At 40.9% G+C, this 114,683-nt stretch overlaps 2 protein-coding genes and 1 long non-coding RNA gene across 8 annotated transcripts; 2 read left to right on the top strand and 1 right to left on the bottom strand.

Moving 5' to 3' along the window:
* Window positions 1-19,064: 19,064 nt before the first annotated feature.
* METTL9 (methyltransferase 9, His-X-His N1(pi)-histidine) lies at window positions 19,065-65,300 on the bottom strand. 3 transcript variants are annotated; one of them, XM_055561239.1, is made up of 5 exons: window positions 64,923-65,300; window positions 52,301-52,491; window positions 48,066-48,275; window positions 40,371-40,555; window positions 19,065-19,763 (listed from the first exon to the last, which is right to left on the bottom strand). In XM_055561239.1, the coding sequence occupies exons 1-5, from the start codon at window positions 65,085-65,087 to the stop codon at window positions 19,561-19,563; spliced, it is 954 nt and encodes a 317-aa protein (XP_055417214.1). In that variant the 5' UTR covers window positions 65,088-65,300; the 3' UTR covers window positions 19,065-19,560. The 3 variants fall into 3 exon arrangements, with proteins under 3 accessions (XP_055417214.1, XP_055417213.1, XP_055417215.1); XM_055561238.1 differs by having other exon boundaries at window positions 19,065-19,766; window positions 64,923-65,297; XM_055561240.1 differs by lacking the exon at window positions 64,923-65,300 and adding an exon at window positions 57,171-57,233 and having other exon boundaries at window positions 19,065-19,766.
* IGSF6 (immunoglobulin superfamily member 6) lies at window positions 22,225-33,468 on the top strand. Of its 2 annotated transcripts, XM_055561242.1 has the most exons (6): window positions 22,225-22,291; window positions 25,999-26,355; window positions 28,932-29,038; window positions 29,870-29,917; window positions 30,267-30,347; window positions 31,513-33,468. In XM_055561242.1, the coding sequence occupies exons 1-6, from the start codon at window positions 22,225-22,227 to the stop codon at window positions 31,567-31,569; spliced, it is 717 nt and encodes a 238-aa protein (XP_055417217.1). In that variant the 3' UTR covers window positions 31,570-33,468. The 2 variants fall into 2 exon arrangements, with proteins under 2 accessions (XP_055417217.1, XP_055417216.1); XM_055561241.1 differs by lacking the exon at window positions 22,225-22,291 and having other exon boundaries at window positions 25,907-26,355.
* Window positions 65,301-65,388: 88 nt separating the features above from the next.
* On the top strand, window positions 65,389-94,551 carry LOC129637256 (uncharacterized). Of its 3 annotated transcripts, none has more exons than XR_008707403.1 (4): window positions 65,389-65,559; window positions 66,159-66,246; window positions 75,426-75,550; window positions 91,871-94,551. It is a non-coding gene; the product is annotated as an uncharacterized LOC129637256 (long non-coding RNA). The 3 variants fall into 3 exon arrangements; XR_008707402.1 differs by having other exon boundaries at window positions 75,426-75,619; XR_008707401.1 differs by lacking the exon at window positions 91,871-94,551 and having other exon boundaries at window positions 75,426-76,010.
* The last annotated feature ends 20,132 nt before the right edge of the window (window positions 94,552-114,683 follow it).

Below are 114,683 nucleotides of genomic sequence, written 5' to 3'. Positions count from 1 at the left end.
CCATGGGATTTTCCAGGCAAGAGTACTGGAGTGGGGTGCCATCGCCTTCTCCGTACAGGGCTCCTAAGTCCTTGCAAATTCTTAAGTGTTAAGAGAACTAGGAGCTGTGCAGCCACTCTGGAGAACAGTGTGGAGGTTCCTTAAAAACAAATAGAGCTACCATAGATGACTAATAAGGACCTACTGTATAGCACAGGGAACAGCAATCCTACTCCTGGGCATATACCCACAGAAACCATAACAGGAAAACATAACATGCATCCAATTGTTCATTGGAGCACTATTTACATTCCATCCAGGACATGGAAGCAACCTAAGCCTCCATCAACAGATGAATGGATAAAGAAGATGCGGTACATACATATAACAGAAAATTACTCAGCCATAAACAAAAAGAATGAAATAATGCCATTTGTAACAACACGGATTGACATAGAGACTGTTATACTGAGTGAAGTAAGACAGACAAATATCACACGATATCATTTATATGTGGAATCTTAAAAAAGACTACAAAAGAACTTATCTAGAAAACAGAAGCAGAGTTACAGATACAGGAAATAAACTTATGGTTATGGGACAGGGGAGAGGGAGGGGTGAATTGGAAGACTGGGATTGACATGTACACACTACTGTGTATAAGATAGATACTAATGAGGACCTACTATATAGCACAGGGAACTCTACTCAATACTCTGTAATGATGTATACGGGAAAAGAATCTGAAAAAGAGAAGAGAAGGGCTTCCCTGGTACCTACCTCATAGCATCATATGAGGATAAAATTAGCTAATGAAGTAAATCACATAGAACAATGCTTGGCATGAAGAAAGCCCTACATATGGGTTTAGGAAATAAACAAGCCAAACTGATGTTTTCAAAATTCAAATAATGGGAAAGTGTGGAGAAAGAATGTTCCAGAAAAAGGGAATCAGAAGTGCAAAGGCTGTGACGTTAGGAATGCAACTGACTTGTTTGATAAATCACACAAAGATGACAGCAGTAGGTGAGATTAGTCATCGTAAGCACCTTGACTCCTACGTGGAGGGAGACGGGAGCCATTGAGGGATATTAGAAAGAGAGTGGGCTTCGCCGGTAGCTCCGCAGTCAAGACTCCACCCACAATGCAGGAGACGCAGGAGACCTGGGTTCGATCCCTGGGTTGGAAAGATCCCCTGGAGAAAGAAATGGCAACCCACTCCAGTATACGTCCCAGGAAAATCCCATGGACAGACGAGCCTGGTGGGTTATAGCCCATGGGGTCACAAAGAGTCAGACACGACTGATGTGACTGAGCACAGACAGCACAGCCTGAGTGTGAAAGCCATGCTCTGACTTTTAAAATACTAGCTCTATAACCCCAATTGCTTGTTGAAAATACTCTGAACAAGGGCAACAGGTAAAGCAAAGAGACCAGTAAGAGATGAATAGTGATGACTTAGTCACAGATGGCAGGGAGGCTGGTAAGAAGTGGTTGGGGATATTTTGAAGGGTTGCTGTTGTTCAGTCACTCGGTCATGTCCAACTCTTTGCAATCCCATGGACTGCAGCACTCCAGTCCTTCACCTGCCCTTCCCTGTCCTTCACCATCTTCCAGAGCCTGCTCAAACTTATGTCCATTGAGTCAGTGATGCCATCCAACTATCCTGTCCTCTATCGTCCCCTTCTCCTCCTGCCTTCAATCTTGCCCAACATCAGGGTCTTCTCTAATGAGTCAGCTCTTGGCATCAGGTGGCCAAAATACTGGAGCTTCAGCTTTGGCATTAGTCCTTCCAATTAATATTCAGGATCAATTTCCTTTAGGATTGACTGGTTTGATCTCCTTGCAATCCAAGGGACTCTTAAAGAGTCTTCTCCAACACCACAGTTCAAAAGCATCAATTCTTTGACACTTGGACTTCTTTATGGTACAACTCTCACATCCATATGTGACTACTAGGAAAACCATAGCTTTGACTATACAGACCTTTGTAGGCAAAGTGATGTCTCTGCTTTTTAATATGCTGTCTAGGTTTGTTACAAGGAGCAAGCGTCTTTTCATTTCACGGTTGAAGTCACCATCTGCAGCGATTTTGGAGCCCAAGAAAATAAAGCCTGTCACTGTTTCCATTGTTTCTCCATCTATTTGCCATTAAGTGATGGGCTTGGATGTCATGATCTTCATTTTTTGAATGTTGAGTTTTAAGCCAGCTTTTTCACTCTCCTCTTTCACCTTCATCAAGAGGCTCTTTAATTCCTCTTCGCTCTCTGCTATAAGGGTGGTGGCATCTGTATCTGAGGTTGCTGATTGTTTGAAGGGTAGAGCCAATAAACTGAATGTGAGGAATAAAAGGCAAATCACAGACACCTCCAAGGATGTGGGCCTGAGCATTCAGAGAGATTGGAAATAGGAAAAAACCGTAGGAGTTGCAGATTTGAGGAAGATGCCCTGGAGATGTGGACAAGCTAAGCTTGAGATGACCATAAAATATCCAAGTGGACAAAGCAAGTAGGCCGTCTGGCGTTTGAGTCTGCAGTTAGAGCAGGGCTCAGACTGGAGCTATCCACACAGAGCAGCCAGCAGATACTTGAACCCAGGCCACTGGATGAGATCACCAAGAAAATGAGCACAAGGGAGAACATGGGTGAGCTTTAAGGACTGAGACCCAGATGTTCCTTTGTTAAAATGTTAGGTAGACCAGGTGCAATCAGCAAACTCAACTGTAGGAAACTCCCCATAATCAACGACGTAGTTTCTTCAGCAAATACACTGCAAAGAGAGAGACAGACATAGACACACACACACACACACACACACACATACACACACATACACACAGAGGAAGGAACTAGGGACTTAAAAAACTTAGGAGCTATAACAATTATTCGTAGCATATAGACTTTCTTTGGATCCTAATTGAAGCAAACTATGAAAAACAAAAACTATGGGGCAACTGTGGAAACTTGCTCCCTGTCTGGATATTTGAACATTTTAAAGAATTAATGTTAATATTTTTGATAACAGAAATGTGGCTATATTTTTAAAGGAGTACTTATCTTTTAAAAGAGGTATGTTGGTTCACAATCTGGCCCCCATACAGGTAGGGTAAGGAGAAATTGGAGAAAGCAGCAGCCCCTCCAGATTGGTAGATGGCAGGTGTACTAAGCAAGGACACTTACTTACAATGCTTGTCTTTTTTCTTGTTGTTGCTGTTATATTTTTTTAAATAATTTTTAATTTGTTTATTTTTTATTGTGCTGGGTTTTCATTGCTGCCTGGGTTTTTCTTTAGTTGCCATTAGCAGGGACTATTCTTCCTTCCAGTATTCCAGCTTCTCACTGGGGTGGCTTCTCTTCTTGCAGAGCAATGGCTCTGCAGGCTTCAGTAGTTACTGCTCAAGGGCTCAATAGTTTTGGTTTCCAGGCACTAGAGAACAAATTCAATAGTGTGGTGCACCATGCTAGAGCACAAATGCACTAGGGTGGCTTACTTGTTTCATGGCATGTGGGATTTTCCCAGACCAGGGATCGAACCCACATCTCTTGCACTGGCAGGTGGATTCTTTACCACTGAGCCACCAGGGAAGCCTGTTGTTAAATGTTTTAATGAGGATTTTGTTTTGTTAATTTTTTTTTTTCTATTGTATAGTTGACTTAAATTTGTCAGGTTGGTTCTTCTTCCATGTTATTGTTTTGTCATGCATGCATGCATGCATGCTAAGTCGCTTCAGTCATGTCCAACTCTGTGCGACCCTATGGACAGCAGCCCACCAGGCTGTCCATGGGATTCTCTAGGCAAGAATACTGGAGTGGGTTGCCATTTCCTTCTCCCATGTCTTGTCATAGTAAAGAGTTGAAAGGACAGACCAGTAACACCTCAAACAGGCAGGATTTACTGGGCATGCTGTAAGCAGTACAATCTACAAGCATAATAGCCGACCAACACCTGCCCCACTTTGGAGTGACCCTGTCCCAGTTTGGCTCCCCTCTTTTATATCCCTTGTTCCCGCCCCAGGCAGGTTCCTGTGCCCTGATTGGCTACACCCTATGCAAATAGAGAAATTGTACTGTTCTTGGGGTCTGATTGGTTACGTGCAAGACCAATCAGAGAAGAGGGTGTGTTTTCCCACTGGAGGTTCTTAGTCCCTTGGGAAGTTTCCCCCTTTTGTTTTTTTCTAGTAGCTGCTTCCTCTGACTGCCATCTTGGACCCTGTTTCCCTATTCTAACTACCTAGCAGAATGTGTTAATTTCAGGTGTACAGCAAAGTAATTCAGTTATACATATATCCATTCTTTTTCAGATTCTCTTCTCATAAAAGTTATTACAGAATATTGAGCAGAGTTCCCTGTACTATACAGTAGGCTTGTCTTGAGAGGCCCTGAGTAGATCTCTACCCTCGCCTCCCCAGAATCTGGAAAGTTTACAAGAGGACTTAACAGATCTCGGTCAAGTCCAGGTGGTCTCAGTAACACACTGCTCTCTCAAGGTTCAGTTCAGTTCAGTTCAGTCGCTCAGTCGTGTCCGACTCTTTGCGACCCCATGAATCGCAGCACGCCAGGCCTCCCTGTCCATCACCAACTCCCGGAGTTCACTCAGACTCACGTCCATCGAGTCAGTGATGCCAACCAGCCATCTCATCCTCTGTCGTCCCCTTCTCCTCCTGTACCCAATCCCTCCCAGAATCAGAGTCTTTTCCAATTAGGTCCCTGAAAAAAATGCTCCCCTAGTGGGAACAGTGGGCAGAATATACATTCCAAGGATGGGGGAGGGGTGAGGAGCCTTTGATTGCTCTGGTCCAGCTTGAAGGTCAGTGGTGGTCACATCCTCTCCATGACCTCCTTCAAGGGATTAGCTAACTACAACCCAAGGGCCAAATTCACAGGTTACCTGGTCTTGCATGGCTCACGAGATAAAAATGGTTTTTACGTTTTTAAACAGTTTCAAAAAATCAAAAGAACAGTATGTCTGGACACATGAAAATTTCATGTATGCAATTTAAATATTAGTGTCCATAAATACAGTTGTATTAGACGACTACCACTCCACTCACTTAAGTATCATCTATGGCTGCCTTCATGCTACAATGGCAGAGCTGGGAAGTTGCAACAGAGGCTGTGTGGCCCCACAAAGCTGAAAATACTTACTCTCTGTTCCTTTACTGAAAAAGTTTGCCAAGCCTGCCTGCTCTAGAGCTACATTCTTATATACTTAACAGAAGAAATGTGATGTTTGAGATGGTTTCAACATAATACAGGAGGGAGGAAATAAGTATGGAGGAAACAAGTTGAGAACTGAAGCTGAAGCCCATTATATTCCTGTATCTACCTTTGTATGGGTTCGAAATTTTCCACATACAAAACATAAATTATTTTTTAAAAGAAAAACAAAATAAAAGAAACTTTTTATTTTTTAAAAAGTATGGAGAGATGTGGAGGAACTGGGAAAGGGTTCTGAAAGGAGGGACCAGAGGGCTGATAGGAAAACAGGTGACTCCCAGGCAGCTCACAACCCAATCCCCAGATTCCACCCTCTCAGAAACTTAAAAGGAGCCCCACAGTGTACATCTATGGTTTCTTGAGATTACTTTATAGGCGCCCCAGCATCCTCTAATACAGATTTCCCTGCTATTGTCTGGCTTGTTATGCAAATAGATTCTCTATCCCCCCAAGGGGACTTTCACAACTTGCTTTGGGAACAGTTACGCTCATTTTAGTGCTCAGGGCAAAAACAAACTGAAATTTTGGAAACCTCCAGACACGGAAGGCAGAGCATTCTAACAGATTCTGAGTGAACCTGATCTCAAAGCACTTGGTAGACGCCTTTTGCTCCATCAATCCCACCCCACAGGCGGGGATGTTCAGCTCGCCTAAGAGCTCTTACTGGCTTTGGGACTTGGGGGAACTTCTGGCCCTTTTTTCCTCCCTTCCCTTTGGTCAGCTGCCCTGGGGCACTGGCCTCATTCACAATTCTCCAGTTTCCCAGACAATGAGGCTTCTTGTGCGTATTGCTGCAGTCTCCCTATTAATTCTACAAGGGGTTTACAATTACTGAAATAGAAGCTCCACTTTCTGCTGCACATTAAGTCTTCGTTCCAACGAAATCCCAGTCCAAAGCCAGGATGGGATTTGGTTTTAATTAAAAGTCCCTCAGGTCACTCTCTTTCAGGAGCTTGGCCAAGAGGATTAAAAGGACTGAGCTGGGCAATGGTGATTTGGGGGTCAATAGGTTTCTCCATGCATCCAGCCCCCTCCCCACCCAAAGGCCTGCAGATGGGCGAAAATCAGGCAGGCAAGGACTGCTTTGAAAGAACTCAAAATGAAACCAGTAACAATAACCACAAACCTGAACTGAATGTGGGTTCCTAAAAACCTTGACCATAGGGGTTTCCTGGGACTGAGGGATTTTGCTTTAAGACCTGGAAAGTTGCAGGCAACTGGGATGAGCTAGTCATTCAATGCATGAGAGACATTTTGCAAAGATGCTGGGAGGTTCGCCCAATGCTGGGGCATCCCATCCCAGACAGAAACCAACAATTCACAATTACATGGAGTTTTACTATCTGCAAAGCAGTTCCATTTAAGGTCCATATCATGGATATAAAGATACAGGTCTACAGATACTAACCTGGAGATTTTCTACTGAAAGCAAAAAATATAACCCCACAAAACCATTTTCATTAGTATTAATGCAAAGTGGTCTAACTTGTCTGGTTTGTAGGCTACCAGGCTATTTGACCTGGATTTGGATTTCATTTCGAACTGTGGTATTAGAATAGCCCCATCTCTTGAGTTCTACTCAAGGGAATGTGTGCTTTCTTTTTAGACTAGAGGCATCAGGCCTGAATGCTGCTCCCAGCTCTGTCCCTAACGGTGAGACTGGCCTGTCATTCTCCTCCCTGTCTGAGTCTCAAGAGAGCAAAATGGAAGGCTTGGGATTCTGTGATAGGAGAGAGAGGAGGATGCTGTCTCACTGGGCATCCTCTGCCTGCTGAGCCAATACATTTGCTCCGTCCACCAGCCCTGAAGGTTTACTTGGTCTCACAGGTGAGTTCAACAGACACACAGAACTCAAAGAGTGAGCAAATAGCAGAAGCGGGGCCCAGATGCAGGGCCACCTGGCTCTCTAGGAATCACAATTGTAGCGACCACTGAATTGAGTGAGAATGAAGCCCGCACCCCTCTACACACACTGCCTCACGTAGTCCTTGCAGAATCTTTGAGGCAAATGTTAACTGCAATTTCTATTTCACAGACAAGGAAATGGGTTTTAAAAGGTCAAGTGGCCTGCCGAGGATAACACAACTATTAGGTGGCAGGGCCAGGTCCCGAGCCCTGAGTTAAATGATTCCAAACACTGAGTAGCTCTGCTCTCCAGCCTCTACTAAGTGGCCCTGAACCTGAACTCCAGATGGCCAGTGCCACCTCGGGGCTAGAAGCCCCAGTTTTCATTTAGACCACTGATTACCAGCTGTGTGCTCTTCAACAAACTCCTTGACCTCTCGAGGCTTACGTTCCCTTCTTTGTACTATGCAGATGGCGATGATACCTCACAAAAACAGGGGCTTCCCTGGTGGCTCAGATGGTAAAGAATCTGCCTGCAATGCAGGAGACCCCGGTTCCATCCCTGGATGGGGAAAAGCCCCAGGAGGAGGGCATGGCAACCCGCTTCCGTATTCTTGCCTGGAGAATCCCATGGACAGAGGAGCTTGGCAGGCTTCAGTCCATGGGGTCCCAAAGAGTTGGACATGACTGAAACCCCTAAGCAGGCACAAAGACTGTGTAAATGTTATTTTAAAGTTCATCAATTTATCCAATGTGTAACGGTTTGCTCTACCTGAATATTCTCATTTCTTGCTCACAACAGCCATGAAATATAATTGGAAAAATATGTAAAGAAATTTCCTTGTATGTAAAATATGTAAAACAAAAAACAAAAAACTGACCCCAGCACTGGCACATATAAACACTGGACAAATAGTAGCTATTATTATTGATGCTTCTGTTGTTGCTATTGATATTATCATGATAAAGTCCTTGCCTTCATGGCTGCTCTTATTAAGCGGGTTCGGATTCCTTTCTTAGAAATTTCCTCCCCTCCCCTCCCATGGACGCCCCCTCCCCACGAGCCCTTCAAGTCGCCCAATCTCCCTCTGCCCACTCTCCTTTCTCCCTCTGGCCCCCGCCGCCCCCCTTGTAGCTTGCGCCCCTTTTCCAGGCAGCCCCCGCGGCGAGTCCCTGGCCCCCGCGCCCCCGAGCGCCTGAGCAGCGGCCGCCCGCGTCCCCTGCGACGGGCCCTGCGGGGGCCTCGTCCCCGCCGCCCGCGCCTCACCTGCGGTGCCCGGCGCCGCTGCTCCGAGTCCAACGCGGGCGGTCCCTGCGGCGGCCGGAGTGGAGACCCGGGCACCGAGCGCCGTGGGGGTCACAGTCCCGCAACCTGCAAGACGCCAACAAAAGCGCGCCCTCTCCCTCGCCCCTCTCCGAAAGACCAGCGAGGAAAGAGGCTGAAGGGCTCTCCAAACACATCCACCAATTGCGTGTAGGGACTTTATTTGGATCCGAATTCAAACAAACTATTTTAAAAATGATGGAACAATGGGAGCAATGTGGTCGCTGGAGGTTTACTGGTTAGTTTTTTCACGTGTGACAAGTGCAATACGGCTTTTTTTAGAGTCCTTATCTTTTGCAGATACATGTTTACAAAGCTCAAACATGATGTCTGGGACTTGCTTCGAAATAACGGGGACCAAGGAGGGGCAGGAATCTGGGTGAAACAATCTGGGTCCTGTGTTGATACTAGCTGCCTCCCCAGCAGGAGTTACTATTTTCTATTTTCTTCTTTTTCATGTGCTTGGAATTTTCCATAATATAACAGTAAAAAAAAACAAACAAAAGAACTGTAAAGATATTCAGACACCTTGATCAGTAAATGTGACCAAATTTATATAAAGGGGAAAAAAATCCTCAGAAGTAAAAAAAAGTTTATGCACCAAAATATTTAATGCAGCAGCACTGCATATAAATGCAAAAGGAGAGTCAGGTGGGAAAAGATTCAACTCGGATTCCCATTAAGGAAATGGTTACATGAACTATACTATATCAAGAGATGGGAATACCAGACCACCTGATCTGCCTCTTGAGAAATCTGTATGCAGGTCAGGAAGCAACAGTTAGAACTGGACATGGAACAACAGACTGGTTCCAAATAGGAAAAGGAGTACGTCAAGGCTGTATATTGTCACCCTGCTTATTTAACTTCTATGCAGAGTACATCATGAGAAATGCTGGACTGGAAGAAACACAAGCTGGAATCAAGATTGCCAGGAGAAATATCAATAACCTCAGATATGCAGATGACACCACCCTTCTGGCAGAAAGTGAAGAGGAACTCAAAAGCCTCTTGATGAAAGTGAAAGTGGAGAGTGAAAAAGTTGGCTTAAAGCTCAACATTCAGAAAACGAAGATCATGGCATCCGGTCCCACCACTTCATGGGAAATAGATGGGGAAACAGTGGAAACAGTGTCAGACTTTATTTTTCTGGGCTCCAAAATCACTACAGATGGTGACTGCAGCCATGAAATTAAAAGACACTTACTCCTTGGAAGGAAAGTTATGACCAACCTAGATAGCATATTCAAAAGCAGAGACATTACTTTGCCAACAAAGGTCCATCTAGTCAAGCCTATGGTTTTTCCTGTGGTCATGTATGGATGTGAAAGTTGGACTGTGAAGAAGGCTGAGCACCGAAGAATTGATGCTTTTGAACTGTGGTGTTGGAGAAGACTCTTGAGAGTCCCTTGGACTGCAAGGAGATCCACCCAGTCCATTCTGAAGGAGATCAGCCCTGGGATTTCTTTGGAGGGAATGATGCTACAGCTGAAACTCCAGTACTTTGGCCACCTCATGCAAAGAGTTGACTCATTGGAAGACTCTGATGCTGGAAGGGATTGGGCGCAGGAGGAGAAGGGGACGACAGAGGATGAGATGGCTGGATGGCATCACTGACTCAATGGACGTGAGTCTCAGTGAACTCCGGGAGTTGGTGATGGACAGGGAGGCCTGGCGTGCTGCGATTCATGGGGTCGCAAAGAGTCGGACACGACTGAGCGACTGATCTGATCTGATGAACAAAGACTGTGTAATAAACACACAAGGAAATAATTTTATATCTAAAAAAGTCAAACATGAAGTCATATGTGTTTATGTAAGGGCTTTCTAGGTGGCTCAGTGAAAAAGAATCCGCCTGCCAATGCAGGAGACACAGATTCCATCCCTGGGTTGGTAGATCCCCTGGAGGAAGAAATGGCAACCCACTCCAGCAGTCTGGCCTGGAAAATTCCAGGGACAGAGGAGCCTGGAAGGCTACAGTCCATGGGATTGCAAAGAGTTACACACAACTGAGCACGCACACATGCAACATATATGCACTTGTATTAAAACAGGAAATACATTGAAGTGTTAAGTGTGCCTGGTGGAATTATGCATAATTATCTTTTCTAAGCTCTATACAGTCAACAAAAAGAAGGACCAGGAGCTGACAGTGGCTCAGATCTTGAACTCCTTATTGCAAAATTCAGACTTACATTGAAGAAAATAGGGAAAACCACTAGGCCATTCAGGTATGGCCTAAATCAAATCCCTTACAATTATACAGTGTAAGTGACAAATAGATTCAAGGGATTAGATCTGATGGACACAGTGCCTGAAGAGCTATGGACAGAAGTTTGTAACATTGTACAGGAGGCAGTGATCAAAACCATCCCCAAGGAAAAGAAATGCACAAAGGCAAAATGGTTGTCTGAGGAGGGTTTACAAATAGCTGAGAAAAGAAGAGAAGCAAAAGGCAAAGGAGAAAAGGAAAGATATACCTATCTGAATGCAGAGTTTCAAAGAATAGCAAGGAGCGATAAGAAAGCCTTCCTCAGGGATCAATGCAAAAAAATAGAGGAAAATAATAGAATGGTCAAGACTAAAGATCTCTTCAAGAAAATTAGAGATACCAAGGCAACATTTCATGCAAAGATAAGCACAATAAAGGACAGAAACGGTATGGACCTAATAGAAGCAGAAGATATTAAGAAGAGGTGGCAAGAATACACAGAAGAACTATACAAAAAAAGATCTTAATGACCCAGATAACCACGATGGTTATAACCAGATGGTGATAACTCATCTAGAGCCAGACATCCTGGAGTGCGAAGTCAAGTGGGCCTTAGGAAGCATCACTCCAAACAAAACTAGTGGAGGTGATGGAATTCCAGTTGAGCTATTTCAAATCCACAGAGATGATGCTGTGAAAGTGCTGCACTCAATATGCCAGAAAATTTGGAAAACTTGGCAGTGGCCACAGGACTGGAAGAGGTCAGTTTTCATTCCAATCCCAAACAAAGGCAATGCCAAAGAATCTTCAAACTACCCTACAATTGCACTCATTTCACATGCTAGCAAAATAATGCTCAAAATTCTCCAAGCCAGGCTTCAACAGTACATGAACCGAGAATTTCCAAATGTTCAAGCTGGATTCAGAAAAGACAGAGGAACCAGAAATCAAACTGCCAACATTCACTGGATCACAGAAAAAGCAAGAGAATTCCAGAAAAACATCCACTTTTGCTTCACTGACTATGCTAAAGCCTTTGACTGTGTGGATCACAACAAACTGTGGAAAATTCAAGAGATGGGAATACCAGACCACCTTACCTGCCTCCTGTGAAACCTGTATGCAGGTCAGGAAGCAACAGATAGAACTGGACATGGAACAATGGACTGATTCCAAATTGGGAAAGGATAACATCAAGGCTGTATATTGAAACCCTGCTTATTTAACTCATATGCTGAGTACATGATGTGAAATGCTGGGCTGGACAAGCTAGAATCAAGATTGCCAAGAAAAATATCAATAACCTCAGATATACAGATGACACCATCCTTATGACAGAAAGCAAAGAGGAATTAAAGAGCCTCTTGACAAAGGCGCCTTTTCATACTGTTCATGGGGTTCTCAAGGCGAGAATACTAAAGTGGTTTGCCACTCCCTTCTCCCATCACTTCATGGCAAATAGATGGGTAAACAGTGGAAACAGTGACAGACTTTATTTTTCGGGGCTCCAAAATCACTGCAGCCGTGAAATTAAAAGACACTTACTCCTTGGAAGAAAAGTTATGACCAAACTAGACAGCTTATTAAAAGCAGAGATATTACTTTGCCAACAAAGGTCTGTCTAGTCAAAGCTATGGTTTTTCCAGTGGTCACGTATGGATGTGAGAGTAGGACCATAAAGAAGGCTGAGTGCTCAAGAATTGATGCTTTTGAACTGTGGTGTTGGAGAAGCCTCTTGAGAGTTCCTTGGACTGAAAGGAGATCCACCGGTCCAACCTAAAGAAAATCAGTCCTGAATACCCATTAGAAGGACTGATGCTGAAGCTGAAACTCCAATACTTTGGCCACCTGATGCAGAGAGCTGACTCATTTGAAAAGACCCTGATGCTGGGAACGATTGAAGGCAGGAGGAGAAGGGGATGACAGAGGACAAGATGGTTGGATGCCATCACCAACTCAATGGACATGAGTTTGAGTAAACTCCAGAGGTTGGTGATGTACAGGAAGGCCTGGCATGCTGCAGTCCATGGGGTCAGCAAAGAGTTGGACACGACTCAACAACTGAACTGAACTGATGAAGGTGAAAGAGGGGAGTGAAAAAGCTGACTTAAAACTCAACAGGCAAAAAACTAAGAGCACGGCATTCAATCCCATCACTTCATGGCAAAGAGACAGGGAAACAATGGAAACAGTGACCAACTTTATTTTGTTGGGCTCCAAAATCACTGCAGATGGTGACTGCAGCCATGAAATTAAAAGATGCTTGCTCCTTGGAAGAAAAGCTATAACAAACCTAGATAGCATATTAAAAAGCAGAGACATTACTTTGCCAACAAAGGTCCGTCTAGTCACAGCTATGGTTTTTCCAGTAGTCATGTATGGATTTGAGAGTTGGACAATAAAGAATGCTGAGCGTTGAAGAATTGATGCTTTTGAACTGTGGTGTTGGAGAAGCCTCTTGAGAGTCCCTTGGACTGCAAGGAGATCCAACCATTCAATACTAAAGGAAATCAGTCCTGAATATTAATTGGAAGGACTGATGCTGAAGCTGAAGCTCCAATACTTTGGCCACCTGATGTGAACAACTGACTCACTGGAAAAGACCCGGATGCTGGGAACAATTGAAGGCAGAAGAAGGGGATGACAGAGGATGAGATGGTTGGATGGCATCGCTGACTCGATGGACATGAGTTTGAGCAAGCTCTGGGAGTTGGTGATGGACAGGGAAGCCTGGCATGCTACAGTCCATGGGGTCCGTAAAGAGTCAGACACAACTGAGCAACTGAACAACAAATATAATTGTGAACTCCAGAGATTTTCTCACAATCCTTTACATTTAATGAAACACATCTCAATGCCTGAAATTTTTTAAAAACTGAAATGTATAATGCTGACATTACTTTGTTGGTGGCAGAATTACATATACTCTTCAAAAATGACCAACTCCGCCGCTCTGTTGCTCAGTTGATGGTTATTTGTAAATATTTATTAATGTTATTTATAAATAGTTATAATATTTATCAGCATCCTCAAAAACATCCTTTTATTCCTAGGCTCCTGGTTTAATCCTTCAAACAAGAAGCTAGTACTCTCAAGCACCAGATGATAGAATATGTCTTCCATCTTTTGTCAATTTTTGATTTAGAAAATAGGTGTCTATGAGTTTCACATGATTCATCTTGGAAGAATAAAGGAATCTTTTATTGTCAAAATTTTTAATGTTAAAAATTTGTGAATGTGTATGTGTGGGCACATACAGGTATGTAAAAAAGTCCAGAAGGGTATATACCAAAATGTTAATGGTGGTCCTCTAAGGGTTATGGTTCAGCTAAAAACTACTTGCATGTTCCTTAAACCTGTCTATATTTTCCACTTTTTCTATAACAAACATGCTACTTATAAAGCCAAAACCAGTAGTGCTTTATGATCAGTCACAGCCACCTTATAAATAATAAATAATAATAACAAGATGGCAACATCAAGTGTAGGGAAAACTGTTTTGTTCTGCTGAGTATAAAACGGACTGCCAACATATTCTCAAACATTTCAACTCTACCATTTGAAAAGCATTGAGGGTTCCAAGTTTAAAAGCAGTGTTCTGCATCTTGGTTCCTGGGTTTCCACACCAAAAAAAAAACCACAAAAAAACAAAAAAAAAAAGACGACGAGAACAAACTTATGGTTGCCAGTACACAATGCTCTATATAAAACGGGTAACCAACAAAGACCTACCGTATAGTACATGGAACCCAGCTCATTGTTCTGTGGCAACCTGAACGGGAGTCTGGGGAGAATGGATACATGTATATGTTTGGCTGAGTCCCTTCACTGTTCATCTGAAACTAACACATTGTTAATTGTCTATTTGTCGTTGTTGTTCAGTCTCTAAGTCGTGTCTGACTCTTTGTGACCCCATGGACTCCATGGACTGCAGCACACCAGGCTTCCTTGTCCTTCATTATCTCCCAGTTTGCTCAAACTCATGTCCATTGAGTCGGTGTACTGGCTATACCTGAATACAAAATAGTTTTAAAAAGTGAAAAAAGATGAAAATATAAAACCAATGTACTGTGTTGATTCCTGAACAGGATAGAAGAAAACAGCATTTGGACATCATATCTGTTCTTAATTATTTTCCACAACTTAAGAAATGCAGGTGTATAAGACATTCCAGATTTACATGGTCATTTATTTGGGGGTGTAAAGAGGGGATCTTTACTTCACATTTTATACTTGCTGAAAGTAATTTTTAAATGGTCCTGCACAAAAAATAGACTAGTTATTTAATTCATGTGAATACAGCATATTGACTCTAAAATCCAGAGGGAAATCTTAAGTTCTAGTTATGGAATAATAATTCGAATTCTCCAGAAGTATGAAATTTCTTAATGAAAACGTACTTTGGTATCAGTGTACACTGATTCCAGTTCTTTGATATCAATATGGATAGCAAGCTACAAAGTACAGGTTACTAAAAAGGAAACCCAATGCCATACAAGTTGTACTATAAAAACAAATCACCAGAGAAATTCAAAGCAAAACCACTGTATACTACCTCACATCCGTTGAAAGGCTACTATCAAGAAAAACACAAAATAACAAATGTTAGGGAGGATGTGGAGAAATTAGAACCCTTGTGCACTGTTAGTGGGAATGGAAAATGGTGCAGCCACTGTGAAAAACAACATGGCAATTCCTCAACATTAAACACAGAATTCGTGTCTGATCCAGAAATTCCACTTCTGGGTATAGATCCCGAAGAAGTGAAAACAGCAACTCAAAACAGATTATTCATACACCCATGTTTATAGTCACATTATTCTCAGTAAATACCAGTAATGCAGGTGTCCACTGACAGATGAATGGACAAGCAAAAGACACAATGAAATACTACTCAGCATTAAAAAGGGAAGAAACTTTGACACATTTTATAACATGGATGGACTTTGAGATCATTGTGCTCAATCAAATAAGCCAGTCACACACAAAATAATATTGTATGATTCTACTTATATGAGGTACCTAGAATAGCCAAATTCAAAGAAAGTAGAATGGTGATTGCCAGGACTGGGGTGGGGGAAGGGGGAAAGGAATAGGGAGTTAGTGTTAATGGCTACAGAGTCCCAGTTTTGCAAAATGTGAAAACAGTAAAAATGGATTATGGTGATGGTTACACAATTTGAATGTACTAAATACCACTGAATTGAACACCTAAAAATGGTTAAGATGGGAAATTTCATATGATTTTACAATAAAAATTTGGAAGAAAAATATAAATAATGGTACTGTGTCAATAAACACTATGCAATTTGAAACGTAAGCAACTAAATGGGATGTAGTATGCTGAATTGGCTCCTGGAACAGAGAAAAAGGTCAATAATGGAAAAATGGGGAAAACTGCAGTAGCCAGTAGTTTACTTACTAATAGGGTACCGATGTTAATTTCTTAGTTTAGACACATAACGTGGCTACTATGCAAGACAATGTTAGGGGGTTAAGGGTATACAGGAACTCTGTACTATCTTTGCAAGGTTTCTCAAAATCTAACATTATTCCAAAATAAAAGTAACAACTAAAAATAAGTTAGAATCAACTCCTACATAGAAGATACAAGTGCATATGTGCTCAGTTGTGTCTGACTCTTCACAACTGTATGGACTGTAGCCAGGCTCCTCTGTCCATGGGACTTCCCGGGCAAGAATACTGGAGTGGGTTGCCACTTCCTATTGCAGGGGATCTTCCCAACCCAGGGATCGAAACCATGTCTCCTGCCTCTCCTGCATTGGCAGGCGAGGTTTTTACCACTGAGCCACCTGGGAAGCCCACACAGAAGACAAAGACAATACAAATATATTAGAATTGATAAAGTAGACACCAAAATATGAACACCTATACAAATAGCTACAGATGTGAAATTATTTTTATTGTGTTGTTCACTGTTGCCTAGCTACTGTCTTATCATACAATTGCAAAAGGGCAGGCTATTGAATTTTTTATTGTGGTAATATTTCCTTCATGATACAGGGTGCATTTTTTCACTTAGATCTTGGCATGGATAGTGTGATCTTCCTTCTGCCAATTCATGATTTTATATCTTTGATAATTTGTTACTTGGTGAGCATCATGGTTATTTCAAGTCAATGACAAGCCCAGTATTGTGTTCAGAGGATTCCTACACAGCACAACTCAACCTGGACAGCCCTGGCTGTCCATTTTCCTAGCCCTGGCTCAGTGCACTGGCTTCCAGCTGTAACATAGGTGCACTGGATATAAGCCTATTTGAGGAGTACTTAGGTATCTGCACAAACATGCTAAGTCACTTTAGCCACTGGAAGCCCATGTGGACAGACGGTACTGTAGCTTTTAGAGAAAAAAGGTCATGAAATGCTTTTATCAGTAATTAAGCAGCAGCAAGCAGTAGGAAACAACTGGTAAAAACATCTTGCTTCATTATGAGTCTGCTTGAATACGCTGCTCTGAGGAGTAGATTTCAAAGTTAATGAAACATGTTGGAGCAGAACTAAGTGAAAACAAAGCTTTACTCAGAAAGACGACTTGAAACAACTAAGTTTTACTTTATTTCCCAGCCCAACTGCTTTTCTGTTAAAGGTCAATTATGTAAAAACTGATGTGATATAAGAGAAGGGTAGAAAATACACTGTCTCTCTTAACAGCTCTGCACAAGGGAGAAATGACTAAGGCTATTGTGTCTTCTTCCCTTCCACTCTCTGACATCAGTGGTCTAAACACTCCAGAGGCTTACAGCTGCAGGTGCAAAGAGCTTTGCCTCACAGGTGCGGCTTGCATTTCCTTTCTCTGTGACCTTTAAGGTCAACTGGCTAGCCTGCTTTGACTGCAAATAGAGGTCTTCTTAATTCCTCCAGTACAACCTTAACTTGATATGAAACACTTACACAAGGAATGGTGCAGACAAGAAGGCAGTTTATTGTATCAATACTTTGGGGAGAAAAAAAGAAAAAACATGATTCCATTTAAGGGGAAATAAAGTCATTGACGCTCAGTAAGCAACACTGCCATCTAGTGGAATGATGATATACCACCAAGACTTTCAAGACCAGGCATGAAATGCGAGCGGATTTGTTGGTTTAAATTTTCACCAAAAAACGGCACTTTTGAGAAGCTGATTTTCAGAGAACCTCAGATTTTGAAAAAGTATTTGTCTTTAAAATGCATAAATGTATGTGCTTTCTCTGATTTTGGGGAGAAAAGAAGGAGGTTTGTTTCTTTTTTTTTTCCCAAATAGACTATCACATTAATTCTCAATTTCAAAGTTAATGAAACACTTTGGAACAACCTGCCTCTTTGAGCATCCGTCACTCTTGCACTCTTGTTCAGCAGTCTAAACAGCAACCCCTGATGATGACAGCTTATAAAGAAGCAAAACTCAACTGTACAAGAACTACATTAAATTTACTCATTTCCTCTATTTTTACAATCTAAGGTGCTAAGTATTTGCACTTCACTTATTTGAATTCCTGGGGGGGGAAAAGCATTTGAAAGCACCAATAACGCTTTTGCATAAACCACATAACCCAACTCTTATTAAGACTACACAATAACGGTGGAAGATACTGGTGTGAGGACATGGGAATGCTGTTCTTAATGAATAATAAAGTCATTCTTCTCAAGGCTTTAATTCTCCTTTATACCCAGGTGCTGCAGTAAATGTGCTGATTTCATGACTTCTATGAGCATATAGATGAGAATATTTAATGTAACCTCTGGCTGACAAAAGCAAGTTGTGAGAATAACATATTGTTAATAGGCATGATCTCAAATTGGCATCTCTATGATTACTGAGATTTTAGATTCTGGGTTAAGTGCTCTGCTCTTTGGAACATCCACAATGGTTATGGATCTTGGTAATGAGCTCCTCGTTGCAACCTTTCTGGATATATGGTTGGAGGCACTCACGGATTCTAGAATGCATGAGTCTGACATGGTTTTCTCAAACCATACTCCTGGCAAACTATAAACTCAGTTAAGGATTTCGAGAAGAGCCAAGTTCTGTGAAAGAGGTATATACAAGGACAGAGTTAAGAAGCTGAACTGAAAGAATATTAGGTTGTGTTCTTGTCAGTAGACAAAACTGAGTGTTCTAATTCTGAGAACCTGAGATTGTCCAGAAAAGCAAAATTCTGAGTGTAGGACACAAGTTACCACAAAGTCAGAACCCACTGCTCTGAATTTCCAAAAAAAAAAAAAATATATATATATATGAGTTGGGGAGTGAGGGTAGTCCCTGAAGTACATCTGAATGAGGCTGTTCTTTTGAGAGTTAGTCTGGGTTGCTTGTGTTCACCACAATTTGCAGTAATCACCCCACCCCAAGTCTAAAGCCTTCCTTTACCATATATTCTCATCTACTTCATCTTTCTTTCATATATGCTACTACTTGGGCACACCTGAAGCAAAGCAATTAAAGATGCTTGGGAAGCCTTATAGTAACTCCAACATGATGCCAAAGTCACCTCCAAAAAAAGTTTATTAGCATGATTAAAAACATTTTCTGGAATAATGACACAATTTCTAAACATGAAAGAGGATCAGTGGCTATACTTTATAACCAATATTTGCAACTGGAAAGACAGCTTTATTGCCCAGTCTTCATTTTATTACAAACAACCCACATTTACTGGTTCCCTGTGAAGTCATGACTATTGCTTTGGGAATGAGTCCCTACTGCAATTAAGTATAAAAAATATTTTCCATAATCAGAGTGTGACCTGCATTATTGAGTAAAGAGTTGATAAAAATCCTCAAAGAGTTGTTTTTTTGTTTTTTTAAAAAACATTCCTTTTACACACTACAAAGCAATAATTAGTAATTTGGCTTTTAAAATTCCTACATGATATTTAGAATGGCAGTCCCCAAAGGTCCTCCTTCACATAACTGAACTTGCAGATCCTCTTCCGGAGTGTATATTCTTGGGCTGGACTCTGAAGACCTCAACCTCCACGTGTTTATATGGGTTTGAGAACAAAGACAGCATCATCCAGAACGTAGTAGTCATTATACATGTCACCTTCACACAGGTATGGCAGTCTGGTGAAAGCTTCGATAACAAAACCAGCTTTTCTGAAAACTTCAGGCAGACTATTCACTTGTTCTTCCCAATTCTGTCCCTTGATTTCCAAAATTTCCGACGGTTTATCCCACTTGCCACCTACTAAAACAAAAACATGAAGTTAAATTCTTGAACAAACAGATTATTCAAAAGAGAGACGAGGGGAAGAACAATATCTGCTAAGGACTTGGTGTGTGCCAAGCACTGGGTGCTTTGATGAATGATTTCCTGGGTGACCCAGCGGTAGGACAAAGAGGAAGTAGAGACAGGAAGACTGAAGAACACAGGTGCCCCAGCTTGCAAGGTTAATGAACACTGGGGCAGAAATGTAATCCCTCATTAAACCAGACCCGAAGCCCACACTACTACTTGCTCTGACAGTTTCTTGATATCACCCTCCCTTAGACCGACTGGTGTGTAGGTTTGGAAAACTGCTTATTAAACACTGGAATATTGAGGCAGAGTGTAACCAAGTTTGAAAGAGTGCTTTGGATAAACGTAAGAAAATGCCACTAGTGTACTAAAATTATGCCACATATTAACTAGAGGGGTTTATCAGGCTGAAAGTAAAAATAGGTTAACGGAGGCTTTTAATTTCTAAAAACAGACCATTTGGTGTGCTTTTCAAGGGAGGTCAATCCACTCTCTAACTTTGCAGAAGAATTTCACACAAGTTAACCTCCAGAACCAGAGAGAGGATAACATACTAGAATGGATGAATCAACCTAGCATTTCTTGGAACAGTGACTCAAGTCTGTGTTAACATTAGTCATTTCCAAACCCATGAGCGTCAGATGCCCAGGTACTAGGGGGCTAGAAAAAGTCTTCAGTTCATATACATACCAAGCACTGACTACACACACACACACACACACACACACACACACACAGTGGTATGTATAAAATCTGGGGGTGCTTTCAGACGCAACTATGATGTAAAAAAAAATACACAGTGATGCTAAAAGTATTACTAAATACAGATTGAGAATAACTTTCTGTAAATGACAAAATATATAATCAACAGGTGCCAAGCATACAAACAGTAGAGTGGGGAGGGTTTCATTCTTTCCGGCAGCGAGCACCCCTCTTCCCCGTGGAAGGCAAAGCCTGAGGAAGCAGCTTCCCCCTGCTCTTTCTCGCAGCTCAGGCACTGGCTCATGACCTCAGGTCAGAAACACTCGCCTGAGACCCGGAATGAGGAGCAAGTGGCCCAGAGGTGGGGACGTGAGGCTCCTTCTCTGGGAAGGCGGAGCAGTGGTGTGAGTCCAGGCAGCTCGGGCGGCACGGAGTGGTACCACTGACAGGCTGTGGGCCACGCCAAGGCAGCAATGCTTGCTGGTGGCAGTGCTTTTCAGATCAGCTTTACAGCAGACTTCGGGGCATGTGTCTTGCATGTAGACCCCAACACATGATTCTCCAGTCCTCCCAGGGACTCATTGTGCTACGCTCAAATCCTTTCAATAAACTCCCTTTTGCTTATTAAGTCAGCCCAAGTCACTTTCTGCTGTTTACAAAGAACCTGACTGATGAAGCCCCCGAGGGACTAGGATGGGGTTCTGGATGACAAAAGATTCCACACATTTATTTCACAATAAAAGTGGTCACACAAAACTGGGCACAAGGGCTTCCCAGGTGACTTAGTAGTAAAGAATCTCCTGCCAGTGCAGGAGATGCAGATTCGAACCCTGGGTTGGGAAGATCGCCTAGAGCAGGAAATGGTAACCCAGTCCTGTATTCTTGCCTGGGAAATTCCAGGGACAGAGGAGCCTAGCAGGTTATAGTCCATGGGGTCTCAAGGAGTTGGACATGACTTAGTGACTAAACAAAACTGGGGTACAATTAGTTAATGGCACCCAACTTATTTATTCATTGTTCACTGATTTTTCTCTCGTCTCTACATGAAGATGGACTTCCCAGGTGGCGCTAGTGGTAAAGAACCCATCTGCCAATGCAGAAGATGGAAGAGATGTGAGTTTGATCCCTGGGTTGGGAAGAGCCCCTGGAGGAGGGCATGACAACCCACTCCAGTATTCTTGCCTGGAGAATCCCATGGGCAGAGGAGCCTGGTGGGCTACAGTGCACAGGGTCGCAGAGAGTAGGACACAACTGAAGTGACTTAGCACACACCATTAAGATATTTCCTCCTACTTCTCCTTGATTTCCAGCAGTTATCAGCCCAGCACCAAGAACAAATTAGATGCCCAAGAGCAGAGACTGAACTGCTCTAAAAAATTTAAGTATGAGTTATCTGTCAAACAATACTTTCTAGGAATATGCACCAAGGTAAATCAAAATCTCACCCAAAACATCTAACATCTTTGAGGGTTTGTAAAACCCAAGAAAAATGTGACCATATGAACATTTAGAAATGTGCTCTAGGCTAAAATCTCAACTTTAAATGGTGAAACTGGATTACAAACAATCTTTACACAATTTCAAAAAGTTCCCAATTATGCTTCCTCAATACGAGTTCCTCTCTTTGTTTCTTCCTTACTTAGGAAAAAAAAAAAGCCAAAACTCTCTTCAAATACACTCCCACACCTCATACATACACACAGAAATGGAGACCGTGAACAGAGGAAAGATCATTCTCGGTCTGGAACTCAATCTGATTCTGTTTTATGTCGGTAAGGTTCTTTTATTTTCCCTCCATTTTATTTAAATCAATTGCTACTTTTCATCTAAAAATTCATTTATATTTTAAGCCCCTACAGATTTTTAAATGTATAACATTATGGAAACTGTCTAAAGTGACAAATTTCCTTTTTTCTCAGAGAAATAGGTAATTAAAAAACAGCTGAGAAAAAAAATTAATATTAACATTGAAAACTTCCTTTGCTATCATGCTGCATTAGAGAAGAGTACCTCACCAAACAGAGGCTTGAAAATATTCATAAAATCACATTAATCATTAACAATTCAGTTCCCATACAGGCAAACTGACTCTGAATTAAATACTTAAATATTTTTAAAGAACAGTGTTTCAGAAAAAGCCGAATTTCTATAAATTGAAGTACGTGTCATTTAAAAAAACTGCAATGGCTCCTTCCTTGAAAAATAACCATATCACAAATATATGGATACTTTTGCCTGTTTTTTCTCTGAGAGAATTTCCTGTATCACAGTTCTAATAATTTCATCATTGTTCTAAAAAATCTCATAATCTCAGATTTGCTCACAAAGTTTGGGTCATAGGCCAGGAAAGGGAACAGCTCTTATTTTTTTCTCATCTGTAAAGAAATATTTTTAAATGTTAACAGTGATTTGGTGGGGGCGGAGTGGTGAAAGGACTATGGGTGATGTTTTTGCTTCTACTTTCAGTAATAAGTCTATTTATTTCCTAGTAAGTATATATATATTACTTTTATAGAGTAGTCTAATTGGTATTATTTTTCAAAAGAATTATCTTTCAAAGATATATACTGAAAGATGTGCAGACAAATTATCTGGAATTTGCCCTAAAATAACACGAGATAAAGGCACAAGTAGGGAGAAGAGCTGAAACGAGACTGGGCTGAAGTCAGGTGATGGCGGAGAAGTTACTGTGCTGGTCAACTACCGCGTGTGTTCGAAAGTTTCCATAAAGGCGTTTTTTAGAAAGTTCGGAACTTACTTCTCTATGTATTTTCTAGCTTGGTTTTCAAAAACAGTAGTCTTTTTTTATTCCCTCCACTAAGAAGATAAACTTTCAACCTTTCCAGAGGGTACTGTGTTTAAAAGAACCCCTACAGGATGTGAGAGTTCTTAAAGTGCAGCTCCTCAGAGTGGGCTGCAGGCTGACACATTATCCAAACTTCCCTTTTGCACTAAGCTGCCACCTCATTCATGGCGCGGGGCTGCGGGGGGAGCAGCCGTCTCCTCACAGCCTGGGCTCTCACAGGAAACCACCGCACCCGGTTTTCTCCCTTCTGCGGTGGTCACGAGCAGAGATATGAAACTTCTAAGTTGCAAGTATTTATTTTACCCTGGAACACTAGTCCTCCAAGAAAAATGTTAAAAGGTAGCTTCGCTTTTAAAAACTACCTCATGGAGGAGTTGAAACTGGGACCTTGCTGATTAACTTCACGACTCTGGCAGGCCCACATCCACTTCAAGTTCCCACACTTTTAACGATTACTATACCTTATAAAGCCGTTTCTCTACTTTGAAGGTGACTAAGTCTGGGTAGGAGACCTGCGGTCGCAGTCACCAGCCTTAGGAGTGAGGCTAAGCCCCTCAGCTGAAGACGCAGGAAGCCTGGTCTTCTCCAGTGACTTGACTTTACCCGCTCATCTGGTTTACCTTTACCAGGTTGCTAAAAAGCTCCCAGCTCATCTCCAATTGCACAAATAACAAAAATTACAACATGGTGAGAAGAGATTTGGGTCACAAATACCATGATTCTAGCTTTAATCCTTCTGCTCTGGGTCAGGACCTATAAGGAAAATGTTCAATGACAAAAAGCCCATATGAAAATTATATCAGACAACTTGGATTATTTTTTAATTTTGTGTACAGCAACAAAAGGAAAAGTCAGACAAATAAGACCATGTGGAAACATGTAACCACACAAAGTCAGAGTGAAAACATGCACAAATTCCAGTTTGCCTCAACCAACAGTATTTCACAGACAGCCTCCCTTGCCCCCAAAATGGCTGAGGGCAGGTCTTCCCAGTAATAAATAACTGAGCAGCTTTCCAGCTTCACGAACCTGGGATTAGATAGAAGGCCCCATAGGGACCTACCCCCCATGACAGGGAAGCAGCATCATGTGGCAGCAGGGAAAGCACTGGATGGGGCGTCTAGTCTCAGCCCTGCTGACATGACGCTGTGAAGTGAAAGTCGCTCAGTCATGTCCGACTCTTTGGGACCCCATGGACTATACAGTCCATGGAATTCTCCAGGCCAGAATACTGGAGTGGGTAGCCTTTCCCTTCTCCAGGGGACCTTCCCAACCCAGGGATCAAACCCAGGTCTCCCGCATTGTGGGTGGATTCTTCACCAGCTGAGCCACAAGGGAAGCCCAAGCATTCTGGAGTGGGTAGCCTATCCCTTCTTCAGCCGATTTTCCTGACCCAGGAATTGAACCGGGGTCTCTTGCATTGCAGGCGGATTCTTTACCAGATGAGCTATCTCTCTTTAGAGCTCTATGTAGAGCTATATCTAAAATGGGCATATGATACTGTGGAGACGGGAGTGGCCGTGGCAGCAGAAATAGCTCCTTTCATTAAATACTTACTTAGACCCAGGTAAGTAAATACTCCTTGTGCACTGATGGCCTCCATGAAACTTCCTGCTAACCTCATGATACTCAACAACACTATCCCCCTTTTGCTAATGAGGAAACAGACCAGAGAGCTAGGAACTAGCAAGAGCTAGGATCCAAACTCAAATGTCTACTCCTAATCACAATACTGCTCAAGTAAATTAAAGCTACAAGAGGCTACAAAGCAACACACAAGAGCCAGGAAAGAAACTAACCTGCTGGGCAGTGGCATGGCCAGCTCATCAGGCCTCTGCTCAGCAACGAAAGGCTGGCTAAGCCAGGGCTGCAATTTCCCAGATGTACATATTGCCTTTTACAATGTTTCCCTTTGGGACAACTAGACTCCCTGAAGAACAAGGGTAAACTGTCATGAATTCCTAGCAATCACAACCTTAAAAGGCAGAAAAAAAAATCCCTGCTGCTTATGTGCTTTGATACCTATTGCTACACTGAATGCAATACTCCTATGAGGCCAGGGGTTCAGATAAGGAAACAAGCTCCTAGAGAGCAAGAGATTTGCACAGGGAGATCGAAGGACAGCTTCTAAGTACACCACGAGTGTACACGTGGACCCCGACCTTCTGACTCAGATCTGCTGTCACGTCCGGCAAAGGAGATCCCCACCCCACCCCCAGGGCTGCCCCTTAAGTACCAGACATCACTGTGCTCCAGCAGCCTGAGGTCAGGAAACTCAGAGGGTCAAGAAAAGTGAGGAACACCAGCGTCTACCTTTAAGTCTTAATTTTTTGGATTGAAGTAGCTACCGTCTATGGGGTTGCACAGAGTCGGACACGACTGAAGCGACTTAGCAGCAGCAGCAAAGTTAATGTACAAGTTAAAAAAAAAGTTATGGGTGTACTGTAACTTTATAATAGTGATTCACAATTTTAAAGGTTATACTCCATTTATAGTTATCATAAAATATTGGCACCAGTGTCTATTTTTATAGTCTTGTCCGTGCTGAGAGTGAGGTAAAAACAAGAAAGCCATGGTTTTCAGTGGATTCTTCAAAAATGTTGATAAAACAGGAGCACAGGACAAAGGGAGGTGAGACGCCCACTGAGCAAGCTCCTCTGCTTCCTCCTACAGGGGTCGCGGACGACTGCACCGTCTCAGTGTCTCAACCACCTGAACTTGAAGTGGACTACACGCAAAAGGTCGTAACCTTGCCCTGCTCCTTCTCCACGGTGGGGTGCCCTGCAGAGCAACCAAAATGCCTGTGGTTTCGCTACGGGACTCACAAGTCTGAGAACCTGTTCTCGAATGGATGCAGAAGTAAGACAGACAAATACACACTTGAGAATCCGGCACAAAACCAGGTTTCCCTCACTGTGAACAGGCTGACTTTCAATGACAGTGCAATCTACGTCTGTGGAATAGCCTTTCCCAACTCAAAGCAACCGAGAGCTAAGCAAACGGGAGGAGGGACTGTGCTTGTGGTAAGAGGTCAGTCAAAGCTTTATTCCCGTACAGTGTGTTCTGCTTGGTCCCTTACATGCATCACTTACTTCTATGCAGAGATTAGGAGATACATCTGATAACTTAATAGCTCAGCCAGTGAAAAGTGTGACCTTCACACTAGCCAACATGCAGTCTGGATTGATGAACTACTCCAATCCCATCTCTCAGCCTCCGCAGACACAGTCAGGGTGATGTCAGGTGCTGTATTCTCTATGTCCAGACTTTACTGGCAAAGGCTGACCAACTATGTCCTCCTTTCTCCACGTTACACGGATTGAAATATGATGTTTAACTAAGAGCCTTGTTAGGATCTGGCCTGGTATTGCACCATCTAGAACAAAACACTGGAGAAGCATAAGCAATCAATAAATTGAACCCATAAAAAAAATATGCATTATGGAGAATAAACACAAGTTTTAGGTAAAGCCACTGGGGGACCCCTGACCTTACCCCCTTGTGCATAGATAATGAACAGAAAAAGGGTCGGTGTGGTTTCCTTAGACTTACTAAATCCATGACAATCTCCTCATGCAACTGAGGACACTGAGCCTAGCTAAGACCTATAAATTATGAAACTGTGAGGAAAAACTTCACGATTCTGGAGAAAGGAAGAGAAGAACAGTAACTCCATGCTTTTCTCAGACCTTTCCCCTTTAAAGAAACTCTAGTACGATGAGCTCTGAGATCATTAAAACATAAACTCAAATTGATCAGGCTTTTGGTTTTAACACCGGACTTCGAGGAGCCCAGATTGTCCTATATTACAATTCTTACTTTGGTGTTCTAATGAACTTTTGCTATTTCAGCATCATTTAATGTTAGTTTATGCTTACTTGTAGGGGTAAATTATAAATGAATTAATGCACATAAAGCACTTTTAATGGTGCCTGGTTTACATCAAATAATTAATGTCAGCTAAGGAAATCAACTCTGAATATTCACTGGAAGGAGTGATGCAGAAGCTCCAATACTTTGGCCACCTGATGTGAAGAGCCAACTCACTGGAAATGACCCTGATGCTGGGAAAGATCAAAGGCAGGAGGAGAAGGGGGCGACAGAGAATGAGATGGTTGGATGGCATCCCGGACTCAATGGACTTGAATTTGAGCAAACTCCGGGAGATGGTGAAGGACAGGGAAGCCAGGCGCACTGCAGTCTATGGGATCTGAAAGAGTCGGACATGACTAAACAACAGATATGAAAACAAACACACAACAGCTATGGAGATTTGTGTCTCTCACTGCATGCATGTGTCTTCTATAAACAACAACAGCCAGAAGAAAAATGGTTTGTAAAGAAGGAGGTCTCAAACCTGCAAGTTCATGTGATGAAACACCCTTCTTTAAGAGTAGGAATGAAAATACCATTAAGACAGAAACAGCAATTTCCTACCTTTTTAACAGAGCCTCTAATTTCACACTTGAAACTTTTTTTTTTTAAGTTTTACAGATATGGTTGATTTGTTAAGTTTCACAAGAAAAATGTATGTTGTATAAACTGAGTTCACAGGATAAGCATCTACAGGCTTATTTAGTTGAAAAGCACAAGTTATTCAGATAACAATTACAAATTTAATTGGATTTTGTACTTCAAATAATTGCGTACTTGAAGATGCGGTGTGTTACTTCATCACTACCTAGAGAACAGGACACTTCCTGCAGGGAGGGAGAAATTCAGAATGTACAAATGGATTCAATAATTCTACTTCCAGCTTTATTAGAAAGAAGAGACACACAACACCACTGCACACACAAGTGTGCAGTGAGCACCATAATCTTAGTGTATGGCCTTCTCAGGGTCTTCAAAGATTGCACTGCTTACCTATGTGTACAGTTCAAGGTCATAAACATATGTAGGAAAGAATTTTAACTCCATAGACTCTTGGTGACACTTGTATCTACTAAAAGAAACTTAAAACACCCTTGAACAACCTGTCTTGAAATGTTTATCTCACTTTAAGCAACAATTTACATAAAAAGTAATTCTTAGCATCATGACAAATAATTAATTGAATTTATTAAAATTTTAAGTTTTAAAAATGAGTAACATTTTGGGCATAATACACTTAAAGAACTAATGAGATGACTTTAACTATATCATATACTTGCTGCTGCTGCTGCCAAGCCACTTCAGTTGTGTCCGACTCTGTGCGACCCCATAAATGGCAGCCCACCAGGCTCCCCCGTCCCTGGGATTCTCCAGGCAAGAACACTGGAGTGGGTTGCCATTTCCTTCTCCAACGCATGAAAGTGAAAAGTGAAAGTGAAGTCACTCAGTTGTGTCCGACCCTTAGTGACCCCATGGACTGCAGCCCACCAGGTTCCTCCGCCCATGGGAGTTTCCAGGCAAGAGTACTGGAGTGGGGTGCCATTGCCTTCTCCGATCATATACTTGAGTACCTTCTAAATCAAGAGCCCCTGAATAAATTTTTATATGAATAGCCAAATAGCATAAGCTCATGTGTCCCCCTTAACATTTAGTTTCAATTACACTTTATACATATATTTGCAATAATATGTTTCAATAGTGACTGTCTCTTTCTCTGTCTGTAATTAACAAAGAGATGAAGGTTCTCAGCAAGGAACTGCAGTCTGCCCTGACAGCCCTCTTAGTCCTGTTCTCTGTCTACATCACCAGTGTGCTCGTGATCCTCATCGTCCTCACCAAAGTAAGTCAAACATCTTGCACAAGATGTCCCTATGGCCTTGAAAATTATCCTAAGGAAATAATTTCCATCTCTCCACATGTTGGGAGCCTCAGAAATAGCTCACCTAATTAACATCTCCCTTTGCATCTGCAGGAAATACCTACTGCAGAAGAGGTCTGCAGAAAAAAGCAAAAAGTTTTCATCACTGAAAATTACTAACCAGAGTACACAATTTATATGGTTTTCTTTCCATAAATGGGAATAAGAGATCCTTCTTTATAACCATCAGACACACACTACTTTTCCACTGGTGGGGGAGGTATGAAAGGCCTAAGAACGATCTTTAAGAGTGAAAAAGGTTAACGAAAGAGACTGGAGGGACTTCCCCGGTGGTACAGTGGCTAGGACTCCATGTTCCCAATGCAGGGTGTGTCCAGATTCAATCCCTGATCAGGGAACTAGATCCCACACGATACTTCTAAAAGTCCTGCATGATGCAATTGAGACCCGGAACAGCTAAATAAATATTTTAAAAAGAGAGAAAAAGAGAGATTAGACACTGCCTTAAAATATCTTTAAGAGGCCTAAAGTTTTTGAGAAAGACTATACTTCTCATTGTTCACATGCTATAAGAGGGGATATGTATGTGTTATATTAAGATTACCGTAAATCCTATTATCGATATCAGCTTGAGCTATTAATAAAAACACCTCAGAAGTGACATGAAAATTACTCTTACTGCATATTACTTAAATATTAAGTTTGTTTAACCTTATTATGGTATGAGATATCTGCCATGATTGTTCTGAGTACATAACATGTCTTGTAAGACTTTCCTTTTCTTCCTGACAGGCAAAATCTAACACTCAAAGAAAGAAAGAAACAGAAGAATCACAAAAGGTACACACTAATGCTGGTAAAACATCTTCAGAATTGTGGTTATTAACTATTTTACATTGAAAATAATTTAAGAAACAGAACATCATCACAGAACAACTTTCATACTGTTTCCTATTGTTGATAAAAATTATATTCTCAAGTGGTAGAATATATGGCAAATTGACAGGTCTCAATCATAAATTCTACTTAATATACTCAAAATACAAGAGTTAACTGTAGGTACAGATGTGTTGGGTGGGGTAGTTTCTAAGACTGGTGGCCAATAAAGAAAGAAAAGGCTCAGATAACGTGCAATAATCATTGCTTTTAATCATAAGACAACATTTTTTTTTCTTATTTGTATTTATAGAAAAAGAGTGCTCGGCGTATTTTTCAGGAAATTGCTCAAGAGCTATATAACAAGAGACATGTGCAAACAAGCCAACAAACTGTAAGTGTAAAATATCAAAAAGATGTAAAGCTAAAAAGCATGTTTAACTAAAAAGATATAAAGCATGTTTAACTAAAAAAACTTGGCTGCCAGCAAGCTGTCAATAATCAAGTTTTTCTTTAAAAAGAGTCTGAAAGAGGACTTTCATAAAATGCATTTGTTTTGATAAATACATAACAAAGGACATCTGATGCAATATCAAATAGACACCAGGCTGGCATCTTAGTGACATGAAATCTTTCTGAAACACACTGGATACAGGTAATGTTTTCAATACAGACAAGGATGCTTTTGTGGGTTGAAAGCTTCTTTGGACTGTATCTTGCATCAGTTGTAACCATTAAGCAAATGTTGCAAACATCTGTGGATCAAATTATACAGAAAACTTACTTGCTCACATTAGAAAAGACAGATAATAAGAATAAAAGATGAGTATTTCTTCAGCCTTTGATGTTTAGTGATAGGAAGAATGTATATGTTGACTATAATACATTCTGATAGTCCTTATACAGTCTTAAAGTCCCATAAAAACAGGTTTTTTCAAACAAGACATTGTTTTACAGCTAGTAGAGCAGACAGTTTCCACGATACCTGATCAGACTTTTCAGATTTAAATTAAAATGTATACAAAATAAAGAACTTATACACTAGCAGAGATATTTTCTTAAACAGCAGCCACGGGGGCAAATGAAACAGAATTCTGATATGAGATGTGGTTTTTTTAAATCTAATTTCTAAAAAGGATTTTCATCCAGGAAATAGTATCATCTAAGTAGTCACTTCATCCTTCGATGTATATAGAAGTACATAAAGAAGTGATTTAATTATAAATACCTAAGATGCCACTCTGAATAATTACAAATGCATGTTCACACTCTTCTTTTATTGACACAGGCACCTTTTCAGCAGAGAGGCCAAATTAAATGGCTAGAAGACAAGCCTGGAAGTAGGAATTTTAAAGCCCTCAGTCAGTGCTTTGACAATGGCATGTAAACAAGAAAGTTATTCTTTAGTTCCCACATCTTACTCCAAATAAAGGGAAAGTGGAAACTGGACCTTTATGGTTACTGGAGAATGGAAGACGGCACTATAATTAATACGTCGCTCTTAGTGTGGTGTTATTGGTTACAAAACTTAAAATGTGTCTTGTTATTTACTATTGCAGGAAAAAGACAACACTTATGAAAACAGAGCAGCGCTTTCTAACTATGAAAGACCATAGAAGTCTTCTGACTTTCAATGAAGTCACTGAAAATCCCACTCCAGACATTATGAAAGTATTAGTAGATATACACCCATCAGGTTTTTTTTAGAAAACAATTTAAGGTAAATGGAAAAGTCAACTAGCTACAAGAAGGATGCCAGAGAATATAAGGAAACTATTACTAATGGAAATTACCAAAATACTAAAACCCAACAAAATGCAACTGAAAAATACTTTCCTAATTTGCTAGGTAGGAGAATTTTAAGCAGTCAAGCATCTTCAAAAACTTCCAGTTAAAGCATATGTCCTCCTGTATTTGCTCCATTCGACATAACCACACGATGACTGATACCCTGAAGATGATCTGAAGTCACACCAAGTGCCTCAGTCTTGCCTGGAAGAACTGTCTTTATGGTTTCTAGATGTGGTGGGCCAACTAGACAAAGTTGGCAGGGAAAGAGGAACGGAGAGAGGAAGGAATGTGTCAAAATCTGAGTTAGAGAAAAATCATCTTGAACAGTATTTTGCTGCAAGTATTATTTCCTCTAGTGTTGCAATGGGCCAGTGGTATAATACACATTTTCCTGCCAGGGTATGCAAAATAACTTACATCATGCTACCAACAAAAAGTGAGAGCACAATAGAATACAGTAACATTTTAGTTAGTATAACATGTTAGTTATTTTAACAAAAAATCCAAAGCAGAAGGTTCAGCCAGAGAAAACCTCAGAATAAATAAGCTACAATGGACTCTAGGTGTCAGTCTTGTGCCAAATAACAGCACCAGGGAAGGCTTTGGCAAAGCACTGGAACTGAGCAAGCCTTTGTGATTTTTTTTTTTCTCTTTTAGTAAGTCATTGTATTACACACACACATACACACAAAAATATAGCTATGTACACACACATTTATACAAACCTACACTTTATACATAGTTGGGATCATACAGAGTATACAGTTTTGTATTATGCATTGCAGTGTGATTTTTAACCAACTAAGGAGGGAAATGTAGGACAAGGGGCAGTGTATAGCAAGGAGGCTTATGGTACTTACTACCATCTCACTAAGAAAACATGTTATAGAATTGCTCTCTGAAAGTTACTTCTGTGTAACAAAAAATCTATTTAAAGTACCTGCAAGTATATATCTGCTATTAAACCTGAATTACAACCTATTATGTTTATTTAAAGTGTTCCTCTTAAACTGGTATAAAATGAGACGGATTATTTTTAAACCCCAGATTAAATTTTCAAATATTTTAAGATCTCTTTAAAAGCATTTTGTACTGATGGCTTAAATCAGGGACCTCTAACCTTTCCATCTGGGTTGGGGGGGGGGGCACATAACCTCATTTTGTGTGTAAATATATGTGAAAACACATGTGAGTACACATGTGCTTTGTGTAGTTCATGCATATACATGTATGTGTGTATATGTATATACACAAAAACAGAAATTAAACAATGGGCGTTCAAAGCATTATAAATAAAAATGTTAACATTTCCCTCCTGTACCCCAACATAAACAGTCTTGCATACTCCCTCAACTTTGAGACCACTGGCCTGACTAAAATAAATGAACTTCTAAACCAGATGGCAGAAAAGGTTAAGTGCTCCCACCATCTAGGTGAATAGAAGGGATCTGATCATTTCCTTTTGATTTCTGAAAGTCATTATCTTTGGTCCTTCCAGGGATGAAAATATACCATTCTTCATGTAACTAATGAGGAAACAAAATCCCTAAGACAAACTTGTATTTGATTCAGAATAAACTTTTCCCAATACAAGCAAGGACTGTGTTTAAGAGACTAATTTTTAAGCTAAATTTTGGAACATATGTTCCCAAGTAGTTATATTCCTTGAGGTCATATATGAGTGCCTGAAATATATATATTATTCATTCTTTTATTCATCCAACTAGCCAACAATACTGACTGACCGCTATACTGTTATACAACCAAAGGCTTCTTTTGCACGCCATCCTTGGGTCTCACTGAACTGGGAACCCCACCTGGGAACCCCACCTTGTTCCCATCTTATTGCTGTTGCGTGTGCATATGGTAGATCACGCCATAGATACAAACACACATCAAATGTCACCCATGTGAAAACCTCCCTAACCCCTCCAGCAGTTAATGGAACTTTCCTTCTCTAAACTCATGGAACTTCATGTTTCTTTTCAGGTTATCCTGTCACTGTCTGTTTACATCTTCTGAACTAGTCTCTAAGTATCTTAAAACTAGAAGCACTTGTCTCATTTCTTTTTACTTCTACTGCTTAGCACTGCCTGGTACATAAAAGTCTTTTAAATACCCTTACATGAATGCAACTGAACAATGTTTCTACAGAAAAATATTTTTTCGGCCCTTCAACTGAGATACAAAGCACACTTCACTCCTTAGCCATTGACCCTCATGCCTTGTCATAAGGACCACTCACTGAATCCCTAACATTAATTTTCCTGCTATCTGAGCATCCAGAATTTCCACTGGAAAGGACTAAGCAAGCTACAGCTTTCTGTTGAAATTTACACTTCCCAAGACAATCAAGAGAGAATAAACTGAAAACAGCTTGGAGATGAAAAAGAACAGACATGGTTCTAGTGTCTACACACTCTCCCCTCTAGTCCAGAGCAGTGACACCACATACCAACAGGTGTTAATGAAAGTTTCAGAGTAAGTCATACCTTTCTCTCTACTATGTTAGTGCTAAGAGAGTTTGAAAGCCTGGGCTAATAGGCATCTAGTTCAGTGTCTATGGAGTCGAGTCACATAAACTGATGCTTAAGGCACAGAATTTGAGACCAAGGTAAAATGCAAAAATATTGACAAATACTTCAAAGTGAAAACTGTGAACAAATCTTATCTAAGAAGCCACAAATAAAAATAAAGGAACAGAACAGGACAGAATGAAACAAATCTAACATGTATCAAACACCAATAGAGACAGACACGGTTGGGCACTATCCTATACACTATATTATTTCATCTTCACAACAAACCTCAAGGTAAATATCAGCCCCATTTTTACAGATAAAACACTAAGCTTCATGAGAAGCTCAGGCAATAAGGGCTGACCCATATTTCAAAACAGGTTAGCCCTCAAAAGCCCATACTCTTTCCACAAAGCAGTCCTGCCAGAGTCTTGCTTATTTCTATTAAGACTGGGGAGCTTTAAGACTGAACATGTCTAGTTTAACCCAAACAATCACCCTGGAAGAAAGTGAGAAAGTTGCCAAGGGCTACTCCTCAAAATGTACAGGTTTATTTAGCTGGTTTCAGAGAATTCTACCAAATCTTCAAAAACAATAACCACAATGCTATTTAAACTGTTCCAGAGCATTAGAAGGAATTCAGAAATTATTTTTTACAAAATCAGCAGAACATGAGAAAGATAACATCTTCCAAATGAAAGATTATATCAGACCATCATTTATCAGTAATATTAATGTTAATATTTTTATTTAGTTATTATAAATACAATCTAGCGATACAAAGAAGACTATCCTACATAAGTGCAGAGATATGTGAGTGAATATGTATTAGAAAAGTACCATTGATTTAATAAGACAACAGAGAAAAAACCCTGTCACCACAGAGGCTGAAAACAAAGGTGACAGAATTCAGCACTGACCCCTGACTTTTTTAAGCTCTTAATAAAACAGGATTTTTGAAAAATATTCTATCTCTAGCCAAACATCCATCTCAGGCCAAAAGACAGAATCATATTTTTCATTAAAGTAAAAACCAAAGGTTTCCACCATTTTTTAAAACATTTTCTGGAAGTAACTACAAATTCACTCGGACCAAAAAAAAAAAAAAGGCTAAAAATAAGAAGTAGCAAAACCATTTGCAGATGTTATAACTGTCTTTTTTAAAAACCCCAAGAGAATCAATGGAAGAAACTACTGGAAACACTAAAATAATCCAATAAGGTAAATAGTTACAAAACTGATACAAACACACACAAAAAGCTGCTTTTCTTGTGTTGTTCAGAATATCCGGAGGGCCATTTGAGACAACATGGATAAAACCACAGGACATTATGCTACGTGAAATAAACTAGATACAGAAAAAGAAATACTACATGATCTCACTTATACTTGGAGCTGAAACAAGTCAAACTTGTAGAACCAGAGAACAGAATGGTGGTTGTCAGGAGCTGGTGGGTGGGGGAACTCAGATGTTGGTCAAAGGATACAAGCTCTCAGGTCTAAGAGGAACAAATTCAGAGGACCTAGTGTACAACCTGGTGGCTAGAGTTAATAATGCTGAACTGTATACTTCAAATTTGCTAAAAGAATACATCTTAAGCATTCTGCAGACACACACACAAAGGTAACTATGTGAGGTAATGAACATGCTAATTGACTGCAGTCATCATTTCACAATGTACATGTACACCAAATCATCATGCTGAACACCTTAAGTACAAAAAACTTGTCAATTATACAAAGCCAGGAAGTTTTTAGAGTTTAAACAATGAAGAAAAATCCTATTTATAATATCACACACACCATTAGAATAAATCTAACAAAGCTTGCGTAGGATCCTTATGAAGAAAATTTTGTTATGAAAGAACATAACTGAACAAATTAAAAGACATACTATTATCAGCTAGAAGACTCAATACTCCGTAAATTAACCTATAAATATAATATAGGGGAACTAGGCAAGCTAGTGCTAAAGTTGATCTGCTAAATAAATAAGCCAAGTTTTTCCTGAGGAACTGATTTTCTAAGAGGAACTGATTAGGAAAGACTAGTACTATGATATTAACATGCATGATGTAGTTACAGTAATTAAAATAGTCTGGTATTGGCACACATATAGAAGTATAAATTTTAAGAGAATAGAGACAAACATAGGACTTCATGATCAAAGGGCTTCCCAGGTGGCACTGCGGTAAAGCACCTACCTGCCAATAGAGCAGATGTAAGAGGCCTGCCAATGCAGCAGATGTGAGAGATGTGGGTTCGATCCCTGGGTCAGGAAGATCCCCTGGAGGAGGGCACAGCAACCCACTCCAGTATTCCTGCCTGAAGAATCCCACGGACAGAGGAGCATGGTGGGCTACAGTCCATAGGTCGCAAAGAGTTGGACACAACTGAAGTGACTTAACACAGAATATACATGATAAAGGTGGCATTTCAAAGCATTAGGGAAAGATTATTATTCAATAAATGGTATTAGGATCACAGAGTAGCTATTTGGAAAACTAAGTCTTTAACAAGGAGTTCCACTCCTAGAAATGTATCATCCAGACAACCTTAAACATTATTTCCTTCAGCCTTTTCCCTACATCACCCTCTCAGTGAGGTCTTTCCCTGAGCACCCTCTTTAAAACTATAGTACCTAAACCCAACTCCCAATCCCAAGAAGCCCCTTTCTTACCTTTATTGTTTATTTTTCTTCGTAACACTTATCACCAACAACATGCCATTTGTTTACCATCTGCCTTCCTCATTAGAACTAAGCTCCATGAAGACAAAAATACTTGCATGTTTTTCGCTCACTTATCTCCAGCATCACTCAGTAAATGCTTTTAAAATGATATTCTGTGGAACAGAAGTATCCCTTCCACCTTCACTGCAAGTTCAGTGTCCAAGAGCATGCTCAATCACACAGTCGGGTCCAATTCTTTGAGACCCTGTGGACTATATAGTCTGCCGGGCTCCTCTGTCCGTGGAATTTTCCAAGAAAGAATACTGGAGTGGGTTGCCATTTCCTACTCCAAGGGTTCTTCCTGGCCCAGGGGTTAATGGGACCTAAAGTGTGATGTACCAGGGAGATTTCTGGAAAAGGTTTCCCTCACTTAAAAAAAAAAAAAATGTATGGGAGAAAATGCTTCTTTCTTTCCAAGGCTCGGTCATGCCTACACATGATGCCTGGCGCTGCTTCAGCCATTTTGTAACTGTGGGGGATGTCAACACACGGAAGATGAAGAAATGAAAGCAAGTCCTGAACTTCAATGGGTGCTTTCATCACTGAATTAACCAACCTTGGAATCACTCTTCTAAAATAAACTCTTATTTTTCAGTTGCTCCTTCTGTTTCTTGAAACAGATAACATCCCTATACCTACTTACACATGTGTGCAAGACCTCCCTAAGAACGCTCATTTCACTTGTCTTTACAAAGCAAACTGCCAGTATCTATAAGTACATCAACAGGGGCCTCATCAAGCAAAGTTACCAATGCCCAGCGGTGTACTGGTAAATGTTTACCAATGAGCTAGAAGAAGGGACAGTCTATTTGTAGAGTTTGCCCGTTTCCATGGTGTAAGTACTCCCATCGAGGTCAACTTCAATAATGGCCAAGTTTAACAACCAGCTCACTAAATTCCTGCCAATACAACAATCAGCTCTCCTGAGCCCGTAAAACCAGCTCCAGCACACCAGTGCTTACACGCAGACAAGGACACAGACACTTAAAAATAATTTCCTAGATATATGCTTATGTGAAAAAGGGCAACAAAACTATTTATAATGGGCTTGGATTATAGAGTGAATCTTTTTCATGTCCAAGCATAGTTGCATAGACTATCTTTAGAAAAATAGTCAAGAAACCTGAACAAGATTATGAAACTGGAGTGGATGAGAAAATTCATTATATACTCTCTAAGAAGCTGCTTAACACTTTTTTTTTTTTTTACCATGAATTACCTTTTTATAAAAATCACAATTTTAAAAAATTAAACATTACTAAATTTTCAGTTTTGCAATATATGTCTCCTTTTCTTGATTACATACTTTCCCCCTTTCTGATGTTTGAAACAATTCTAGTGAGAAGTAACCCCTAACCAGAACTGGGTCAGTACACCAAACAAACCGAAATTAGAAAGATATATCTTGCATTTTTCCCCTAAATTAATCTAAGCAATAAAACTGCTGTTGTTCAACTTTAAGACCAATCAAAAAAACTACACCAGTAATTACTTCATCTACAATTGCTTTTGTTAAAATAAACTGAGTCAAGAATGCAAAGTACACTCAGCTATCCTTAAACCAGTCCTGTATTCATGAACTCACACAGCAAGATCACTTTGTACCTCATGAGTCTTCACACGGGGTCACATGGAAATCATCAGGATCTAACTCAGAGGAAAGGAAGCAATAACAGAGTACCACAAGCAGTCTACAAAACTTATAGGTCACTAAAGGTCACCCACAGCAACAAGGCTCTGCATCTCAGGTTTGCTCTATGTCACACACCAGACCCCTAGAATTCAACAGGGTGATGCAATTCGGTGCATCCACAAGCAAGGAGTCTGTTTTCAGTTCTTTACTAGAGTCTGCCCTCTTGTCCAGTTTAACTTCCTCTCAATTTTTAGTGTCAGAAACACAAGGAAATAGATTTCATGTTTAGACTGACATTCCTTCCCCTGCTCATGTCCACCTCCTGCTATGCCAGGAAATAGCATTAAAGTTCCATCGTGTGGTTGCCCAACAGGACACAGGAAGCCCAGACCTGCCAGCTGATGACTAGTGATGGCAATGCAGCGCGATGGAGCCGTGGCATACTCACAGAGGAACAGCACCGAAACAGGTCAGGCCACTGAACTATCAGGATGACATCAACCAGGCTTTTCCCTCCCCCACAAACATAGGCGTGGTGTGGCACTCACACGTTCAAGCAGTTTTTTCTTTGCCGTGACAAAATGGCTCAACAAAGGAATGTAAAAATGGACATGCTAGATGGGGGCGGGGGGGGGGGGTGGGGAACACATCTATTCTATCTATTCTCTTCCTACCTTCCTATGTCTAAAGAATTCTCCATTTTCCCCACCATCAACAACAGATCCACAAACATTTGGTAAATGTTAAAGACAAGCACTGAATTAGAAGGGACTAAGACCTGATGGGGCAAAAAAATAAGAACAAGAAGAAACAAAGGAGCAAGTGAGTGGCAACACAAATCCATGGTTATAAGCAAACTTGAGCATTATTCCTTAGGATGAAGATTTTTACAGGTATTTGATAACTATGATGCTAGCAAAATATTACTGGACTTCTCAAGAATGCCAACAAGTTCTTAAAGAGTTTTTTGAACCCAAAGTTGAACAAGGCAGTAAAAGAGGAAAAGATTTTCAAATATTAACATGTGTTACTTACATAATAAATAAATAAATTTTACATTATTGTACAGTAACTTACAAAAATGCAAACAAGGCTTAAAGTCAAAACTTGCAACATGATCTAAAATGCAAATCACATAAGCTAAAGCCAAGTGTGAATTAATGTGACTATGGCCAAAAGTCATAGTAAATATGAGGCAGTATAAAATCCAACCATTTCTTCTGAGATATTCTTCATTCAATATTGTTAAAGAGTAAGACCATGCGACTGAAAAACCAAATGTCAAAGAAATGATACGCATTGGGATACAAATGGTCTTCAAAAGGGAAAATGGATAACAATAGCATTTATCATTTTAGGGACAAGAGATGTAAAATACAAGATAGCTATGACATTTAACAAGTATATTCAGGTAGACTAAAAGGCATCATTTACTGCTTGACTCAGCTCAAAAGGCTATTAACTTAGTGGTGAAGGCTCCATTTAAAAGCATCTTAGGCTTTTAATCTTGAGCAGGCAAATCCAGCTCAGTATTATTACCACTGCAAAGAGAGTACAAAGAAAGCACTATAAAATCCACATGAAGACAAACGTTAACTGAGGCGATACATTACATGGGTTAACTGTACTTTGTTAAATATCAGGGTATTCTAAGAAATACCAGATCACATCTAATTGTGATTGCACAGAATCACAAACACCAATGCTGGATAATAGGCCTACTAAGTGGGTGTCCACACTTACCGTTCTCCACATAGGGATGAAAAGGTAAGACCAGAGCAAGGATGACCCTGCCTCTGGTTGGCTCCAAGACACTTCTGATATCTTTTAACAAAGTCAGAGGCTGATCACAGCGGTCCAGCAAATTTAAGCAGCTGATGACATCATACTGGAACCCTGTCTTCTGCCATTCATTTATACCAAGCACTCTGGAAAAATCAAAAAGATATAAAAACCCTTAAAGACATCTTTAAAAATATTTAGATGCCAGTAAAGACTTTAATTTTGTCTTCCAAATCAAAGTAAGTTCAAAATTTTCATTTATAATTTATATTTGCAGTAATAAAATGGGCATGCAAAAGTAGACAACCATACTTCTCTAAATTTAGCATTTTATCTATTTCCAAAACATACAAAGTTTCCTTTGTACGAATTAGTATGTTGAATAAGTACGAAGATATAGGTGATAAAAATGGTTATGAAACTAGGGCATCAAATTCTTGAACATCAATTAATGAATGAAGAATTCTACTTTTACATTCACTGGGATGTAATTGTAGAATACATCATATAATCATGTTTTTTATTCCTAGGGTGCCTCCTATTTTAAGAATGGCTAGGGTGATATAAGATAATTTCCATTTACAACCTATGACCTTTTGTGCACATCGCAATGGCACCCCACTCCAGTACTCTTGCTTGGAAAATCCCATGGACAGAGGAGCCTGTTAGGCTGCAGTCCATGGGGTCGCTAAGAGTCGGACACAACTGAGTGACTTCACTTTCACTTTTCACTTTCATGCATTGGAGAAGGAAATGGCAACCCACTCCAGTGTTCTTGCCTGGAGAATCCCAGGGACGGGGGGCCTGGTAGGCTGCCATCTATGGGGTCGCACAGAGTCGGACACAACTGAAGTGACTTAGCATAGCATAGCATAGCATGTTCTAGGAGAGAGATACTATTTCATACTCTGGAATCTTCATATCTAAATAACTATAGAAAAAACAAAGCACAGGACATCCTGCTAAAACAGTAAGTGAAGACCATAGTTAACACACCTCTCTCAGCGCTCAGTATCTCATGCACACATAGTCACTCTCTCTCCGGCGCCTTCGCTCTCTCCCCTCCCTGCCTCCTGCGCCCTAAGAACAGTTTCTAGTCCTTTTCAATGTTTTACTCACAGAGGGTAGGAGTCCTTATATCAAGAGTCTGTGTTTGTCACAGTGTTACGGCAATTCTATTAATTACTCACTCCTGCTTGGTTATATTAATCAGAATGTGGTAGGTGAGGCATGTTATGACAGAGACAGGAGCAAAAGGAAACAAGAAAAAGGACCTTTTAAACAAGTCTTTGATCACACTGAGCAGATATCTTATGACACTTCAGAACATTTTTGCATAGCAGAATAAAAAGAAATACAAACTACTCAGATGCATCTTCTTTTCAATCTATATTTTTTAAAAAACTAAAGCCTCCTCCAAAACAACACCCTGACGAACTTCAAGGAGCTAATCAGATTTCTGTCACTTGAACTAAGCGGGGCATTACAGCTCCAAAATCACTTTTAAAGGCTATTTGTATATCAATACCTTAGCCAAACCTCCAGTTTAAATTCATAAACTTGCAGAAGAAAAACTACATATCTGATTCAAAAAAACAAACAAATAAACTTAGACCTGATTACAACAAAGCAGAAGCCAAACATCATTGGCATGTTTTAATCTAGAATAATCTCACCAAATCCATCTCAGAATCACTTGAAGATAGGTAGTTTCCATGTTGGCTATTTTGAAAGATAAAAACACATGTTTATAATAGAAAATCAAAATCCTGATAGCCTTAAAACCAGGACAGTTAAAACTATATTTATAGAAGTCCAACTTCATCTTTATTTCTGTTTTGTGATTTCTACTTGTAAACTCAGTTCCACTGATAAAGACAAATTTACCAGCCCCACTCAAATTGCATGCTAGCCCAGGAATCCTAACAAGATGTTTGAATTTTCCTCTCTTATAAGAGGAAATTTCCTCTTATAAGAAAAATGAAAGAAGTGACTTGTCCAGGCTCTTGTAAATCACAAGCAGAGTAGAAATTACAGCTTGGAAACTCTTCTAGTAGGTTATTCAAGACAATGAACCTACTCTCTCCATATAGAGAAAGAACCTAACAATCAATCTTTGTATAAATGCTTCCACGGTGGTGGGTTGAGAATGAATGGCTATCCACTCAGTTTCCAGTATCTTTCCGTTTAAAAAAAGAAGAGTCTGAACATAAGGAATAGAATTAATTACAATATTTTCCTTCCTTTTTAAGAAAGATCCTTAACCTATAGGTAAAGCATTAAAGTCAAGCACCTTTAAAGTTTAAAGATCTTTGTTCTCTGGTGTCAAAAATGTACACACAACTCCTTTTGAACTACCCATGTATGACCTACCTGTGCAGATGTAATTCCAAGCCCATCCCTACTACCACTCTTCACCCTGCCATACGCTGGTATCCTCCATCATCTACGAAACACCATTCAGATCACATAAACTACCATTCACATTAACTTTCAGTAAAAGCAGTCTGAGGAACTAACCATGCTGCCGAAATTATCTTCCTACAGAAGAACAGTTTTTATTTACTGTCATTTGAATTGTGGAATTCTTTGTTAGCGTACATAATCAAAACGTTATTAGGTTGGCTCAAAAGTAATTGCAGGTTTTCACTGCTGAACTCTGCCATTTGATATTGGAATACATTCTTAAATAAATGTGGTTATGTTATACATCATTTTAATGTGCACTTCTCACTTTATGGGTTTTTTTTTTGCTAATGACTTATTACTTGCTGTTTAGATTTATTTTAGATTGTAGAAATGGTGTTAGAAAGCAAATTCAAGTGATTTTTTTATTCGTCATAAAGCAGCAGAGACAATTTGCAACATCAACAATGCATTTGGCCCAGCAACTGCTAATGAACATACAGTGCAGCGCTGGTTCAAGAAGTTGTGCAAAGGAGACGAGAGCCTTGAAGACGAGGAGCGCAGTGGCCGCCAACGGAAGTTGACAACGACCAACTGAGAGGGTCACTGAAGCTGATCCTCTACAACTACACAACTCGACACCGACTATTCTAGTCATTCACCATTTGAAGCAAATTGGAAAGGTGAAAAAGCTCGATAAGTGGATGCCTCATGAGCTGACCGAAAATTTTAAAAAATCGTCGTTTTGAAGTGTCTTCCTTTATTGTACACAAGAACAATGAACCATTTCTCAGACTGTGATGTTTGATGAAAAGTGGATTTTACATGACAACCAGCTATGACCAGATCAGTGGCTGGACTGAGAAGAAGCCCCAAAGCACTTCCCAAAGCCAAACGTGCACCAAAAAACAGGTCATGGTCACTGGTGGTCTGCTGCCAGTCTGATCCACTATAGTTTTCTGAACCCCAGCAAAACCATTACATCTGAGAAGTATGCTCAGCAAATCAATGAGATGCACTGAAAACTGCCAACGCCGCAGCCGGCACTGGTCAACAGAACGGGCCCAACTCTTCTCCACACCAACGCCCAACTGTGTGGCACACAACCACACGTGAAAAGTTGAAAGAACTGGGTTACAAAGTTGTGCCTCATCTGCCATATTCACCTGACCTCTTGCCAACCAACAACCACTCCTTTCAGCATCTCGACAACTTTTTGCAGGGAAAAGGCTTCCACAACCAGCAGGAAGCAGAAAATGCTTTTCAAGAGTTCATCAAATCCTGAAGCACATATATTTTATGCTACAGGAATAAACTTATTTTTTCATTGGCAAAAATGTGTTGATTGCAATGGTTCCTTTTTGATTAATAAAGATGTGTTTGAGCTCAGTTATAATGATTTAAAATCCACGGTCCAAAACCGCAATTACTTTTATACCAACCTGATAACTGTAGAGGACTTCCCTGGCGATGCAGTGTATAAGAATCCGCCTGTCAATGCAGGGACACAGGTTCTATCCCTGCTCCCGGAAGATTCCACATACTGTAGGGCAACTAAGCCCGTGCACAACTCCTGGAGCCCATGGGGTGCGCACTCTAGAGCCCACAAGCCACCATTACTGAGTCTGTGTACCCTAACTACTGAAGCCTGCTCACCTAGAGCCTGTGCTCCACAACAAAAGAAGCCACCACGATGAGAAGCCCGCACACTGCAACGAAGAGGAGCCCCCGCTCGCTGCAACCAGAGAAAGTCTGCGTAAAGCAATAAAGACCCAACGAAGACAATCATAAATTTTTTAAAAAACTTAAACTTAAAAAAAAGTAATTGTATAATCCATTCCTAAATATCTATGGCTCTTACAAATGGCTCTTCTAACCCAAGAAGAAAGGTATCTGTTCACGGGGTTATTATTTTCAAGAAAGTGAGTTAAGTAACAGTTTGCCTTCCAGGAGGATTTAAAGTACACCTTCCTTGGAGAAGTAACAAAGCAATCAGTATTGTGATAAATCCTAAATAAAAAACCAAAACACCAACAATGTAAAGAAAAGTTTTATTTTTGTTTTAAAAATCAAAACCACATCCTTAAATTTTACGATCAGGCTTTCTGGCATAAACAATAGTCAATGCAGAGGGGAAATCTGGCCATTTTCTGTTTTATTGATTTATTTCAAAAATGAAATCCAGAACCTTTATTAGAAAGCCAGGTTTTTGTGGGCCCATATACTGAAGAGAAACAAAAAATAGCTACCTCTCAAAAAAGAAAGAAAGAAACCATGGAAGTAAGCTAAAAGTCTGCCCGGCCATCATGGATTAGGCAAACCCTACCACTTGTCCATTAAAACCTCAAACTGCACCAAAAGTTGCCACTTTTGTGAATATGCTTTTATTTCATAGTAACAACATCATGGAGGGAGTGTCAACCAGTATGAATTCCCTATCTAGGTCAAACTGCAAAAAGATTTTGGCATGTGTATTAGGGGGGCAAGGTCAGCTTTTGTTGTTTCGTTTTGTTTTTGGCTGCTCCATGCAGCTTGTGGTATCTTAGATCCCTGACCAGGGGTTGAACCTGGATCACAGCAGTGAAAAAATATGTTGAGTCCTAACCGCTGGACCGCCAGGGAATTCTCCCAAATTAAGTATTTTTTACATGGTGTACAAGTTTATCAGGTAACATAACATGTAAACTCTACATGTACTGAATCACTTAATGTGAACATCTGAAGTCTCATTTAAAATTCCATTTGGCCACTTAAGTCTCTAGAAGGGTTTAAATGGCAGGCAAGCAAGCAAAGACATGGCTCAGGGTAGGTGGGAGAAAAATCACTTGAAGACATATTTCTAATATCTTCCTCCCCATATTCACTTCAAAACACAGAAGAGAGTCAAATTAGGAATTAAGCGTGATTTAAGTCACTGTCATAACAAAGGTCAAAGCCTTGACATGGTGAGTTAATTTCTAATTGAAGGAATGCATTTCAAGTGCCACCACACAGACCCACAAGGATCTCATCTGAGCAGACTACTGGATCTTACAAATCAACCTCACACAGATAAGTCTGCTATAACGTCCCTAAGAGCCACTTAAACACTGACAGTGACAAGGACTTGAATGCTCAAGCTCTTAGGAAGGTCAATCTCCCTTACCTTTAACTCAACTTCTCAGGCTCTGCTGTGGTTGATTACACCCTCTTCCTCCTTCCATTTGGTAAGGAACCTGCCTGCCAGTGCAGGAGACATGATATAATCCCTGGGCCAAGAAGATTCCCTGAAGGAGGAAATGGCAAACAACTCCAATAGTCTTGCCAGGAGCATTCCCATGGACAGAGGAGCCTGACGTCCATATGGTTGCAAAGAGTTGGACACCACTGAAGCGACTTAGCACGCAAAATCCCACTTACAGTAACCCTTCCCCCTCCTTCCTACTTGGTAGTCTCTTCCTCAGGCTAAAAAAATGTATGTTTTCCCCAAGTTTAAAACTAATCCTGCTCCAAGAGCTATGCTAATATGTTCTATCTCTAGGGCTAGTCTGTTCCTAAATTAATCTCTTACTTATAAACTTAGATGGGTAGGAAAGTGAGGGAGTATGTAATTGAACTTTATAGGTCTAAGGCCGGCTTCCAAAATATCAAAGGCAGCAGGTTATATACCTCTACCTATCACATTCTATACTCAGCACCTTCTTCTTCCATTCAACAGAATCCATACTGAATACAGAATGACCTTCTTCCTAAGTCTCTCAAGCAGCGGATGGTCTGAAAACCAAGATTTCTCACTTCATGTCCATTTGGAAGACTATTATTAAAAAAAAAAAAAAAAAAAGATCAGAAAACAACAAGTATGGCAAAGATGTCGAGAAACTAGAACCCTTGTACACTGCAAGTGGGATGTAAAATGGTGCAGTTGCTGTGGAAAGGTATGGCAATTCATCAAAAAATTAAACACCAACTTACCACATGATCAAGCAACTCCACTTCTGGGTATGTACCCCAAAGAAGGGAAAGCAGTGACTCAAACAGCTATCTGTACACCCATGTTCATAGCAGCATTATTCACAATAGCTAAAGGTAGAAGCAACCCAAGTGTCTATTGACAAACGAATGGATAAACAAAATCTGGTATATACATACAATGGAATATTACTCGGGCTTAAAATGAAAGGAGATTTTGACACATGCTACCACATGGATGAACTTTAAGACATTATGCTCACTGAAATAAGCCAGTCACAAAAGGACAAATATTGTACAATTCTTCAAGGTTTCTCGAGTAGTCAAATTCATAGAGACAGGAAGTAGAACGGTGTCTTCCAAGGGCCAGGGGGACAAAAGACTGGGGAATCAGTTTAATGAGTATGAAGTTTTAGTTGGGAAAGAGTAAAAGGTTCTACAGATGAATGGTGATTGTGGTTAAACTACAATGTAAATATACTTAATACTATTGTACACTTGAAAATTGCTAAAGTGGTAAATTTTTTGTTACATATTTTTACCACAAATTTTTTAAAGTTTTTTTAATTAAAAAAATAAATAAAAAACAAGATTTGAGAATGTCAGGTTCAAATTAGGGAACAAGTCCCTACACTGGATCTCTCTTTTCCAAACTGTCTCTCACCTGCCTTTTTCCTCCCTGTGTGTTATGTGTTAGTCACTTAGTCATGTCCAACTCTTGGCGACCCCATGGACTGTAGCCCACCAGGCCCTGCTGTCCATGGAATTCTCCAGGCAAGATACTGGAGGGAGTAGCTGTTGCCTTCTCCAGGGGATCTTCCCCACCCAGGCACTGAACCTGGGTCTCCTGCATTGCAGGCAGATTCTTCACCATCTGAGCCACCAGGGAAGCCCTTTTCTTCCCTACAGTGCCAAAATCTCAAGTTCAGAAAAACACTGCCACAGAAAGATGATTTCTCCCTCAATTTCCACTTAATTGTAAGTTGACCCTTGAACAATGTGGTTTTGAACTGCCTGGATCCACTTACACATGACCCATATTCTTCAAAGGTAAATACTACAATACGACATGGTCTGGTGCTGGCTGAATCCATGGACGTGCAGGAACTGCAGATACAGAGGGCTGACTATAATACGTGAATTAACCCCTGCGCTGTTCAAGGGTCAGCTGTAACATGGAAAGATTTTTTTAAATTCCTCATGAAAATTGTTTCTGATTTGTATCATTTAAATAAAATAATATTAAGAAGAAACACATCTAAAACCAAGAAATATACTCTCAAACATGTCTAAAAACTATACCTGTATTTCTTCTTCTGCAGCTGCCATATCATAGTTTCAGACAGCTCAGTGGCATAAATTTCTTCAAAATGAGGGCTCATGATTTTTGTGACTTCTCCATCTCCAGCACCTAAATCAAGAAGTCTATGGGTTTTCCAGTCTGGATTAATTTTAAGCAGTCTCTGAAACTGATCTGGTGAAAACACAAACATTGAGCCTCTTCCTAGCAACCTGGAAAAGAGAAAAAGGACAAAAATGGATGACTGTGTACGAAATAAGCCCTCCCACCCAACATCCACACAAAACAGTGACATGGCACCAACAGCCTTCTGAATTTATAAAATGTTTATTTTATAAGAGTATACAATTAAAATAGACATTGTCTATATGATTCATGGTTAAAAGCAAAGTTCACAAAATAAGAAACACCTCCAAATATCATCATCTGTCTCTGAGACTGCAAACAGTACACCCAAAAGAGTAGGGACAGGGAGAGGAATAAAAGGTGCGAAGGCAAGAAGAAAAATATAAGAAAATAAAAGATGACTGTGAAAAATTAAAGTCAAAATAGGAAGGAGTAATAGAAAACACATATATCGGTTTAAGAAAATGTCAGGCCAAGAGAATCAGACTACAACACTAGCCAATAACACTGAGCAGAAAAAGCAAATGGTGGGGGGCGGAAAGCCATTTACAATATGAAACTGAACAATGAGTATAAAAAATAGGTCTAGATAATAGATTTTTAAGAGACACTAGAGAAAAGAGAAAAGAGTGGTCCTTGTGATATCAGTTAATTTGCATTTAAAAGTAGATTCATACTTGGGGGTCAGTTTGTATGTTATACAATTGGCTAGGTCCTGTTAATTCTAAAAATCCTAAAAAACCTCTAAAACTTAGTAATGTCTTTGAAAATAGAGGAGTTAAAATAGAGATCAAAGAGTGCTCTAAGAAAAGCAGCTACAGATCACACCAAGTCTCAAGGAAGCATCGTCTCGGGAAATAAAATGTGTCCCTACTCAGAACTTGTTTTCTAGCTCTGCAATCCCAGTCTGTCTAGGGCAGGGATCCAAACTTCCCGTAAGCAGCAGGGGCATTTCTTTAAACGAAGCAGATGTTACTCAGACAAGGTAAACTGTAACAGGAGAGCAAAGGGCACCGGCTCTGCTGCCAGCCCGCTTCTACCCTTCCTCTGCAGCCTGAAGAAGCTCCTAAGGCGCCTCCTCTTCAGGACCAGGACAAGTCTGAAAACCACTGGTCTAGGAGATGGCAGGGAAATCTGTACTGTTCTGCTGCTTTCTGGAAACAATCATAAGGTACAATAAGCTTGTTATGCAGTGACTGGAAGGATGTGTGCAACTGGGTGTTCCTGGTAAGACTGGTTTCAGAAAAAAATTAAAATTATGGAGCAAGTTCCTCCTCTCCTTTCCCTTAGGAGAGGTCAACCAAACCTAATAATGTGTTTGCAGTAAACCTTCTGTCCCACAGAAATGTTAAAAAAATGGGAGAGGGAAACCCTCAGAGATATTCACCAATACAACCACCTCCCAGAGAAAACTTCAGCCCCTAAACTTTGTCTTCAACTCTCAATTGCTCCTATCTTCTAATGGGAAAACAGGATGAAAAAGGAACTGAACTTTCTGAAATAGCTACATAAAACTTCACGGAGGAACCACAATCAGAACAAGAAGAGGTAAGAGAGGTTACAAGCTTGGGGGAGCTTGGGGGATGCATGTTTCAAATGTTGGTGCCCACCTGCCATAGAACCAAAAGTAAATTGCAAAATAGTTACATGGCTTAAGCTTTCCCAATTATAAAATAACATGCTTCCCTAGCTATAGCTTTTGGAATCTAAGGACCCATGATATGATAATCATAAAATTCTAGAGCTAGAGGTCACCTGAGGTCAAAGTTCATGTCAAAAGGGCACCAGAGAAAGAAGCATTGTGCTATATCCAAAGATCATGAGCAACAGAGGCTACACCAAAAGATTTAAACAAAATCTCACAACAAAAAAATTCTAAATTCATCCAGCCCAAATGACCTTTGCCCTCTAGGGAGCACTAGGTGGGAAGAGTTTTGGGTGGTCACAGTGACTTGAGGGTGCTACTGTCATTTAGTGGGCAAGGTCAGAAAAGTCAGACTTCCTGAAATGTGCGGGGCAGTTCCAGACACTGAAGAATTACCCCACTTAAAATACCAAGACAATGACTTTGCTCAATACAAGGTTTCCGGCAAACACATACCATGGAAAGGTATGGCTCTCTAATTTGTCCTTAAGTTCCAAAGTTAGTGATGTCCACATATGCACGTGTGTGTGTGTGTGTGTGTGTGTGTGATAACCATTCTACGTTCTCTGGCCTAAGTTCTCTCTAGATTTGGAATCTACAGAGGAACTATACCTCTCTCCCCAGTCATACCCCCACTCCACCCCAGTCCACATGCTCAGTTATGTCTGACTTGTGATCCCATGGATTGTAGCCAACCAGGCTCCTTTGTCCATGGATTTTCCAGGCAGGAATACTGGAGTGGGTTGCCATTTCCTACCTCAGGGGATCTTCCTGACCCAGCCATCGAATACCATGTCTCCTGGGTCTCCTGTATTGCAGGTGGATTCTTCACCACTGAGCCCTCAGGGAAGCCCACAGAGGAGGTACACCTCCTTACAAATATCTTTATAAAAGAACACAGCTATCAAGTCTCTCCTTTCTTGGTTTTCCCCTTTCCCACATCAAGGAAGTCCAATATGTATCTTACTTTTTAATTTAAGAAGGTTACCATACTAATTATTTCTGTAAGAGACAGCCACTCATGGTAATAAGCTACCACCACCATGGACAGAAAGTACTAATGGGCTCAAAATTAAGCTTTCAGCTGAGAAGAGGGTGCAGGGCAGGAGATGTTTTTGTTTTATTGCCGGAGGGGGCATTGAGGGTGGATGGAAGGGGTGAGGATGGGGGTTATTTAAAAAAGAAAAGCAGAAGCACCGTAGATAAGGGAAGCCAAAGGGGACTTAGTACTGGCCCTCTGACCAAAATGTGAAATCCCAGAGCAGAGAATCTTAACCAGGGGCCAACAGGGTAGAGGCAGGAGGAAGGGTTAGAGCTTGAAATCTCCCCAAATTATAAGCGAAGTGTTGAATGTAAGGACTATTTGAACAGAGAATTTCTACCTTACATCACTTTCAAAGAGGTACAGAACCCCAAAAAGGCTAAAAATCACTGCTGTGGTGACAAGCCTGGTCCTCTCCCCCAACAAAAAAAGGCACAGAACAGAAATTCAATGCAGTGAATTTTAGAAACAAAATGGCAGACCAAGTTGTATAAACTCAACTACCAACACAAAAATAACAACTGTTTGCTGAAGCCAATTTAAGGCAACTTCATATAAACAATGAAGAAAGTCAAGGAAGAAATCTTGAGAAATGGCTCGTGGTGCCTGAAAACATATTTAAGGACCAGATGACAGACTGGGATCCAGACAAGACATTCAGTAGAAGCTGGCTCCAAACCTGAAGAGAAGAAAAAGTGGGCCCAGCCAGTAGCTGTAAGTGGTCCCACAGGCTTTTCAAGCACTGAGAACCTCTTTAGAGTTCTGGATTCTTAGGCTTTGGGGTTTGAAAAGTTGGCTGACAAAGGATAAAAATACTCCTACAGTGTCTTCCACAGATTTAGGTGAGAGAACCACTCGAGGGACAGAGAATTTCTTAAGTTTACAAAATCCTGGTGAGTCTAGACATTACATAAGAACAGAGGGAGAATCCATCACTCGAGCAAGCCACCATTTACTGTTGGGCTAAAGTAGATTAGATCCTTCCCCAGAACACCTGCTTCTGGGAAGTGTGCTTATGGCAAAGATCTTACTCTTCAGCCTATAGCTTGGTTCCAAGTATCCTGTTCCTCTCTAATAGATCAGCAGCAGGATAGGCATTACCTGGGAATGGGTTAAAAATTCTGTTGTCCACACTCTGTGGTCCCACGCCAGACCTACTGACTCAGACTCTGTACTTTAACCAGATGCCCAGATGATTTCTGTGCACATCAAAATTAGGAAGCACTGTAACTCCCATCACAGAAATACAGAACAACGAGGCTGTTTATCAAGTTATAGGGAATTTTAAAAGCAACCTGCCAAGGCTGGGCCAAGGATTTTGACTACAAGTGTTGTAGCTGTGGAGATGGTCAACACCTCAACGAGGTAACTTTTCTTTCTCCTACACCTAAGGATAAAGAAAAAATTATCCAAGATTCACTTACCCATTGATAGATGTTCTAGACATAAACAGGCTAAAAACAGATGACACGAAAGAGTGATATAATTGGATAAATAGCCAGCCCGATTTCTCAATGCTGTTGTTTAAGAAGATCTGTGTTCCTTGATCAAGGTAACTCTGAACAAAGACAGCCTGGAGTGACTCGCATAATTTCTCTCTGTTGCACACATACCACTAAAAAGAAAGAAGAATAAGAAAAATGAAAACACAGAACTGAAGCATCATCTAAAAAATCCAAAAACGAAAAACAGAAGACTAAATTGAATCTTAAGATTTCCAAATACCATAAATCTCATGGCACTTTGAGAATAATCATCTCTTATACGACCTATAAGGTATAAAATACTTCCTCCTACCTAGTTTCTGGTTTAACTCTCATTACCTTCAGGGGCAGGTAAGAGTGGAGGAAGGGTGAAGAGGCTTGCGAGTCATGCAGCTTGGTAGGTGACAGAGCCAGGCAAGTACACTGACTCCTGGCCCAAAACTTCTAGCACTATGGCCCGCTGTACCCTGAGATTAAGAAAGCTATGTTGGCCTCTCCTTCATGGAGATTCAACGCAAGGCAGTAACTACCAACATTAACCTTGTTTTCTATCTAAAAACACTCAATGCAGTGATTTAACTCGAAGCCACCAAACAAATCAATAAGTAGCAGGATTTAATATTCCAGTGACCAGGGACTTCCCTGTAGTCCAGTGGCTAAGACTTCATGTTCCCAATGCAGGGGGTCCTGGTTCGATCCCTGGTCAGGCAACTAGATCCCACATGCTGCATCTGAGAGTTCCCATGATGCTATGAAGACTCAAGATGCCGAGTGCTGCAACTATGACCTGGCGCAGCCAAATAAATAAAATAACTAAAAAAAAAAATCCAGTGACCTAATTTAGCTACCCTTTTTGTTGTGGGCTATAAAGAGACCTGTAGAAATACTGGTGTGCTTTACCAAATCATTTAGCACTGTTTAACAGACAGGAGCCAAATGTGCTTGAGAAAGATTAAGATCTTAAGGTCATATGCAAACAATAAGAAGACAAAGTAATAACATGCTAAGAAGCAGATTACCGGGAACAGACTCTACCCAGAACATACATTTTAGAACAAAATTCAAGGACCTCAGTTGTGGCTAAAGTGTGATCTTGTGTAATAAAGGTTTCCCATCTTCACTTAGAATTAGTACACCAAGGGGGAAGCAGCCTGTGGGACGCAGCTTCAGAGTGAGCCCACCATCAAGCCCCGGCTCAGCCATTCCTGGGTGCGAGCTCATACAATCACTTAAATCTCTGAGACTCTGTAAATTCATCACTGGTTTCTGTCTATCCTGGTAGTTTACTCTGAGGATTAAACAAGTTAATGCAGGCTTATCCTCAATACAGGGCCAGACACATGAGACTCCTATAATAATAGCAATGAGATAAGGGTCCTCTAACACGGCCTGATAAATAAAAGTCAGTCCATTAAGTATATGATGAAACTGCTGAGTAGATCAGTTACTATTAGTCTCTTATCAACTAAGAAACAATTTCCCCCAATGAAGAGACAAAAGTAACCTGCTTACCCTGACAAGTATGACCACTCGTCAGCAGTAGGTGTCCCGTAACTGCTTACATAACCGATGAACCCATTTTACAGTCATCCTAAGCTCGCTAAATACTGAAAGAAATCTTGGGTAACACTGCCAACACTAACACTGATATAACCAAACAAGCACATTAAAGTTTCAGAGATTAACTCATATTTTTTACAAACTCTGTGCCCTGACTTGATACACCAAATCTTTCAAACAGCTAATGGTTTTGTGTTAATTTACCATTAAACACTTTTACCAAAACTGCTTGAACTTGATGCTCTTTGTTTCCCACTATATGACAAGCTATGAAGCTTCTTACATTCACTGCCTACACCTTTTATCTTGGTCTGAAAATGTTCGTGCTTAACCATTAACTAATTCTGAATACTCATTGTGCCTGAAGTTATGCCCCAGTGCAGGTCATAAACCATTTTTTATTATACTCCTGACCTCCTGGTTCACATTCTAAACTCTGTAATACTGAAGCCATTCTAACTTTTATTTTCTCTTAATTCGCTGAAATGACTAATCAAGATGAAAGCCATCACCTGAGTAATAGGCAATCAGGTACATTCTATTACTGTGGACAAGAAGTCATTCACGTGGAACAGAGGAGCTAAGAATTCCTTGGCACCCACTTGTAAATGGACAACCAGAACAATAACGGACTCTGACTTCCAGAACTAAGCCAAGAACTGGCACCATTAACTGCAAATAATGCTTACAAATGCCGACCCCCCCCCCCCAAAAAAAAGCCTCAAGCTTTTAACAGCATTTCTCTCATCAATACTAACACATGTGGTTGAACCTTTACTGCCAGACAAATCTTTCAGAAAAGAAAATGCTTCTTGATCAGAATATGCTACAGAATAAAAAGGAGTAATGCCCTTCTCTTTAAAGATGAAGGTTGAAATACATGTTCCTCCTGACAATTTGTATGAAACAAATGTCAGTTCCATGGCAGCATTATTCATAATTACCAAAAAGTGGAACAATCCCAATGTCCATCAGCTGATGAATGGATAAACAAGATGTAATTGATCCATACAACAGAATATCAATCAAACATAGGAAGGAATGAGGCACTGATTCCTGAGATGTGAACTATGAATATTATACTAAGTGAAATAAGCCAGTCACAAAAGGCCACAGATTACATGATTTCATTTACACAAATTGTCCAGAATGGGCAGATTCAGAGACAGAAAGTAGATCATGGTTGCCAAGGGTTTGGGGAGAGGAGACAATGGGGAGTGTCTTCATGCTAATGTATATGGGATTTCTTTATCAAGTGATGAAAAGGTTCTAAAATTAAGAGAGTGGTGATGGTTGTACAACTTCGTGAAGCCTACTACAACCACTGTACACTTCAAAAGATGGATTTTACACTCATGAATTACATCTTGAAAAAACTTAAAAAAAAAAAATACACAAACATTAAAGTGTAGGTGGCTTCCAGAAATTAAAAATGGTTTGAAAATTTAAGGAACTAAGGATTTCTCTGAAACTGGGAATTTTTAAATGCAAATCTTATCATGTCACAACCCTGCTTCACAGAAGTTATGTTAAAATAATATTCAAAATACTTAATATGGCTTACAAGGCCCTACAAGATTTGTCCATTCTGTATCCACAGCCTCACCTCATGACACTCCCTATCAGCCCATAACACCCAGCCACAGCCTCACCTCATGACACTCCCTATCAGCCCATAACACCCAGCCACTCACTGTGTCACAACACTGCACCCTTCTTTCTTTTTCTGGAAGGCTCATTTCCCAAAGCTGTTTCACCTGGTATTTGCTGTCTCCTACATTTCCCACTACCCTCAAGTGACCTAAGCCTAAATATGTCCCTTGAACTTCCAGACTAGGATGGATCCCCCATTCTAATACTCTCTTCACATCTCATGTCTCCTCCGTAACATTTATAACCACTGACCTGAATCAGTTCAGTTCAGTTCAGTCATTCAGTCGTGTCTGACTCTTTGCAACCCCATGGACTGAAGCACACCAGAACTCCCTGTCCATCACCAACTTTCAGAGTTTACTCAAACTCATGTTTATTGAGTCGGTGATGCCATCCAACCATCTCATCCTCTCTCGTCCCCTTCTCCTCCTGCCTTCAATCTTTCCCAGCATCAGGGTCTTTTCAAATGAGTCAGTTCTTTGCATCAGGTGGCCAAAGTATTGGAATTTCAGCTTCAGCATCAGTCTTTCCCATGAATATTCAGGGCTGATCTCCTTTAGGATGGACTGGTTGGATCTCCTTGCAGCCCGAGGGACTCTCAAGAGTCTTCTCCAACACCACAGTTCAAAAGCATCAATTCTTCGGCATTCAGCTTTCTTCACAGTCCAACTCTCACATCCATACATGACTACTGGATAAACCATAGCCTTGACTAGACGGACCTTTGTCGGCAAAGTAATGTCTCTGCTTTGTAATATGCTGTCTAAGTTGGTCATAACTTTTCTTCCAAGGAGTAAGCATCTTTTAATTTCATGGCTGCAGTCACCTTCTGCAGTGATTTTGGAGCCCCCCAAAATAAAGTCTGTCACTGTTTCCACTGTTTCCCCATCTATTTGTCATGAAGTGATGCCACCAAATGCTATCTTAGTTTTCTGAATGTTGAGTTTTAAGCCAACTTTTCCCCTGTCCTCTTTCACTTTCATCAAGAGGCTCTTTAGTTCCTCTTCACTTTCTGCCATAAGGGTGGTGTCATCTGTGTATCTAAGGTTATTGATATTTCTCCCGGCAATCTTGATTCCAGCTTGTGCTTCATCCAGCCCAGCATTTCTCATGATATACTCTGCATATAAGTTAAATAAGCAGGGTGACAATATACAGCCTTGGCGTATTCCTTTCCCGATTTGGAACCAGTCTGTTGTTCCATGTCCAGTTCTAACTGTTGCTTCCTGAACTGCACACAGATTTCTCAAAAGGCAGGTCAGATGGTCTGGTATTCCCATCTCTTTAAGAATTTTCCAGTTTGTTGAGATCCACACAGTCAAAGGCTTTGGCACAGTCAATAAAGCAGAAGTAGATGTTTTTCTGGAACTCTCTTGCTTTTTCCATGATCCAGCAGATGGTGGCAATTTGATCTCTGGTTCCTCTGCCTTTTCTAAATCCAGCTTGAACATCTGAAAGTTCACAGTTCATATACTGTTAAAGCCTGGCTTGGAGAATTTTGAGCATTACTTTACTAGTGTGAGAGGTGAGTGCAATTGTGCAGTAGTTTGAGCATTCTTTGGCATTGCCTTCCTTTGGGATTGGAATGAAAACTGACCTTTTCCAGTTCTGTGGCCTCTGCTGAGTTCTCCAAATTTGCTGGCATATTGAGTGCAGCACTTTCACAGCATCATCTTTCAGGATTTGAAATAGCTCAACTGGAATACCTGTATATAAATTGCATGTTCAGGGTCTGTTTTCCCAGGTAGACACAAAGCTCCATAAAAGGTCAGGGGCAATGACTGACTTCAGTGCCTGGTACGGTTACAGATGAACAACAAAATGTTCATCTATTTAACAATTAATTGTTAAAAAATCACAGGCAATCTAACAGATAGAAGTTAGTGTTTCTAGTAAAATCCTGATGAGAACACAAGGATATCCATGGAGACATCTGCCACTGGGTTTTGTCAGTTTCTAAAACTTTAAGGTTTTTGTAAGGCCTTGCTTAAACCCAGTTCTGCAAATAGTGGTTAAGCTACCCACCCACCACAGAACTACATTAGTACAGCAAGCAGTGAAGGAAGACACAGAACGTCTACCTTATCCCAGGCACCTGGCAAAGCACTGCATGTTTCATTTCCCACCTTACAGTGCCAAATGAATGGGCTGCTGAGCACTCCCAACTGATTCAAACTCCTGTTCAGGTGCATGTGGTTTTTTAGAAGTTTTTTTCAAAGAAGCTTCTCTTTGCTTTGTTCTTTCCAGTGTGCCTGTCTGTGAGATTCAATTCTAGAAAGAAAGCAGGACTATTCTGCCCAATTAAGACTGGATAAATGGGTCTAAGGATAATCTGATCTAGATAGTAACAGAATTACACTAAGCCAGTGTTTTTCAACCTCAGCACCATTGACATTTGGAGCTGGATAATCCTTATCTGGGCTGTGGGATGTTTAGCAGCATCCCAAGCCAGTGCCCATCAGATGCCAGCAACACTTCCCCACCCCCCAGTCACGACAAACTAAAAGGTCCCAGACATTGTCAAGTTTCTCTGAGGGTGCAAAATCACCATGGCTTAAGAACTCCTACATGGGCTCACCCAATTCCTTTAAAGTAGAAATGCAATGTTCCTATAAAATTGTATTTGCTTATCAGACTGAGGGATAGAGTTAAAAGTTCTTCTGAAATTACTTGGAGTTCCTCAACTAGTCAGACACATGGCATATAATAATCTTTTCTTCCAAAATACAAAAGACTTGAGCGCATTAGGAAAATTAGAATTAGAAAATTATTTTAGAAAATGAACTTTCTGATTTTAGGTAATGTCAGCTGAACACAGAAGAATTGATGCTTTTGAACTGTAGTGTTGGAGAAGACTCTTAAGAGTCCCTTGAACTGCAAGGAGATCCAATCAGTCCATCCTAAAGGAGATCAGTCCTGGGTGTTCATTGGAAGGACTAATGTTGAAGCTGAAACTCCAATACTCTGGCCACCTGATGCAAAGAGCTGACTCATTGGAAAAGACCCTGATGCTGGGAAAGATTCAGGGCAGGAGAAGAAGGGGACGACAGAGGATGAGATGGCTGGATGGCATCACCAGCTCAATGGACATGGGTGTGGGTGGATTTGGGGAGTTGGTGATGGACAGGGAGGCCTGGCGTGCTGCGGTTCATGGGGTCGCAAAGAGTCGGACACGACTGAGCGACTGAACTGAACTGAATTGTATATACGTTTGTATATACATTTGTCAGTCGCTCAGTCGTGTCCGACTCTTTTCAAGTGTCTTAGGTAATGTGGTTCAATAATAAATAACTATTTGGTCTTTTATCACCAGTTCCCAGCACAGAGCTCCTAAAACCTTGAAGAAATTCCAGAGTGAGTGTATGGTCATGTGATGACCAGGAGGGCAAGATGGAACTTTCAGTCCCACCTCTAATATCCAGGGAGGAGACAGAAGCTAAAGATTGAGTTTAACCAACACTGGTCAAAGATTTCATCAATCACACCTTGGTAACGAAACCTCCATAAACCTCTAAAAGACAGGGTTCTGGGTGCTTCCAGGTAGCTGAACACATGGACATGCTGGGAGGATGGCTTACCTGGACAGGGCTTGGGAGCTCTGTGACACCCTCTACATTCCCCCGCCAGTCCCTTGCCCTATGCCTCTGTTCCATTTGGCTGTTCCCAAGTTGTATCCTCTATAACAAACTGTAAACAGAAACCAAGTGTTTTCCTAAGCTCTGTAAATCATTATCTAATTTGATGGGGGGTTGTGGAAACCCCAGAATTTGTAACCAAGTCAGACAGAAGCATGGGTAGGCTATGTGAGGACAGTCTTGCAGGAGGGAGCCCTTAAATCTCTGGGCTGTTAACTGGGTAGTGTCAAATAGAAGTGAATCACAGAACACCTAGCTGGTGTCAGAGAACTGGTTGGTGTCACAAGAAAGACACCACAGGTAAGACTTTTTCCCAATGTTAAACCTGACCAAAGCATGCGCAAACTGGATAAAGGCCAGAACTTCAAGCACTTGTTTTCATCTTTATCTGCTCACAAACGCAAAAACAACTTGGACTGTTACATAATTTCAGTGTCTACACAGAGCTCCACTAGAGTGGGTTGCTATTAAGCAGGCAACCTACTTTCACAGCCCCTCAGGCAACAAGGCTTCCTAAGAGGGACACCATGAAACAGTGCGGAAAGCCTGGGCCTTGAAACCAGACAGAGCAGGATTCAAAATTCCAACTCTGCTATCTATTAACTGTGCTCTTAAGCAAGTTTCATCGCTCTTAGCCTCTGTTTGTAAAATGGGGATGTACCACCTACCTCCAAGAGTTGTTATAAGGATTAGAGAGGATAATATATATACACAGTGCCTGACACTTAATAGAAGCCCAATAACTTGATTTTCTTTCCCTTCCTGTTCAAGGTTCACAAAAGCCAGTTGAGAACTGAGGTTCAAGGGAATGCCCAAACCACACTGTAGGTCTGGGCACTCTGCCATTCTCAAAAGAAGTGAGTAACCAAAGACCTGAGATATTCAATACCACTAAAGGCAACCAGAAAGGCTCCACTAACGGAGTACAGGAGAATCTTAGCTACTGCAGTGAGTGGTTAAGACCAACCTGAAGATACTGACCTTAACAGCTAAGGATTCAAAAATCACATTCTAAGCTCTATAATGCAATCATATCAGTCCAGACATTTAATCACTTGTGTATCAGATTGCCTTGTGTATCAGATTCACTGATACCTTGTACAAGGGCTTCCCTTGTAGCTCAGACAGTAAAGTAACCGCCTGTAATGCAGGAGACCTGGATTTGATCCCTAGGTTGGGAAGATCCCTAGGAGAAGGGAACGGCAACCCACTCCAGTATTCTTGCCTGAAGAACTATATGGACAGAGGAGCCTGGCGGGCTACAATCCATGGGGTGGCAAAGAGTCAAACACAACTGAGCAACTAACACACACACACCTTGTATATATGCACAGCACAGGTGTAAATATTCAAATCATTCACTCTTTTCCTACAAATGATACAAACCTAAACCAACAACCTCTTTATAGGAGACTTGAAAGTGCAGAGTAACAAGACACCCTCGCTTCCATGCAGGGAAAGATTAGATTAAATCACTTCAATTTTGATTTAATAAACAAATAATTGGCAATCTTCATTTCAAATACTCACTAGCTGTTAGTAGTTTATAATCCCAAGACTTTAACAAAGCTTCAGAGGATCTGAAACAGTCTTTTACAGAAGTATCAGGGTCCCAAGGGCACCTTCACAGGGGAACATAAAGGCCTCTGGTACACCCCGAAGAAGGGACCTTCCTTGTTCTCTAAAACTGAAGCTAACACTTGTTTAGCGTTTCAACACAGGTTATAAGGAAGGAAACAAACTCTTTTCAAAATCTCTTTGGTATTCCACTGAAAAGGCCTCCAGACTTTCCAAGGCACTTCAGAGGACACAAACCTATCTATCAGCATCTGTCTGGCTAGCTGGCTGACCCCTCTGGGCACTGTTAACTCATGCCTAACTTTGGTCCACCTCCACAAGGCAACTGGGGAGTGAGGAGCAGGAGATGGAACCTGTATTTAGCACAACCTTTGACCTGTGGCTGTGATGTCCAAGTACTATTTTTTCATCTGAAAGAAAATCCAAATTGTTTCAATTCTATCTTAAATCCATCATTGCTTATGGCAGAGCACGTTTCTGAGTTTACATAAGAAGGTGAAATGAAAAACTCAGATATATACATATTTGCAATTTTAAGTTACCTTATATATTTATTAAATTACTTTTTATTGAAGGATAATTGCTTTACACAATTTTGCTGTTTTCTGTCAAACCTCAACAAGAATCAGCCATAGGTATACATATATCCCCTCCCTTTTGAACCTCCCTCCCATCTCCCTCCCCAAGTTACCTTATTAATTCTAGATAATGTTATCTGTGCTCTTAAAACACCTGGCAGTGTATCAACTGGAGAAACAGTCCTGGCCTGGTTCCAGGGAGTTCTATAACAATTCTTTTGTCACTCCATCAATTGAGAAGCTGCTGAATGACTCTTATTATCAAGAACCTAGTTAGTGTGGCCTAAGAGTTCTTTCAAGTTTCAATAGCTCTTTAACAGTTGCGTTAACTAGCAGGTGCAATGCCTCAAAAAGACTAGATTCAAAGTTACTGTCGTTATTGCTTTCTTTGTAAGTTCTGGGTCAGCCAATGTGGAAAAGCCACATATCTAGTTTCTCACTACCTGCCTCAATTTCTTCCCAATAAGTCAAAGTACCCAGCTTTCAATCTGTGATTAAGAATGTGCTGCTGATTAAGAAAACTGGAAATTTTCTCTGAAGCAAACTTCTTTAAAAAAAAATTTTTTTCCCTCACTTTACAGTCTGTACAAAAAAGTCAGTGGTGCCTATTTGGCCGGCAAGCCATATGGATCTGTGCTGAGAAACCCCTTCCCTTCCTTCTCACTTTCCCCAAATGAAACACAAATCCCAGTTGTGAAACTAGCACACCAAGCACACCAAACCAAGGTATTAAAATGGTGCTGTGACTATGGTTTAGAGCTGCTTTAGCCCAAAGGAGCCTTGCCTCTCCAGGATTCAGAACTAAATAGCTATTTTTAATGAACAAACATTGCCTAAGATCTCTCTTTTAAACACAGAATCCACCACCATAATTTCTTAATCAAACATAAGGAAAACTTGTAAGTATAGTTCAATCAAATCCATAACCCTACTTCCATGCAACTGCAAAAGAACCAGATGGCTGGCTATGGAACCCACATACCCAAATGAACACCAGAAGACCTGGTATAAACTATTAACTTGAAGGGAGGGAAAGCATTTAGAGTTAAGTTACTTCACAAGCAACAAAGTTTATAAGGATCCTGGAACACAAAGCAGAAAACAAATCATCAACTCAGCCAAGGCAGAGAGAACAGTCTCCTAGTTCATTTATTTCACTGTGATTTCCATAAACATCTCTTTTGTTCACTTTAATCTTTTATTCATGGACAATATTTTCATAATGTGAATGCATCAACTCAAAATAATGTCTTGAGTGACTGTTCTAAGGAAAAGAGCCAATCTTCCCCCTTCTACTCAATATTCAAAAAGCACCAGATCAGTCTTCATTTGGAGAAACTAGCTGCCCAAATTGTTATGTGCAACTGGTTAAAATACACAGTTATTACACATACTTGAGTATCTTAGAAACATAAAGAAGCAAAGGCGGTACTGGAAACCAGTATTAATTTTCCTTAGAACCTGACAGATCCAACTTTTAAAAAGTACACAATTGGAAGACATTCTGAGATGTCTTGTTAGGCCATCGTCTGAGGCTGTGTCTGCAGCTATAATTCTACCTAGGCCCCATAAAAATCACGTGACTTAAACAGTTTTTCAGTTTTTATATGTCCATTTCTTTTATGAGCACTGAAAACATCAAGTATACTGAAGTAGCACTAATCTCAAGTGTTACAATAAAAATCTATAGTCAAGAGACTCTACTATAATTCCATGTCAATGGAAGTAAGCCTTTTTATCCTACCCAGAACTTTATTTCTACCAGCTGTTAAAGATGACATTTCTACTCACTGTTTTACATCATTATCCATGTTACTTCGAGATATATATCTTAGTAACCGAACATTATCACTACAGTACAACTCTAAAAATGACTAATCCATTGCAGGGAATGTGGTTTTACAGGTTAAGGACACCTACTAAGTTTATGTACACTCCTAACAATATTTCTTTGGAAGGAATGATGCTAAAGCTGAAACTCCAGTACTTTGGCCACCTCATGCGAAGAGTTGACTCATTGGAAAAGACTCTGATGCTGGAAGGGATTGGGGGCAGGAGGAGAAGGGGACGACAGAGGATGAGATGGCTGGATGGCATCATTGACTCGATGGACGTGAGTCTGAGTGAACTCCGGGAGTTGGTGATGGACAGGGAGGCCTGGCGTGCTGCGATTCATGGGGTCGCAGAGTCAGGCACGGCTGAGTGACTGAAATGAACTGAACTGAACTGAACAATATCATAGGGGTGATTAACAAAGTATTAGTACAATAGCTGTGGGATTACAAAAAAATTCTATAGACATTTATAATTTCCTTTAAAAACAGAAAAAGCCCACTACAAATATTTTCTAAATAAAAACTAAACACTATTTCTCTGAATGGATTGTTTTATCTCCTTAGATAATTCTTCAGTTTCATTAGAACACATGAAATCAACTTCAGGGTAAACACTTGGCATCGTAGGAAAAGTAATCTATGAAAATCAGAAATCTATGAAAATGATGAGACACAAGATGGGGAGTAATTAGCTACGGCTCTCTGGGAAAGCAAAATGTACTATAACTGCTAGCTATTATAAACCAATACTCCGGCAGAGTTCAAAAGCCACGAGGGCTTTCTTCTCAATGTCATGTTAACCGCAAACTACATTCTAATCAAACACGAAAGACCTCACTCTTAATTCTGCAAATGCACAAGTGGCACAAAACTAAGATAATGAAAAAGACTATCCAGCCAGCCACATCGCCATCGTTCACGGTGCAGAACTACAACTCTTTTAAAGAATTAGCTCCTGCCCAGTTCTAATAACCCTTCCAGTGAAAGCTTGCATCACCTTTCTTGTTACCACATCTCTCCGGTCAGATACCAAAATCAAAGTTTGAAGGAGATAATCTCTCTCTTAGGTAGGAGGGGAAGAAGGTTCGACAGGAGAGAAGTGACGACTTATCAAACACATTTTTAAGTGCTTAGGGAAAATGTCACCCAAACGAGCCCAGAGTTAAATGGCTCACGCTGCAAGGCTAAATTTCTTTATGGAACCTTTGTACGTTCAGAGATTCAACCAGACAAAAAGAGGGACCGGCTTTTCGGCGTGATACTCGGGGCTGATGGAAGCTGTCGGGGATAATGGGTTTGGTCGGGTCATTCAGTTCTCAGGCCTCGGTGCCAGATGGGTCCCCAGATGGGTCGCCACGCGCCGGCCCGAAAGTTCCTCCGGCCGGCCGCCAGGAGCGGACGCCGAAGTGGCCGAGCGTCTGCAATCACCGGCCGGGACCCGGGAACAATGCGCGGCTCCGGGGCACTCGCACCGGGGCCCCAGAGGGAAATCGGGGGTCGTCCTCCTCGTGAGCCGCCGAACAAAAGGAGCCGCGGGGCGCGGACCGGGCGCCCGGCCCAGAAGACGGTGGGGGGGGGAAACTTTGCGAGGGGCCGGGGCGGCGGGGCGAGGCCCGGGGGGTGCCTCACGCCGCAACGCCCCGCACAATAGCCGGGCCGAGCGCGGGAAGGCTGGCCGCCCCGCCCCCGCCCCGCCGGGCCCGGTTCGGGTTCGGCCCCATACCTGGTGGTTCTCCTTCCTGCCGCCCGCGGCCGCCGCCGGCCCGCCCGGGCCGCTCGTCATGTTCACGTACAGGGAGCGGGTGAGCGGGCTCCGCAGGGTCCACATCCTCCGCGCCAGCCACACAGACGCCAGGCTCAGGCACAGCCAGCCCGCGAGCAGTCTCATCGGAGGCCTGCGGCCGCTCGCTCCGATCACCGCCGGGGCGAGGAGGAGGACGCGCCGCCGCCTCCAGCCGCTGCCGCCGCCGCCGCCCAGGCTCGAGCCATCGCGCCCGACTCGCCGCCCATCCAGCCCCTTCAGGGCCGAGGCAGGGGGTGGGGAGGAGCGGGCGGCGCTCAACCTTCCCGCCTACCCGGTCCTCTCAGCCCCCGGAACGCCGCCGCCGCGGAAGGCAGTTTCCACCCGGAGCACAAACGCAACGCCTTCGGCGCGTTCTCTCCGAAGCGCGTTCCCTTGGCCTAAAGAGCCAGCCAGCCGGGAGGTGGGACAAAGGGAGCGCGCATCCGCCTGGCGCGCGTCCCCGCCTTCCGTCTGGTTGCGGCTCCTTACAATGGCCGAAATGATTTTAATATTAATACTTCTAGGCCAGGGGTGATCGTTCCGAAGGCGGTAACTGAAGCCTCCCCGTCCCTCCAAGGTAGTGTCCGCAGTTCTTCTGGTTTCTCGTCGCCTTAGTCTTTGCCTCTGGGCCCCTCATCCACCCCTGGGCGGGACTTTTCTCCAGGTTGTGCAGATTGACCCCGGGGTGACCCTCATCCCCTTCGTACATTCATACAGCGAAGTCCTTGCCAGAGACAGAGATTGCCAGTTTTAACATAATTGCCAAGCTACATGGCTTCCTATTCACATTTAGAGCCAACCAGCCAGACCTCCACCCCAAGGACCTACACCCTGCTTCGCAGGAGCTGCAAAGTAGACGTAAATCTAAGTGCAAAATGTTACCGCCAACCCCTCCCCACCTACCCGCCCAGTTCCTCAAGCCTGGCAGGTTGCTGGCTACCTGTTTCTAAGAGGCATCGGCGAAAACTCTGCCTCTGTTGGAAGCTTCTGCAGTTGGGGCACCTGCAAGTTACGTTCTGGTGTATTGATGACCCTGTCCAAGAATGAAAACCCCAAATTCGAGTCCCTGCGTGCTCGTTTCCTTGAATTAACAAACGGAAGTTGGATCCAGTAATCGTCAAGCCAACTAAGATTTGCAAGCAATATTTACCCAGATGTGTCTTTGATCATTTATAGCACAGGAAGACCTAGCAACGTTTCAAAACGGAAAGGTTACACTGTGTTCCTGTGTCTGAAGCTCTTCCTGCTGCCACCAAAGCTACATGTAAGGAGTCAAACATTTCATGGGTCCTATCCCTTTAACACCTTGCTAGGTTTGTTTAGAAAACGCTTCTAATTTAACTGCACTAGACATCATGTAATACATTTTATTTTAATTCAAAACAAAAGAAACCTTTCTGTTAACTCCATTTGTGCACTTCAGAGATGGTTATTTAAAAGTGCCGTGGTGATCACTGGTGAGGAACAAAACCCTTCCTTATCCAAACATTTTTATTAGCTTCTAAGAACCTCAGCTTGACACCTTTCACTAACAGGAACATCTTGTTGCCTAATGTAACACAGGCTATAACAAACAAACCAAAAAGGCAGAGAGGAGGAGGGTACTTTGTGTTCTCTTTCCAGCATACTCCCTAACTGCTTCCTGCCAAAATCCCAAAGAGCCTGCACCTTTAAATCTAGTTCAAACCCCTAGTGGTCCTGACCCAAATCATCAAAAAGGAACTATAGTAGCAAGCTCAGATAATTCAGTTTGCGATGTCATCTCTCTCCACTGCCTCTTAGGATCAGTGTCACAGGTAAAGCAACTCTGTGCCCAAAAAAGCCTTCATCTTTTTAGAGGGGGTGAGAGGGGTTGGGCAGGGGGCTGTAAAAGCAGCATGAACGTATAGAATGACATATTTCATTTCTGCAAACAAAGGAGACCACAAGATAAGCCCCTCAACTATAGAGTAAGCCTGATGAGCTGAGAAGCAGCAACTAGATGGCTGCTGTTGTCTGAAGGGTTTAGGGTCAGTTGACTGCCACGAAGCCCAGCATCTCAAAGAAGCAGATTTTCACTTCAGACCTGAGCAGGTGGCCTGGAAAAATAAATCAGTCTCACATTTAAATACTCTATAATAATCACAGAATATTCAACTACATGTCGTTTACACTTAGCAAGCACAGGACGAAACCAAAGCACAGCATGATCAAATGATTTGCCTAAAGGTAGCAGAACAAATTCAATACCAGACCTTTTCATAGAACCTGGTATCCCAGCTCACAGTCCTTCGATCCATCTAAGAAGCCTTGCTGTCGCTCCCTTCTCAGAGAGCCTCCTGAATTACAAGTGAGGAGGAAGGAAAACAGCAAGAGTAAATATATTAAGCAGAAGTTCAGATTGCCCTCAGGGACTGCCCCTTTCCTACATCGACTAGAATGTCACTGGCTGTATATTAAAACCTCAATCATCCATCACGGAGAGGGGAAGAGGCATAGATAACACAAAAAGCCAGCTAAGAGCCAGTATTCTTTCTGGCCTTGAAATGCAGTAATATTCAAAGGACACATAAATGACACCTTCTGTGCTGGGCTTTGCTGTGCAGGGCTCAGGTGTCTGGCTTGGGTCACAGCTCTGTGCATAGGTCCCAAATCTTGACTGGATCACTTTCCTATCTAGAACTCTAGGCAGGGCGCTCTTTGTTGTAATTGTTCTTATCGGCTGCAGTTTACGGCATTTTCATGTTCTCTTTTCAATTAGGAAAAGAACCTATATAGAGAGAGCTGGATCTGTAGAGAAACACAAAATGTGCCGCCGCTGTTGTTCATTGTCATCTTGTTGAAGAGATAATGATCTAAAAAGAGTATAATCACATGTTTTCATGGGCTTAGATTGTTTTTATGCTTCTTAATATTTTGCAGAGTATAAGAAAGGTGCAAGTTTTCCCCAGTGTATTCAGTAGATGTTCCTTGTGGTTATTAAGCAATGAGTACCTCTAAAAAAATGAAATTAGTAAATGTATTCAATAAATTTTTTTTATATTAGTAAATGTAACGGATTCTTATCTGAACTTTGTTGATATGATCTCAGGCATATGCAATGACATCACTATGGCCTCTGATAAAGTGTAAGCTAAGGCGAAAGTGCAAACAGAAAGAGAAAAACAAATACTATATATTAACACGTACAGATTCTGAAAAAAATGGTACTGATGAACATATCTGCAGGGCAAGAATAGAGACACAGGCATTGAGAACAGACTTGTGGACACAGTGGGGAAAGGAGAGGATGGGACACATTGAGAGAGTAGCAGTGAAACCTACACATTACCGTGTGTAAAGCGGATAGCCAGTGGGGAGTTGCTGTGTAACACAGTAAGCTCCACCTGGGGCTCTGTGACCACCTAGAGGGGTGGGATGGGGTAGGGGTGGGAGGGAGGTTCAAGAGGGAGGGGACATATGTGTACCTATGACTGAATCACGTTGTTGTACTGCAGAAACCAACACAACTTTGTAAAGCAATTATCCTCCAATTAAAAGTAAAAAATATAGAGAGAGAGTGTTTAGTATAGTGCCTCAGGACATAGTAAGTTCTCCAAAAAATGTTAATTTTCTCTTGCTTTTACTATAACTTGGATAATTCACCCTCTTCTGAACCTCCCTTTCCTCATCTGTAAACTGGGGCCATGATTTTGATAGCTTCCCTGGTGGCTCAGTGGTAAAGAATCCACCTGCCAATGCACGCGGTGCAGGAAATGCGGGTTTGATCCCTGGCTTGGGAAGATCCCCTGGAAGAGGAAATGGGAACCCACTCCAGTATTCTTGCCTGAAAAATCCCATGGACAGAGGAGCCTGGCGGGCTGTGGTCCACAGGGTCGCAAAGAGTCAGACACGACTGAGCACGCACACACACACACATGATTCTGAACCACTTAGTTCACAACACGTCTGTGAGAATCAGATGATCTGAATGCCTTGTAAACTGTAAAAACTCATCCAAGGTTATCATAATAATGATGCTTATTCCCAATGTGACTGGTCTCTGCAAAGCTACCCTCCATAAGACATTCCCTTAGAGCCCAGGATGTTAGCTCCTCCTCCTCCTGTGTCTATTCCCAGACCTCTTCCTGAGACTGAACTAAGAGAGTGAGGATAAAAGTGTCTGAAAGGAATATGAAACACAAAACTTCTTAACATTCAAGCGTAAGAATCACAAAATCAGGCAGCAAACTCAAGTTTATGTACTTATCAGGCATGCCTATCTTCTTAGTAGGAAAACCTTTGCCCCTCTTCCCAGCTGGCTCGTTTGCATCACCTCTGTGCCAGCCACAGCACTTCACCTACTTAGAACCTTCTGGACCCCACAGCCTCCCTCCCATGGCAGTCTCATACCTGTTTCAATTTATGTCAGGGATAAAGTTGGAAAGACAAAGAACTGCCATGTTCACATTGGCAAAGAAGATTTATTGAGTACACGCAAGACATGAAGCACTGGACTAAATGGAGAGGAAAGCAAAATAAACACAATGACATCCTCAGAGCTTACTATTTAAGAGGGAGGATTACTTTGTGGGTCCAAGTAATCACAAAATGAATAGTTCACTACAGTCTGCTGTGTGCTACAAAAGAAGTGTACATTGTTAGAAAAATGAAAGCTGTCCAGAGGAAGTGTGGCTTTACAGCCCTCGTTTTGACATCTCCTTGCTAAGCCTGAGAGCTTCCGAGTTGCCCAAGTTCCTCTGGACTACAGGTGTACCAGTAATTGTGGGATAAAAATGTGAGGTACCTCTAAGAGTCCTCTGGGCTGCGAACATCAGAGTAAGCCACCTATGTACTTAGGTTGTAAATGTATCTTACTGCTTCTAGGATCCCTAAAAGAAATTTGCCCGTGTAATAGTTTGATCCACTTAAAGGAAAAATATGTTATTTCTTTAAATGTATATTTCAACCCAGCAAGGTCTTTCCAGCAGCAGGTCTGAGTCGGAGCTCTGATAAAAGAGAAGACTTGTTTTCCTTCACTTTCTGGGGCATTTTCAAAGGTCCAGAACTCTTCCTTCATCTTGTTTTACGTGTATTTTCAAGACATCCCTATCCTTGGCCTCTTAATTGCAATCTTCTGCATGTGTGTGGGTTTGATCCTGTGAAAGGCTACTTCCTCTCCACCCAGCTCACCCTGTAACTTGATTCCACTGTGTTTTCATAGTCTGACTTTGAAAATATAAAGCCTTCTTATTTTGTGGCTCTAAAATATTCAAACATATGGTCTATATGGAATACATGAAAAAATTGCATGGTATGTTAAGAAAGCTTTTAAAACTTTACATATTTTATAGTAGACAAGGCATGTATGTACGTATGTACATAAACATGTGCTAAGTCACTTCAGTCATGTCTGACTTTGTGCGACCCTATGGACTGTAGCCCTGCCAGGCTCCTCTGTCCATGGGCTTCTCCAGGCAAGAATACTGAAGTGGTTTGCCCTGCCCTCCTCCAGGGGATCTTCCTGACCCAGGGATGGAACCCATGTCTCTTATGTCTCCTGCATTGGCAGGTGGGTTCTTTCCCACTAGCACCACCTGGGAAGCCTGTACATAAACCTAGGTATCTTAAATAGTTTGTATCAGATCAGATCAGTCGCTCAGTCGTGTCCGACTCTTTGCGACCCCATGAATCGCAGCACGCCAGGCCTCCCTGTCCATCACCAACTCCCGGAGTTCACTCAGACTCACGTCCATCGAGTCAGTGATGCCATCCAGCCATCTCATCCTCTGTCGTCCCCTTCTCCTCCTGCCCCCAATCCCTCCCAGCATCAGAGTCTTTTTCCAATGAGTCAACTCTTCGCATGAGGTGGCCAAAGTACTGGAGTTTCAGCTTTAGCATCATTCCTCCCAAAGAAATCCCAGGGCTGATCTCCTTCAGAATGGACTGGTTGGATCTCCTGGCAGTCCAAGGGACTCTCAAGAGTCTTCTCCAACACCACAGTTCAAAAGCATCAATTCTTCAGCGCTCAGCCTTCTTCACAGTCCAACTCTTACATCCATACATGACCACAGGAAAAACCATAGCCTTGACTAGATGGACCTTTGTTGGCAAAGTAATGTCTCTGCTTTTGAATATGCTATCTAGGTTGGTCATAACTTTCCTTCCAAGGAGTAAGTGTCTTTTAATTTCATGGCTGCAGTCACCATCTGTAGTGATTTTGGAGCCCAGAAAAATAAAGTCTGACACTGTTTCCACTGTTTCCCCATCTATTTCCCATGAAGTGGTGGGACCAGATGCCATGATCTTTGTTTTCTGAATGTTGAGCTTTAAGCCAACTTTTTCACTCTCCACTTTCACTTTCATCAAGAGGCTTTTAACCACATCTCTGCTGACATGAGAGAAGACCACTATTTTATCTTGCACAACCACAACCACAAACTGGTCTAAAAAATGAGAACGAATATGTTTATGAAAGTTAATACTTGAGCAATCAATCAGCCTGAAAATCAAACAGAACCATCTCTCTTCTCTGTGAAAACTGTGATTGATTTGTTAGTAGCCACAACTAATGTGAGTTTGTCTTACGACTTAGCCTGGGATCTTCCTTAAACATATTGTGTGCACAAATCATTAAATCCAGGCGAAAGGCATTCAGTTATTAGATAACCAAAACCTTAGATTTTGAGAGCCCTGCAATTGTTCCATATACTTCCCTAAAATTGACAAAGTAGATACTGAAAGCAGCTCTTAAGCTCTTCTACAATTGTTGTTGTGTTAGATGCTCAGTTGTGTCTGACTCTTTGCGATCCCATGGAATTAGCCTACCAGACTCCTTTGTCCATGGGATTTCCCAGGCAAGGATAGGGGAGTGGGTTGCCATTCCCTTCTCCAGGGGATCTTCCCAATCCAGGGATTGAACCGGGTCCCCCGCATTGCACGCAGATTCTTTACCATCTGAGCCATCGGGGAAGAAACTTTATTTCCATGTTCATTAGCTTTCTATGCTCAAGTCTTTTTTTAAAAAAAAAGTTTTAGATATGACAGCAGCCTTTCCTCCACCACAGAGACTTGTTCTGAGCCAACAGAACTCAAATCCCACCTTCCCCTCTTGCCCCCCACACCAGGCCCGAGAGGAGGCGGGGTATGGCAGGGGGCGCTGGGAGAAACCAGTTTTGCTCAAGAAGCTCACTAAAGTGAAGTTCGGTATCTGTGAATATAGAACAGGCTGTTCTTCCTCCAGGAACGGTCTGTTTCATAACCAAAACTATAAATGATACTGGAGCCAAGTTTGTTACTTTTCAGACATCTTAACAATGTAAACAAATTGCCTTGGTTTTGTGAAATCTTTTTTTGCTTTCATTAGGAAACATTTATAGATTATTTTCACCACATCTACAATGCTCATCATGATTATTCAGTGGAGTAAGTCTTCAGGAAAATAAATCTAGGTTATTCCTGTAGGGTTTGATAGTATGATGGATTCATTTTTAGAATCTCCAACCCCCTGTTTGATTCATGGACTGGAATTTCTCCACTGTTGTCTATAAATAGCAGTCCATGTCTGTAAATACATGAGTGTATTTTCATCTTGACACTTGGTAACTCATGTCATATTTGAGGACATCTAACATTTGTTAGCTTTTTTAATTTGGAACTTGTGTGTCTGTTTGGACACAAGCATCAGGAATGTTATTTTTTGACATATGTTTAAGGATGTTTCAAGAAAAAACTGTCAGATTTTTTTTTTTTTTGACATGGTTGATGGTACATGGAGTCAATCATAAAATTGCATTCAAAAATTCTGGAAACTGGAAAATAAAATTGCTGAGAATCACAAATTGGGTTATGTGCTCTAACCCAATGCACACAACAGGTTAGAGCAAAGTGATGCAAAGTCACGTTTAAAAAGGCAGGTCCCCAAGCCAAGACTTGACTGTACATTGACTGAAGGAGGGTAATAACATACTAAGAATTAGCAGCTCATTGTGGGTGGACAATGGAGAGGATTGGATCAGCCTTAGGAAGTGGAAGGGCAGGTTAATTTCGCAGTGGCTCTCCACCATAAGCCCAGGAGACCAAAGTCAGGTCTGCTTTGCTCCAAGCAGCAGGTGCCACTCTGTGTAGCTGGAGATGGGCGCATTCATTGTCTCAAGCACCATGACTTCATCCATTAACATCATCGTGAACTGCCATGTCCCTTGTCCCCACATGTTGTATTCCTTATAGAGCATGAAAATGTGCTGATGGGGAAACATACCCATCTATCCCATGGATAGTTTTGTGTCAGAGTATAAATTAATAAATAGGTTTGGGGCGCTTTTTTTTCTGCATTGGTCTGTGAGTTTTATTCATGCTAACTTCCTGTTAGAGATGATTCCATTCTCAATGTACCGATGTATTAAGTTTCTGTAACAATAAAACCTCAGACAGTGATGAATTTACCTACATCATACTGCTTACCTGCCTCCTATGAAACCTGTATGCAGGTCAAGAAGCAACAGTTAGAACTGGACATGGAACAATGGACTGGTTCCTAATTGGGAAAGGAGTACATCAAGGCTGTATATTGTCACCCTGCTTATTTAACTTATCATGAGAAATGCCGGGCTGGATGAAGCACAAGGTGGAATCAAGATTGCCGGGAGAAATATCAATAACTTCAGATATGCAGATGACACCACTCTTATGGCAGAAAGCAAAGAGGACCTAAAGAGCCTCTTGATGAAGGTGAAAGAAAAGAATGAAAAAGCTGGCTTGAAACTTAACATTCAAAAAACGAAGATCTCGACATACAGTTCCATCACCTCATGGCATATAGATGGCGAAACAATGGAAGCAGTGACAGACTTTATTTTCTTGCACTCCAAAATCACTGCAGATTGTGACTGCAGCCATGAAATTAAAAGATACTTGTTCTTGGAAGAAAAGCAAAGACAAACCTAGACAACATATTAAAAATCAGAGATATTACTTTGCCTACAAAGGTCTGTATAGTCAAAGCTGTGGTTTTTCCAGTAGTCATGTATGGCTGTAAGAGCTAGACAATAAAAAAGGCTGAGGGCCAAAGAACTGATGCCTTTAAACTGTGATGCTGGAGAAGTCCCTTGAACTGCAAGGAGATCAAGTCAGTCAGTCCTAAAGGAAATCAACCCTGAATATTCATTGGAAGGACTGATGCTGAAGCTGAAGCTCCAATACTTTGGCCACCTGATGCAAAGAACTGACTCATTGGAAAAGACCTGATGCTGGGAAAGATTGAAGGCAGGAGGAGAAGGGGATGATAGGGGATGAGATGGTTGGATAGAATCACTGACTCAATGGACATGAATTTGTGCAAACTCCAGGAGATGGTGAAGTACAGGGAAGCCTGGTGTGCTGCAGTCCATGAGGTCACAGAGTCGGACACAGCTGAGTGACTGAACAACAGCATACTCCTTATGGGAATGATGATGACCAGTCAGCCTTCCCTCACCCAACAAAAGTATCAGCCCTCACTTGCCTGAAACACACAATGTATGGGAATGAGGCTTTCTCAGATGCCTGTGGTTCTTATTCAAAGCCTTTTCTGTCCCACCGCAGGCTCCCTCCCAGTCCCTTGTCCCCGTATCAGTTTGTTCAGCCCTCATCTTTACCATCAAAAACAGGATGAATATTTACTGCAGGAGGCAGGAAGTTAAAATTCTAGTTACAATCCTGATACTTTCTGTGTGATGTTGGAAAATCATATAACCTTAATCATTTTGTCTGTAAAATTGGAGATTAATAAAGACTACCCGTACGTAAGGTCACGGACTTGGATCAGAGACTCTTAAAGTCTCTGCCAGTTCTTTTGTGAATTATCAATTCTGTGGATTTTTCCCAAAGGCTAATATAAACATATCTGTACTTACATAGTATACAAGAGGAGTGGTATAATTTTCTGTGTTTACTTACATAGTATACAAGAGGAGTAGTATAATTTTCTGTGTTTCCCCCCACACTTTAAAAACAGATCTCATAAATTCAGAGTTGCAGAACACTCTATAAGATAAATGAGAAACAATTTCCTTCAAATAGTACATAACTGTGACAAAGTTTAGAAATGGAGATATTTTTTGTTTTGAGAGTGATGTGCTCGACTAATTCTCAGCTCCTTATGACCTGAAACCAAAGTCCTTGCACTTCTGACTCCTCCCACCCCGTATCCATCGCACTCTCCTTTACCTCCACGTGCTGTTTCACTGTGTGAGGCTTGCCTAGTCGCCTAGAAAGTACCTGGAGGAAAAGCACTCTGGAACTGTGGTAGAACCACATGAAATTCTCCGTCTGAACCACAGCCTCGCTGTTCAAAAAACGGAGCCTCCTACAGCAGCAGCGCTGGAGTATCACACACGCGGCTAACAAGGACAGCAGGGGCCCGACACCAGGCTTTGTGCTAACACTTTTAATCCTCACTACAATTTAATAAGGTTGATACTACTGTTATCTTTTTTTTTCTTACAGAAAAGCATCTAAGGCACAGGAAGCTTCCATTGCACAGCAAATGAGCAACTGAAGCATGGCTTGAAAGCAGGCAGTCTGATCGCAGAACCCACTTTCTTCACACAAAGCTCTACTGCCTCCTAGCGGTAATTAAACATCCTTAGACCACGAGCTTCAGACTCGCTGGTTAAATGCAGTTTCTTGGGCCATTCCAGGTGTGTTGATTCAGAATCCTGCTGTAAATAGAGAGTTTTCAACATGCTTCACCAGGGAGAAGTCAGAGATGCGATCCTTAGCAGAAGCAATATGCACCTTAATTAAAAGTATTCGAAAGTCATGATATTATTTAATTTTTGACTGCATTGGGTCTTCATTGCTGCACGTTGGCTTTGTTTGTGGCAAGCAGGGACCACTCTCTAGTCGTGGTGTGTTGGCTCAGTAGTTAGGGCACACAGGCTTAGTTGCTCCACAACATGTGAGATCTTCCCGAACCAGGGATCAAACCCATGTACCCTGCATTGACAGGCAGATTCTTAACCACTAGGCCACCAGGGAAGTTCATGAAATTATCCTTTAATGAAGCAGTTATTTTTTTAAGTGTGCAGATAACCCAAAAGAGGAAAATAGCATTTCTAAATAGCACGTTAAATGGTATTTGTGTAATTGCTTTAGGACAATCTTCCCAAAATAAAATGAAAACAAATGTTATGGTCTGTAAATTTTTTCCAGTCACCCTATGTAGTGTACAATTTATGAGTCTTGACAAATGTATACAACTCTGTGTGTGTGTTAGTCTCTCAGTTGTGTCTGACTCTGCGATCCCATGGACTGTAGCCCACCAGGCTCCTCTGTCCATGGAATTCTCCAGGCAAGAATACTGAAGTGGTAGCTCTCCCCTTCTCCAGGGGATATTCCCAACCCAGGGATCGAACCTGGGTCACCTGCACTGCAGGCAGATTCTTGACCGTCTGAGCCACCAGGGAAGCCCACCTGCTGTTGTTCTTTAGTTACTAAGTCGTGTCCAGCTCTTTGCAACCCTGTGGACTGTAGCCCGCCAGGTTCCTCCGTCCACGGGATGTCCCAGGCAAGAACACTGGAGTGGGTAGCTATTTCCTTCTCCAGAGGATCTTCCCAACCCAGGAATCGAACCTGAGTCTCCTGCTTCACAGGCGGATTATTTACCTCTGAGCCCCCCAGAAGTGTCACTTAGAATATAACACATCCTTTTTCACCAGGAAATGCTAGTTCTGGGTGTGGGGATCCGGGAGGGTCTGCAGGCCACCAATTCTGGTCAGAGGTTTGGTTAGGTAGCCAAGGTAGAAGGGAAACAGACAGCTCATCTCACATATTCCAAGCTCTTGAATACAGTGACCTCAACTGTACTAACGGAAGCAATTTCAACATTCGGCTAGGCTAAGGCTTATTAGAAATCAATGATTTGAAAAAGCAAAACATAAAAACTAATGAATTCAGTCTACAATTTTTTTTTTTTTTTTTACAATTGCCCTTGTGTACCTTTTCATTGTATTAACTGACACTTCATTGCATTACACTGGGATTCATTGGTAATCCCAGGTAAATTTCATGTTGATGCTTATTTTTCCAAATTCTCAACTTTTCCAGCATTTGTAGAAAAAGCAAGAGAATTCCAGAAAAACATCTATTTCTGCTTCATGGACTACACTAAAGCCTTTGACTGTGTGGATCACAACAAACTGGAAAATTCTTAAAGAGATGGGAATACCAGACCTCCTGACAAACCTGTATTCAGGTCAAGAAGCAACACTTAGAACCAGACATGGAACAACAGAGTGGATCCAAATTGGGAAAGGAGTACGTCAAGGCTGTATATTGTCACCCTGCTTATTTAACTTACATGCAGAGTACATCATGAGAAACGCAGGGCTGGATGAAGCACAAGGTGGAATCAAGATTGCCGGGAGAAATATCAATAACCTCAGATGGGCAGATGACACCACCCTTATGGCAGAAAGTGAAGAGGAACTAAAGAGCCTCTTGATGAAGGTGAAAGAGGAGAATGAAAAAGCTGGCTTAAAACTCAGCGTTCAAAAAACTAAGATCATGGCATCCAGCCCATTCACTTCATGGCAAATAAATGGGGAAACAATGGAAACAGTGACAGACTTTATTTTCTTGGGCTCCAAAATCACTGCAGATGGTGACTGCAGCCATGAAATTAAAAGACGCTTGCTCCATGGAAGAAAAGCAACGACCAACCTAGACAGCATATTCAAAAACAGAGACATTACTTTGCCTACAAGGGTTGTAATAGTAAGTTATGGTTTTTCCAGTAGTCATGTATGGATGTGAGAGTTGGACCATAAAGAAGGCTGAGAGGGGTGGGGGGGGAAAAAAAGGCTGAGCACTGAAGAATTGATGCTTTTGAACTGTAGTTGGAGAAGACCCTTGAGAGTCCCTTGGACTGCAAGCAGATCAAATCAGCCAATCTTAAAGGAAATCAATCCTGAATGTTCATTGGAAGCGCTGAAGCTGAAGTTCCAGTACTTTGGCCACCTGATGCGAAGAGCCGACTGATTGGAAAAGACCCTGATGCTGGGAAAGATTGAAGGCAGGAGGAAAAGAGACAACAGAGGATGACATGGTTGGATGGCATCACTGACTCAATGGACATGAGTTTGAGCAAAGTCCAGGAGATGGTGAAGGACAGGGAAGCCTGGTGTGCTGCAGTCCATGGGGTGGCCAAGAGTCTGACACAGCTGAGCAACAACCAGCATTTATAACCTTTAAACAAGTTTTCAGTTTGGTATCACTGATGTTCTGTAAATAATGAAGTTCAAGAAACATTTTATCTCAATTAAAAAGTATTCTGAACTCTGTTTGAAGTTGTCTCCAAATACCTCGGCAAGGACTCATTTCAGTGTATTCTCTGGGGCTTAATCAGAACTGAGCTTCTGCAAGCTTCACTTCAGTCACGCCACTGCTGGGCTTAGTAGGATGTGGCCTCTCTGACGCTGGATCAGTGTTGCTCTCTGCCTATAGCTTTCCCACAATATTTATCTGTATAGGATTTTTCCTCAGAGTGGACTCTCTTGTGTTTATTGAGATTTGAAGCTGAAGGCTTGCCCACATGCAGAACATTCGAAAGGTTTCTTTAGTGTGTGGATTTTGAGATGATGAATAAAACCTGACTTCTGACTGAAGGCTTTGCCACACTCTCAATTCTCCAGGCAAAAATACTAGAGTGGGTTGCCATGCCCTCCTCCAGGGGATCTTCACAACCCAGGGATCGAACCCAGGTCTCCTGCATTGCAGGAAGATTCTTTACCTACTGAGCCACTGGGGAAGCCCCTTCACAAGCGGAAAACATCTTTCTGAACATCAGGGAATTCACAACAAGGAGAAGCATTCGCTGATGTTCAGAAAGAATGTTCCGCTTGTGAATGGGCTTCCCCAGTGGCTCAGTGGGTAAAGAATCTTCCTGCAATGCAGGAGATCTGGGTTCGATCCCTGGGTTGTGAAGATCCCCTGGAGGAGGGCATGGCAACCCACTCCAGTACTCTTGCCTGGAGAATCCCATGGACAGAGGAGCCTGGTGGGTTATAGTCCATAGGGTCCCAAATATATCAGACATGACTGAGCGAATAACATCCACATATACCCTTGTGAAGGCCTTGCCACATTCAGGATGTCAGTAGGTCTTATCCCCCATGTGGATTCTTTTGTGATTTCTCAGGCCAGTTAATTGTGTGAAGGTCTCCCCACACTCATCACACATATGTTTTCTTGGTTTAGGAGGGTTTCCATGCTTCCCTCCTAACTTGTGTTTGTTAAGCCTGAGTGCTGACTGAGGGCTTCACTACACTCATCACATTTATAGGGCTTCTCCCCAGTGTGACTTCTCTGAGGAATGATCAGGGTTGAGTTCAATCGAAAGTTTTTTCCATACTCACCACATTCGTAAGGTTTTTCCCCTGAGTGAATTCTGTGATATATTACAGGTTCTGAGCTCTGACTAAAAGTTCACCCGCATACAGATCATCATTCAAAAAGTTTCTCTCCAGGGTGGATTCTCCGGAGTTGGTTAAGTCCTGCATACTGAGTGAAGGCTTTTGCACATACTTTACATTCATAGAGTTTTTCTTTACTGTGAATTCCCTGATGTTCAGTAAGATTTGAACACTGCCCCCACAATCAAAATGCAGAGTATTTCCATTGCCTAAAATCCCTGTGTCCCTTTGTAGCCAAGCTGTCTCCCCGCCTTCAGGCCCTGGCAACCACTCAGGTGTTTGCTGCCCTGATAGTTTTGCCTTCTCCAGAATGTCACGTAAATGGAATCGTACAGTAGATAATCTTTAAGTCTAACTTCTTTCACTTAGCATAATGCATTTGACATTCCTTTATGCTGTCGTTGGTATCAGCAGTATCGCTTTTTCACTGACGTGTAGCATTCCACTGAGTAGATGTCCCACACCTTGTGTACCAGTTGACCAACTGGAGGACACTTGTTTCTAGTTTGGAAGGGGGTAATTATAAAGCCATAAACAAATGTGTACATATTTGGAGTGAACATAGTTTTTCTTCCTTCTGGGCAAATAGCTTGCAGTGGGAATTCTGCAGTACATGTCAAGTGTATATTTAAATTTATAAGAAGCTGCCAAAACTGTTTTCCAGAGCAGCTGGACCATTTTAATTCTACCAGGAAGTATGAGCGTTCTGGGTGCTCCACCATCTTGTCAACATGCAGTATTATTAGCTTGTTTTTTAAAATTCTGTTCCTTGAAATGTGGATTTTCTTTTTTTTTTTTTCCATGCCATGCAGCTTGCAGGATCCTATTCCCTGACCAGGGATCAAACCCAGGCCCACAGTAGTGAAAGTACAGAGTCCTAACCACTGGACTGCCAGGGAATTCTCATATTATTAGCTTTTGTTTTAACCATTCTAATAGTTACATAGTGATATCTCATTGTGGTTTTTAATTAGATTTTCCTAATGACCAATTGGAGAAGGCAATGGCACCTCACTCCAGTACTCTTGCCTGGAAAATCCCATGGATGGAGGAGCCTGGTAGGCTGTAGTCCATGGGGTCGCTAAGAGTCGGACACGACTGAGCGACTTCACTTTCACTTTTCATGCATTAGAGAAGGAAATGGCAACCCACTCCAGTGTTCTTGCCAGGAGAATCCCAGGGACAGGGGACCCTGGTGGGCTGCTGTCTATGGGGTCACACAGAGTCAGACATGACTGAAGTGACTTAGCAGCAGTAGCAGCAATGACCAATAATGTTAAACATCTTTTCTTGTACTTATTTTCCATCTGTGTATCTTCTTTGGTGGAATGTCTGTTCAAGTATTTGTCCATTTTAAAAATTAGGTTGTTTGTTATCTGTTCATTAGTTGTGAGAGTTTTTATTCTACCTGCAAGTCCTTTAAAAAAGATGAACTTTGAAAATGTTTTTCCCCAGTCTATGGCTCATTGTTTCTTTTTCTTAATAGTATCTTTCAGTGGGGCCTCTCTGGTGGCTCAGTGATGAAGAATCTGCCCACCAATGCAGGAGATGTGGGTTCAGTCCCTGGATAGGGAAGATTCCCTGTGGAAGGGCATGGCAACACACTTCAGTATTCTTGCCTGGTAAGTTCCATGAACAGAGGAGCCTGGCAGGTTACAGTCTATAGGATCACAAAGAGTCAGACACAACTGAAGCGACTTAGCATAAATGCATGCATCTGGAGGTTTGTACCTTTTGACCACCTTCATCCAATCCCCACTTCCCCTTCCCCTCCACTATCTCCGATAACCACAAATCTGATCTCTTCTTCCATGAGGTTGTTTGTTGCTTTTAAATTATACTTGATATGCAACACTATGTCAGTTCCTGGTATACAGCATAGTGATTCTATATTTCTATACACTTCAAAATGATCACCATGATAAATCTAATTACCATCTGTCACCATGCAAAGATTTTACATAATTATTGACTTATGTTCCCCACACTGTACATTTCATATCCAACACTGATTTATTTTGTAATTGAAAGTTTATAAGTTTATATCTTTCAGTCTCCACCTATTTCTTTTCTCCTCCATCTCCCCCCTCTGGCAACACCCATAGATTGTTTTGACTGTTCAGGGTCTTGTGTGTATGATAGGGATTGCAATGAATCTTGATAACTTTGGTTTGGTCATTTTAACAATATTAATTCTTCTAAGCTATGAACGTGGTATATCTTTCAACTGTTGTGTGCATTTTCCTCTTTTTCTGCATGCTCTTAAGTTGAGTAATTCTTATTATTGTATCTCCACTACTGGTTTTTATTTGTGCCTCACTTTAAAAATATGTATTTAATAATTGCCCTAGAGTTTAGAATTAAAATCTTTAATTAGACTCTACCTTAAAATATTGTATCTCTTCCCACCTAGCGTAAGAATCTTATGACACCCCATTCCTCCCATATTCTAGGGTATTTTTGTCCTACATTTTATTTTTGCATATTCTGTAACTCTATAATACATTATATACAGTACTGCTCTTTTACTTCAGATGGTCAATCATCTTTTATTGAAAATTTTATTGAAGTAATTGTAGATTCACATGCTGCGGTAAGAAATGATACAGAGAGATTCGTGTCCCTTAACCCTGTTTACTCTAATGGTAACATCTTTCAAGCTGTAGTATAATATCACAACCAGAATCGACACTGATAGTAATACAATCTACTGATCTTATTCTGATTTCCAGTCTTACCTGTATGTCTGTGTGTGTGTTTAGTTCCATACAATTTTGCCACATGTAGCTTTATGTATTCGCCACCACAGTCAAGATTCAGAGCAGTTTCATCACCACAAAGATTGCTCACGTTATCCTTTCGTAACCACACCGATTTCTCTACCTCCTCACCCTGTCCCAAACCCCCAAAGACTATAAATCTGTTCTCCATTTCTAAGATTCTGTTATTTTAAAAACTGTTACATAAACTAGTCATACAGTATGCAACATTTTGTGACTGGCTTTTTTCACTCAGTTTAATTCCCTGGAGAGTCATCCAAGTTGTACCATTTTTACTGTAGAATAGTATTGGATGGGTTATGTGTATCACAGTGTATTTAACTATTTTCCTGTTGGAGGACATCAGAGCTGTTCAGTTTTGAGCTATTGTGAATAAAGCTGCTATGAATAGTCATTCACAGGTTATTGTCTAAACATAAGGTTTTTGTTTCTCTGGGATAAATGTGCAAGAGTGCAATTGCTGGTTTGCGTGATAATTGCATGTTTAGTTTTAATAAGAAACCGCAAAACTGTATTCCAGACTGGTATTACCACTTTACAGTGGTATGTAAATGTATGAGGGATCCTCACTTACCTTTTAAAGTGATTGAAAATAAGAAAAAAATGTCTTTTATACTTATCTTCATTTTAATCACTTTCAGAGATTTTCATTTCTTAGTTAAGATCCAGGATTCTACCTGGTAACTTTCTTGAGCATTTCATATAATGCAGGTCTGTTGGTACTGAATTCTCTCAGCTTTTGTTTGTCTGAAAAGTCTTTATTTCACCTTAACTTTTAAAGACATTTACACTGTGTATAAAATTCTGGGTTAACAGATTTTTTTCTTTCAAAATTTTCAAGATGTCATTCCATTGTCTTAAGCCTTAAATAGTTTCTGACTTACAGTGTGCTGTTATTAATTCTGATTTTTGTTCCTCTGTATGTAACATGTCTTATTTCTCTAGCTGCCTTCAATAATTCATCCTTATCTATCTTTGGTTTTTATCAGTTTGAATATGATGTGTCCCTCATATTGATGTGTCCATCATATGATATGGTTTTGCCTTATAAGTTTGTTTGTATACTTATCCTGGTATTTTATTTATCCTGGTTCTCTGAGCTACTTGGATCTTGAGTTTCTTGGTTTGCTGTCTTTTATTATGTAAAAACAACAAACAAACAAAGAACAAACTCTTGATTATTGTTTCTTTAAATATTTCTTGTGACCTGGTCTCTTTTTCTTCTTCTTTTCTTTGGCATTTCATTCAAATGTATGTTTGACTGCTTCATATTGTCCCAAATATCTGGGGTATTCTATTTTCTCTGTCTCCTCTTTCTGTGTGTGTGTTTCAGCTTGAATATAGGTATATCTTGGCGATCTTGTGATTTAGTTCCAGATCACCATAATAATGTGAATATCACATGAATTTTTTGGTTCCCCAGTGAATCTAGAAGTTGTGTCTACACTATGTGAAAGTGAAAGTGTTAATCACTCAGTCATGTCTGACTCTTGGTGACCCAGTGGCCTGAAGCCTTCCAGGCTCCTCTGTCCATGGAATTCTCTAAACAAGAATACTGGAGTGGTTGCCATTTCTTTCTTCAGGGCATCTTCCCAACCCAGGGATTGAACCGAGGTCTCCTGCATTGCAGGCAGATTCTTTACTGTCGAACTACCAGGGAAGCGTACTATACTGTAGTCAATGTGCAATAACATTATGTCAGAAACTCAATGTACACCCTGCTGCTGCTGCTGCTGCTGCTGCTAAGTCGCTTCAGTCGTGTCTGACTCTGCGCGACCCCATAGACAGCAGCCCACCAGGCTCCCCCGTCCCTGGGATTCTCCAGGCAAGAACACTGGAGTGGGTTGCCATTTCCTTCTCCAATGCATGAAAGAGAAAAAATAAAGTGAAGTCGCTCAGTCGTGTCCGACTCTTAGCGACCCCATGGACTGCAGCCCACCAGGCCCCTCCGTCCATGGGATTTTCCAGGCAAGAGTACTGGAGTGGGGTGCCATTGCCTTCTCCAAATGTACACACTACTATATATAAAATAGATAGCTAATAAGAACCCACTGTATTACAGAGAGAACTCTACTCAATACTCTGTAATGACCTATATGGGAAAAGAATCTAAACAAGAGTGGATATATATAACTGATTCACTTCACTGTACACCTGAAACTAACTCAACATTGTAAATCAACTATATGCATGCATGCTAAGTCACTTCGGTCGTGTCTGACTGTTTGCGGCCCTATCTACTATAGCCCCCCAGGATCCTCTGTCCATGGGATTCTCCAGACAAGAATACTGGACTGGGTTGCCATGCCCTCCTCTGTAAGTCAACTATACTCCAATACAAATTTTTAAAAAACCCTGTGTACATAATTTTAAAACACTTTGTTGCTTAAAAAATGCTGACCATTATCTGAGGCTTCAGAGAATTGTAATCTTTTTGCATAGTAACATCAGAGATCACAGATCACAGATCACTATAACAAATATAATAATGAAAATTTTAGAAATATTGTAAGAATTACCAAGAAGTGAGAAAATGCTTCTGGGAAAATGATGCTGATAGACTTGCTTGTCTCAGGGTTGCCACAAAACTTCAATTTATAAAAAGAGCAGTGTCTGTGGAGTGCAGTAAAGTGAAGCACAGTAGACTGAGGTATGCCTCTAATTTCCATTGATGTATCTTCAAGTTCACTGATTCTCTCCTCACAGGATATGCAGCACATTACAGTTTACACAAATACAAATTTCTTCACAATCTTTAGCTTCCCTTTTAAGATTAAGTGTGTGAATTTATGAGTAACAGACCTTGCTGGAAGATAATGCCATCAACATCACCATCTCTGGCCTTCCCCGTCTCCAGGCCCTGATAGAACTTTGCTGATTTCAGGGAAAGCAAAAAGAAAACAAATTCAGGAACTGTACCATTTTGCACTCTCTTACTGCAAAGGCCTGGCTTGAATCAGAGAACTCAGAATATGAATCAGGTCTATTCCACCTACACCCCTTACACTTCTTATTGAACATGCCCACCCACAGACCAAGTAGCAGCAACACAGACAGTACTTTTGTGAAGTACACCCAGTGGTAAGCTAGCTGGTGAGAGCCATGGCTAACTTTTCAGGAATTCTCAAGCTAGATTTTTAAATGGCCATTATTTTAAAATTATATATAAACTTATGCATGGATGCATGCTTAGTCACTCAGACATGTCCAACTCTTTGCAACCCCATGGACTGTAGCCTCCCGGGCTCCTCTGTCCATGGAATTCTCCAGGCAAGAATAGTAGAATGGGTAGCCATATCCTTCTCCAGAGGATCTTGTCAACCCAGGGATCAAACTCTGGTCTCCTGCATTGCAGACAGATTCTTTACTGGCTGAGCCAACAGGGAAGTCCATATATACATATTGATGTTCAGTAGCTCAACTGTGTCCGTCTCTTTGTGACCCCATGGACTGTAGCATGCCAGGTTTCCCTGTCCTTCACTACCTCCCAGAGCTTGCTCAAACCCATGTTCATTGAGTAGATGATGCCATCCAACCATCTCATCTTCTGTTGCCCCCTTCTCCTCCTGCCCTCAATCTTTCCCAGCAGCAGGGTCTTTTCCAATGAGTCGGCTCTTGGCATCAGGTGACCAAAGTACTGGAGCTTCAGCTTCAGCATCAGTCCTTCCAATGAATATTCAGGGTTGATTTCCTTTAGGATTGACTGATCTCCTTGCAGTCCAAGGGACTCTCAAGAGTCTTCTCCAGCACCACAATTAGAAAACATCAATTCTTCAGCACTCAGCCTTCTTTATGGTCCAACCTTCACATCCATACATGACTACTGGAAAAAACCGTAGCTTTGACGATATGGACCTTGGATGGCAAAGTAATGTCTCTGCTGTTTAATAAGATGTCTAGGTTTGTCATAGCTTTCCTTCCAAGGAGCAAGCATCTTTTAATTTCATGGCTGCAGTCACCATCTGCAGTGATTTTATATATATATGTATATAATCATATATATACATTATATTAAATGTATATACATATGTGTGTGTGTGTATATATATATACACATCATATTAAAAACAGAGGTGATAGCTCAAAACACTATTCATTTTTTATTTTTATTCTTTATTTTTTTCGCCATACCTTGCAGCATGTGAGATCTTAGTTCCCCAGCTAGGGACTGAACCCACACTCCCTGAGTGGAAGCATGGAGTCTTAACCACTGGACCACCAAGGAAGTCTCTCTGTAATGTTATTAATGTCTATTCTATATGTGATAGAATGTGTATATGTGATATGACATGTGTATATGGAATTATGATTTTTGTTTTGCTTTCTAATTTTACAATGGTATGCTACTTAGCACTTCTCAAATCTGTGTTCACTGATATTACATTTGTAGCTTGAAATTAGCCATGTTAGATGTATTAACACCATGAAAATTAGTGTAAACTTCTGCTTTGTTTTGTTGATTGTCTAATCCAGGGGTCAGCAAACTTTTTCGGTGAAGAGCCAAAGAGTATTTTAAGCTTTGCAACCACATGCAGTTTCTGTTGCATAGTTTTAATTATAAGCCTTTAAAATGTAAAAATTATGCTTAGATCTCATGCATGCATGCGTGCTCAGTCATGTCCAACTCTTTGCAACCCCATGGGCTATAGCCTGCCAGGCTCCTCTGCTGATGGAATTTTTCCAGGCAAGAATACTGGAGTAGGATACCATTTTCCTACTCCAGGGGATCTTCCTGATCCAGAGATCAAACCCACATCTCTTTTGTCTCCTGCATTAGCAGGAAGATTCTTTACCACTGCAGCACTGGGGAAGCCTGTTACTGTACAAAAATGGGCCAAAGGTTGGATTTGACCCAGTAGTGATCGTTTGCCGACCCCTGACTAGATTTAAGGAAGCAATAAAATGTTAATAGTGCAGATTAACCCAAAAGAATGCAGATTAAACTCAAAACTGTCATGTCTGTAGCTGGTACACTGTGAAAAATATAAGAAATTCAGAACTATTCTTTCCAGTACTCAAAACCTATCAATTAATCAAAGAGATTGCTCCCATTATGGCTGACTGAGTGCAGTTCTGAAGTGTGTCTTCATTGTTTATCTACTCATTAACATAAACAAAATATAAAACAATATTTAGGTTGGAACTGCACTCCTTGATTAATGACATGGGTGACTTTTTTTGGAATTGAATGATAATCAAGCATTTATCCATAGTTTTGATTTCATGATTTTTGTTGCCAATTATAGAAACTTCTAATGGAATATGGAATTTGAAAGAAATAGCAAGTTATGGGACTTCCCTAACAGTGCAGTGGTTAAGCCTCAGTTCTTCCACTGCAAGGAGTACAGGTTCAATCCCTGGTGAGGGAACCGAGATCCTGCATGACTCACCCTGTGGCCAAAAAATTAGGAAAAAGAAATAGCAAGTCATGCTGAAATTATAGGTATATGGAATTTCCAAAAAAGAAGCCATGTTTTATTATGATTAGTAAGTCATACACTGTACAGATTTTTATCAGTAAAATTTATAATAAAATGACATATGTATATATGCTTCCTTTTTTCCCATAGAGCCAATCGTTAGGCATTTCTGTCACATCAGTGTGTCCCAGTATCTCATGCTGGGCCACTTATCTCCTGGATGAGAGAATCTAGACAGGCACACAGAGTTCGAGTCAGTTAGATGAAGGTGGGTGGCTGAACTGAAATTTCTGGTTCTCAGCCAGTTGAGAGAGAGAAGAGAAGACAGAGAGACAATGAGAGAGAAAAGACTGAAGGTGACAGAAACAATCAAAGGCACCCTGACTCTCCCCTCTAGTCCTGTTTTATTTCCTGTCCCAGATGCCCATGAATTTATCTACTGCATCCTTACCGGAAACCTCTCTTTAAGACAGCTGAATTCCTGCCTCTTCACAACCAAAAGCTCTGCAACCAAGACAGTGAACCACAGAAATCTGGACTATATGAGTCCTCTAATCCTGGTCCCTGAGTTTCCCAAATCTGATGACTATTAATCACAGGGAATCTACAGACAATGGTGATAAAGTATTACTTAATGAAAAGGGGGGGCATGTATCACTAATAAAATCAGTCAAATAAGCAATATGGGGCTTTAAAAAAAAAATAAAAGAAAGTGGCACACATAGTCAGGTAAGTTCTGGGAAACCCAAAGCAACTCCTATAGCAATTCAGGGGTAAGGAGTGAAAGGTTGTGTTCAGGCAGTGAGACCACTTGGAACCGGCCAACTTAATTTATATTTAACGTTCTTTTAAAAAATATTTATTTACTTATTTGGCTATGCTGGGTCTTAGTTGTGGCATGCAAAATTTTTTAGTTGTGGCATGTGGAATCTTAAGTTGCAGGACATAGAATCTACTTCCCTGACCAGGGATCGAACCCAGGCCCCCTGCATTGGGAGCACAGGGTCTTAGCCAATGGACCACCAGGGAAGTCCCCATATTTAACATTCTTATTATGGAGTCAAAAACGTCTACATTTGATAGACTTTTTGTTTGTTTGTTTTATTTTTTTTTCTAAACAAATCAGAGGTTATAAAGAACAGTTTTGCCCTCTGGCACAATGTAACTCTATGAAAACAAGCAACTGAAGTTCATTTGACTCTTGTAATGGCTGGTGTCACCCTTAGAAGGCCCCTGTGTAGTCTGTCTTCTTCCTGATGGAGAATGGGCTCCAAACCAGGATCTGAATTGCTGCAATGCCCAGTGGGACCAGGCAAATCAAATTAAACATGGCCTCATGAAGATCTAAGATTGTACTGAGAGGGAAAAAAATATTGAAACACAGTTAGTTTCTCCAGTGGCTTCTTTTCTTTTTAACTCAAAGCTATACAACAAGAAGTTTCAGAGAAGTTTTGATATCTATTGAGTCCATTTAAAAAGTAAATGTAATTTTATCAAATAATTTTGATTCTTTCAAATAACTGAATAAGTAAATAATCCCTACCTTCCAGTTGGTTATACCAGGGGAGGCTGATACGTACTCCTTTGATCGCAATGCCTGGGGAGAAGTGCTGTGGCCACAGTGAAGGACCCCACACTGGGTGCAGGAGGACAGAGGTGGAGGTGGTACAATGTATACATGTATCTACATACTCATAACACTTTAGTCTTGAAATCACCATCCAGAGAGTTTCAAAGAGGCAGGAGCTGGGCATTCATTTTTATTACTAAACTGACTTCCATTCTACACAATTTGAGATTATGAGAGGAAACCAGGCTTAATAATAATATTAAGAAATGACACAACTTTTTCTGCCAAGAACCTCATTAAGCCCAGGATGCCTATGGTTCTCATCATTCATTAAGCCCAATATGCCTATTATATTTAGTAGATCATACTTTTTCATTTAAATCATACACAGCAAAAGAGGCCTCCTGGTTATTTGGGGGCTGATTATACGGTTTGCAGCTTCTCTTTGGTTACTTGGGCTATCTAAAACAGCACCTCATTAATTCAGCCAATTGAGATAAGTGGAAGGGTCAAACTATATGGTACAAGAAAAGGAGGTGGTTTGTTATATTTCATACCAGAATCAGTTGATATTACCAGAACCTATTGATATTACCAGAACCTATGTATCATTCACTCATTTAAAAAATAGGTATTGTGTGATTATTAATGTGCTAGGCACTGGGTTCAGGACTGGTTATCCAATGGTGACAAAACTGAGTTTCTACTTCATGGAGCCCACCTCCCAGTTCTGTAGATAGACCTTAATCAAGTCATCATAAATAAGAGTGACTTACCCATGATTACAAATGAAGAAAAAATGCCAAGATGGAAAAAAGCAGAGTATTAGATAGGAGCTCATAGAGCGTTTTCAGGTAGAGTCTGGAGAAGGTTCTCCCAGGGAAGTGGGATTTGAGCTGAGTCCTGAAGGATAAGTAGATATTAACTAGAAGACCTCTGAGTAGAATCATGGGAAAATATCCAAGCATTGCTACCTCCACCTCTAAAGGCCACAGGCAGGAAAGTCTTGGGTGCTCTGGACTGGATTGTGTTTGCTTCCAATTACTGCTTCACAAAACCACTCTTCACCTTGAGTCCTACTCAATCCAAGAATTGATGACTATGACTTTCCTATTCTTTGCTCCTCTGCTGTTACTTCCTGGGCTCTGAGACAATCACAAAGACGTGGGCCATCAACTGGGCTTCCCAACACATGCTGACTGTAGCCTCTAGAAGTAACAGAGGAGCCCATAATGCTGTCAGGATGCAGTTACATTTCTGCTCCACCCAGACTATCAATGGAAATCTTCATTTCTAGGTGCACATGGTGTTTTGTCTTCCTAGCATTTATTCCTTTAAGAAAAATCTTCTGCCCTCTTCCACAGTAAGCCTGTTTCAGTCCTGAAGATTCATTGGACGTTGACTACCCTGCTCCCACCCCAGTGTCAGGCATACACCGAGACCTGGTCGGAGTCGGGCTATAGCTACTGACTCAGGAATGCACATGTGACTCATGCAAAGCCTTTCAGGGTTCAGCTCGGAGCTTCTGCTGTGCTACTGGGACAAATGTTTCCTCTAGGATCTGAGTATGTAAGCCCATGTAAACCTGAGGTTACCTTGCTGCCACGTGGTAAAAGTTTGCACTCAACACAGAGGGAAAGTCACGGGCAGAGAAACAGATTCCTAACATCATTTGAGTACTACTTACACAAAGCCCAGCTCTGTCTGACTTTTCAGTTATATGAGCTGGTAAGTTCCTTTTTCATTTGAGCTTACTTCCACTGAGTTTCTGTCACTTGCAGCTAAACTGGCCTGAAAATTGTATCTTTACCATTGGCACGTATGTCCAAATTACCATAATTTGGCCTCCGACCACTATAGGGATGGGATTCAGTAATTTCTAATTGGTCATTACTAAGAAAGACACAGGAGGTTTGAAAGACTGATCACAGATTTCGAGAATGAGAAGACAAGGTCATGACGATACTTTTGAACTTGATGTAGATATATAGAAACATGATGCTTCTCTCCCCACCTTTGACTACTCACTGACTGGAACCACAAGACAGACCAGATCGGGGGACTGGGTCAACAGTGGGTGCAAGATGCCAAAAAGTAAGGGAAAATCAGGTTCCATGTTGTTAGTATTGTTGTTGTTCAGTCACTAAGTCATGTCTGCCTCTTTTCAACTCCATGGACTATAGCCAGCCAGGCTCCTCTATCCGTAAGATTTCCCAAGCAAGAATATTGGAGTGGGTTGCCATTTGCTTCACCAGGGGAATCTTCCAGAACCAGGAATTGAACTTGCATCTTCTGCCTTGGCAGATTCTTTACTACTGAGGCCACCAGGGAAGACCAAGTTCCACTTTGTCAAAGCCTAAATCACACACTTCTTAAACACAGAGAAAAAGAAAGGAAGTGGCCTAATCAAGACCTTTAGTGAACAAAAAACCACAGAACCATGATCATGAACTGCTAGTCAAGGAATTATATCGTATGTGCTCAAAGCCCAGTGTTTCATGAAAAGACTGGTTTCTGTTTGGCTGAGGCACCTGTGTGTTTTTTATCTGAGTGCTTAACAATAGGAGCCCATTGTCCTTCTGCATTCTCTAGTTATAGCAGATTCCAGTTTCAGGAATATCAAGAAATTAGATTCCAGCTGATATGGGTTCTCTCTGGGAGATTTCTGATCTTAAAGACAGAATTGTCTTTTTCTCTTTTTTTCCAGGGTGAGAGGAGTAGAGAACGTCTGTGATAATCTGCAGGCGCAAAGCCTCCAGTGAGTGTGCTGACAGCATTACAGGGAGAGCCGTAGGCTGGAAGTTCAAGGCAAGGCAGCAGAATGAACATTCAAATGACTAAGGTAGTTTGATAAATACCATGGTGTAGTCTAACCCCCAGTGCTTTCAAGGCTGACACCATTATTACTGAAGCTGCAACCATTTTCATTTCCATATCACTTCACTGAATCACTTGATGCTCTTCAAAAATTTCCCTGATCTTCCTGCTCTTTTCTTAAGATTTCCTCTTTCTTTTAAGATGTTATTCTAATCTGGGAGAGAAGCCCATGATTTAGAGAATTTCTTTTCCTCCTTCACATTGCATACCCTCTACTGGGATACGGATGAACTTATCAATAGCAAGGAGAGGTAAGAAGGGCTTCTTAAGCCAATACAAAGAAATAGAGGGGAACAATAGAATGGGGGAAAAAAAGAGATCTCTTCAAGAAAATTGAAGATTCCAAGGGAATATTTCATGCAAGGATAGCACCATAAAGGATGGAAACAGTAAGGACCTAATAGACGAGGAAGAGATTAAGAAGAGGTGGCAAGAATACACAGAACTATACAAAAAAGGTTTTAATGACCCGGATAACCACAATGGTGTGGTCATTCATCTAGAGTCCAGATATCCTCGAATGTGAAGTCAAATGGGCCTGTAGGAAGCATTACCATGAACAAAGCTGGTGGACATTATGGAATTCTAGGTGAACTATTTCAAATCCTAATTGATGATGCTTTTAAACTGCTGCCCTCAATATGCCAGCAAATTTGGAAAACTCAGCAGTGGCCACAGGACTGGAAAAGATCAGTTTTCATTCCAACTCCAAGGAAGGGCAATTCCAAAGGATGTTCAAACTACCATACAACTGGGCTCATTTCACATGCTAGCAAGGTAATGCTCAAAATCCTTCAAGCTAGGCTTCAACAGTATGTGAGCCAAGAACTTCAGATGTTCAAGCTGGATTTAGAAAAGGCAGAGGAACCAGAGATCAAATTGCCAAGGGAAAGCAAAGGAATTCCAGAAAAATATCTACTCTTCCTTCATTTATTATGCTAAAGCCTTTGTGTGGATCACAACAAACTGGAAAATTCTTAAAGAGATGGGAATATCAAACCACCTTACCTGTCTCCTGAGAAACCTGTATGCAGGACAAGAAACAACAATTAGAACCAGATTTGGAACAATGGACTGCTCCAAAATTGGGAAAGGAGCACGTCAAGACTATATTGTCACCCTGCTTATTTAACATATATGCAGAGTTCATCATTCGAAATACCAAGCTGGATGAATCACAAGCTGGAAACAAGGTTGCTGGAAGAAATATCAACAACCTCAGATATGCAGGTGATAGCACTCTAATGGCAGAAAGTAAGGAGGAAAGAGCCTCTTGATGAAAATGAAAGAGAGGGAAAAAGCTGGCTTAAAACTCAGCATTCAAAAAACTAAGATCATGACATCTGGTCCTATCACTTCATGGCAAATTTTTGAAGGGGAAAAAGTTGAAACAAAGATAAATTTTTATTTTCCTGGACTCCAAAGAAGGCTGACGGTGACTGCAGACAGTGACTGCAGCCTTGAAATTAAAAGACACTTTCTCCTTGGAGGGAAAGCTATGACAAACCTGAAAGTGAAAATTATTCACACAGTCATGTCCGACTCTTTGCCACCCCATGGACTATAGCCCACCAGGCTCCTCTCTGTCCATGGAATTCTCCAGGCAAGAATACTGGAGTGGGTTGCCATTTCCTTCTCCAGAGGATCTTCCCGACCCAGGGATCGAATCTGGGTCTCCTGCATTGGAGGCAGATTCTTTACCAACTGAGCTACTAGGGAAACCTAGACAGTGTATTAAAAACAGAGATATCACTTTGCCGACAGCAGTCTGTATAGTCAAAGCTATGGTTTTTCCAGTAGTCATGTACGGATGTGAGAGTTGGACAATAAAGAAGGCTGAGTGCTGAAGAACTGATGCTTTCAAATTGTAGTGCTGGAGAAGACTCTTGAGAAGGAGATCAAACCAGTAAATCCTAAAGGAAATCAACCCTGAATATTCATTAGGACTGATGCTGAAGCTGAAGCTCCAGTACTCTGGCCACCTGATGCAAAGAGCTGACTCAGTAGAAAAGACCCTGCTGCTGGGAAAGACTGAGGGCAGGAGGAGAAGGGGACGACAGAAGATGAGACGGTTGGATGGCATCACTGACTCAATGGGCATGAGTTTGAGCAAACTCTGGGAGATAGTGATGGACAGAGAAGCCTGGCATGCTGCAGTTTATGGGGTTGCAAAGAGTCAGACATGACTTAGTGACTAAACAGCAACAGAGTGGCCAGTTGGCCTTTTTATGCTTTCAGAATGTCAGTTCCAGCCTTAACAACATTTTTAAATGAATCTCTGGTAGAAAAATAATACCGAAGCTCTGCTTATAATTTCATTCACTCAAATATTTATTGCTCACTTATTGATTTAGGTTCTTACAATGTAGAGTAAATAAATCAACAATGATTCTTACTTTCAACAAAGTTTATGTTCTAGTGGAGGCAAAGAGACGATAAATATATTTAATTTTATCTTATAATAAGAACCTTTGCTTATGGAAAAATGTTTGCACCTAATTTTATCTCACAATGACCTACTTTTAAAAGAAAAATATGTACCTGCAGCTTATTACATTCTAAAATATTGCTGTCTGGTATCTTTTTCTTCATTCTCTTAGCTTATTTTCTTAGCTTAGCTTTCCTTGCTAAATAATTTGTAAATTCAGCTCTATAGGTAAAGGGGTCCACAGAAATCATCCTGTCACCTCCAAACCTATCACACTGGGGCTTTTCCACATCTGAAAACTAAAGCAAAGTTGGCCTCCTTTCCACTCTCCTTTTCTGCTATCAATATGAGCTCAAAAATGTGTAAAATTAGAAATGTTGCTTCCTAATTGGATCAATGAAATATGTTGATGGTTAGTAGTATAGAAATAGACATCTCTTGTCAAAGAAGTTGATGTCAAAAGCAGTGTTGTGAGCGCTCCTGCAGAGAAGTAGGAGCCCAGGATGGAAAAGCCCAAAGAAACCTAACTATGGTTTCTGTGGCCATACAGTCTCCTTTGAATTAGGGTCCAGAATACCTGAGTCCATGTGAGCTATTGCTTCCTCAAGAAGAAATTTCTCCTTTCTAGGGTGATTCATAGGGTCTCAAAGAGTCAGACACAACTGAAGCGACTTAGCGCACTCACAGGGTCAGCCTGATGAGCCCCTTGTAAGAAGAGTGAGGGCATAACACGCAGGGCAGACATTCTGTGTGCCAGGCCCTGTTTGACATTTTTCTCTTATTGCTACTGGTTTTCACAATAACCCTGAAGAAGACACTAAGGCTTAGCCAGGTTTATTACATCACCCAACATTCCACAGCTGTTTGGAGCTGAGATTTTTATCTAGATTTAAAGTAAAAATCTCTCCAGGGGAAAAAAAAAGGTATTTATAATATAAATTTATTATAAGGGAAAAAACCCTTATTTTTGAAGAAGAAAGTCATATACTCTCTGCAGAAATGAATTCAGAAACTCTTGTGAAGAGACAACCGTCTACAACAAATATCAAGAACAAGAAAGAATAGCTTGGGAAGGACTTCCCTGGTGGTCCAGTGGTTAAGAATCTGCCTTCCAATGCAAGGGACGCAGGTTCAATCCCTGGTTGGGTGACTAAGATCCCACATGCCATGGGGCAGCTACGCCCATGCACTGCAACTAGAGAAGCCAGTGTGCCGCAGCTATTCAAACGACTGAGCCTGTGTGCTCTAGAGCCCACGCTCCACAAGAGAAGCCCAGGGACCATACGGGGGAAAGTCGAGCACTGCCACAAGGAGCCCTTGAGTCACGACAACAGAGCCCACATGCCACAGCCAGAGAAAGCCTGTGCACAACAAAGACCCATTACAGCCAAACGGTTAAAAAGAGTAACTTGGTAGATCACGCCAGTCAGAACGGCTGCGATCCCAAAGTCTACAAGCAGTAAGTGCTGGAGAGGGTGTGGAGAAAAGGGAACCCTCTTACTCTCTTGGTGGGAATGCAAACTAGTACAGCCACTATGGAGAACAGTGTGGAGATTCCTTAAAAAACTGGAAGTAGAACTGCCTTATGACCCAGCAATCCCACTGCTGGGCATACACACCGAGGAAACCAGAATTGAAAGAGACACGTGTACCCCAATGTTCATCGCAGCACTGTTTATAATAGCCAGGACATGGAAGCAACCTAGATGTCCATCAGCAGACGAATGGATAAGAAAGCTGTGGTACATATACACAATGGAGTATTACTCAGCCATTAAAAAGAATACATTTGAATCAGTTCAAATGAGGTGGATGAAACTGGAGCCTCTTATACAGACTGAAGTAAGCCAGAAAAAAACACCAATACAGTATACTAACACATATATATGGAATTTAGAAAGAAGGTAACGATAATCCTGTATGCGAGACAGCAAAAGAGACACAGATGTATAGAACAGTCTTTTGGACTCTGTGGGAGAGGGTGAGAGCGGGATGATATGGGAGAATGGCATTGAAACATGTATAGTATCATATATGAAATGAATCACCAGTACAGGTTCGATGCATGATACAGGATGCTTGGGGCTGGTGCACTGGGATGACCCAGAGGGATGGTATGGGGAGGGAGGTGGAAGGGGGCTTCAGGATGGGGAACACGTGTACACCCATGGTGGATTCATGCTGATGTATGGCAAAACCAATACAATATTGTAAAGTAATTAGCCTCCAATTAAAATAAATAAATTTATATAAAAAAAAGGATTTAACTTCTGATACACCTGTTTTTCTTTGCCAGAGGTTGGAGGCTATTGTTAACATTTCCAACTATAAAGACTAAAAGGAAAAAAATCAGATCATAATATTTCTCCAAAGAAAAATCTTTAGTGTTGGTTATATCCTCCTTAGGACATAATCTTGTCCTCAGGTGGTCCCTTTGCAATGAAACATTATGACCCTTATTTACAGAGGAAGAGAAGTGAACCATAGGGAAGAAATCAACATTGATAATTCCGTGGCAAAACACAGGATATATATTATTATGGTCCTATGAAATTCCAGATAGAAATTTCCTACACAAGAATTTTCACATCACAGCCTCATTTCTGACACTACTAATAGTTTTTCAGCTTCAATTAGAATCTTTTGGGCAAAATATTACAAATAATTTAGAATGCTACAAGTGCTCACATGTTCATCACAGTTGGAATATGAACTTACTCTAAGAATCTTGTTAAAAACTGATTATCCCAGGACTTCCCTGGTGGTCCGATGGCTAAGACTCTGCACTCTCAATGTAGGGGACCCAGGTGTGATCCCTGGTAAGGGAACTAGATCCCACATGCCACAAGTAAAAATTGTTCCTACATGCTGCTTCAAAGATCCCGTATGTAGCAAGTAATACCTGGTGCAGCCAAATAAATAAATAAACATTTCTTAAATTCTAAAAAAAAAAAAAAGACTGATTATCCCAATATTCTTTCTAGCAACCCCATCGAACATACATGCTTACATGTGCATGCATGCTCAGTCATGTCTGACTCTTTGCAACCCCACGACTGTAGCCCACCAGGCTCCTCTGTCCACGGGATTATCCTGGCAAGAATACTGAAGTGGGTTGCCATTTCCTTTTCCAGGGGATCTTCCCAACCCAGGGATCGAACCTGCATCTCCTGCAGCTCCTACATCGCCAGGTGGATTCTTTACCACTGAGCCACCTGGGAAGCCCATATCCTTATATATGTACACAGTTCATATCCACAACTGTAAGATATTTTGTATATATTTTAATCTTTTGTTTCCAAAGAGACAGTGATGGGGAAGGTGAAAGTCATGTCTCACCAAAGTACAAAATTTGAGGCTCTGAATACATGAAGAGTTCTAAATTGCTGAGTATTTCTAGCTCTCCTAGTGATCCTATAGCAGGATGCATGAACGCCTCAGAGAAAGGGCTATTTTTTTTTTTCCTTTTTAGTCCTCTATGCTTCATCAATAGCCTCATAAAGCAAGAATATGTAAAACTTTAATAAATTCACAATAAGCATATCATAACTACAACAGAATCAACAGTATAACATAGTTTTGATACTTTGAGAGAACAAAATCCACCAGAACCAAGTATAATACATAAGACTAGTTCATTTCTACCCTAGGTAACTTAATCTTTAACACTAAATAAGACTACTGATTTTATCCTAATATGAAACAGAAATCAGGAGAGATTCATGCCCAAGGATCTCCAGGCTGTCACTATGGTAAATCTCTATGGCAAGTACTTGTTTTCAAAAAACAGTTTTAAAATTGATTCTAATGATTAACTACATAGAGTTAAATACCAAGAATGCTTTCGTTATTTAAAAAACATAGGGTTGAGACGCAGATGTAGAGAACAGACTTGTGGCCATAGTGGGGGAAGGAGAGAGTGAGACAAGTGGAGAAAGTAGCATAGACATATATACACTGCTGCTGCTAAGTTGCTTCAGTTGTGTATGACTCTTTGCGACCCCATAGACGGCAGCCCACCAGGCTCCCCCGTCCCTGGGATTCTCCAGGCAAGAACACTGGAGTGGGCCGCCATTTCCTTCTCCAATGCATGAAAGTAAAAAGGGAAAGTGAATTTGCTCAGTCGTGTCTAACTCTTAGTGACCCCATGGACTGCAGCCCACCAGGCTCCTCCATCCATGGGATTCTCCAGGCAAGAGCACTGGAGTGGTGCCATTGCCCTCTCTGCATATATACACTAGCATGTGTCAAACAGATAGCTTGTGAGAAGCTGCTGTGTAACACAGGGAGCCCACCAGATGCTTTCTGATGATCTAAGGGTGGGCTGGTAGGAGGGGAGGGAGGCTCAAGAGGGAGATGACATATGTATAATTATGGCTGATTTGCCCTGTTGTATGGCAGAAACCATCACAACATTGTAAAGCAATTTTTCAGCAATTAAAATTTGTTTTTTAAAAAAGCAAGAGTTGAGATTTTTTTTTTTGTCAGATTTTCACCCTGAAGCAACTCATCTTGGTTCTGCTTCTTTGCTAGAGTTGAAGACAGTATTGTTTACTCTGTTATTAAGAGAAAAGTCATTTCCTGAACTTTTGTTGCAAGTATAATTTGGAAAGTATCTATTATGAGGCTTCCAGAACAAAAGACAAGAAAAAGGAAGGCTGCATATATAATATTTAAAAACACATTTGTATGTATGGCAGATTGATCTAGAAGACTCTATTTGGGTATGTGAAGGATCTTATTTACATTTCCTGTAAAGTCTTTACAGATGACACTGTAATTCAGCAAGGAAATTGACAGACTTTGACCATTGGGAAAATGGATGTTTCTATTGCAGAATATGCAGCAAGTGGCAAGAATTTGGCCAGGGCTAAAAGACAGTGCTACCACATGGAGTCAGCCCAGGGCCGAGCCCCTGAGGATCAAGTCTGTGCTCCTCCTGCACTGTGTGCGCCTCTTAACCTTGGACTTGGCTCATTGCCCTGGACTTTCCGGTTTGCCTCCCCCACTAACACCACGTGAACTACTAAAAGGAGAAAAGGCAGCATGTCGTACGACTCCTTTATCTCGGCTTCCAGCTCAATGCTAACATCCAGTAGGTACCCCACAAATGTTTGCTGATAAAAGCATGCAAGCATAATTAATTGACCAAATGGACAGAGTAGTCCTTTTTCTATAACACACTAGAATTTCACTGTTGTTTATTTTGTATGAAAAGTGTGGACTTTCTTGCCATTTTTTAATAGAAACTGCATGTATAAACTAATCAGGCAACCAATTTCTAATATTACTACATGAAATACCTTATGCCCTATAATTAGAAGAGAATACATGTTGCTTTTCTTGCCTAAGTACCTCTCTTATGAATCTCCAATAATAACAAGTTGAACCATTACATTTATAGGCTACTGCATAGATTTACTAAACTTAGAAAAACAATCTACCCCCTGCAGAACAAACATTTCTCTAACTATAACAAAGAGTCACAGACCATCTTTCAAAATTCACAGTTGGAGAGAATAATATCCCTGAACCAAATAGCTCTGTATATTGTAATAGTAAAATATTAATCAGAAAACTCATTTGCAAGGAGGAAATTTACTTCAAATAGACATTTTTGCTAACTTTGTCACACTGGTGACTCTCATAGCACTCTCTGGTCATCAGCCCATATCCTGCTAAGTATACAGTTGCCTCTGGACTTCAGTCGGACCCTTTCAGATTGGCAATAACTATGTGAGGCCACGAGATGCCAAACGTCAAATTATCAAAGATAAATGATACTTGAGTGCCCTGAACAAGTTGATAACTCTAAAAAATGCTTATGATATCACAAGACTAGCCTGCCAGCGTGTCTGGTTGTCAACATATCTATGCCTGAGTCAACAAAAATTAGTCTCCAGGGCCTCTGTTTTCAAGGAAGTCAGTCTGCAGGTCCTCCACATCGGCTGCACACTAGAACAAGCGAGGGAGCTTTTAGAAGTACTGATGCCCAGATCTCACCCCCAGAGAGTCCAATTTCACTGGTCAAAGGTGTCACCTGGGTATCAGGACTTTTTCAAGCTCCAAGTGATTCCAGTGTGCAACAGGGTTGAGAACCATTGCTTTAGAGCTTGTGTTTCTCAAAGAAGATTTGGAGGAGCACAAATAAGTGCACTCTTTTTCTCTCCATTGCTCTCACATCCACCAGCAAATGAGCTTTGAGTCCTTTCTACCCTAGAGTCTGTTCCTCTCCCTTTTTATTAATAGTCACCATGGTTTTCTTCTACAACATGGTTTGAGGCTTTTAAGGCTACTGGGATTTCAAGCAGCTTCCCTATTGGAGGTAGAAAACATTCACTTGCTAGATGGAGGAGCTAAGACTGAGAGTTTCTTCAAGTTCTACCAAAAAATGTGTTCCAGAACAGTCCACATACAATTCTTTCATATACGCCACTCATTGCTTAACACACAGTTACCCAATTATCAGTCATGCCTCCAAATCCAAGGATTACTAAATGCTGTTGATTCTGATGCCCTAATCTCTCTTGGGTCGGGCTTCTCCTCACCTTCCACATGAAAGTGCTTTAGCTCAGGCCTTCATCAGCATTTCTCATATAAAACCAACTCTGGCCTTCAAATTATTCTTTCTCTAAGATTTGGCTAACCTCACTTCAAACCATTCTCCACATCTCCAGAGGGTCATGTATTCAAAGGCAAGTATAACATTATTACCCCTTGGTTTAACAACAATAATAGTTCATTCCTTTAAGGAGCAAATCCACACTTCTCAAACTCTGCTGAACCATGTGCAGTTCCTCCAAGCATGTCACGTGGCCTCTCTGTACTTGCATAGACTCCTGCTACATTTTCACAGTTCATCTGAGATCATTTCCTTGCTACCCAGTCTGAACTATGTGCTCAGATAATGTGTTCTTCCACAGCACCCCACACTTACTTATATCGATAACACCTAACACATAGCATTATGATTTTCACTATCATAAACTGTGAGCTTACTCAGAGAAGGGTCTGCATCTCGTCTCTATGTTCTTTGGGCTCAGCACAGGAGCTGGTATACAGGTAAGTTCAGTAAATATTTGTTGAATGAATGCCCCATCATTTCACATGTCCATGCTTTGCAATATTCATTCTCTTCCCTGGTTACTTCCAGTCTTCATTTATAGTATTATTGTCTTCATTGTAGTATTACTGTCTCCTCTGAAATGACTGAAGCATCTTTTCCTGTGTACAGCTTTCCCGGACTTGGTTTCTGAAGCAGTGTCTATCACACCCACATTTTAGCCACTGTTATATGTTGTATGTCCTTCTAATTATGGCACCTACCACTCTGTTCTGAAATTGCCTGTCCTCATAATCTATCACCTTTACTAGACTGTAGGCTCCTTAGTGGCAGCAACCTATTTATCTTTGTATCCTGAGCACTTTTTCTATAATAGGTGACCAGTAACTAGGGTTTAATTCCCTCCCCCCTCCAGTCCTTTATAGAATACTTTAAAACAAAATTCAGATTATGTCTTGCCCAGGTTTAAAAATCTTCAGTGACTTCCTTTACTTGCAGTAGTCTTTCCCAAAGTACAGTGTCTGTACTCCTGGTAGTACATGTGATAATTTGCAGATGATACACAATAGTTCTTTTTATTTTAAGTACTTAAATTTGTTAAGAAAGTGAAACCCACCAAATAAATGATTCCATGTATACTTTTTAAGTAATTTAATTTAATTTTTATTCAAGTATAGTTGACTTACAATGTTGTGTTAGTTTCAGGTATATGGCAAAATGATTCAGTTTTACATGTATATCATGTATACTTTTGCTTATGATTTTTAAGTTTATGATTTAAAATAAATTTAAAGAAAAATGTTAAGTAAATAATAGTACGTAGAGTACTCACATAACAGAAGTTTAAAAGTCATCACATTTGGGACACGCTGATGAATATGACTGAGAGAATGTAAATGCAGCCTCAGCCCCTGACCTTTCCAGTCTCACCTCCCTCCAGCTGCCATCAAGCACAATAATATATCATGTGTTATTAAACTGAAGGTTTCCCATGTCTTACTCCTCTCATTCACCTATTTCTCACAGCAGCCAGAAGGATGCTATTAAATGGTAAGTCCAATCAGGTCATTATGGTGCTCAAAACTCTTCAAGCAAGATGCTTTTATTTTTAGGACATGTAAGCTAAACTATAAGATGTACATAAGCTATAAGATATATGACATGCTACTCCATTTGCAACTTAACCAAATACATGTTATGCATATATACATGCTATATCGCTTTAGTTGTGTCCGACTCTATGCAACCCTATGGACTATAACCTGCCAGGTTCCTCTGTCTATTGGATTCTCCAGGCAAGAATACTGGAGTGGGTTGCCATGCCTTTCTCCAGAAATACATATTATATACACATAAACACAGATAAAGCTGATAGGGCACAGTTCAAAACTGTTGAATCTAAGGAGTGGGTGCCTGGATTTTCTCAATATTTTTCTTTCAATTTGTGTTTAAAATTTTTCATAATAAAAAGTTATGAAGAAAAACAGGGGACGGAGATAGGGAGTAAGTTCAAAAGGGAGGGGATATATGTATACCTATGGCTGATTCATGTTTAGGTTTGACAGAAAACAAAATTCTGTGAAGCAATTATCCTTCAATTAAAAAATAAATAAATTTTTTTAAAAGTTCTGAAGAAAAACAAAATGACCTGATATATATAGGTAAAAGGATGGATACTTTTATCTGTATGTGCTAAAATCGATATAGTAAGATATAGTTGAATTTAGGTGGTGAGTATATGTTTTCACTGTACAACTTTTTCAACCTTTTTGTATACTTGAAAATGTTTATAATAGAGATATGAGGGGTATAAGGAAAACTTTAAAAAATCAATTCCTGTCTGTAGAAAATCCAAAAGAACAAACAACTAAAAACAAAAAAGCAATCTCTGAAACTAACAAGCATTTATAGCAAGGTTGCAGGTTAAAAGGTTAACATACAAAAATCAATTGCTTTCCTGCTTCCCTGGTGGTTCAGAGGGTAAAGAATCTGCCTGCAATGCAGGAGACCTGGGTTCAAACCCTCAGTTGGGAAGATGCCCTGGAGAAGGAAATGGCAACCCACTCCAGTATTCTTGCCTGGAGAATTCCATGGACAGAGGATCCTGGTGGACTACAGTTCATGGAGTCACAAAGAGTCAGACTCTACTGAGTGGCTATCATTTTCACTTTTCACTTTCATACCAGCAATGGAACTTAAAACTAAAAGTACTATACCATTTACATTAGCACCCCCCAAAATGAAATACTTAGATATAAATCTAACAAAATATGAAAGAAATCAAAGATAAACTAAATAAACAGATATTCCATGTTCGTGGATAGGAAAACTCAGTACTGTCAAGATGTTAGTTCTTCCTAACTTGATCTATAGGTTCAACACAAGCTGTAACAAAATTCCAGAAGATTATTTTGTGGGTATCAACAAACTGATCATAAGTTTTATATGAGAAAGATGAAAAATAGCCAATGCAGTACTGAAAAGGAATAAAGTCAATGGATTGGTATTACTTGACATCATGACTTACTATAAATCTACAGTGATAAGACACTGTTATGTCTATCGATATATGAGATGATGGATATTCATGAAACTTGTGATAGTCATTTCCTGTTGTATGTAAGACAAATCAGGCTTTGCACCTTAAACTTATTCAGCTGTATGTCAATTATATTTCAGTAAAACTGGAAGAGAAAAAATACACTGTGCTATTGACAGAAGAGTAGACAATCAGATCAGTGGAGTAGAGTGGAGCGGCCAGAAATAGTCCCACATAAATACAATCAACTGATCTTTGACAAAGGAGCAAATAAAATGAGGAACAGGTTCAACAAATGATATTAGATATCTACATGCCAAAAATTAACCTAGAGGTAGATCTTTTACCTTTTACAAAAATTAACTCAGAACGGATCACAGGGCTAAACGTAAAATGCAAAACTATTTAAATTCCTTGAAGAATAGAAAATCTATGTGGCAATGACTTTTTAGATAGATCATGAAAAGCATAGTACATGAAAGAGTCATTGATAGGCTAGACTTCATTAAAATTAAAAACTTCTGTTTTGCCAAAGACACTGTCAAGAGAATGGGAAGACAAGTCATACATGGGAGAAAATATTTGCAAAAGGCATATCAAACAAAGGATTGATATCCAAAATGTACAAAGAGATCTTAAAACTAAGCAATAAGAAAACTAACAACCTGATTTAAATACAGGCCAAAGACCCGAACAGATACCTCACCAAAGACATACAGTTGGCAAATAACTATGTGAAAAGATGTTCCAGATAATATGTCATTAGCGAATTGCAGATTAAAATGAGATACCACTATACACCTATTGGGATGGCCAAAATCCAGAACACTGTCAATACCAAATGTTGATAAGGATGTGGAGAAACAAGAACTCCCAGTTCTTTGCCAGTGAGAAATTAAAATGGTATAGTCACTTTGGAAAACAGGTTGGCAGTTTCTTAGAAAATGAAACATATGTTTATAATATTACCTAGCAATTGTGTTCCTTGGTCTTGACCCAAAGGAGTTGAAAACTTGTGTCCACACAAAAACCTGTGCATGATGTTTATAGCTGCTTTCTTCATAATTGCCAAAACCTGGGAACAACTAAGATGTCTTTCAGTAGGTGAATGAATAAACAAACTAGGGTACATTTACACAGTGGGATATTTATTCAGTGTGAAAAAGAAATTAGGGCTTCCCTGGTGGCTCGGGCAGTAAAAAATCTGCCTGCAATACAGGAGACCCAGGTTCAGTCAGCTATCAAACCATGAAAAGAAATGGAGGGATCTTAGATGTGTACTACTAAGTGAAAGAAGCCAATAGGAAAAGTATGATCCCAACTGTATGACATTCTGGAAAAGGCAAAACTATGGAGACAGTAAAAAGATCAGTAGCTATCAGTGTTGGGGGGAAGGAGGGATGGATATACAGATCACAGAGGATTTTTAGGGCAGTAAAACTATTCTGTATAATACTGTAATGGTAGATACATGTCACTGTCCATATGTCCTTATTCTATGAGTTATTTGTCAAAATCCATAGAGTATGTAACACCAAGCACAAACGCTAATGTAAACTACGGACCTTGGTGATAAGGATGTAGGCTCATGGATTATGTACCACTCCGGTTGGGGATGCTGATAGTGGAGGAAGCTGTTTGTGTCGGAGGGCAGAGAATTTATAGGAACTCTGTGTACTTTCTGCCTAATGTTGCTGTGACCCTAAAACTGCTCTAGGACCTCCGTGGTGGTGCAGAGTATAAGAATCTGCCTGCCAATGCAGGGGACTCAGAATCGATTCCTGGTCCGGGAAGATTGCACATGCCAAAGAGCAACTGAGCCTGTTCTCCACAACTGCTAAACCAACGCTCTAGAGCCTGTGAGCCATAACTACCGAAGTTGATGAGGTCTAGGCAATGGCAACCCACTCCAGTGTTCTTGCCTGGAGAATCCCAGGGACGGGGGAGCCTGGTGGGCTGCCGTCTATGGAGTCACACAGAGTTGGACACGACTGAAGTGACTTAGCAGCAGCAGCAGAGCCCACATATGGCAATGGCAGAAACCGGAGCAGCCTAGAGCCTGTGCTCCACAACCAGAGAAGCCACCACAATGAGAAGCCTGTGTACTACAAGGAATAGTAGCCCACACTCACTGCAACTAGAGAAAGACCAAACAAAAGCAAAGAAGACCCAGAGCAGCCAATAATAATAACCAAAGTGAAAAGTGAAGTCGCTCAGTCGTAACCGACTCTTTGTGACTCCATGGACTGTAGCCTATCAGGCTCCTCCATCCATGGGATTCTCCAGGCAATAATACTGGAGTGGGTTGGCATTTCCTTCTCCAGGGGATTTTCCCGACCCAGGGATCGAACCCAGGTCTCCCACATTGTGGGCAGACGCTTTACCCTCTGAGCCATCAGGGAAGCCCAATAATAATAAAGAATCCTTTTTTAAAAAACTGCTGTAAAAAATGTCAGATAAACAAATGAATAAATCCTCCACTACCTCACCATCACCATTTACCTCGTAGTGAAACCAGAGCAATAAAGAAGGGCTGCAAAGACCAGCAGATTTGGTCTCCACCTGCTCACCCTGCTCCAGTCACACAGGGAGCCTCCTCATCAGGCCGAGTGCCAGGCCTGCTGCACTTCAGCGCTTCTGCACTCACTGTTCTTTCTGCCAGGAATACTCCTACTGGAGAGCACCCCGCTTCCCTCCCACCTTCCTTCAGGTCTTTATTCAAATGTCACCTACTTGGCAGTGAGACTTCCCCATCACCTTAGGTAAAAATGCAGCTTTCCCCAAGCCTTCCTGTTCTTGTTTTATTTTTCGCCAGAGGACTTCTCACCAACTAACACACTATGTATTTTACTTAGCTAATTTCTTGTCTGCCTTCCTCACGCTAGAACATAAGCTCTGGAAGGGCAGAGGCTTCTGTTGTTTTGTTCCCTGCTGTTCACTGCCTTATCACAGAGCCTAGGATGTGGCAGGCTCTGGACCATGTTTGTCAACTGAATACATGAATAACTTTGTGAGCGTTCTCTCATGCTTCCAAACACTTGCCATGCTGTTTTCTCTGCCTGGAATGACATTCCTCTGGGTTCAGAAGAGAAAATCCACCCAACCTCCAAAATTCAGCTCAAGAAACCTTTCTTTTGCAAAGGGCTCCCTGACTTTAGGCAGATAGAAGTAGATAGGAACCTCTTCCCTGCATTGCCACAGTGTCCTGTTATCACCAAAGGCTGGTGGGGCCTTAGACAGTGTTTTGCAAGCTGTGGGGCTCCACGGAGACTCCTTATTTATCTTGTATCCCCAGCACCTTTGAACCTGGCAGATAACAGCAGGCCCTCAGAAACATTTGTGGAATGAAATGATAAATGAGTGAATGACATAGAAAAGCAATCCATATGTAGTTTAGTGTGAATTATGTTGACATTTGTAGCATACATAATTTAAAGAATACCCTTAAAGGCTTCCCTGATAGTTCAGTTGGTAAAGAATCCGCCTGCAGTGCAGGAGACCCTGTTTTGATTCCTGGGTCAGGAAGATCCGCTGGAGAAAGAATAGGCTACCCACTCCAGTATTCTTGGGCTTCCCTTGTGGCTCAGCTAGTAAAGAATCTGCCTGCAATGCAGTCCCTGGGTTGGGAAGATCTCCTGGAGAAGGGAAAGGCTACCCACTCCAGTATTCTGGCCTGGAGAATTCCATAGACTATACAGTCCATGGGGTCCCAAAGAGTCAGACACAACTGAGCAACTTTCACTTTACTTCACTTCAAAGGTATCCCTACTGAAGTTTGTTTGACATTAATATTTTTTATTATAATTTACTCACAACCTGTAAGTTAATGACTTATACTGTCCAAAGTCTGAGATCTCACCCAGTCATCAATGTAAAAGGTTGAGTTTGCATTCATATTTCTATTACATTATTCCAAAGTGTTTTTTCACTCTACCTTTTGTTTGGGTTTCCATATCCAAACTGGTTTAGCCTTGAGAGTATCACCATGGGAGCTAAAGACTGAGCAGGTTTGGTAAATAAAGCATTGATGCCAAAGACCATGGAGGAAAGGGGTGCCCTGGAACAGAAAGAAGTAGCATAAGTCTACATCACACACAAACTACATGTATGTATATATGTAAGTGTATATACACTATGTATGTATATGTATACAAGTATCAAGGACCTTTCTGACTATTAAGTCCTCCTTGAGCCTAAATAGACAGTAATAGAAACAATCTATAAAATGCTGACCATCATCTGATAATGCACAGTTGTCATAAACCTGCATTGAACAAGTCTGTTTTTCCAACAGAATTTTCTCACTTTCTGCCTCTGAGTCACATTTTGATAATTCTTGCCATATATCAAACGTTATCATTATTATTCTATTTGTTACAGTGATCTGTAATCAATGATCTCTGATGTTACTATTGTAGTTTGGACATTTCATTTTTTAGCAAGAAAGAATTTTTAGATTAAGGTATGTACATTTTTAGACACAATGCTATTGCATACTTAAAAAACTACAGTATAGTATAAACATAACTTTTATATGCATTGGAAAAGCAAGAAATTTGTCACTTGCCTTAGTGCCATATTTGCTTTATTGCACTGGTCTGCAACTGAACCCACAATACCTCCAGCAACAACATGTATCATTTCACAGAAGCCCCACAATCTTGTGAGGAAGGTATCATCACGTCTGTTGTAGGGCTGGGGGACAGACTAGGTTCTGCACAGACACGCCGCTAGCAACTAATAGACCTGGGATTCACACCGAAGTCTTCCTCCTCGAATTTTCTGAAGGATTACTTTAATACATTCTCAGTGAGAATCCTGCCATATCATTTTGTGATAATTAAGTTACATCATATAAAATAAATCAAGGGCATTGCCTGAATAAACTGAAATTTTGTCCATGTTTCAACCAATGATGGAAAACTTGCAACTAAGGAAGAAGGAGAGAAGAAACGGGGGAGGTGAAGAAAGGGAAGAGAAAAAGAAAAGGCAAGAGAAAAGATGAGGCCAGAGAACTGGAAGAAGATGGATCTGATCATAAGACCTTGAGTTTCATCCCTAGTTCTTCAATCTGTGCTTACATTACCCTGGGAAAGTTAACGCCTCAAGAGTTTTAGTTTTGTAAAAATGAGGATAATTATGATTTCATGATAATAATAGAAGATAACTGCCGTCAGTAGATAACTGCCTCCACTAGACCATCAGAGTCACAAGGGCAAGGGTTATATCTGCTTTGGGCCTCTGATTAAGTTCTTATCTGACATGATCAGGACAACAGTTGACTGAAGCAAAAAAAAATCATTTTCAGAAGATGAGACATTGACCATTCTATTTCAACTTAACTATATTCATTCTCTTATCTTTTTTTTTTTTTTTTTTTTTTTTTTTTTGAGTACAGGTCCACTGATGAAAGTGCTGTGCTATCTTTCTGGCACATACACTATCCCTACAATAGGATCCATGGTTTCTACCATCAATTATAGAGAGAACCTAAAGTTGTTTACAAGGCATTCTGAATACAGGATACTTTTAGATTTTTCTATTTCCCTAAACATTTAAAGTTCTCAAGACGTCAGGTTTGATAGCAATTTTTTTATACTTTATCAAGTCTTTCTAAAGCATTTAACTTAGTTTTCATAGAAATGCTTAATTTCATATATATATTTCCTAAGTTTATAAAATATAAATGTAACTACATGTAATTTTGGGGCTTTCCAGGTGAAGCTAGTGGTAAAGAACCTGACTGCCAATGCAGGAGACATAAGAGACCTGGGTTTGATCCCTGGGTTGGGAAGGTCCCCTGGAGGAGGAAATGGCAACCCACTCCAGTATTCTTGCCTGGAAAATTCCATGGACAGAGGAGCCTGGCAGGCTCCAGTCCATAGGGTCACAAAGATTTGGACACAACTGAAGCAACTTAGCACAGCACAAATGGAATTATAATAACAATTGCATCTTACATTAACCAATTTGAAACAAAAAGTACTGACTCTTAGTAAGGATACAACTTATGGGAGCAGAAAAGCATATGTCTCTTTAAGAATAGCCATTCAGTCAGAAGCATCCAGCATGTGCATAGGAGAGTATGTTTTTAGAAGGGATTTGCTACTACAAAACCTGCTGTATTGTATCCCTAGCATTGACCACAGGGCCTGACATACAGGAGGCAATCAATAAATATTTTTTGAGTCAATAATATCCACCACACACAGCTGGTATGAGACTTTAATGAACAAAAGCCATATAGTACTTGTACACACTGGCATTTGATAAATATTGGTGCCCTTCCCTTTCCAACTGTTTGAGGCATTTTATTCATTAGTACCCAGTTTCATTCAAAAAGAATTTGAGTGTTAAAAGATGTTTACTGAAATTTCTTCCTGTTAATTTATTTTTTTAAAACTGATTTAAGACTCTCATTTTTCTAGGCATCAGGGACATAGTTCTGAAACATAAGGAGCTCACCTTTTTGCACATCACTCCAAATATGACTTAGCAACAAACTCTGAAACATGGAGGAAATTATTTAAAGAAGAAATCACCAAGTTGGGTTGGCAAAGCTTCCTTCAATTTAAGTTACATTAAGAGACATTACTTTGTCAACAAAGGTCCATCTAGTCAAGGCTAGGGTTTTTCCAGTGGTCATGTATGGATGTGAGAGTTGGACTTAAAGCTGAGCACTGAAGAATTGATGCTTTTGAACTGTGGTGTTGGAGAAGACTCTTGAGAGTCCCTTGGACTGCAAAGAGATCCAACAAGTCCATCCTAAGGAAATCAGTCCTGGGTGTTCATTGGAAGGACTGATGTTGAAACTGAAACTCCAATATTTTGGCCACCTGATGCAAAGAGCTGACTCATCTGAAAAGACCCCGATGTTGAGAAAGATTGAAGGTAGGAGGAGAAGGGGACAATAGAGGATGAGATGGTTAGATGGCATCACCGATTCGATGGACATGAGTTTGAGTAAACTCCGGGAGTTGGTGATGGACAGGGAGGCCTGGCTTGCTGCGGTTCACAGGGTCTCAAAAAGAGTCGGACACGACTGGGCGACTGAACTAAACTGAACAAAAAAAAAAAGGCCATGCAGTTTCTACAAAGCTAATAAAGACTGTGCTGGTCTTAAAATAATACATTCCTCTCTAATCCATAAAATAGAACACATATCAGAAAATATGTGCCAATCAAGTGAATTTCATGGCTGATCTAAAGCGTTTATAATAACCATACCAAAGAACAAAACCTCTCATCATCAGCTTACACTTTTTCAAGTAAAAAAAGAATAAGATGGACCTTGATTTTCAATTTCAATTCTTGTGATGCTACAGAGTAAAGGTCACTTTGCCTGATAATCCAGTGCAGTACAGTAAGTCCCCTACGTATGAATGAACTGTGTTCCAAGAATGCGTTCATAAGTCCAACAAAGTTAGCCTAGGTACCCAACTAACACAGTTGGTTATATAATTCTGTACTATAATAGTTTATAAAACTTTTCACACAAATAATACATAAAAAACAAACACAAAACACAAAGAAAGCATTTTTAATCTTATAGTACATTACCTTAAAGTACAATAGCTGGCATTGAGTGAACAGGCAAGAAGAGTTACTAACTGGAGAAGGGAGAAGAGATGAGACAAGATAGAGCTGAAGGATTGTCAGCAGTAGGAGGGCAAGCTGAAATTTCACTTAGCCTGAAGTTGATGGAATACATGCACATCTTTGAAAGTTCACAACTTGAAGGTTCATACGTAGGGGACTTACTATATTATAAAATAAAGCTATCTGAGATTTCACTTTGGTTTCTGAGATTTAACCTTGTAGCACCAGCCGTATGAAGCTTTGGGATGAAAAATTACCATGTCCTTTCAAAAGCAGGGAAAAGCTGCCCAGGGTGAACAATTATGAAGATCTTATTATGTTCTGCTCTCTGATTTCCAGTGCTGCTTCTTATGACCATCTCTCAGTTACGTGATTTGTAGTGGCAATATAACTGAGATACGGAGATACTAGTATGTTCTCCCTCCCTGTGATATCTGTATAGCTAATATTTGAAAAATATACTTACTGCCGATTGAACTTCAGTAAGTCTGCATCGACCATGTCAGCCAGTGGCAAGTTAAATAAGCAAAAAGAAGCTTGCACAATCACCCTAGAAACAATTTTAAAGTACACATATGAAAATTCTATAACTAGGAGACACAAATTTGTTTAAAAATCAAACGACAAAGTTGACATTTGGTTTGCAGAAAAGGAAAAATGAAATAATATGCTATAAAAATAAAAATATATTAGGTACACACTTCTATCCTCCCAGAATGTATCTATGAATATATAATTCTCTTTTAAAAATAAAATAAATACATTTTGAAAAATTTACTATGCTTTTTACTCATTCTCAGTTGACTACCCATTCATTAAATCTGCTTAAATTATGGATAGGTTCTAAAGAACAAAACATGCCATGGAAATTCATTACTTTTCTCCTTATTTTTCCTTTTTCCCCTCCTTTTCCCCCTTTTTTCCCTATAGTTGATCACTGCCTTAATAAATATGAACTTTAGCTTCATGAGTATGGTAATAATGCCATGGAGTTTTGGTGTATATTTTAAACAGAAAAAATATTTTGTAAACTGTACAATAAAACAAGAAGTGAGAATCCACTTTCTCACATTCACATTAATATATAATTTAAAAAATTATCTTTGATAACAGAAGTCAAGTACAGGAGATATTTTAGACTTTTTCTCAGTTTAACTTTAAAATCTACTGCTTATGTTTGCTAATTGTTTATCATAAGCTAAGGAAAAGTATATTATCTTCTTTTATTTCTTTTGCACAATCTTTGTCCCATGCACAAAAACAATGAGCTAACTAAAATATTGCATATGTAGTATTTAATAACATAAATTCCAGGGCTTCCCTGGTGGCTCAGTGGTTAAGAATCCTCCTGCCTAGGCAGGAGACTCGGGTTCAATCCCTGGTCTGGGAAGATCCCACATGCCACACAGAGCGGCCAAGCCTGTGCACCACAACCATTGAACCTGTACTCTAGAGCCCGGGAGCCACGATGACTGAGTCCCCACACTGCAACTACTGAAGCCTGAGAGCCCTAGAGCCTGTGCCCTGCAACAGGAGAAACCACCGCAATGAGAGGCCCATGCAGGTAAGAGTAGCCCCCGCTTGCCGGAACTAGAGAAAAGCCTGCGAAGCAACAAAGACTCAGCACAGCCCAAAATAAATAAATAAATATAAATGTATTTATATATATAAATTCTGGAGAAGGCAATGGCACCCCACTCCAGTACTCTTGCCTGGAAAATCCCATGGATGGAGGAGCCTGGTGGGCTGCAGTCCATGGGGTCGCTAAGAGTCAGACATGACTGAGCGACTTTACTTTCACTTTTCACTTTCATGCATTGGAGAAGGAAATGGCAGCCCACTCCAGTGTTCTTGCCTGGAGAATCCCAGGGACGGGGGAGCCTGGTGGGCTGCCGTCTCTGGGGTCACACAGAGTCGGACACGACTGAAGTGACTTAGCAGCAGCAGCATATATAAATTCCAATATATTTTAACTGGAGAAGCATTTAGAACGTCTTTTAGTTCAACATCACACCCAATACAGAAATCTTTTGGTATCAAGAGGGAAATTAAGAACTACTAAGGGACATAAAACATTTTAATTATGACAGAAGAAAGAAAATGGGGGAAAGGTTTAAGTAAAAAAAAAAAAGCAAACAAACATATTCATTCTAAAAATCACTATAAAAATGTCTTTTAAATATGACATAACCAGAGCTACCACTGTAGAGTTACAGAATAGTTATCTATCAGATCAGATCAGATCAGTCGTTCAGTCGTGTCCAACTCTTTGAGACCCCATGAATCGCAGCACGCCAGGCCTCCCTGTCCCTCACCAACTCCCGGAGTTCACTCAGACTCACGTCCATCGAGTCAGTGATGCCATCCAGCCATCTCATCCTCTGTCCTCCCCTTCTCTTCCTGCCCCCAATCCCTCCCAGCATCAGAGTCTTTTCCAATGAGTCAACTCTTCACATGAGGTGGCCAAAGTACTGGAGTTTCAGCTTTGGCATCATTCCTTCCAAAGAAATCCCAGGGCTGATCTCCTTCAGAATGGACTGGTTGGATCTCCTCAGGTTTTACAGAGATCAATACTTTGAGTTAATTACTATATTTGCCACTTCTGATTTACTCAAAATGCAGTTAAGTCTTCATGAAAATTTTCTCAAATTGTTCCAATAGGGACCTGGAGTTAGATTTATTAGTTCGTTCACCCAAAACACATTTTCTAAGGACCAACTATTTGCAGGAACTGTAGTAGATGATGGGGCCACAGTAATAAGAAACTAGACTTTATTCATAATAAAGCTCAGTCCAGTGGGGGCCAAAGACAGTCACAGACAGAAGGATCAACGCTACAGCAGAGATAAGCATGGGGCATCGGGGTCATGGAGGAGGGACACCTCCCCACTCCAGTACTCCTGCCTGGGAAATCCCATGGACGGAGGAGCCTGGAAGGCTGCAGTCCAGGGGGTTGCTGAGGGTCAGACACAACTGAGCGACTTCACTTTCACTTTTCACTTTCATGCATTGGA

Source organism: Bubalus kerabau, chromosome 23, assembly GCF_029407905.1.
Source record: "Bubalus kerabau isolate K-KA32 ecotype Philippines breed swamp buffalo chromosome 23, PCC_UOA_SB_1v2, whole genome shotgun sequence".
NCBI lineage: Eukaryota > Metazoa > Chordata > Mammalia > Artiodactyla > Bovidae > Bubalus > Bubalus kerabau.
This window is presented reverse-complemented; position numbering and strand designations above follow the sequence as displayed.

Bases quoted from the DNA above. Each gene is read 5' to 3' on its own strand.
- IGSF6 (XM_055561241.1), top strand. From the start codon at position 25,923: ATGTTGATAAAACAGGAGCACAGGACAAAGGGAGGTGAGACGCCCACT. The intron at 26,356-28,931 runs GTCAGTCAAAGC...TAATTAACAAAG, and splicing joins GACTGTGCTTGTGGTAAGAG to AGATGAAGGTTCTCAGCAAG. The intron at 29,039-29,869 runs GTAAGTCAAACA...TCTTCCTGACAG, and splicing joins TCCTCATCGTCCTCACCAAA to GCAAAATCTAACACTCAAAG.
- METTL9 (XM_055561238.1), bottom strand. From the start codon at position 65,087: ATGAGACTGCTCGCGGGCTGGCTGTGCCTGAGCCTGGCGTCTGTGTGG. The intron at 52,492-64,922 runs GTATGGGGCCGA...CTTTCTTTTTAG, and splicing joins GCAGGAAGGAGAACCACCAG to TGGTATGTGTGCAACAGAGA. The intron at 48,276-52,300 runs GTAAGTGAATCT...TCTCTTTTCCAG, and splicing joins TCTAGAACATCTATCAATGG to GTTGCTAGGAAGAGGCTCAA.